General features: G+C 52.6%; 6 protein-coding genes across 17 annotated transcripts; 1 reads left to right on the top strand and 5 right to left on the bottom strand.

Moving 5' to 3' along the window:
• Positions 1-6,584: 6,584 nt before the first annotated feature.
• On the bottom strand, positions 6,585-15,362 carry HSD17B7 (hydroxysteroid 17-beta dehydrogenase 7). 2 transcript variants are annotated; one of them, XM_082052571.1, is made up of 9 exons: positions 14,096-15,362; positions 12,604-12,807; positions 12,406-12,498; positions 11,530-11,644; positions 10,839-11,033; positions 9,802-9,906; positions 8,570-8,626; positions 7,884-7,982; positions 6,585-7,501 (listed from the first exon to the last, which is right to left on the bottom strand). In XM_082052571.1, exons 1-9 carry the CDS (start codon positions 14,467-14,469, stop codon positions 7,406-7,408), a joined length of 1,338 nt encoding a protein of 445 aa, XP_081908697.1. In that variant the 5' UTR covers positions 14,470-15,362; the 3' UTR covers positions 6,585-7,405. The 2 variants fall into 2 exon arrangements, with proteins under 2 accessions (XP_081908697.1, XP_081908698.1); XM_082052572.1 differs by lacking the exon at positions 14,096-15,362 and adding an exon at positions 12,960-13,036.
• DDR2 (discoidin domain receptor tyrosine kinase 2) lies at positions 14,026-29,661 on the bottom strand. 3 transcript variants are annotated; one of them, XM_082052564.1, is made up of 17 exons: positions 27,474-29,661; positions 23,770-23,858; positions 21,818-21,920; positions 21,465-21,696; positions 21,232-21,379; positions 20,986-21,091; positions 20,403-20,586; positions 20,088-20,331; positions 19,904-19,963; positions 19,609-19,739; positions 18,643-18,871; positions 17,936-18,159; positions 17,683-17,819; positions 17,091-17,282; positions 16,694-16,928; positions 16,002-16,151; positions 14,026-15,430 (listed from the first exon to the last, which is right to left on the bottom strand). In XM_082052564.1, the coding sequence occupies exons 1-17, from the start codon at positions 27,587-27,589 to the stop codon at positions 15,389-15,391; spliced, it is 2,622 nt and encodes an 873-aa protein (XP_081908690.1). In that variant the 5' UTR covers positions 27,590-29,661; the 3' UTR covers positions 14,026-15,388. The 3 variants fall into 3 exon arrangements, with proteins under 3 accessions (XP_081908690.1, XP_081908688.1, XP_081908689.1); XM_082052562.1 differs by having other exon boundaries at positions 14,026-15,526; positions 27,474-29,305; XM_082052563.1 differs by having other exon boundaries at positions 14,026-15,526; positions 18,643-18,853; positions 27,474-29,304.
• A 79-nt stretch (positions 29,662-29,740) lies between these two features.
• On the bottom strand, positions 29,741-37,253 carry UAP1 (UDP-N-acetylglucosamine pyrophosphorylase 1). The gene is made up of 9 exons (XM_082052570.1): positions 36,928-37,253; positions 36,642-36,846; positions 35,646-35,821; positions 35,193-35,365; positions 33,853-34,046; positions 33,546-33,689; positions 32,969-33,157; positions 30,554-30,620; positions 29,741-30,301 (listed from the first exon to the last, which is right to left on the bottom strand). The coding sequence occupies exons 1-9, from the start codon at positions 37,241-37,243 to the stop codon at positions 30,209-30,211; spliced, it is 1,557 nt and encodes a 518-aa protein (XP_081908696.1). The 5' UTR covers positions 37,244-37,253; the 3' UTR covers positions 29,741-30,208.
• A 966-nt stretch (positions 37,254-38,219) lies between these two features.
• On the bottom strand, positions 38,220-53,133 carry UHMK1 (U2AF homology motif kinase 1). Of its 2 annotated transcripts, XM_082052648.1 has the most exons (8): positions 52,716-53,133; positions 51,429-51,721; positions 48,518-48,709; positions 47,626-47,720; positions 46,630-46,706; positions 43,375-43,473; positions 42,579-42,667; positions 38,220-42,098 (listed from the first exon to the last, which is right to left on the bottom strand). In XM_082052648.1, the coding sequence occupies exons 1-8, from the start codon at positions 52,999-53,001 to the stop codon at positions 41,952-41,954; spliced, it is 1,278 nt and encodes a 425-aa protein (XP_081908774.1). In that variant the 5' UTR covers positions 53,002-53,133; the 3' UTR covers positions 38,220-41,951. The 2 variants fall into 2 exon arrangements, with proteins under 2 accessions (XP_081908774.1, XP_081908775.1); XM_082052649.1 differs by lacking the exon at positions 43,375-43,473.
• A 381-nt stretch (positions 53,134-53,514) lies between these two features.
• NOS1AP (nitric oxide synthase 1 adaptor protein) lies at positions 53,515-97,333 on the bottom strand. 8 transcript variants are annotated; one of them, XM_082054504.1, is made up of 12 exons: positions 97,171-97,333; positions 87,833-87,904; positions 68,060-68,152; positions 67,635-67,708; positions 66,928-67,036; positions 66,598-66,739; positions 65,242-65,405; positions 64,526-64,693; positions 61,701-61,866; positions 61,001-61,150; positions 55,574-55,841; positions 53,515-55,476 (listed from the first exon to the last, which is right to left on the bottom strand). In XM_082054504.1, the coding sequence occupies exons 1-12, from the start codon at positions 97,273-97,275 to the stop codon at positions 54,990-54,992; spliced, it is 1,998 nt and encodes a 665-aa protein (XP_081910630.1). In that variant the 5' UTR covers positions 97,276-97,333; the 3' UTR covers positions 53,515-54,989. The 8 variants fall into 8 exon arrangements, 7 of the variants coding, with proteins under 7 accessions (XP_081910630.1, XP_081910631.1, XP_081910633.1 ...); XM_082054505.1 differs by having other exon boundaries at positions 61,001-61,147; XM_082054507.1 differs by having other exon boundaries at positions 65,266-65,405.
• Positions 56,802-57,992, top strand: SPATA46 (spermatogenesis associated 46). Its single transcript, XM_082054511.1, has one exon. It carries the CDS (start codon positions 57,281-57,283, stop codon positions 57,677-57,679), a length of 399 nt encoding a protein of 132 aa, XP_081910637.1. The 5' UTR covers positions 56,802-57,280; the 3' UTR covers positions 57,680-57,992.
• Positions 97,334-121,896: the final 24,563 nt, after the last annotated feature.

The following is a 121,896-nucleotide window of genomic DNA, read 5'->3' as shown; positions in this document are numbered from 1 at the left end:
CTGGCACCTGCTTTGGGATGTTCCTTGCATTAATACCCTGCTTTGCTCTCTCCTGAGCTGAACCATGGACCTGAGAGGCCACAGGACATGGGTTGTGCAGAAAAATGTGGGCAGAACTTTGCGCATCCCAGTCAGCCCCTGCAGAAGCTGCTAGTGGTCAGCATTTGGTAATGATGGCAAAGTGAGCATGGATAAGGTCCAGGATGGACTGCCTGCCTTGCTCCAAGCAATGCTCTCATGGTGTCCAGGACGCTGTGGTTTGATCCACAGTTCTCATACTGGTATGCTTGCAAACGCTGCAAAGGCAACTTCTGTCCTGTGGCAATCGTGACACTGCTGAGCACCTCGGAGGGGGAGACATGGGCACAGTCGAGAGGAAAAGGTGGGGAGAAAATAGTGATTAGCAAGGGCTGATAAAGACAGGATCTCTCCTTGGCAGAGGTCTGGGTCACGAGGAGCGTTGGCAGGTCCTGTTGTAAAAAATTACAAAGCTTAGCTCGTCAAGCAGCAAACAGCATTCATCAGCCCAATCTGCAGCATTCAGGGCAGCTGACTGAACAGTCAGGGTGGATGTACTAGGGCAGGTCTCTCCAGGACACAGACACAACATGCCATCAGCAACCTGTTGGTGAGATGCCCTGGCACCACATCCAGACACAGAATCAGCACCACTAAACCTGTCCAAACATGCTCCATCTTTGCCCTGGAATAACAATAGGAGCTCACTCCACCAGTCAGTGCCTAGAACTCACTGATGATCTTGCAGGCTCATGGGGGACCCAAGGGACATTTGGGAAGACACACCCATCCCAACAGCTTCTAATCCCACCATCATGACTGTGTGCTGACCCTTCTCTCCTATATCATCATGAACACTACTGCTCTACATGCCAGCAATGTTGTCCTCAAGTTTAGGAAAAGAGAGGAGAGCAGAGGCTGGATGCAGCCCTCAGCCTCCATAGCAGGAGAATGACTATGCACACTGAGGAGTGATGTCCTGCAGGACACATCTCACCCTTGTGACCCTTTCTCATCAAACACCATAGAACCTTGGCAAGAGTAACTAACTTGCTGAGGGCTTTGTTGATGAAGGAAGTGCCAAGGGCCATCGCTACGTGTGTGGCAGGAAGCCGATGTTGCCCACAGGACTGAAGCAGCGCTCCGGCATCTGGTGAGACCTGCCTGCTGGGCCGGCACGCTGCCGAGGGGCTCAGCGGGTAAGGGCTGGGTTTTGGCAGGGCAAAAGTTCTGTCCTGGTGTCTGCTGTGAGAGAAACCAGGTGCTGCTCATGTGACTGGTTGGGTCCCCCCACAGCCAGGGGGACCTCTGTTGACTTTTGGTCCCACTGAAAATGGCAGAGGGGTCCCCATTGTGACAGGACAGCTGCCAATGCATCCAACCCATGCAGAGCAGGGAGCTCCACCACGGATGTCCCCATGGCCAGACACCTCAGGGTCTCTGCTACCTTGGCACATCCTCCCCTCAGAGGGAGCTCACTCTTCAGGAGGTGTTTGGGCACGGGGATGGATCCCTTACCTTAGGTGAAAACTGCAAGGCCAGCACATAAGATGCCTAGATTCAAAAGCCTCATGACTCAGGGCATGAAAGTAGAGCAGGAGAGCCCAAGGATGTGGCCAGCACGATGGGACCCTGTAGCAGTAGGGAACAGAGAGGTGGACTATTACTGCTGGTGCTAGTCCTGCTCCAAGAGGGATATCTCCAACAAGGGACCCACAGAAGCCTCCAGTGAGCCTACAATAAAACATCTGGAGACACTACTACTCACTGCTTGTATACAGAGAAATGCCCAAACTGACCATTGCCCTCATCAGTCTGACTTCTCCAGCCTTAGATTTGATGTTCCCTTCTAGTCTAAACATGAGAAAATGTGCTTGCTACAGCCTCCTCTTCCTAACTTCACTGACCTCAATCTCTGCCACTGCCTGGCAGATAGCCCAGAGATGGAACCACCCTCATGGCTGGCCTCCAGCCCTTTCTGTTCTCCAACACCTCTGCTATTTCGTGGACGCAAAGCAGTGTCCCCAGCACATTCTACCAACTCCCATCCACACAGCCTAGAGCCAGGTGACAACACATCCCTCTCCAGACAAGGATGCCTATCATGAGCTGGTTGGGCAGCTGCTGGGCACAGCAGAAAGAGCTTGAGTCAACCCAAGAGCTGCCCAAGGCAAAGAAGCCATGATTTGCTGAGAGGTATCCAGAGAATTCAAAGCATGGATGTGGTGCAGCTCTTCTGACCCCCAAGCTGTGGCATTTGCCTCCAGGCAGAGTGTGGTTAAGTAGCATGAGGATCTGCTCTGCTCCTGAGTGGTATTACTGCATTTTAAGGCCATTAATAAATCCCCGGTGCCTGGAGACCATGCAGCACGTGTCCCTGGGCTCTGCGGGGCTGGCAGGCATTAAGCAGCATCCCTGCAGCCTACGCATGCCGCAGCTCGGAAATTACTTACAGAAACCATCTCAGCAGGTCTGGCTTTTGCTGGCTCACCATGGGTGAATCACCATCTATTGAGACGACATGGACACAAGATATCACTGCACATTCATTGCGCTTCCCAGAGAGGTGCAGACCACAGTGACTCATGGGGCTACTTCAGAGGTAAATCTCAGGAGTACCTGAGCAGTGGGCGACCATCCCTAGGTCTCCTGAGCTGAACACACAGGTTCTTCTAGAGGACTCTGGCAGGCAGATGTACACTGAACCAAACTGAACCTACCCAAGGTCCTGCCGAGACAGAGCAGGGCAAGACTGAAGTTGTGCCTTGCCGATGCACACTGAGGTCATCCTTGTCTTGACTAGCTTCTCTTTCAAGAAAGAGGATCCCACACCTGCACACAGGACCTTGCACGGCTTCACCCCAGGCAGGCTATCCAGCCACCTCCTCCCATTTGCTTTGCTTGAGGCAGTTTTAAGGAAGAAATGACTGCAGAGAGATCTGTTTGGCTATTTTGCCTCAAGATGAATGCCATCCAGCCCTGTTCATCTATCTGCCTGCCCTGCAGCCTCCCCTGCTTGCACTTGGGTTAGGTACAAATCCTTGTGTTTACAAGAGGGTTTCTGGTAGGGCAGCCTTCCCAGATTCCTCTTACTGAGGCCAAAATGTTGATTACAGCACGGCAGCCTCTCCAAGCTCTGCTCTTACACCAGAGCATCTATTGATGAGGTAGGATAAAGGATTTACTACTCATTCTGATTCTTCTCACAGGCTGCTCCTGAACTCATCCACCAGTTCCCCTCGAGGTTTCTCCTTCAGGCACAGCTCTGCACTTTGCAAAGCAACACTGAAAAGCCTTCCTAACCCTGCCGGTGGTCTTGTCTCTCTTGGGGCTTTCCCATTCTCTTGGCCATGTGGCACATGTCTGCCCTGAGCCTCCAACATCTCATCCTTCAAACCATTCAGCCTTACTCTGCCCGGGAAGCTGCCAAGCAGGTGGTGTGCAGGAAGCTGTGGGGTCTTCATCCCCACCTGGACACATCTCTGCTCAGAGCAGGGCTGGCTGGAGGGCCAGAGCTGGTGTGAGAGCTCCCTCTCAGCCAAAAACTTCCTAGGGCTCTACAATTTGCCCATTCCCAATGAAACCCATTCGAGTCCAAGTCCCCCTTGGCTCTTCCCTGCCAGACAGACCTGTCACACTTCTGCAACACTCCCAGAGGTTTTTCCACTCCACATTTCTCACCCAGCTCTTCAGAGCTATGTCTCTCCTCTCCCACCAATCCCTCTGAGCATGCTTAAGAACAAAGCTGCCATTCAGATGTTAAGCCTGGATGTTTCAACACAAGCTGGCTGTATCACTCCCACCTCTGTTTACAGAAGTCCTTCTTGTTTATTTCAATCCCTTTGCCTTGTCCTCTTAGAGTGGCAAAGGTCACCCAGCCATGGGGATTTCAGCCCTGCCACACCAGTCTCGAGCTTTCTCCTCCCTTGGCCACAGCTTGGGCTGCAGCTCCCACCCACGTTCCTATTATCCCTGCCCTACATAGCTGGAAGCCAACTGAGCAACGGAGGACTTGGGCTGTGTCTGGAGCAGGGCAACGTGCTTGTCCATGAAGATAAGAAAACAGTGACTTGGTCATGAGGCAAGATGATCAGATATTAGATTGCACAGCCTGATTGTGCAGGACATCACGGAGCAACCGCAACGAATTTTCACATTCAAGACCTGACCCAGAGCATCTCTGGAAAGCTCCGTATCTGAGGATGGGAAGCAGAAAGCTCCTAACTCAGCACTGACTCCATCATATGCCTGGCATGTCTCAGTGCCCTGTGTCACCCCCAGCACTGCCACAGGCCCCGTGCTCCAGGCAGGACCTGTTTTCGTTGCGTAAAGGGTTCGGCAGCTCCACGTGCACAACCTCAACAGAGGCACCTGGCTCTTGGAATGGCATCAGCAGTGTCTCCACTACCTCAGCAAGCAAATACGTGGGGACAGGAGCACATTGGGAAGAGGTCAACAGATGCAGGTATCTACCTGCTCTCTTTGAGACAGTTGTTGTTTCTCCATTAATGATTTCATGCTTGGATGTGCCCGCTGGCTGAAAGGGATTAAGCTCCATGCAGAGGTGTCTGTTAGCCAAGAGCAGAGCACAAGGAGCCATCCCTCCCTGCAGACCAGCAGCTCCAGGACATCAGCCACCTCTGCTCAGAGTCACCTGCCTGGTGGGCAGCCAAAACAGGTGCCACAGCACCCCTTGGGCTGGATTCACAGGGCAAAGCTCACAGAGGGCAAACAACTGAGTCACCCTCCATTTCAAGGCACCAGGTCCTCCCTGTGCTTCATCTTTGCAAAAGATGAACTTTCCTTCCACAGAAGAGCATAGACAATGACACCTGGGGTCACAAAAGCAGGCAGAAACCTCTATAGAGCAGTGGAGTACTGCAATAAGTGCTATAGGACACCAGAGCACCTTCTCCAACTGAAGAGCAATCTTTTGGAGACACCTGGGCTGACTGTGCATCTCCAGCTCCATGCAGCACCCAACTCATAGGAAACCACAAGCTTTATGCTGTCTTTCCAGGTTGTCCCATCTCTCCAGGGCTCAGCTGGTGCTTTAGTGCCTTTTGTTCCTTCTTCATGCAACTCTCTTTGAGCAGGTAGCTGAGCTAGGCATCTCCAAAAGCCACTTTGCGTCCACACCAACCACAACCACATGCTGCAGCAGATCTCCCGCAGCTTCTAAATCCTACACTTGCATCTCCCGGGATGTAATATACATCATGGTGCACCAGGTACCTTCACAGCAACCAAGGTGAAACTAAACCACGAACAGGCTGAGCTCAGACACAACAGAACAGAAACACATATTCTCTAACCCTGAACCCCAGATTCTCAAGAGAGAGCTACAGAGTGCTTTTAGGATGAGCCCAGAAGCCCATTCATACTTAACACCAATGTCATGGATAACAAAGACTGGTGGTGGTACATCACATGTCCTTCCCCCTCACCATCCTCTGCATGCTCCATAGGCAAAAAGCACTCATCCCATCAGGCAAAACTTCCCCAGTAAGTGCTCAAGTTCAGCCCATAGGCACACAGTTGACAAAAAACAAAAAAACAGACAACAACAACAACCCCTCCCCCCCCCACAAAAAAAAAAAAAAAGAAAAAAAAACCTCACGCAAACAAACATCAAAACCTCAATGTCCTACCTATGATCATCAATCTCTGCCCATCCTAGAAATCTGCCACTTTGTTCCAGGCTTTAGAAGACAAAACAAAATACACACACACATGCAGAAAACACAGAACACTACCACAAAACAAAAAACCCACACCACCAACCCACCAAAACAAACTCATATACCAGAAAACATTTGATTTTCCTAACTATACTGGCTTATTCAAAGCTACCTCTTCTAGCACCCCCAGACCTTACTGCCTTCAAACCCCTGGACTGCTGCAGCTACAGGGCCAGCACAAGACAACACCAGTGACCAGCTCGGTGTAGGAGCCCCATCCTTCCCATCTCCCAGCATGTTGCACTCCTTTCAGCAAGCCTTGTGTCAGACACTGCTCTGAGTAACATTTGCTATTTACCTCACCCCAGAGATAACGTGAGACAGAGGCAGCAACAGAGCAGGGCAAGGAGTGACCAGGTGCCTCTGGCTTTGGGGTCAGGGTGACAGGGCTGGGTGGCATGGCCACCCTCCCAACCTCCCCAGCCCCTGCCAGGCTCCAGGGGAGCACCTGGGCACACAGTGCAGCCCTTTCTTACCAGGGAGCATTAAATCAGTAATTCCATGACACGTCAGGGTGAGCAAGCACCAGAGACGTCAGCATCTCTCAAGTGCCTGGGGCTGGGAAACAGTCTCAGGCACCCACATGTGCTCAACTCACAAAACCACACTGAAGTCAGAAGTCACTCATGTCTTTCATTAACCAGAAGGAATGAGAAGTGAGCTCAAACAGGTGGTGAACAGCTCTCCTGTGACAGAAGAGACCCCATACATCCCAAGCATGTGCAGGCTCATTGTGCAAGGCAACAGAAACCAACCTCCCCTCCAGCCCTCCCAGTGCAAGCCAGACAGCTACTGGAGTGAAAACACCACTGCAGCAAGGTCAGCTCAGTTCCAGCCATTTATTCATTGCAGCATTTGAAGTACACCAGGTACTTGGTGAAGTTCCCCAGACAGACAACAGGAAGAATACTTGGTACAGGAAATTCATATAAAAAGAGAGTTAAATAGATAAAACAACATGGTAACCTCTTACTCTCGCTACAGAGTAGACTAGTCCTGAGCCCAGGTTAACATCAACAGTTTCAATCTGGTTAGATGGGACAAAAAAAGACATTGCACTGCTCAGGCCAGCTCTTCAGGAGCTTGGCTTCAGACGCTGTGCAGAGCCTGACTTCCAGTCAAGTTCAATCTTGTTGAGCACATCTGGAAAGCTGGCCCCAGCTTTGGTGTACAAATGAACAGCAGCTCTTCTGAAGATGAGCCTTCAAGTACTTCAGGTTCAGCCACAGGTTATACATTCAAGCCATCTAGAAAGACTGGTAGAGCCAAGGTGTAGGGTAGCACCCCAGACTGCTGCCTTTCCTGCACTAAGCCAGATTTAAACCACACGTTTTGAGGCTGTTCCTGAACCACACATAGTTCAGTCATGCTTTCGCAAAACACTGTTTTGCACCTGTATTAAGACAGTCTCCATCTACTTCAGGTCTCCACTGTTCTGCCAGAAAAAAAATCCCATACCAAAAAGACTAAGTATTTCTCTTCAGTTTTCACAATTCCATGTTCAGGAACTGTTCACCTTCTGTTGAGAAGGAAGATTGAGTCTGAAGCCATGTGCCTGTAGAACCACAGGCATCATGAGTAGCACCAGAATGAAGAAAGCCCATGTTACTGATACGAGGCTGTTATCCCATGGAGACTGGCTTTACTTAATCTAGGAGATCACTGTATTTCTCTAGAGTCTCCTTCTCCAGTTCCAACAGCTTTTGGTAAAATTTCTCAGCAGTTTCTTCATCCACATCCATCTGGAAGACATTAAGAACAAATATGGTGAGACCATCACCTTGGTGGCAGCCACCACAGACGCTGAGGAAAGCTAGGAGATAGCTGGGTGCATCTCCAGAACTTCTGCATCCACAGAGAGGGAGCCAAAGGCATCTATCAGCAGGACACATTTTCAGAAAGCACCATCACACACTGATCCTGTTCTGAGCATTGTCTCCATTGCCTTCCAGACTCCAGCCTGAGCTACTCTAGGAAGCCTCACAAATAACCCCACATCAGTATTCAACACCCATCTTGTTTCCCCTCCAGCCACAGGACACCCTTGGCACCAACTCTTCCATGCAAGGCAGATGGTAGATCCCAGCCAAGTCCCCCACAGCAGGAGGTTGCTGCTCCATTTACCTTTCTGGGCTCCACATAGCTCTTCCCCAGTCCAGAAGTACAGCTGTGGTACTTGACAAGAGCATCCAGGCTCTCTGGCTTCTGTTTGAACAGCCACACCTGGGAAGAACAGCACAAACGTGTATGAGACCTGCACACACAGTCCTAACCGAGCCTGCAGCCAAGGACCTGACTGCCTATGGACACGGGAGAACACCCAACAGGACCTTTCAGCAAGCAGAAAAAGACTTGATATCCAGAGAAAAAGGTCTCAGCTGGCTCCCCTCAGCTGTGACCTACCCGAGTCAAAAGTAAAACCATGTTTATGCCCCAGTGCTAAACCACTAAAGCAGTTCAACACAGCTAAACACGCTCACGGCTGTGCTCACCACCCTGCATTACTCACCTCCTCCCTGTGCCTGCATGTCTACAGCTGCTCGACTGCAAACAGGGAGAGCAGTGTTCTCCCCACCTGAGATGGGAGGTCGGTTATTTTATGAGCACCTGATGAAGGGCATAAAGCATCACCTTGGCAGATCAGCCCTGGTCACAGCTGCTTCCCCAGCACTCACTGCTGTGTGCCGTTCAGGGGTGAAACACAGCACCCACCCACACACCTTGCTGGGAGGCTCTTTGTTCACATCAGCAGACTCTGGAAGATCTACCCAGAAGGAAGGAATATTTAAATCAAGTTGTGAACTACTTACATGAGCTTCTGCTCCATTATGCGGTGTCAGAGTGTAAGTTTTGGCAAAAAAGCGGATCTGAGTGGAAAAGAAGCACATGACAGAATCTGTATTTTGGCCCATGGTTTCTTTGGCAAGGTCTCTGCAGCCCAGCCATGACAGATCATCTACCAGAGGCAGAAATGCTTCTTAAAGTTGACTGCAGGTAACACCACACACTTACAACTTAAGCTTTATCACCACAAACTCTGGTCTCTGGGGCCACCCACCAGATCAGCAAGCCTCGCTCCATGCTCCCTCAGAGCAAGAGGCCACAGGCCACACAAATGCCTCGTTGGCACCTCTTCTTGAATGGTCTCTAGAGCACATCAGGCAGAGAGGATCTGCAACACCGCTGGTGCTGAGGACACGTGAGAAGGCATCACCTCTCCTCAGCCAGGAGAAACGTGACCTGTCAGGACCTGGGGCAGCTTCAGCAGAAAGGCCAACCTTGCAGTGCCAGCACCAAGGCTCAGAGCTGTCAGCCTTCAGGGACAGAGATGTAGGGAACCTGAAAAGCTGAACCCTAGCAGAAGAAAGGCAAGGGAAGTTTTGGGAAAGCAGAGGAAGAGGCAATAGAGAGCAGGAGGCTTTGCTTTCCAGAGTAATGGAAATAAAAACACAGTAAGGGTGACAGAGCACTGGAACAGGCTGCCCAGGGAAGTTGTGGAGTCTCCTTCTCTGGAGACATTCAAAACCCGCCTGGGCATGTTCCTGTGCGACCTCACCTAGGTGTTCCTGCTCCAGCAGGGGGATTGGACTAGATGATCTTTTGAGGTCCCTTCCAATCCCAAACATACTGTGATACTGTGAAAAGCACAGAGTCTGTTGTAGGGACAAACAGCATTTCAGTGCACAGGGGACACATTTGTCCTGAGCTCTGCTGCCACCACAGTGACTGGATTTTACAAGCCCACAACAGGCTAGCAAACTTTCTAAGGGCAGCCCTGACAAACACTGCTACAACTGAAGGGCTGAACGCTGTCTCTGTGTATGGTGCCCGTCCAGTGCTCTGGTGGGCAAAAGGAACTCAGCTTGGAAATTGTGGCCTCAGGGTACCAAAGGGATGTTCTGCATAGGGGCCAGCCTGACCAGTCCAACAGAAGGAAGAGCAAGGAGCCAGAAGCACACTGCACATAGCTCCGCAGTGATGCACTTCACTGCAAGTGATCTCAACCCAAAACTCCCCCAAACTAGCCAGGAGTTCCACTTACCAACCACATAATGGGCATTAGCAGCTTCCACAGGAAAACCGGCAAAATTCTGTATGTCATATTAGACATAACGAGACCAGGACAAACAACACTGGAATACAGACCCTGGAGAGAGGAAACTGAGTCAGTCTGCAAATATACAATAATTACTTCATGAATGGATTATATCCCTTCCCTCCAAGTACTTGTCAGCAAGAAAATAAAGGTGAGTATAGAGACGAGGTAATAGCAGATGCTCTCCTCTCTAAAATTACCAGAAGCAGATAGTGATTAGATGTAGTACTTTCTGAGAGGTCCCAGTTTGGAGATGTTTATGTCTGATCTGTGCCCATTAGAAGTTCACAAGACAGCAGGTACAGCCTCCCAACACATCTCAACCTCACCTTGCAGTCTACATGCAGCTCAGCAGCAACAGCAGTCACTCCACAGATTACAGCCTGCTCAGATCAAAGGCTACCTCACATTTAGCCAGACAGGACTTCAGCCTTCTAGGACTAAACTATTTTCTCATGAAGTATTTCAAAAGAGTGTAATCACTATCATGGGACTGGGGTTGCCACTTGTCAATTAAATCCGTCAGTCCCCCATGATGGGGAAGGCAGGTTGCTCATACATCATAGCGTGGAAAGCTTAAGCACCAGCATGGAGCCACCAGGAGAGACAGCAGAGCCTGCACCTCAAGTACTTGCAGGCAAAGCTGCCTGAGCAGCCCTGTTCTGATAGGCAGGTATACCTGAAAGCAGCAGCTCTTTGCCCTTTAAGGCCAATTCTTTGGTCTAAAGGGACAGCTAGAGCTTACAAGGTAGGGATCACTGCTAAGAACTTCTGCTTTCAGCTAAAACACATGGACAAGGACCCCAGAAGCAATTTCTCTGGCAGCTTCTCCACCACCTGCACCACCTGTTCACCCTCGGCTGTGTTTAGTGCATTAATGAACACACCAGATTGTTACAAACGAATGCAACTAAGTAACAACAACATAATTATAAATAGTAGGAGCTCATTAGGTTTTTTACAAGTACAAACCCCATCGTTACCTGGTTATTAAATTTCCTGTTCAAAACCACACTCGTCAGGTCAGTAGCATACTTAGAAGAACTGTATGATTCCTGCCCCTTGGCATGCTGATAGTCAGAGAGGCTGAAGGCAGATTCCCTGGCATTGCTGGAAGATGTCCAGATGAGTCGTGAAGGCTTTTCGTTACCACAGAGTAGAGACTCAAGCTGACGAACCTGCAAAAGAATTGTTAAACAAGTTAACACGGTAATTTTGAAGCCTTACAGTATAGCTTTACAGTTCTTAAAAGCTTTCCTAGTCTTGGCTAATCTCCACTAAACTAGCCAGAAGCAGCTGCTGTTCAGGAAGAACTTCAGCCCAAGGTCCACCAGGAGCATTTACAAGCAGCCACTATTCTCTTGCACATCTCAGTTAAACACCTCAGAATTTAATACAGCCAAGTCTTGGCATTCACCCTGGACAGAGAGAATGGTTTACCTCTATTCACTGACTAACTAGAGTAAACTCAAGATTGTATTATCCCTTGCAACAGCTATCACCATTTATTGCTATTTTAACAAAACTCGAGACCTTCGCCCTATCATTCCTCACCCACCAGGCTGCAGCCTGCGTCAGCATCCGAACCAGGATGATGGAACTGATTCATCAGTCCTATCCGTACCCATCTTTACCCACATCAACCACCAAACCAGTCTTCAAATGCAGCCTCACCAGGATAAAGTGTCCAAACAGGTTGGTAGCAAACACCTCCTGCAGTCCATCTCCATTAAGCCTGTCCGTCTGGGTCATTACACCCTCTGCAGTGGTCAGCATGTGAAGCAGCTTCCTGAAAGCCACGGACAGGAGTTAGGCAGGAACATTGCCAGTAGACATCTAGTGTGCCCCTGCTTCAGCCCTTCAGGAGAATCCCCGACCTCACAGGCTCCATACAGACTCCCTACTTTACACCTCAAAAAGCCCTGATAACACATGAAAAAATGGTTGGAAAAAGTTTACGGAGTGTCCCACCCCCTTTATTCACAAGTGCCTCAATACTGATTAGAGCACCACAGTAAAGCACCATTTAAAAAAAAAAAAAAAAAAAGCATTGCTTTTCCACTTCACATTTATATAACAAAAACAAGCTCCAACATGAAACTAAGCCCCAGAGCCAAGTCTAATGTGGGTAAGGAAAGCAGTTTAACATCTACATTCAACATCCCAACCACTGTATTAGACTCAACACAAATCACTTTCCCCTCTAGCTCAACTTCCCCATGCTGTTTATACAACAATGATGCTTATAGAACTTCACCTCCCCAACACCCAGCCCTGAGCCAGGGGCACAGTTGGACTTCTCCCTGTGCAACTGGGTTCTAGCAACACCAGGAGCTGCAGAATTTGGGTGCCCTATACTGGCACACAGTGGAACCCACACCGGGGATGAGAAGGAGCGCAGCGTTCCTCAGAGCACCCCAGCACTTCACCCAGCTGCCAAGCCCACCCCACACGGATGTGCTCTGTATCACGCTGGGGCTGTGGACACGAAGGCGTGGCTTGGCCACCACGATGCTGCCAGCATCCCATACTGCCCCCAGTATCTCCTACCCGGTGAGAAGGCCGCGCCAGAGCGCCTTGAAGTTCACGTGTGGGTTGGGCATGATCCCAGCATTGAGGTAGACAAAGTCCAGCCGCTGAAACCTGTGTGGGGAAGAGCACAGAAATGAGTAGCAGGACAGAGGGGTCCGTTGGAACGCTACGCAGGCAGATGGGGATCCAGTGGGGCAGAGGACAGAGATCCAATACCTGCAGCGGAGCTCCTGGGCCGCACGCAGGACAGACGCCAGGTTACCCAAGTCCACTTCCACGGTGGAGACCTGAGCGGCAGGGTGGGCGGCCAGGATAAGGTCTCGCGTGGCTTCACTCTTCTGGTCGTTGCGACAGGCGATACAGAGATGGATGCGGCCATCCTCCTCCAGCAGCCGCTGGCACAGCGCCAGTCCCACGCCGCTGCAACGGAACGGTGTCAGGTACGGCACCGAAAGGGCTGGGGCGAGCCAGGGCGGGGCGAGCCATGCCGGGACAAGCCCGAACAAGCCCAGCCCGCCCCACCCCAGCCCTCTCGGTTATGGTTCCTGCCCGGCCCAGTCCCCGCCGCTCACCCGCTGGCCCCGGTCACTAGCACCACTCGCTCCATCGCGTTCCCTAGTAGCCGCCACCGCCGCCCGCCCCGCGCTATAACCCCTGCCCGCACGTGACGCCCCGCCCCTCTCCACGGCCCCTGCCAATCGGTACGCGCGAAGGGGGCGGGGACTGCACCGCCTGTGGCGTGATGGTGGGCCGAGCGGAGGGGGCGGGGCGTGACGGGACACGCCCCCTCGGATAACAGCGTATAGACCACGCCCCTGCCGCACAGACCACGCCACGCCACCCCCTCCCACGTTGTGTAGGCCACGCCCACTCCACCGATCTGCGCCGGTACGAGTTCCTGCACTTGCGCTGCGTTGTCCTGCCCTCCCTCCCTTTGTGCTGCCTTCCCTTGCCTTGCAGCACCCCTGGTGCTGCTCAGGTGCAGCAGGCAGGCTTTCTGCAGGTAGCTGTGGCACGCTCTGCGCTTGCATCCCTTTTGCAGCCAAGCAGAGGTGCCACCAGGTTACTGTTTCCCAGTGCTGCTGTGTCGGAGAGGGTCTGGGTGCGCAGGTCCTGCAGGAGATCTGTCCCTGCCCTCTCCTGTCCCAGGCCTGCTATCTCACATTAGTCCCTGCCTGGGGTCATATCTCCTGTCATGGATACTAAGCTTCAGAGCACCCTGACTGCCAACCAAGGAGATGAGCAACTCGTGTGTGTCAACCAACAGGTCTTCACAGAGTCACAGAATGTAAGGGAGTGGAAGGGATCTTAAAAGATCGTCTAGTCCAATACCCCTGCCAGAGCAGGAACACTTAGATGATGTTACACAGGAATGTGTCCAGGTGGGTTTTGAATGTCTGCAGAGAAGGAGACTCCACAACCTCCCTGGGCAGCCTGTTCCAGTGTTCTGTGCAACCTTCTTCTATCTCTTATGCCATTACCTGTGTGCACTCCCCTGACCTCTCCCCACACAGCATCTTGGGGTGCACAGTGGAGCCCCAAAGCCCCCCAGCAGGTGGGTACCAGCCAGGCTCCCGGGGTGCCCACAGAGGAGCTGAGCCACCTTCTGAACTGCCGCAAGCACACCATGCAACCAGATTCATGTAGCAAGTGTCTTTTCAGCGGGTTTGCCCCTATACATAGGTGCATCTACTGAATATATACACACCTTAGCAATAGTATACTGGAAACTGTGCCACGCGTGACTTGATGGCGCTGAACTAATGCATACAAAAGTATGGAGGGGTCCGTGTACCCTCTAAGTAAAAAGTTCCTTGTGTCCAGCTGCAGGAAGGTCCCATTGTGGGGCACAACAGATAACCTGCCAGGGCTCCTGGGGGGCACGCAGCTTTGGCACCTGCCCAGTTTGCTCATGAAGTGGCTGGATCCGGGAGGACAGACTGGTGCCAGACTTCTGTGGGATGCTCGGAGCAGGAGAGTCCAGTCCAGGTGCTCCAGCTGAGCTGCGACCACTGGGCTGACAGCCAGGGAGAACTGGGCTGCTTCTGCTCCCTGCCCATGGGCTACTGCAGGTTTGGGCATCAGGCAGCAGCATTGAAAGCCCAGCTACCTGTCTTCCTCTGATGGCAGGTGAAGATGCAGGTCAATCCTGGGATAGGAGGACTTGGAGATTTCCCTTGCAGGAGAAAGGTGCTAACATCCCACTACCATGCAGCACCCGCAGGGCATCCAAAATGCATTTTGCGGGCAGCTGAGCAGCTCTGGAGTGGCTGTAATGGGTGAGAGGAAGTCTCCTCAGTGCTCCTCTCATGCTCACTCCTCCCCGGCTGACACAGAGAAGCAACAGCTGAACACATCAACTGCTCCAGCAGCCAGGCGAGGAGCCAGGGGCACAGTTGGACTTCTCCCTGTGCAACTGGGTTCTAGCAGGCAGGGATGAGGCTTCCTGCCCCTCCATGCGGCATGTCCGAAGCCCAAAAGGTCCAGAGAGTTTTTGTTTTCACCCTGCAATTGCACAGCCCACTGTGAGCTAGTGGCAACTCCTGGCCCCTCCTCGAGCAGGCTGTGGCCACTGGACAGTCCCTGCTCCAGCAGGCAGGTACCCACACGTATCCCTTCCTCGGGCGCCTGCCCTGTGCATGAGCCAGAGCTTCCTCACTGACAAAGTCCGGCTGATGTTCTTCCCCTCCAACAGAGGGAGAGAAGCTGCTCTGTCCCAGTCATCATCACCGAGAACACGCTGCATCAATAAATAACCGTCGTCTCAGCCCATGTCGCTCCCAGGCATGGGTCAGCAAGTGAGCGGGAGCTCCGAGTCATCCCAAGCTGTAGCTCTCCTTGCTGCCCTCGGGGGTTTTTCTCTGAGGCTTCACTGTACAATTAGAACAAGACCAGCTGCCTGGGTTTTATTGCTAAGTCCAAGTGAAGTGGCTTCAGTTTGTGTATGGGGATCCTCTGAGGATGGGGTGGGACAGGGACTGGGCTAGGGAGAAGCAGAGGGTCATTCTTCACTGGCTGACTCCTGGAGAAGGCGGTGGATGTCCTGGAAGGAGGGACGATCTTTAGTGTCCCGTCTCCAGCAGCTGAGCATTAGCTTATAGACTGAGTCAGGGCAAAGTGCAGGCTGGGGAAGGTAGGTCTTCAAAACAAAAGGCAAAGATGACAAAGGGAGAGAGTTACTGTCACAGAAACCAAAATGCAAACTGCTCCTGGGGAGCCCATTTCTCTGTGCACTGGGGCAGGGGGCTGTGCTGCTGTGTGTCCAGGGGCAAGGGGGCCCCAGACAGCATGGTGAGGGGGCTGAGGACAGCAGTTCATGTCTCCCAGCCTGGCTAGAGGCTGGAAAGGGGTCAGTGGGCAAGTGGTGCCTTGGACTGTGTGAAGTACAGGGTTTTCCATACCGGGCCCTTCACCAGGACTCCTTCCCAGGGGAAGCCAAGCCATAGCCAAGCTCCCTATCTGGTCACCTTAAAACCTTTTCCAAGGTGCCCTGGTGTCCCAGGCGCACCACTGCCTGTCCCATCCCATCCCATCCCATCCCATCCCATCCCATCCCATCCCATCCCATCCCATCCCATCCCATCCCATCCCATCCCATCCCATCCCATCCCTACCTGCCGGCCTTGGTCCCGGAAAAACTCGCCGGTATTTTCGATGACCTGCTCGTCAGACAGCTGGGAGTAGGGCTGCTCCCGGCAGAGGGTGAAGGTCTCCCACAATGTCACACCAAATGCCCACACGTCACTGGCTGTTGTGAACTTGCCCTGACGGAAGGGAGCAGAGCAGGGTTGGTTATGGGCATTACCCCATCCTGCTTTGTAAGCCCCCATGTGCCTGGGGTTCAAAACTTCTTTCTGGATGCTTCAGCTTCTAGACCTGGGCCCAGAGCAGGACTTGGTCCCACAGACCTACTCTCTGCCCAAAGTCAGAGCCTGGTGAGCTCCAGGTCCAGCTTGCAGAGACAGCTCTGAGATCTGGGGCTCAGTAAGGACCCAGCTCCCTGCAAAGATAAAACCTAACCCTGCTCCCTCTTCTAGGTCTGACCACAGCCAGGAGGGGTTGTCAAGCATCCTGCTCAAAGGTTGGGCACCAGGTTGCTGAAGATCACCATAGTCTCCCTGCCCCATCCCACCTCAAAAAGGTGCTACTGCTCCTGCCTCCTGCTGCTCCCGCCTCCTGCTGCTCGCCTCACCCCAAAGCTGGGTTCCAGGGAGGATGGACTTCTCCATCCCTTCTTCACTCCCCAGCCCAAGGAGAAGACGCTGTGAGCAGCCCCAGGACCCTCTCAGTGCCCACTAGAGCGTACCAGCAGGATGCTCTCCCAGGACATCCAGCGGATGGGGAGCACCGCCCGCCCCTGGATGCGGTAGTAGTCCCCACTGTAGAGGTTCCTGCTCATGCCAAAGTCAGCTATCTTGATGGTGTACTGCTTCCCCACCAGGCAGTTGCGCGTGGCCAGGTCTCGATGCACAAAATTCAAGGAGGAGAGGTACTTCATGCCAGAGGCAATCTGGGTGGCCATGAACCGCAGGTCACTGTAGCTGCCAAGGAGGGACATGGGAGGACTGAGGTGCCAGGAAGGGTGGTAGCCATGGGGGCACGGCCCCAAGTGGGACACAGCCCTGAGTGGGACAATCTGCAGCCAAGAGGGATGAGTGGAGCAGGCACCCCTGCCTGTCACTGCCCATCCCAGGCAGCACTACCTGATGGTGGGTGCATGGCCGGCGGGGGGGCTGTCTGCCTGCTGGCGGGACAGGAACTGGTTGAGGTCTCCATTCTCCATGTACTCGGTGATCATGCACAGTGGGTCATCTGTGATGCACACCGCCAGCAGCCGGATGATGTTGGGGTCCTTCAGCCGCGACATGATCTTGATTTCCTTCAGAAAATCATTCCTTTCCGGAACAGAAACCACATGGATCGGATAGACAGACCCAGAGGGGCATGGAGGCATGGAACGGCTGAGCATGCCACCTGTCTGCCCGAGGGAGCCATGAGTCCCTTCCACTGGGACTAGGGGCCATGAGGGGGAGGCCAGGCTAATCTGCACATGGCTGTGGGGTGGACTCAGCAGGCAGATGGGGCACTGGGGAGCAGGTTAGAACGAAAAAGGACCAAGGGTCCCGAACTGCAGCAGCCCAGCATCCCCAAATGGCTCGGACACGCTTGGTGCAGCTGTGAGGACCACGCACCTGGCTGTCAGAGGCAGGGGACACTTTGCAAGCACCCCAGTTCTCCTGGGAGCTCTGCATGGTGGGTCATACCAGGGTGCATGCACCCTCTTTGGTCCCCTACCTGGCGTTCTTGTTGGCATCTGCTCGCAGCATCTTCACAGCCACCAGCACAGGACGGTTGGAGCTGGTGTCCAAACCCTCCAGGGCAAAGTCCTTGCCCGTGAACTTCTCCATCCCCTCCACTTCGCAGAGGTGAACCTAGAGGGGAGCAACGGGCGCCGTTACCTCTGCTCAATGATGGTGTCCCCAGGCACCCATCAACAAGGAGGAGCCTTGATCAAGCCCTGCTCCAAGCAAGTTCAGCTCCAACTCACCTCCCCAAACTGGCCTTCCCCCAGCTTCTCCTTGAAGGTTAGCAGCTTCCTGGGGAACTCCTCAACAGCCACGTCCTTGCCAGAGAGCAGGTCCATGGTGAGGGCTGGCACCGAGTAGGTGTTGCCACCCGTCACTCCCTGCAGGTTCACGATGTCAGCCTCAGCGTAGTGGGGAACACCTTCGGGGACGCTGGCCTGGGATGGCTTCACAGGGCCACTGCAGGCTGTGGGGAGACAGTGGGGCCAGCCCTGCTGTGGGTGTCCTCCTCTCAGCTCCCCTCATGCTCTAGCCACTGGCTTCTCTGTCCCTGTCCTCCCCAGAGCCCCTGCGCTGCCTCAGCATGGCTGGGCTCCTGCAGCACCACAGACTGCTCCGCTCCTTGCCCATCACCAACAGATGCACCAACCCAGCCCCAAGCACCAGTGAGCAGGGACCAGTGCCCGACCTCCAGATCACTGAGGAAGAGAGGCTGGAGCATCCCAACAATGGTGGTGGGGTCACAGTTCAGCCCAGCGTGGACACTGGTGATTGGTCTTGGTCACAGGCTTTCTGTGAGCTTTGAGGGGGATGCGCCATAGATCATGCAACATTCCCCCACCCCTCTGTGTCAAAATATTTGGAGGTTGGCCAAAAGTTTGGGCTGGGGCTGCATTGGGCTCAGTGCATGGTGGCTGGCTCCCAGCACGCAGGGTGTCCCAGCTCTCACCTGTCTCCTCCTCTCCCGGGGTGAACTCGGGCAGCTTGCGGATCAGGCGGGAGGGCTCTTGGTAGTCAGGGCCCAGGGGGAAGATGCGGTCGTAGGTGGAGCTGGACTCCTGCTCGCTGGAGGAGGTGGAGCGGTTGTGGTTGAACATGCTAGATTCACTGGGCAGGGAGAGGCTGACAGTCATTTCATCATCTAGCATCCTCCGTGATGCCTGTGAGAGAGGAGAGAGCTGGGACAGAGGGTCATAGAATCATAGGATGTCCTGAGTTCTAAGGGACCCACAAGGATCATAGAGTCAAACTCCTGTCCCTGTATAGGACAACCCCACAATTCGCACCATGTGTCTGAGCACATTGTCCAGTCTCTTCTTGAAAGATGCCTGCCTGGAGAGCCTGTTCCAGTGCTCCACCACCCTCTGGGTGAAGAATCTTTTCCTAATGTCCAGTCTAAACTTCCCCTGGCACATTTTCCTGACATTCCCTCGGGTTCTGTCATTGGTTGCCAGAGAGAAGAGATCAGCGCACAGCACTGGCAGTTCAGGGTCCCCTGTGCTCTGTGGCACTGTGGCTGTGCCCACCCCAAGCCCCACATTCTGGTGTCCTGTCCCAGGGCTGCAGCAGCTGCCTGGGGAAGGTACTTGTCCTCGTGTCCCCCCCTCTTTTCTACAGAGAAGAGTTTGGGTGCATCACCTCTGTGACTGCCCTCAGCTAGCCAGAGGCTTTTTTTCCCCAACCTAACTTTGGGACAGAGGGATGGACAAGCAGGCCAGGTCCCAAAGTCAATGTCCTGCTCAGCTGAATCCCTGTGCTTAGGAAAAAGGTCGAAATCATAACCTTCCCGAGGAGGGGAAGGAAGCCTCAGCCTCTGCATGGCCTCTACTTTCCCTGCACTGAGCAACCAGGAGAACCTGCCCGGGACAAGCCCACTGTCCCAGGGCACTTTGCCAGCCACCCTGCCCTCACCCACCTTCTCCAGCATCTTCTGCCAGAACTGCCGCCACAGTATGATGACGATGATGGCCACCAGGATGAAGATGATTGCCACCAGGCACCCAATCAGGATGCGGGTGTTGCTGTCATCCATCTTGAGTGTGGGGTCTGGTAGGAGGAGGGGACACCAGGAACCAGTCACACTAGAGCAAGTGAAGAGCCCATGCCCCTTTCCTCCATGGGATGGGGCAGACCGCCCCAGAGCGTCACCTCACAGAGAGGTGACCCCAGCTCCTGCCCAGCGTGGGGTGATGTGCTTTTTGATACCTTACCTGTGGTGGGGACCACAGGCACCTCTGGAGGAGCCACCGAGTTGTTGTACATGGCTGCATCTGGCAAGGGAGAAGAGGAGGGCATCAGGGTGGGGACGTGGGTGACTCACAGCCCCACTCCCTCCTCAAAACATCCCCACCCAGGAGGGACCAGTCCCCCTGCAGGGCTTATGGTGGCGGGTACCTGACTGGAAGGTGATCTCACTGAACATCATCCAGGCATCAGCAAAGTAGAACTGACACTTGATGGCACTGGCCATGCGGTGGAGCAGGGGAACGGTGACAAAGCGGGCACTGGGGTTCACATCATCCAGCACCAGCACAGAGGAGACGGTGCTGGGCTCCCACTCACTGGTGTCAGCACGGAAGTAGCACTGCACCTCCTTGAAGATCTTCACCCCTTTGGCAAACATGTTGTTGCAGTGGACCTGTGGGGCAGCCTGTCAGCGTGGACATGGCAGGGGATGGGGTTGGGGGACAGAGTGGGGGACACACGGACCTTCATAGCGGTGAAGTTCCTGATGCGGTCGAACTCGAAGGTGATCTCCACGTAGCCGCCTGTGGTGCTCTCGTTGCGCCAGCCCACGTAGTCGTAGCCCGGCCAAACATGGTACTCGTGGGTCTGCGTGAAGTCGTCCAGCCCTGACACCCCATCCGTCAGCTGGCCCAGGCCCTCTGTCATGCTGGCACGTGTGAGGGGGACAGGAAACATGACTCTTGCCAACCTCCCAAACCTGCCAGCACCCAGAAGCACCCTCCCCAGCAGTTCCTCGCAGCTCATGGGAAACTTATATGGGATTTTTTTGTGCTTCTTGAGGTTCTCTCTGGAAAAGGCTGCAGGATGCTGAATATGCGGTACAGTTAGTGTATATCTAAGAGAAGGGCTGAGCATGCTGCCACCATCACGCTATCCCTGTCACCATGTGCAGCCTCCCAACCCTGGCCATGTCTCCTGCTTCGGGGAGGAGTCAAGTATTTGCTCTGCTGTGGATCAGCATGCCAGCCTGCAAACGCAGGAGTGAAACACCCCATCCCCCCCTGCCCGGCACAGCACCGTGTGCGCAAGCCCACCTCGTCCTCACCTGTACCCAAATGCCCCATCGTATACCGAGTCATTCAGGTAGATGACGGTGCCACCGGGAAGGACGAGCTGCTGCCCAGCTGGTGCATTGTAGGACACCAGCCCATCTGTGGGGAGTGGAGGATGAGCGGCTGACTGTGCCGTACATCCCTCTGCCAGTGAGCTCTGCCAGCCCCCTCCAGAGAGATGGACACCCTCCAGCCAGGCTCTGGGGACATGGGGAAGGACACAGGACCTCACCACCCACCCAGCCAGACGCAGCCATACAGCTCCACGCGCAGGCAGACGTTCATGGAATGGTCAGTGACAGGGATGAAGCGGACAAAACGGGCGATAAGGGGCGGCTCCAGGTCCTTGAGGACAATGTCATAGGGATTGGTGTTTCCATCTAGCACCTGGGAAGAGGACAGAAGTGTGGTGGGGACAGGCAGGCACAGCCCCCCACTCGCCTCCCAGGGCAGCCCCTGCTCGCCTCCTCACATGCTTCCCATGCCGGTTCCTCCAGGAGATCCAGCGGGTGCCGTCCCGGCTGTAGTTGATCTTATACATGGGGGCAAATTCATTGCCATGGCCCCCAGCGTGGCGGCCCTGGGTGCCCACCAGTGTGATGAAGTGCAGGGCGCGCAGGTCGATCTGCAGGAACTCCTTCAGGTCATCAGGCTCCACTGGGATCTCAGGGCACCAGGCACCATCACCATCCTCTGAGTCCAGCCTGTGAACCCAGAGCAGAAGAGACACTTGCAGGCAGCCAAAGCCAGCCCCATGACCCCCTTCTTCCCCTCTGTGTCAGCCCAGACCCTGCCACGCTGTCGCAGGAGGATACCCACACTCACCGTCCATACTTGGCAGCTGTGGACTCGGACCACTGGCTGGAGGCTGAGATGTCCTCGTCGGGGATGTGCCCACCTGACATTCCCAAGGGGTACCGGCACACCGCTGCAATGAGATACAGCTGAGACACATGCTGGAATATGGCATGGCAGTGCCATGGCACATCCACAGCACCATGGGCACCGCAGGCACAGCACTCTCCATCCCGATGGCTGATGAAGGGGGGATGAAGCATGAGGGGACAGTGCTGCACAGGCAGACACCTGCCCGGACAAATGGAGCCCTGGCCAGAAACAGGTGCCAGCCCAGCTGGAAATGAAGCTGGGAGCAAGGGGGTCCAGAGCTCTAAGGGCTGCTGGACGCACCTGGTCCCCATCCCTGGAGATCCTGCAGCCTGGCTGGCACGCATTTTGGCTGTGTCACCGGGAGAGCCTGTGGGCTGGCACCGCCGTCCCCATGCTCACTCTGTGGGCACCCAGGGCTGCTCACCCAAACCCCCACCTGCAGCAACCTGTTCTCAGCAATGCCATCCTGCCATTCTCTCCACTTCTCTGGGGGTACAAGTGACACAGGCAGGCACTCACCCTCCCCGCTGGCCCGTGGCTCCCATTGCCAGCCCTGCTCCTGCCCCGGCTGCCAGCGGAAAAGTACCCAGGGCTGCAGGCGGGCTGCGTCCCTGAGCGGCAGCCGGCTCCCCCGGCACCGCATCCACGCCACTTCCCAGGAGTTATTTTTTCACGCCTGGCTGCCAAGAGAGCTGCTGAAAGGCCGGCTTGTTTGGCCGTGTTTGCTGTCTGGCCACCGGCCCCAGCCCACACGGCTCCCCCTGCACACCGCCCCAATCAGATGCCTGCCCTGAGACAGCAGGGCCCGGGTGAGGATGAGGTGCCGGGGCTGCCTCCTGCCCCCGTGGCCTCTGCCTCGCCTGGTCCTGTGTCAGCACGAGCCTGCGTCCCAGCATGTGGTGCTGCCCAGCAGCCTGCTCCCATCCTACAGGGACCATCGCCTGCATCTGACAGAGGGATGGGCACATCTTCAGCATGAGTATTATGACAGTGAGGAGCATCTTATCGTGTCTCCAGCCCTCCCACTTGCGATGTTCTGCAGAGTGCAGCTCCCACTAAATTCCCATTTAATTCTTGCCGACCATGGAGCCAGCCCAGCTCTTTTGCCTTAGATAATAACCATCCTAGCCAGGCAAAGCCAACACTATCAGCCCTGGATGGCTGTAAAATAAAAAGGATTGCTTCCCTAAGCCGCAATCAACCTCTGGGGAAGACCCGGCAAATTCTTCCCATGATAGAAGAAGCCTTTGAATGCACTTGTCACGGGGATGCCCCAGGGAAACCCCAACACGTGGAAGGAGCGTGGGCACTGTGTCCACCCTTGCAGTGCAGGAGGGGGCTGAGCCCTGGAGAAAAAAAACATTTAAATACACTTCTCTCACTGATGTCTGGTGCAGTGTTGTGGTTTCTGAGCAGAAGCTAGGCACCTAGTCAAGCTGCTTTACTAAAGCCAACCTTGGTTTTCTGCAAAACCGCCAAAGAAAGCAGGTCCCAGCGGCAGAAAACAATACCCAGTACCTTGCCTTCTGCATGCCACAGCCTCAAAACTGAGTGGGCTTGATGAGCCCCTGATGGAGAAGGGCCCCACTGAGAGGCAGCTGCAGCACTTTGCCTGTACCCCAACACCCTGCCAGCCCACATGTGCCAGGATGGGCTCCAATGGCACACAGAGGATGCTCTCTGGGTCACTGGCCATGTCCAAGCCACATGCAGGACAGCAGAGTGCCCACATGGGCTTGGGGCCCATCACACGCTGCTCCCAGAGCTGGGAAAGTCCTGGAGATGCTGGAGCTGATGTGAGTCCAAGCTTGAACACCCTGGCAGGAGTACAGCCCAGGGGCACACACACCTCATGGCTCTTGCACCCACCTGGTCCCTGTCTCACTTACCTGGGTTGACCTGTGCTCTTGCAGCCCATGGGACATGCAGCAGCAGCAGCAGCAGGGTTGGTCTGGGGGTGGCCAGCATGTCGGCTGTCCTGCGGAAACAGAGCCAGGATCCATCATGCTGAGGCAGATGAGCTGCATGAAAATGCCAGTCCTGTGTGGGGTGGCCAGCCAAGGACAGGAGGGCTTCCCCTGCATGAAACCCTGTGTCCCCACATCAGCCTTGGAGGAGGAGCAGAGCCCCAAGCCTCACATCTGTGATGGTGGCCAAAGGGGCCCTGGTGTCCCACCCCCTCCACCACCGCCATCCCCAGGACCCACGGCATCACAGTGCTGTGCCGCCACAGGCCCACCATAGACAGATAACATGGCTCTGCCACGTCCCTGGAGCCATCTGCATGGAAAGGCCACGGGACCCACACCAGCCTCCCAGGGCTCTGGCTGGGGCTGGCGCCATCCGGCTCCACTGACGGGCAGAAAGGCTCCAGCTGGGCCACCCGCCCTTGGATGGCTTTGAAAGCAAGATGTTGCACAACCTCATCGTATAACAAAATAATAGCACGTTGCAACACACGGTTTCCCTGCCTTCTGGCTCAGGAGGGATAATAGCAGATAATCGCCTGAGATTTACAGCATATTTATTGTGACAGTCCTCTATGGTGTAGCGGATCTTGAGATGAGTGACATAGAAAGGTGTGACAGAGGGCACGGAGGCAGACTGCACTTGCTGCCTCTAGGGGAGTATGGGATGGGGCTGCAGAGGACCTGGGGGTCCTGGCAATGTGGCTCAGGTTGCAGCGAGAGAAGAAAAAGTGCCAGTACTGGCCGGGCTCCTCAGAGCAGGGTGCAGCCCATGGCACCAGGGGATCCCCCCATCCCTGGGATGTGCTGTCCTCCAAGTCAGTGCTGCCACCACAGTCACTTTGCAGGGCAGTGGCCATCGCCCCAGCTCTGGCCAGCCTTTGGCTCCAGGAACCCCCAGAGCCCAAGCAGCTCCACTTGCACCCACACATCTCTGGGCAAACAGAGATGCACCAGGCGATGCACCACGGACACCCCTAAATGTCATCAGTCCTGCCCCAGGCTCACTAGGCTACCCCTTCCCTTATTTGCCAAGGGGACATTTGGCCTCCTGGGACAGCCCTTCACACAAGCACTGGATGCAGATTAGCCCTCTTTCTATTAAAAAAAAAAAAAAGGCTATTTTAATTTAGCTTACATATACATTAACCTTTACAGGAACAACTTACTAACCTGGGGGTTATTGGGACCACAGCTCCTGGCTACACTTGAGTGCCAGGGTAAATCTCAGCCAAGTCCCACCATATCAGGGATGGCTGGGCTGACAGGCCCCGAGCTTGCCCAACACCAGTGACCCCACAGGTGGGTGCCTGCTTGTGTTCCCACGCCACACGGTGACCCACAGCCTTGTCCCCACCACCAAGTGAAAGCCTGAACCCACCCTGAACCAGCTGCCACATGGCAGATATCCCCATCACGCAGAGCCCAGCTGAGAGGCGCTGGATACAGCCCTGCTTGGTGACAGAACCAGGGCTGAGGACAGCAAGAGCAAGGCAGGCTGGCTGTGGCCGTGCCAGCACCCAAACGCTGCACTGCTGGGTTCCCTGGGAGCTCTGCTAAACACCACCACCTCTGCAGGAGGAACAAATAAACACCTGGACTTAGGGTGATTTTTTTCCCTTTTAATAATTTCCTTTTTAATAATTTTTTTTTTGAAAAGCACATATAGGGTTGCTTCCACCCCCCCACCCTACCCTCCCACTATTCACAGTTTAATTAGTTGCAACTAATTCGGCTGCAACTGAGAATTTCATCTGCATCCCTGAGAGGCATGCATGATGGGCCTATGTTTGATGATGACCAGTTCCTCCAACATTAAAATCTTAATTTCCTTCTGCATTCCGAAAAACATCCAGGGATATTTTTTCCCACTATTCTTGCAGACTGAGTAAACTCTTTAAACATCAGGATACCAGATGCCATGATCTCCTGCAGGGAATGCATTTACATTTAGTTTAATATAGGAAAATTATCCCCACACAGCCGTTGTGAATAGCTCACCCCTCCTTGGTGGAGCAGGGCTGGGGGACAATGCAGGAGACGGTGACTCAGGTGTCATGGCTGGGGGCTAAGAGATGTATGGTCAAACCAGCTGAAAAGTATTGGCAATCCAACTGGAAATCATTTTTTGTTCCACCAGCCCTGCAAAAGGGATGGTTTTGCAACGTTTTGTCTGAAATTGTTTGCCGAAAACTTTCAATCACTGGAAATTTTTAGTGCAGAGAGTTTTTGGAGCTCCTCCCTGGTGGCGCCTGAGCTTTGGAGCTTCCCTTGACCGCCGTTTTGTTTTTTTTGTTTTTTTTTTTTTTGGTCTCATTTGCCCTCTTTCTTATTCTACTGAAATCACCAGGGAAAGTTAGCAGGAAAAAATTAAATCCATACTTGTCCGAAGTCAAACCCCACACAAGCCATGGTCCCTCTCACCCCCAATCCACTCCAGCTGGTGAGGTCCCCAGCTCGCTGCCCAGGTGGCTGCCACCATCCCCACCAGCACCAGAGGAGCATCATCTGCAGGGAGGGGGCTGGATGGCAACAGCCCTCACGCTCTGTGATCACCAGGTCCCTCAGGGCTCCTGTTGCAGAGACCCCATCCTGGCATGGGGCTGGGGGCTCCCTTCCTGCTGGGACGGTGATGGGTGGTACATGCTGAGGCCACGTCCTCAAGCAAGCAAGACACTCCCTGTGACCCCAGGCCATGACCCAAAGCACACTGTGTTTTGGTAAGGGGGTTTGGGACGCCCATCCCAGCTGGCACTACAGCCCCCAGCATGCTGTGCCACTGGCACAGCCTTGGCGGGAGTGCAGTGCAGCATGTCGGGACCCGTAGTCCCCCTTCCCGGCCAAAAATGCCATTTTAGACCTTCTCAGGGCTGGATGTAGCCCCATTTTCTACAGCAGCAAGCATGTCCCCAGACATGGGCTGGCCGGTTCAGCTGAGAGCATTGCAGCCGTACAGGGTGTGAGGAGCAGCCGGTGTGACCCCGCAGGTGTCAGCTGCCCTGGAGAGACCTGCCAGTGGCACAGCCCATGGCCATGGGACCTGGAGACACCGTCCTGTGGGTGCTGCACCCAGCAAGCACCCCGTCAGCTGAGAACTTGCAGCCCTGCTCCATGCCACAGTGCACAGTATCACCCTGCCGCGGTGCATGGCATCGCCTTGCCACGGTGCGGGGTTGGGAAGCCACAAGGAGGTCCCCAGCACCAGGATGGGGGGCAGGATGCTGAGGAGCACCAAACGGGTGGCCATGTCCCCTCCCCAGTGTGACCTGGTGCCTGGCTGGGGGACCCTGGGGACAGCAGAGCCTCTCTGGCTGGCCAGCACCGCCGCCAGCTCTGCCAACAGACACATAGGCAGGAGCCAAGGAGGGACACCAGGAAACGCTGGCCTGGCATGAGACACGGGGGGGAAACGCTGGCAGCGAAGGGAAAAATAGAGAGAAGGGGCCAAATGTCACCTCCCCAAGTGGGGACACTATCCTGCTGCTGCCCCAGCACCTTCCCAGGCAGACCCACACCCCAGCCCCTCTGCCTCAGCTCCGGCATGGAGCACGGCTGACTCCACATCCCCCCAGAATCCCAAGCCGGGAGGTGACAAACGCCTCCCCGCACACCCAAGAGTGACTCACCGGAGCGAGGAGGTGATGGCGGGTGGGCTCCTCGCCCCTCGCCCGGGCTGGGGGAGCCAGGCGAGGAACGAACTTCCCCGGGCTGATGCAAGATGCCTCTGGGAGCGCGTTCGCATTCTGCAGATTCCTGGGAGCCAGCCAGAAATCCCACAATCCTACATCTTGCACATTTGGTTTCAATTAGGGAGCGGAGAGGGGGAGCCAGTCACCAATCCAGGCTGGCTTTTCGGCGGAGGTTATTTTCCTCAGCCCGAGGGAATGTGCGCAAAGCTATAATTTACAGCAAAACCCATTCATAGTGCAAGAGGAAAAAAAAAAAAAAAATCCCCATGGCCGGTGAGGGTACTTAAAGCAACAGGCATCGTTTTGCTTTCTGGCGCTCACCTCGCAGCCATGGGACGACACACGCTTCCAGCACCCTCCTCCCACACCGTGGGGTGCAAGGGCCAAGCAGGACATTCCCAAAATGAGGTGCTTGGGCTCCCGTACAGGCTGCCCCACTCCGGGCCCCTGGTGGGAGGGTGCCGGGCTGTGCGCGGGCACACGCAGCAAGGACACTGGCCGGACACCGACCTGCCCCGGCACGTGGCACAGAAGCAGCACTCTGGCTCCCCAAGCTGCACACTGAGTGCGGGGTTTTACATCATTTCCAGGCACTGGCTTGGCACCGCGACCACCAGCTACGCAACGCGGCAGGGAGAAAATAATAATAATTAATTTTTGTGCAATAGCTAAAAACACAATTTAAAAAACAAAAACAATGCTCTTGCAGACTAGTGTTTTAGTTGTATTTTATACCAGAACCCACACCACTGTGGCAGGCCAGCAGCCCCCAAAAAGCGTTCCTGCACACAGAGCTCCCTGCACTGGTAAAGGCACCTGCCCCAGGGCTGCAGCCCTACTCCCAGGCCCCCAAACCCCAAACACTCACCAGACTCCCAGCCCCAGACAAACCAACCGAGGGCAGGCAGGAGCAGGTGGATGTGGTGCCCACCGCAGGGCTCTGCACCCTGCTGTCCCAGCTCAGCGGGCCGGGGGAAGCCCTTGCCCGTGCCCAGGCTGCCCTACGTGCACGCCGGCACAAACACCGGCCGGCTCTGCTCCAACCCTCCCGCTACCTGGAACTGGTGCTCAAACAACTTGGCAGCAGCCAGCACTGTGTCGCTCTATCCCAGGACCTCATGCAAAGGTGTTGGTGCGCAAAGCCAAAAACCCAAAGCAAACACCCTCCCAAGTGCCCAGGGAGCCAGCTGGAGCGGTGATCCCCCCAGGCTCACCATGCAGCCCCTCATACCTGCTCAGCGCTGGTCCTGGCGCCATGTGCATCCCCCCAAGGTGGGACATGCGTGCTCCAGCTGCTGCCCATGCCAAGGAGTAGCAGCTTTGGGGGTGCCTGTTCACTCTGCAGGGAGCAGAGATGTCCTTTCCCCAGGGTGGTAGCTCCCAGGGGCCACAGAGCTGGTGGGCAGGGGCAGGCGGTGGCGCAGACCACCCACATACTCGCACCGGCTCCTCGCGTCTGCTCTGGCCCCAGTCCAATCCATCTCCCCTGGGACTCACGGCCGCCAGCCTGCCTGGGCCACACACAGCCCAGCTGGCCCGTGGCGAGCCAGCAGCAGCCACCGCACCAGCCAGGACCTCCGTGTGGCTCTGGCTTCCCAGCATGCTGCCGGTGGAGCCGAGCACTCGGCTGAGCCCAGAGTGCCCAACAGCCACTGTGGCACTTGGGGGACTCCATGACTTCCCCCAGGGGGAGCAGTTTGGGCCCCATTCCCAGCCTTGCAAGGGAAAATACCTCCCCAGGTGGCTGTGGGGAAGTGGGAGGCTGCGTCCCCCTACCCCAGGGGCTGTGGTGGGACTCGGGAGCAGGAGAGGAGCCAGAAGAGCACTGTCTCCCCTCCCAAACAGGAGGGGAGGTGCAGAGCTGCTCTGCCCGAGGGCATCAGGACACCACAATTCAGGACAAGGGGCTCAGGCAGGAGCCTTTCCTGGAAAAGCCGAGGGTATGCGGGTACACAGTGCTGCTGGAGGGCACCGTGCCGGCTGGTTTCACCCCGAGTGCTCCGGCAGCGCAGCACACCTGCCTGTTCCAACCTGCTCAAGCCTTACCAGGGTTCGCAGAAATCCATGAGGAAAGTGCAGCCCTCTGTTTCCTCCAGAAACACCAAAAACGAGTGTCACGGGCCAGAGGACCTGCCTGCAGCCCCCCAGGCAGCCACCCCTGCCTCTGCGGAAAGCCACCATCACTAAACTACCACCAGACGACAGACAGGAGAGGCTCAGTTTAATTGGGAGCTTCCAGTTGTGCAACATACAAAGGATGACCAAAAGGGAGGACAGGGGCAATGACAAGGACCCTATTAAAAAAAATAGTAATGTAGATTTGAGAAAAATAAAAATTCAAGATTAACCCCAGCCCCGTACCATAAAAATCCTCTGCATATACAATGACTATTACTATATACATGTTTAAAAGTAAATGCCCACAGCCTGGAGTGCAAAGAGTAGCGCCATAGCTGTGCTTCATGGCAGGGGAATCCATAAAGTGTTTGGTTTTTAAATTAAAATATAAATAGAAGCATACAACATGCCAAGAACTGAGTGGGTTACATCCTCCTCTGCACAAGGCCAGAGCAAGCAGGACCGGCCCCTGCCACTCACAGCTATAAACCTTCATGTGTCCGAATTCCCAGCCCATCAGGTGGGACAGTCAGCCCAGCTTGGGCACGTCACCGCTACATCCCATTCTTCACCAGCTCATGGATCCCGTCCTCGTCGATAATCAAAGGTGCACAAAACTCTCGGTCCTTCACGTACTTTTCCAGACCCTAAGGGAGGACGAAGCAGCTCATTAGTAACACACCACACATCATCTGCTCTGCTGGTCTGTTTAGCTGCTCACAGGTGGCTCTGGTCCCCTCCCATGCTAGTGGCTTGCAGGACACTGCCTCGAAAAGCTCCACAGTGAATTCAAGCTATGCTTCTGTGGCTTACTCCCTCCCTGGTCAGGGCTCCACCAGCCTCCCCACCCACCCGGTTCCTCTGTGAGGGTACCCGAGCTCTGGAGAGCCAGTACTCACTTCTCCACCGTAGGAGATGAGGGGAGAAATTTCACACTGGATTGGCAGGTCATTTGCATCCTTCAAACTGCAGATGAAAAAAAAAAAAAAAAAAACAAACCAACAACATAAAAGGAGGGTTATCCACATCCCGTTGGGGGATGCAGATGGGGTGCAGAGATCAGGGCAGCTGCCAGCCCACACAGATCCCAACAGCACAGAGCTGCCCTGTGTTAGTCAAGCCTTGCGTGCTCTCCACAGAGGTGTGAGCTGAAGTTTAGATACCAGCAGCAACTGAAAGAGATTTATCTGCATCTTTAATGAGAATCTTGGTGCCTTGCAGCGCCTGTGCCCTGGACCACAGACCCCTGTGTTTGATGCTGCGTGCAAGCTAGTCACCCCTTCCTCCTCCTGCATCCTTAGGGTGATGAGAGATGCACTCAGAGCACCTTCCTGTTTGGCTGGTCACAACAGGTCTTTTTTTTTTTTAAACACACTCCTTGCTCAAAGCACAGCCTGAGGATACAGGCTAGGTCCGTCTGTTCACTGAGAAATACACCTTGCAGCACTGTCTGCTCCTCCTGCCTTTGCCTCTGAGATCAGCTGTCTCAGCTCCTCTGCTCTGTACGCAAGCCTGAGGTGGTGAGGACAACGGCAGTGCCAAACCGGTGCTGTTCCTGAGAACAGGACAGCAGTACCGCCACAGAGGTGCTGACCCCACTCCTGCTGCCACCAGCCTCTGCAAGACCCCCTGGGATGCTCTGTGGATCTGATGGCATGTAAGGCTGGCCAGGGAGCACAGCCACATGGAGCTGATGAGGATCTATGGCAGCATCTTCATGTCTGCTTGCCATGGCTGCCAGAGCAATGCTCCCTTCACCCAGGTGGAAGCTCCTCCCTTCTGCCACACACTTGGCTCGGCCCCCTCCCATCCCAGCTACGAGTAGCTAAAACCACTCTCCCATCCTAAGCCAGCCTTGCACTTGTGTTTGCCTTAGAGTCGGATTTGTTTCAAGATAACAGTAAAAAAATAAAAAAAAGAATTGCCATTAACTGGCAATTATGGATAAACGCAGGCTAAAGTGCATCCTTTATCCAACATTATAACTAGCGTGATGGCCTTCTTAAACACCTGAAAACAGTTGGAGGCTTGAATTAAACACCAAAGAGCCGAGGTGTATCCACCAGAAAGCAGAAGACACAACTTTTCCTGATGATGGGGAGAGGTAACAAGCTTGGTCTACCAAGTCATCGACACTCACCAGCTCTGCGTATCAGCCGCACAGATGTACCCTGTGCCTACAGAAGGACACGCTGCTGTTACAGAAATCCCTTTAAGACTTCTGTCAACTTTCCCATTTACTTCTGTTAACTTCCAAACACTGAGCCAGGGGCTTTCCCTGCTGTCACAGTCCAGATCTTCAAAACTCAAGAGCTGGAGTCAGAGCACAGCTGGCTGCCTGCACTGAGATTTGCACATGCTACATCAACGCCTGCTTGTCGTTTACTTAACATTTTAAATCCCATTTCAATCTGCTGGGACGCCTGGCCAACACTGGGAGAGGGGGGCTGTCTCCAGCTATGAGACCGGCTGAGATCAGCCCAGGCTGTGCTGTGGCGTGAGGAACAGGGCAGTGTCACCGAAGGGATGTGCCAGCATGTTTCACAACAGTGTCCCACCCAGCTGCCTCTGCAGAAAGGAGCCCTGGGGGGAGCAGATGCTGCTGTTTCCCGTCACCATGAGAAGCAGCACCCACGGGTCCAGCAGTGAGACATGCCCCGCTCCCAGCATGCGGCCCCGAAACCCGGTCCCGTTAGTCAGTATGGGCGCCCGCTCACCAGCACGCACCCATCGCGGCCACCGCAGCCTGGCACGCTGCTTCGCCCGCAGCCCATTAGTACCTAAGCACAGCCCCGCCACCATGCATGTTGCACGGTATAGTTACTTGTCATTGACATCTGCTGGGGTGGCATCTGACCTTCCGTTTGTGACACTACGTGGGAATAAACATGGGTTAGCAAGCGTAGGGAAAAAAAAAACAAGCAAGGCAAGTCTGGGGTTTGCTGTTCTATAAACAGGCGTGGCAGGTGGTCTTTCAGTTGAGGGATGCCACAAGCCCAGCCTGGCTGCTGCACAAATCTGCTGGTGTGCTTGGGCTCCCTCCCTGCACAGGCAACCTTGGCTGCGCAATGGAGACTCGCACAATTCAGTTCACAGGGGCTGAATCAAGAAAAGCTTCTGCTGACTGAGTGAGAGTCCCTCCTGCAGCCACCACCTGGCCCGCACCTGGCTTTGGCCCACAGCCACCTGGGAGATGGGACCCATGGCTGGGGGCTCCAGCAGTGCTGATTTCAGGAGCGCTGAAATGGAGAAGGGCTGGGGACTGCCCAGTGCTTTATCACCAGCCCCAAAAGGATGCAGGAACAGCAACTCACCGAGGGATGGCAGGGACACGTGTGCCGTTTTCGTCAACAAAGTGCCCTCCCGCATTGAGGACCCAGCAGTGGTGCAGGGACATCAAAGCATGTCGGGCTGTGGTGGGGTTGTCCTTGCCATTCTGGCTGTCTGCGTTCTTCAAGGGAGAAAATTCATCCTCACGCAGCACCTCATACACCACGAATTTCCTGGGGGTAACAGGGCACAGGAGGGTCAGGTTTGGGAAACATGGCCATTCCCTGTCACTTCAGCTTCTCCCATGCCAAGGTGGCTGAGCCAAGGCCACAGTCCCCCACAGCCTGCACCCATGGGCTGTAGGATCAGGAGATGCTCCTCTGGCCCAGAAGCAGGGCTCAGCCAAGCAAGAGGCACACAGCACCTGTCCTTCCCACTGCTCACATCCCTGCTTATCTCAGGGCACAACTGTCCAATGCTGCTGAACAGCACAGGAGCCGGCATCCCATCCTGACCCAGGGCACCACCAGTGGGCACAGCCCCCACCATCCCCCTGAGACTTCCAGAACTGCTCGAGCAAGAGCCAGCAGCCTGCTCCCTGTAGAGAGAAAAAGGGCGTACTTAGAAAACTGGAAGATGTCGAAAACAAACTTTTCCATCTTGATTCCATTGGGCTTCTCAGGTTGGATCAGCTGCCCTGTAGTGATGTCCACATGTGGGATCTTCTTCTCAGCTACATGGTGCTGCAGCTGTGGTTCATAAGTGCTGCAACGGGCCAAGAAAGAGCCATCACTCACGAGAGCAAGGCACATCTCCAGCCCCTGGCTCAGACACGGCTGCGGCAGGATGGTTGCTCTGCCTGGACCCCCAGCCACCCTGGTGCTCCTTCTCTGTCTGGCATGGCAGCAGCACCCTGGCAGGCCCTTACTTGACGACATCTTTGAGGAAGGCGGTGGTGAAAAAGTGATTGGCGATGTTGCCCGCGTTGAAGAGCAGCCGCCCATCTGGGCCTCGTTTCTGGGCAGTGGCCAGAGAAATCTCACTGTACTCCACCACCTGGTAGACACCATCCACTCGGCACACCACGCCAACCGGCTCCGTGGGGTTCGTCTTCTCCACCACCTGCACAAGAGAAGCACTATCAGGGAAAGGCCCCCAAAGCTTCACACTTCAGATACCTCCGCTTGTATCTAACAGCCCCCGTGGAGATGGTCTCCAACACAGGAGAGCAGGGTCAAGGCAGGGATAGGAATGCTGGAGCCCTCTCCTCACAGGTGCTTTTGGTGACAGTGACCAGAGGAAAGCAAGATGGCAGGGCTGGGTGGCAGGGTGCCAGGCACACCCAGAGGCAGGACCTGGCACCAAGCCCGAATGCGGCTGGCAGAGGGCACAGGTATTTTTAGCACCCAGCTTGCATGTGAAAGCCAGCTTGCTGTGCACAAGTAGGAAGTTGCTGGCTCAGCACAATCATCCCCCCACACCTGACCTCCCTCTTCTTCCTCACACCCAACAACGCTTCCCTCTTGTCATGCCCCGCCCCATAAAATCCCTAGCCAGCAAAGCCACCACGATAGCATGCAGGGACATAGGACTTTCTCCTTTCTCCACACTTCAGTGTATTTCCTCCTTCTCTCGCCCGGGTCAGGAGGAGGAACTGCTTTCCCTTTCCTAGCCTGCTCTCCAAAAGCTTCAAGGTCAGCAAGCCCTCTCACCTATTTGCCAGAGCCAAGCCCAATGCAAACACAAACACACAGTCCCTTTGGCTGTTAATCCAGGCTTTAAGCAAAGCTTTGGGCATGCAATGTCCTACCCATGAGACACAGGGCTGGGCTCAGCATCAGCTGCACCCATAGTGTCCTGATCTGGTGCCCAGGACGTCACAGCTGGGGACAGCTGGCAGCCTGCAGCAGGGATCCCAGCTGCCTACGGTCCCTGCAACCGCCCAGACAATAGCTGCCCCGTGTCTGGGTGGGAACCGGGCAGCTCCGTGAGGCTTCCCAGCAGCTCTCAGCCCTGCACAAGGCAGGAGGGGAGCAGTGCCACGCAGGGGTCAGCGCCACCCCGTATCCCTGGGGATGACAGACCCGAGGGGCAGGTGAGACTCTGGCACCACGTGCTACCCCACTAGCAAGCTCCTATGCTTAAATATCCTTCCTGGCTCCAGCAAGCCAGCAAAGGAAGGGCAAGGAGTCAGGGAAGCCAGGCAAGGAGAGGACAGATGCCACCCTGCTCCAGGGAAGCAGTGCCTGCCTGCCCCTGAAACCATACCTTGGCCCCGCAGTCCGCTCCCTTCTCCAAGCAGAACCCGATGAACCTGGGGTCAGCCACCTTCACCAGGATGTTGTCCACGCAGTAGACGTGGACACTCTGCACACCCCTCCGTTCCATGTCATCCACGATGCCGTGAGCCCCCAAGGCCCGGTACAGGCCCCCGTTACCATCTGAGGAGGAGGGAAAAAAAAGTGCTGAGGCCACAGGAAAGCCTGGCTGTCCCATTAGACACCCATGCTCATCTTCCTTCCCCACAGAGCCAGGGTGGAGGGTTCCCATTCCAGCCATACCCCACCCTGGTCCTCCCTGCCAAGACAGACACCTCCCAGCTGCGTCACTTGTGGGCCACATCAAGCTGCAAGACTACCCTATGCAGGCTTCAGCTCCAAAAGCTTGTCCTCAGCACATCTCCCCCCCCCCTACCCCTCCTGCCAACCCCTGGTCACCGACCTGGTGCCATGGCAATCTTGCCCTTCTCCTCCAGCAGGATTTTCCCATCAAAGCCCAGGGCAGGCAGCATGCCCTGCTGGAAGAAGATGACATTTTCTTTCTTCAAACCAAAATAGCGATGCTTCAAGAAGAACTCCTTGGTGGACTCCATAGTCCGGCCGCTTGTCATGATGTACCTGCCACAGTGCAGAAGAGACCCAATGAGCAGGGAGGCATGGCAGGGTCTCACACTCCTCATCCCAAATGTGAGGAACCACTTTGGCCTGTAAGACCCAGAAGAAGCTTCTTCCCCCTCCAGATGCTCAGAAGGATCTGACCCGCTGCAGTCCCACCTCTTTGGCAAGCCAGCAAAAGGCTTCATGCCTCCTTGCAACACACATCTCCATAACCCCACCACACCCTGTGCAGTGGGTGGGACACACAGCTGAGGCAGCCAACTCCTGCTGTGACACCAACCTCTGGCTTGCAGCACCACCGCAGCCCCTGGCCTCCCAGATCCCACCTTGCACAGCTGCTGTCCCGTGCGGCAGGCTGGCCACGGGTGACATGACATTTGTTCCCAAGGCCTGTAGGGTTGAGCCCCACAGGCCCCACAGGCCGTGGGATCTGCCAGTGCTGCCCTCCAGGCTTTGACCCATTAACTCCAACGGGCTATGGCCACGGCAATGGTGTCAAAACGGTCTATGTCAATCCATGGCTCTTTGGGTGGTCAAGTGGGTCTGCTGAAACCCATGGGTCTTTGGCCTGCTGACACCAACTATGCTCCTTGATCCACCAAGGCCAACCAATGGAGCTTTGACTCAGCTAACATCAATGAGGCAACATCAACCTACAGACCCTTAACCCACCAACACCAGCTGGGCTGATGCCAACAGGGTCCTGCCAATGCCAACCCACAGGACCTTGACCCATCAACACCAACAACACCCCATACACTTTTTCCCAAAGCTACCCCAGTGGACTTTATCCCAACACAGCCCAGGGCAGGGTGCTCACCAGGGGATGTGGCAGGGGGTACCGTGCTGCTCCTCTGCCAGCTGCTGCAGCCGTTGCAGGCGCTGGGCCTGGAGATGGAAGAGGGTCTTGCGGGAGGGCAGCCCCACGTCGTACATGCCCTTGGGGTAGGGGACGCCGAGGCGGGTGCCCTGCCCGCCGGCCAGCAGCAACACAGCTACGCGGCTCCTCGCGATCTCCGCCAGCCCTGCGACGGGAGAAAACACGCGTGTGGGACCCGCCGCGCCGGCCCCGGCCCCGCGCCGGCCCCGCCGCCCCCCGCACCTACCGCGGCTCTCCCAGCGTGGCAGCAGCTCGCGGTCGCGGGAGGCGCTGCCCAGCACGTCCCGCGGCACCGGCTCCATCCGCGCGTCCAGTCCCGCCGTCGTCCCGCCGCCGCCGTCCCCGCGGGCGCGACGGAAGAAACGGTTGATCTCGGCCACGTCCATATCGCGCAGCTCCGCCGCCAGCGCCCGCCGGGCCGCGCCGCCCAGCTCAGGCCAGAAGCGCAGCACGTGGCCCTGCCCGGCCGCCGCCAACCGCTGCCCCAGAGCCGCGGCGCCGTCGCCGGCCGCGTCCCCCCCTGCCGCCCCAGCCGCCTCCATCCCGCCTGCCGCCGCGGGGCCGCCGCGCCCCCGCCGCCCCTTTATAGCCCCCCGCCGCCGCGGGGCCGCCAATGGCAAGCGGCGGCGGCACGTCCCGCGCCCTCACTGGCTGCGGGGAGCGACGTCACCGCCCCACGCCACGTAGCGCCCAATGGGAGGAGCGGCCGCTGCGGCGGCGCGCGCGCCGGTGGCTGCCATGGCAACGGCGGCCACGTCAGCGCGCGGCCCCCGTGCTCCCGCGGCCGGGAAGGGGCCGGCCCGGTGCCCTGCGGGCGGGGAGCGGAGCGGAACGGGGCTTCCCGTAACAGCCCCGCCCCGCCCAGCTGCTCCGCCCTGGCCCCGGGCGGGACGCGGGAGCCGCGGCCACCGCCCGCCCCCGCAGCAGCCCCCCCCACCTCTGTCTCCCCTCCTGCAACAAGAAGGGAGGGGCGCTCGGCCAAAAAAAAAAAAAAAAAAGGCAAAATCCACCCAAAAAAGGGCAGCAAGGCCTCTGCAAAGGAGCGCCGCTCTGGCTCCAGCCAGCCGCACTGCAGGAGCGCTGCCGCGCTCAGCCCCAACACATGTATCGCAGAGATCCCTGGTCCCGTCACCAGCGTTTAGCAAAATCAGCAGGGGCTGCAGCCACAGCCCTGGTGACCCCGCCGGCACCCACCGCCGTCACGGGCTGCACAAAGTTGTGCAACTCACAGCATCTCCTGAGAGAGCATCCACGTCAGCCCAGGGGTGATCTTCCTTCAGCTGATGTCACTTCAGAAACCGTTACGCCATTTCCCCCCAGATGATGTTAATCCCACCGGGATTTTCGGCCGTACTGGTAGGGCTGAGCAAGGGATGAGTGCAAGACGCCAGTGCTGCTGTGGCTGGGGCACAGCCCTGTCCCACTAGACGGACACCCTGGTGCAGGGTGACAGAGAACTCACTCAGCTACACAGCCTTTCGCCAGTGGCCCCCACAAGAAAAGCTGCTGAACCACCGCTTCATACTGAAGCATCATTTATTAATCACCTGTATCAAGCACACGTCTGCTCAGCAATAGTGCATGACGGGACACAAGAGTTGACATGGAACCTGAAGGGAGGCACGCGGCACAGCGGGGGGGAATTCTGCTGAACCCCCTGGAGAGACAACCCGGGTGAAACACAGTGCTCAGGTGGTGTTGTTAAGAGGCTGGAGACCAGCAAGAATAAAATTCGGAATATAACTAAGATTGCAGCTGACTTGTGCTTCAGCCAGTGATTTTAAAACCAATTACCCTCCTTGCATATAATAAACAGGTGGAAGTGCAAAGAACTTTCTCATTGCCCCAGATGTCAGTGGCAGAGGAAGGACAGCTATTCTTCGATTGGCAGTGAGATTTTGCATCAGATGAAGTATGAAACCCAGACACCACCAAGGAATAGCAGAGTACCAACGTGTTTCCCATTCAACACACAAGCTTCAAGGGGACCCAGCCCCCTGGGCTGCCTCCTCCTGGGCAGGAGGGCCGGGTGCCTGCCCTGGCACCCCACTGGGGCAGCGCCAGTCCCCCTGCGTCACTCCAGAGGCTTCATCTTCCATCCCATTCCTCCCCACAGCAGATGTCTCCCTCAAAAGCAGCCTACAGGTTTGCACATCTGTTGCCTAGCAAGGAAAACACAGGTTGTTGCTCCACCTCGGGCTGTGTGGAGGGAGCCGTGTCAGCAGCACAGACCAAGAAACCCAGAGATCATTCGAGCGGAAAGCCACAACACCCCCGCACCTCAAGTGGGCAGTAATTTGGAGACAAAAGCCAGGCCCACCCAGGCACACGCCAGGACAGACACCTTGGATTGAATCACCATAAACACTTCAGATACAATCTAGAGTTAAGAAGCTCACAGGTTTTAGCAGGGTTGAAACTTATGCCAAGCCACCAATAAATCACTGAGACACCAGAGCTTCAGCTTGATAGAAAAAGGCTCTGAAGGCAGAAGGTGAGGGATAATGATAAAATGTTTCTGCTCTGAGGAGTTTCTAAACCTGCCTGTATCCCACAGCCTGCAGAGGGAAGCGAGCGCCTGGATCCAGTGACAGGACAGAGATCTGCATCTTCAGCTCTTGGCAGGAAGAAAAGAAAAAACAAGCAGCTTTGGGGTTTTTGCCCAGCTCAGTTCCCAAGCCTGGTCAATGAGCATCTGGAGAGAAAATCTGGTGGCAGGAGTTTGCATCTTGAAGTTTTATTTAGCTCCTATTGAAGCAGATGAGTAATAGCCCAGCCAAACTCTGGTGGAACAGCTCTACCATGCTGCACAAACAGGTTGTAGCTCTTCTCTAAAGATTAATCCTGGCACAGCTCTATAATTGCAAATCCAAAGTGCAATTCTGACTAAGAGAGATATGCTCGAAAGATGGCAGAGCAGCTCACAGTCCTAGACAAATGCATGTGAGAACTGAAATGCATTCAAGTTCTACACCTGCACCATGAGATCTCCCTGTCCCAGCAGCGCTATAGGTGACAGACCCCACACGCTGTGTCCCCACGCAGGCTGGCACTCAGTGGGACAGGAGCTCTTGGCACACCCATAGCCAGCTTAATGCTGTGGACATGATGGCATTCAACGCAGGAATTTTTGAGACAAAGTGCTTTCACCCCTGGTTCAGCCTGCCAGGAACAGCAACAATCCAGAGCTGAGAAGGTCAGTCAATATCTACCAATACTTAGAGTACTTTAAACACTGCTCTTCACACAGGAAAAACCCACAGCCAGTTGATCATCCAATTCCTCCCAGACACTACAGGTTTTTCAGTGCAAGGATAATTAAATTAAAAGCAATGAACCACACACCCCATCTATGCCAAGCTGCTTTACAGCTCTGTATACCAAAGTAGCATCACTCCCAGAAAAAGCCTGATCAGCGAATCAAACCTTAAAACTCATTGTGGGATTTTTTTTTTTTCCTGGAAAACCTACCACCTCAAAGGCAAGAAAAAAATTCAAAGACATTGGTCCTTTCTGGAGAAGTTTGGGAAGGGCCATAGTAGTCAGGACTCTACACTAGCATAGAGAGAAACTTGGACTCATGAAATGCTACAGACATTGGATCTCCCAACACACCACACGTGCACACAGGGCAAAAATCAAGAGAAACTTTTAAGTGCAGGATTCCAGCAAGTCCAGCATCAGCAAGATGCAAAAAGTAAACTGTAAGGTAATTCAGGTCTTATTCTAAGGAAGGTCAGAAATGGTTCAGGCAGGCATTTCAGGTGGAGGAAAGAATTCATGAGGGCTCCCCTCACTAAAACTGGTACCAGGGCTGCAAGCTAGAACATGCTGGTCCCCCTCTATGTAGGGCTGTTCCCTGCTGTGGTCCCCAGGAGCAAAGTGCCCACCCCTGGAAAACAGCCACCACCTAGCCCATGCCCACAGCTGCTGAGGGAGCTTCTGCCTGTGCTTGAAGCCAGGTGAGCATTTGCTGGGTGAGCAGTGATGCTGGTTTTTTGTTTTGTTTTGTTTCCAAGAGCATGTGGCTGTTGTCCCTGATGCTGGCAAAGCCCTTCTCCTGGCCAGTCAAGTCTGATGACCGAGCAAGCCCTTTCCATACAGGATCTCAGATTGCCTCAGGCCCTTTGTGTAACCTATGAAGGACCAAAAGTGTCAGTGCTTCTAAGCTACGAGTCTCGTGGGTTAATGCAAAACCAAAACACACAACACGGAAAAGCCAAGCGTGGGACCTAAGACAGACAAATATTGTTCTTTCTCTAGAAGACTCGCAGGGCAGGAGTCCTGCTGAGACACAAAGAATAGTGTGTGCTGTAGCACTCCCTTCCTAAAATATCACCTAAAGACGCTTGTGTATGACAGAATATTTGGCATCAGAGCTAGGGAGCATCAGTGCCAGCACAGGGTATATGCTAGAAACTCCACACAACAGGGTTTTCACATCACCTCAGGCTACAAAGTGCTTACAGGTGGTGTTGGGACCGAGGCTGGCACTGCTCCGAGGACACGTATCCACCACCAGTCCCTTCGCACCCCAGGCATACAAGCAAGTTCAGCTCACCGCAGGCAGCGTCACCCACACAGCCCAAGCCCAGCATGCCACCGCTGCCAGCTCAGATGGTGGCTCTTCTTGGGTTGTGAGGCGGTGACAGGGGAACGCTGTAGGCTCAGCAGATCTGATTTCACTGTCTCTCTCTGCTTTATGTGATGTGAAGACTCAAAAGTCTTCCTGGTTTAATTTAGAGAGGATGGCATTTCTGTTTCTTTATTTACCATAGATATCGACAAAAGGCAGGGAAGCCTTCCTCCTCATCTTCTGCACTGGCGAAGAGCACGTGCATTATAAGAAAGCTTAACAAAGAAATTCTCTATCCAGAGTAAAGTCAAGTGCTAAGGCCAAGTCTTTAAAAGGTCTTACTTCAAGTCACTAAAAAGCGCTTGCCAAGATCTGCTGGGCCTCCCAGGCTCCCAACAAGCCACAGCTCCTGCCGCTCGAGCGCCCACCAGGGCAAAGCCACACACCCAGTGTAAACAGCAAGCACAACACACACACAAGCACACGCCGAAAGCCATCCCGGCCTCCTCTGCACATCACAAAGCAGCAGTAAAGGTTTCAAAGCCCAGTGAAGTCCTTTGCATCTCTCCTTCACAAATGACTCAGAAGCAGGGCTAGGAAGCTCTTTTGTACATTCAACTTGTAAAACACGTGAGGAAGAGGAGCAAGACAACTCTTCTGATTGTTGCTACTGCCTACAGCAAGTTTTGGTACAGATATCCTCTCTTATAGGCACTCAGTGGGTAAAACGTAGCCACAACGAACTTGCCATCAAAAATCTTTCCAGTCAGCATTTTTTGGGCAGCTTTGGAATCACCAGCATTTGCATATTCAACAAAGACCTGAAAGAGAGAGAGAGGAGAAACAGGACTTCCAGTGCAGCCAGTTACCCGCCCCCTCCCACCCCTGCAACTGGGGAAACAGCTCCCAAACTAGTTTTTTCCCCTCTATCCTTGGTTGAGCCCAGAGCAGTGGAGCAAAGAAGCACAGAGCTGCATCTCTGAACCAGAATTTCATCCCTTGCTCCTCATTTCTAAGGGGTGCATATTTGGCACAGTAAGATGAAGTATGACGATGCTCTACATCCTCAATGCTTCTTCTCCCCTTCCCTCCCATATTCCACCTCCCCTGCTAAAGCGGTTTGGGGACCTCCCAGGTTAGGCAGCCTTACATAACCAGGAAGGAACCTGTGCTGTCCTTCAAGACAACCAGCTATTTTTAGCACTGTCATCAGCCAGGAGATTTCCAGGAGCTGAGCAGCAGTTCCGCAGCACACAGAGTGTACATGGAAATAACACAGCCTCTTCCCTCCATTCACTTACTTGGCCTTTACCAGGATTCTCCTTTGGAATAAGCAAGGAAACCACCGGTCCGTATTTCTGACACTCCTCTCTTATGTCTTCCAGGATATCTGAAAAAGGAAAGAGCTGGTTGTCTTTCACTTCGCAAACTAGGATGAGCTAAGAAACAAATGGAGGCCAGATGAACACATCAAGAACACCCAGTCATCATATAGATTTTTCCTCACAATTTAAAATAAACAATCGAGAAGTGCCACAGCAGAAGCTGACACTGATGAATGGCCAAATAACGAGACAAAGTGTCTGAACTGAGGCTCCGGAACAGACCTGCAGGCAGTGAATCCCCAACAGCTGGGTTTGGAGCACATGGACAGTGCTTTTCCTTGGACACAAAGCCTGGTCTTCCAGTAGCTAAAAGATTTGGGATTTGTGAGTGCTTTTTTTTTGTTATGGCACCTGGAGGAGGGGAACTCAAGCAGCTGCCACAAACCCTTCTTTGTGTGAGCAGAACACAACCTTTCCAACAGACATCCCCAGAGCTCTCTAGCTGTTGCCACTCTCATGGATTTGAGAGCAAGCAGAAATGCAAATTCCACCGACACGTCTTGCCACCTACCATGTATAGTTTTTGCTACAGTTTAAGAACTCCAGTGAAATATTTCATTCTCTGCTGAGATCTTGGATAAGTTCACTACCAAACTTTTAAGGATCTCTGCTAGTGGGCTCCAGAGTCCTGCACATGTCCAGCAGGAGCTCAGAGCCACAAACATTCTGTAAGACGACATTGCTATATGGGAATTGCATGACTTGCACCAACCTTCATATTCTTCTTCGCACTGCAGAGAAGCATCACTTAGTACATTTAGCAGCCTCAGCACAGGCGTGGGGAGCATCACCAAATCTTCAATATGGGGAGCTGTTTGACACCCACAGAATGAAAGAAAAGAAATCAAAGTCCAAAGGAGAAAGAAAACAGGAAGCTGACTCAATATGCATTATCATACACAAGCGCTTACTCCTCTTTGCAGTACAGTTTTGCTTATCTCCAATATTACCTGCATTTACAGCCTATATTCTCCCTGTTTCCAACCTATCTTCACCTGTGCACAGAGAGACTCTCCCAAAGGGTTCAGTGTACTCTGAAATTACACTGAGGACAGCACCTGGAATTGCTTTAAAAATTACAAAGCTAGCAGAAATTTAGACTGGAGTTCTATCTACTTAGCTCAGATTCAGAAGTTGATGTGACCTCAAGAGCTATGCTGGTTGAGCAAACTGTGCCACATATGGAGATACAAGAAGATGAAAGAACTACTCTGCAACCTGCCTCTCCTGTTACTGCTACCAGATAAGCTGAAAACAGGCTAGTCAGCTTCTGTAACTCCCATTCTCAAGCTATACTAAGGCATAAGCCTCAGCTTTCTCTAGGATATCTTCCAGTTCTTCCCTAAACACCATTTAAACCCCCCCCCTCTCAAAATCCAACTGCAATACACTGTTTTTAAGACTGCCATACACTCTTGCAACAGAAATGGCAAAAACTACTTAGTTACTTAAACAAGGCAGTGCTATAGAATAAGGCATGGCCACACAGTGGGTGAGCAGTGATCTTGTGAACAACTTCAGAGAAGCAGAAATAAAGCCCCCTGACATGGGGTACTTGGCTCCAGAAAACAGGCAGCTCCAGGACAGTGTGGAACAGCGTTGCATAGACACTACTGTGGAAGAAGGAAACAATCAAGGTGGACAGACTAACACCAAACTAAGAGAGTCACATCTGAGAGGACACCCAGACCTCTAGAAACTCAAAGCAGCAGGGACAATGTCACTTCTCCAAAGTGACATCAGTTTAAGATCTGGGAGCCCAACCTGCAGTACTTGGTGAATGTTAGTGTTTTTATTTCTACTGGCATCTACAGCAGCTGAACACAATAGTGGAACCTCACAGTTATCCCACTTGACAGCAAGAGGGGGGAGAGAAAAGGGAAGAAATGGCTCCAGTTCTCCAGTCTGTGCTTTCTGACTACATTTGCAAAGATCGCAGGCTATGATTTCCTTGTAAATACTTCTCCAAGCTAAGAACAAGCTGAGGGAGCTGTCATCTCTTCCAGGCACAGACGGATATAGATTTCATAATGCAAGAAGAGATCGTAGGTAAGCACACGTTATAAATCTCCTCCTGCCTGACATGGAAGAGTCCTTATGAAAAGCTTAGAGGATGAAAGGCCTTATCAGTCTAGACGATGCCCAGACAGCGCTCAGGGACAGCCCTTCGAAGAAAGGTGTGGCACTCAGATAACTAGGCGTGTTCCAGCTTCGAGTGAACCTCTGGGACCATTCTTCCACAGGAGTGTTGCCAACCAAGAGACAACACCAGATGAACAGGGGTCTGAAAAAACATTTAAGTGTCACCTCAGTCTTATATGCTGCCCCTTTCATTCAAGTAAGTCTGTCCTTCATTTCACATGCGTTTTTTCAGAGAGGGAGACAAACCAATCCCTCGGACTCGGAGCCACCTGGACTTTCTGTAACCAATAGACAAATGCATTTCTTGCAATACCCTTCTGCCCCAGGAGGAACTTGCTGCCCAGCCCTTCTGCTCCTCTTCAAAGGGTCAAGTGATACCAACCACACTGGCAGCACAGAGCGCTGCAGCCTGCCAGGAGCTCAGGAAAGAAGCTGATGAACTGGAAAGTCAAGACTTAGCTGCAAATGACAAGGAAAGTCATTCTCAGCTGCCTTTGCTCTAAACAGAACTATCCTGCCCAAGTGAAAGGCAACGAGAGATCATTTTCTAACTTCTAGGAAAGCAATACTAAATGCTTCTTTGTGTAGACAAGCTTATGTACAAGTTTGGCAAAGAAGAGAACCAGCGACTTAAGAAAACTGAAGCTGTTGTCTAAACTTGTAGCACAAACCACAGAAGCACCTTCCTAGATACAGTTAGAGGTCTGTGTGTTTAGGACTAGACCAGAAAGCACTGCCAACATGCTATTCCCTCTGCTCTAAAGCAATACTGGCTGCAGGGTTCAGTTCCTTCCATGGAAGGTGGCTTTGATTACAACAGTCCCTGTTTCTGAGATGCAAGAGAAGTTTGAAAACAGGAACAAGTTTGTTACCTTTGCCTAACACACAGGAAAGCCAGTATCTTGACGTTACCTCAAGAGGCAATACTTAACATTCACTGCAAGGTACACCAAGCAGCATGAGAAAAGCAGGGCTGAGATTCAAGGGAAAATGCTAGCCCAGCCAGAAGCTAGATGCCTGAAGCATTAGTTTATGCTGCAGAAAAGCTGGACACAGAGCTCTTTGCTGGTGTTCTTGAAAGCAGACAAGCTCTGGAGAATGCTGCCATGTTACTTTTGGAACAGAAAACAGGGAGGGCTATGAGCCTAAACAGGGCGGTCTCAGCCCATCCTTGGCTGACAGCCTGCAACATACATGAGGAGTCCCTGGGGAAACACCACCATTTTATTAAATTGAAGAGAAAGTGCCAGATCAAAGCGACAGTGACATCTGTCTGTGACCTGCCACACAGGCACCAGAAGAGGTAGGCCAGGCACTGCAAAAACAGGCTCAGGCCACGAGAACCCACTGTGACTATTTGACTTGTGCAGAGGAGGCAGTAGCAGATGCCACCACCAGGCACTACCTTTGTTGTTCACGTTCCCAGCTGCTTGAACTGGGAAACTCTGGGCATAAGAAAACCCATCCACCTACTATAAATAGCAGGACACTCTTTAAAAGACCCTTAACAGTCACAATATTAGGTAAGTACGTTGGTTATTTCAGTCCCCTCAGATGAATGCTGCTGCAAATACACTCTTAATCAGTTTGATCAGGGCAGAATTTGCTGAGAATCCAACCAGGGAAAGGCAACAGGCTGTGGGGTGAGAGGGGCAGAGCAGCACTGAGAGCACAGGCATTGCTCCTATCTGCCTGCTGTGGCACCGCAAAAAGCGACAGAGCAGCAGCAAGGCTAGAACCAGAAACAACATAATTTAACTGCACTCAGTGCTGCTTCCAGAATGTGCTAGGAAATCCGTGAGCAAGGGAGATGTGCACAGCTTACCGAAGGGAATGCTGAAGAACGGGCTGCATAAAGCCTTCTCAGCAGAGGCTCGCTTTCCTTGGTCACAATGAAGCATGCTGGAAGAGAAGGGACACCTTGATGCTCTTGCAAGTGACATTCCTGCATTGACAAATCCAACTCAGGCTGGAAGCCAGTACAGAGGAATACCCCATCTTTGGAGTGCTTATGGTACAAAGAGAATAGTGAGAAGCACAGAATCACAGCTAAAGCACACCTGAAGGATCCCTTGAAAACATTTAGGGTTCATGGTACAGTAGGATTTCCTTCTCGATGTCTCTCAGCATCAAATGATGGAAGTGGCTCACTTACAAGTTCACAAGGAACGCGGCACATTCCAGCTCCACCTCCCCAGGCCATTCAGCCCATGTCTCAGGCATGCAGCCTCATGAAAGTGATCACACTCCAAGGAGCTCCCACATCTTTCCACAAATGGGATTCAAAGCAGCTAATAGCCCAGGGCTTGCCTGAGAACATCCTCTACTCAGCTTTAACAGTGGCTCCTGATGCTATTTCTGTCAAGTTCTGTCCTCATTCACTCTGTAGCCTCAGAGCAGAGTCACAGGACAGCAAAAATAATCCCCTCAGGAGATTTCTCAGGAGAAAGCTGCACAAGTACATGTGACAGCAGTGGAGAAGCAGCACTGTCTGCCCTTTTGGACAATACCGCTCTAAAACAGCAAAGTCTCCAGTTTTCTCCAAAGATAAATTCACTGGCAGGAAGTGCAAAGCATCAAAACACCAAATTACGAACATCACAACTGATATTCTTTACGTGCTTTCTCCAAACTGTGCCAAAATCAGAGGAGCTGAAGCATGTCTGCTAGTGGCTGCACTTGCTACTAGCACAGTGGCAGAGATATTTTTTTTAAAAAAGAAAAATAAAGTGTTAGGTGCGGGCTCTAAGTTACCAAGAGCAGGGCATAAGGCTCTACAGAGTGCATCTTTAAGCAATGGTTAGTAAATACGATAGGATACCTTTTGATAAGGTCTCTGAGGTGATAAGCTGGAATGGCTGAATTAACCACCCCTTCACTGGCAAATATGCGATCAATGATGGCAGAACTGTTTGTCTAAAAAGAAAAAGAAACAGTGCTTAGGGAGGAAAAAAAAAACCAACCACCAGTGCAAAGCTTGCAATACCCCATTATTTTCTGGACTGAGAGGCAGAGGGCTCTGGTACTGTGGAGTTTTGTGAGAGGTCCCCAATGCTGAAGTCTCACATGTTAAAGCAGCAGACCCACATTAGACAAAGTTTGTCCCATCTGCCTATGCAAAAGCTGGAAATTTCCACGTGCAGGCAAATTTGCTGTTACTGTGGATGTTATGATGCTGAAAAGATACTCTTACTGGAAAAGGGAACACAAACCAAAATTATTTCATACAGAACAGAGGACAGAGTCAGGCTCCAGGCTCACAACACAGATCCTTCCTCCTGTTTTCTCAGGATACAGACTTATGAGAAGATCCCCAAATTAGAGCTAGCGTTAGACTAAAACCAGCAAATAATTCCTCTGTCATTGTGTTGCTGAACTAGCTGGCAGACGTCAGCCATCCATTCTGTTCTTCCTTTTGTGCCACATTACAGCCAGCACATCTCACCTCCCAGATCTTGGCACAACATGGGCTCCAAACAGACTCCTGGAGCCCTCAGCAACCTGAACACAAGCAGCATTCAGACATGCCAGTCCCACGGGCTAGGCAGGTATTTAAGGCTCTGGAACCTTAATCCTCAAGGCAACAGGATTAGAGAAACATCCTGAAAACCCTCTCTAGTTGCCAGGCGCTAGCTCACAAATCTGGATTACAAACAAGAAGCAGAAGGACCTGTTTGGTGCAAGCAAAAACACCCGCACCAGCTCTCACTCACCTTCCATTCCTGAGATTGGACTGTATGTTTCAGTTTCATTCCTGAGAACATTTCCAGTAAAACAATTCCCAGACTCCACAGATCCACAGCAGAGGTACACTCCGTCTCACTCGGGAGCCCTGCCTGCGCCAGGCAGTTCTGCAGTTCTGCCTCTGGAGCCCGATACCCGTCTGTTTGAATATATTTCACATCCTATGGAAGATCAAACACACAGAAAGAGTAAATTTGCCAGATTTAGGTTCTCCATCCATCCTTAAATCAGTTCACAGACATCCTTCCAAATGGGTCACCAAAACACAATTGCTAAATTGACAGAAAGCATTGTACAGCCAGTTGTGTTAGGCAGGGAGTTCAACTCCCTACACTGCTGCACTGGTGAGGAAAACAGCAAGACTGTTAGGAAGAGAAAACATCTCCCAGCAAAACAGGAGGCATCCCACTAACATCTGATCTCTCTGAATGACAGTTCTGCTGGGAGGAAGAGGCTGGATGTCACCACGGATGTTAACCTCTCATAGAAGTTTCAGGATAAGGGTCAAATACCTACAATAAGCTGCTGAGAGTACAAACAGCCCAGTCAGAACAGTGAGAATCTCCAACAGCTTCCATTACTCAAGTATTGATGTTCTCTGGAACAAAGTGTTACAAGAACAAAGCAGGCACCTAACACTCAGACAAGGAAATTATCAAAGGCGCTTCCTACGCGCCTCTTCCTTCTCCCCCTTGCAGCCAGAAGTGCTGCAGCAATTGACACCTGCCTAGCTGCTGCGGCTGGCAGAGACAAAGAAAATGCCCACATGCTGCCTGTTTAAACGAAAACAGGAAATCATAGACTCACACAAGTGCTGGCTGGAGGGGCTGCTCTGAAGGTCTCCAGTCCAGCTTCCTGCTCACAGCCAAGACCTGATCCGTCAGCTGTGGCTTTGTCTGGCCTAAGACAAGCCACATGCTGCGTCTTTTTAACATGGGAGGGCTTGTTCTAGACACACTGATGCGACTCAAGGAATGACAGAAGAACATGCAAGTCTGCTTCCTGGATAAGGCATAGGATTGAGAATTCTTGCCAGGGGAATATATTCAAACCAAAATCACCTAGTTCTCTGATTGAAAATAAAGTTTACAAAAGACATTTCCAGGCAACAGAGCTCCAAAGTGTTTAATGAACTTAAAAAAAAAAAAAAAGATACACAAATTGCTCATCAGTGTCCCTGTTCCTATCAGCAAAGAGTAGAACCTCTCACACGGCAAAACCAGATGTTTAGTAGACCCACCAAACAACATTTAGAGAGAAAAAAAAATGCCATGGCCAATGCCACCAGCAAAAATAGTGAGATGTCATTTCACTCCTACCATCTAGACCATTTTGAGAGATTTAACTCACTTAAGACCTTGCTCTATGTACAGCCATTCACTGTTAAAACAGTAATGGCAGGAAAAGTTATGCATGGATAAGCTCAGCAGTGTTGTCACACATAAAATTAGTAGTCTTGGCTCAGATAAGGAAATCATACACGTATGCTGCTGGTCTGGGCAGGGGCGGTGAGGGGAAGATGATACCTGGTGCACATCCAAAGCGGGGTCAGAAGGTTCACACCACCAGTGTATTTCCGAGAATGGGCAAAGGAAACTTAGCCCAAAGCAAGCAGATTGGAAGGAACCACAGAAAGAAATAAAAAAACCTGATGAACTGTTATGAGGCAACTCACAGAGCAAGCAGCAAAACATTAAAAAAATATCTGCATTAGACACGGGACACCAGCAGAATGTTTTCTGCTGATAGACAGCAACAGATTACCAGCACAAATCAGCATTCAGCCAAGAATGTGGGAGAACAACAACATGGAGGAGTTAAGAAGTAAAAATATTAAAAACAGCTCCTGTACCAAAGAATTCAAAGATAGGTCAAGCACAGTGGGCTGTACTGTCAATACTAGGTAAACCAGTAAAAAAAGTATATTAATTTAAAACTGCTACATGAGAAATGAATAGAGACAAGCCAAGACAATGCCTACACGGAAAACTCATAGCGCATTTACTAGACTTACTGACCATCACACAGTGATTAAAGGCAAATTTGCTAAGAGGCTACCTGATGAAAAAAGCTTTACTGATACTCCCCCCACAGGTGGTCACTGAGAGAGGGAGGGGTGAAAGGAAGCTCTAACAAGACAAAAGTAGAACGTCCTGAGACTCTTTGCTTTCATCAGAGGCCATGGACAAGAATAAAATGGGCAAGGACAAACTTACAAAACCTAGTATCACCAAAACAAAAAGTGACAGCGTGAAGAGGGAGGGAAAGCCCAGCAAACTGGAAAAGCTGGAGAACAGACAGAGATCTGGCTGTTGCAGTAAAGAATAGACACTGCCTGCACACAACTAGTGTGTGGGCTTTTGTCAAGACAATTACATGGGAAAGAGACATCCAGACTTCCTGAGAAAAGGAAGCTGCTGAAGACAGGATGAAAGTAAAGACAAACACAAGGACACTGCCAGAGATAATGTGATTGACCGGGCAGGCTGACAGTGAAGCCTGGACTACTAATACATATGATAAGGGATGATAAAAGGAAATTCTGAGGAACTAGCTGCTCCCACTTGCCTGACCATATGAAAACTAGCAAACTCTCCAGGAAGATGAGACACTGCTTTTTACAGTGCATCATTAACTTTGGAATTCATGGTCATGTGTAGCACAAAGGCTAAGATATCAAGAGAAGCCAGAGATATGCAAGGAGAATGGCAACACAAGCTTCTGTTTCTGGGGCCAGATGACATTTTAGCCTTTTGCAGAAAACCCTCAGCACCAGCTCAGCTACTACTCTGATCAGGTCACGTTGACTTCTACTCTCATGAGGCCCAAAGCATCACAAACCCACACAACTCAACACAGAGCCAACAGCACATTCCAAACCTGATTGCCCTCTTTGAAGCTAAGTCCAAAGTCAATGAGCTTAAAGCACTCCTCCTCTGCACTCCACAGGATGTTGCGTGGCTTGAGGTCTGCATGTACATAGCCTTTGTGGTGCAGGAACGCCAGGGCTTCAAGAACGTCTCGGGCGCAGTGCTGGATCATCCACATGGAGCAGCCCTGGTTGCTGGAGTGCAGCAGCAGCTCAGACACACTGATGTCCAGCAGCTCAAGCAGAAGACAGCGAGATGGGCCATTCGCAGAGTAGTGGTTGGTGAACACACCATACAGTGTCACTACGGTGAGACACAGTAACAAGCAATTACATGGTCATCATTCTCCACTGCTTTCTACTACTGTCCAGAAGACCACAAAAGCTGCAGGAGGCAGCTCATCTGTTTTACAAGGCATGATTTTCAGAGAGATGGAGAAACAAACTTCAGAAGGAAGCAGCAAGGGAAAACCAGCCACATCACCCCTATGGGTTTTAGAGGACTAAAGCAACAGAGCTGGGTGCCCCTGCTCAGAACAGTCTCCGGGACATGGACAAGCAGGTCCCGGTGGGTAAAACGGGTGTAGTACCACTATTTTTGGGCCACATCAATCTCTTCCTGTGACAAACCTAGCACAGTGGGAAACAGACCTTTGTCTGGGTGCCAGGGTACATTACAACGCTGATAAAAACAACAACCAAAAAATCAGCATTGGGAGAATCCCAGGGCTTCCAGCAGCCACCTCTGAGGTACAGGCTTCCTCCCTCCCAGAGCCCATTCCCACCCCCGCAGGCAGCCCAGGGCTCCTGTGAGGACAGGCAGGCTGGTGGGCGGCCATGGCCCCGCAGGCCAGGGCGGCTGGGGTAGCCCTGCCCAGAAGAGGATTTGGGGGTGACCTGCTTGCAGTGACCTGGGCTGCCTTCCCAAAGAGTGACGCTCACTGCCCCAGGGCAGGGCTGGGGCACCCAGGAGCCTGCGCCGAGGGGGTACCAGGGAGCACCACCGCAGGGATGCCGCTTTGGGGTGTCCAGGGGTGCCGATCCAAGGGGCACATTGGTCTGGGGGTCCCTAGCCCTGCCTGTGGGGGTCAGTTGGGAGGCAAGAGAACCCATAACCCCAGAGGAGCTGGGAACACCCCTGACTGGTTGGGGGCCCTTTCCAGGTTGCGAGGCGGGGGGGGGTTGAGATACTAGTTTGCCCTGGGAGGGAAATGGGGGGTGAGGTAGGGGGTGCCCAGGCGGGGGGAGGCCCGGGGGTGCCTGCGGGGGGAGGCCCGGGGACGCCGCGGTGCCGTTACCGATGTTGCGGTGTCCGCGAAGCTGCTCGAGCGCGGCGCGCTCCTTGCGGAACCCGTACTCAGCGCAGTCGGCGGCGGGCGGGCGGGCGCCGGGGCGGCGAGCGGGACCGGGCCGCGGCGGGGGCGGCACGAACTCCTTCACGGCGCCGGGGGGGGCCCGCGGGTCCCCGCAGCAGCGCACCCGGTAGACGGAGGCCGAGGAGCCGCTGCCCAGCGGCGCCTGCACCTCCCACAGGCGGCCCAGCGCCTCCAGCAGCGGCGCCGCGCCCCACACGCAGCCCGACATGGCGCCGTCCCGCCTCACATCGCCCCCCCGCCGCTCCCGCTGCCCCGCCGCTGCCGCACCGCCAGCAACGGCCCGGCCACCGGCCGCCGCCGCGCTCCGGCCGCCATGACACCGGAAACGGGGCGTGGCGGGGACGGCAGGGTCCGGAGGCTCCGCCCCCCGCGAGGCCGGACCGGGATGCGCGGCCCGTCCCTCCGCAGCCCCGGGAGTCCCGACCGCTCCGCCCGGGGACCAACAGGAGCCCCGTTCCCTCAGCACCAAACACAGCAGGGCAGCCACGTCACTCCCTCAGCCCGGCCACCCCCAAGCCCCGCAACGCCCCCGGCTTCTCATGGCTCCCGGCATGCGGGAGCCCTTTGCAGGTGTCAGGCCTCCAGCAGCGCTTTCGGGGGATATTTCCCTTAACCTCGCAGCTTTAACACGACCCCCCCATCCTGCCCCTTCCCCATCAAGGGAGTTCGGGGTTATACCGAGCTGATGCCAGATCCCCTCCCATCAATGAGCTGCTACATGTCAGTGGGTAAAAAAAAAAATATTTATTGTGCAATCTGCATCTTTTGTCCCAAACTACGCACACACCCTAGACAACATAAATAGAGAGACTGGACCAGCAGTGAGGTTCCCTTGTGATCGGCAGGGTTGGAAGACACTGGTCCATCAAAGATGGGCTACAAGCCCTTGTTTCCATCAACATATACAATGTGGTGCAGGTTTAAGCAACATACATGTATACATACTCATACAGATTTCTGTTTGTGGGGTGGTATCGGCCATGCACAGCATAATCACATTATAGATGGGGTGTGTAACACCTCAGCACCAATCACCAGCTGGCCATGGGCTCTGCACAGCTCTGCTGTCTCTGCTCTTGAGCATGGATGTTCTGGGGGCCAAGCGCTGCAATGGCACTGGCCATGGCACTGGCCATGGCACTGGCCATGCCGATGGGCAAGGAGGCACAGTGGGTGCTCCCACGGCAGAGGGATCCCTGGGGCCGTGTGGGACCCACGACCTCATTCCCTCAGTAGGACCACAGCATGGCTTTGGGTGGTCAAAGACAATTCTCCAGTGCAACCACCCATGGCCCAGGAGTAGCTGGGAGCAGAGGTGCCCCATCCATGAACCCTGAGCCTCCTCCAGCCCAAACCTGGTCTTCAAAGCTTTTCCTCTCAAAACCACCTTTGCGATGAGGGCACGCATTAAAGCTCCAAGCAAAAAGTGCCACCTCACAGCTGCTTCCTTGCACTGGGCCAGGGGTCCACAGGCTGGCTACCCTCTCCTGTAATTCATAGGGAAACAATCATAGAGCAGTATCAGAGCACCGCACAGCTCCTTGTGTCCCAGCCTCGCAAACACATCACCGTCCCAGGAAATAAAGGAAAGCAGTGGCACTGGCCCACAAAGAGCAGGCTGCTTGCTTGGGCAGGTTGTTCTGGTTCATGATGGCTGGGGCAAGACCAAGAAACAAGCAGAAGCTGGAGCAGGGTGTACCAGGGAGCTCAGCTCCCTGACAGAGCCCACTGGCCAGCAGCTGTGCAGCCCCAAGCATCCAGCCCTGCTCCCTGCAGATGTGGGGAACAGCGTGGGATGCTCACAGGATGCTCTCCCTGGCAGAGCCAACTGGGCTGGGGGCAGGCCGGGGCTTCTGCACCCATGCACAAGGACCTAGCAGCTGAGCAAGGCCACCCTCAGTCCCCAGCTCAGCGTGGCCCCTAGCTGCAGACAGGATGATGGCACCACGGCAGGACGGGAGCTTTGTCTTTGCACTGACCAGGGTGAATAGGCCAAGGATGGGGCTGCAGAAGCCATGGCAGGACAGGCTGTGCCCCTCCTAGGAATTTGGGGAGAAGTGGGGTGCTGTAATTCCCCACACACCACACTGGGGCAGCAATGGCTCCTGCCACCCCAGGGCTCCCCCCTCTCCAAAATAATGACCCCAAAAAAGGCAAGTGGCAGGGAGATGTGCCCCTGTCGTGGCTCCCCTGCTGCTACTCAAAGGACAGTAGGTCAGGATGGGGACCCTCCACCTCTCGGCCAGGGGCGCATGGCTCCAGTCGCCCTGTGCTCCCCTCCAGCTCACGTTCTAGCCCTGGTCTCCGGGAGGGCTTCTCTGTGTGGGGTGAGGTCTCAGCAGCCCTCTCACCCACTCGCCATTGGCCGTCCTGGCTGCCCTTATGGATGAGATCGGGCACAGGGAGGGCACTGGTGGGCTGGTCCCCACTTGGGTCTGGGGTGCCAGTCATGCTGGGGACCCCAGGGCATTCTGGAGGGGATGGTTCCCTCGCTCCCGGCTGCTCCTCTGCAGGGTCGGGGTAGGCTGTGGGCAGTTCAGTGGGCTCCTCCGTGCTGCTCCTTGGGCTGGTCCCTGCAGGTGCGATGAGCATGTCCTGTGGGGTCTTCAGGGTGCGTGGTGTCCTCTTCTTGGTGACAGGGGGTGGGGGGTCCAGCCGGGGAAAGGTGTCCAGCCCCACAGCCCTGCAAGCACAGAGAAGTCACATACAGTCCCATGCTGAGGCCCCTCCAGCCCGTCCCAACATCCCCACCACAGGGGGCACACCATGGGGACACTCACCCATCCTCACCAGCTGGCTGTCCCGTGCCCAGCATGGCCCCAGCGCTGGCGTTCACCTCCATCACCCCCACGCTGGGGAGGCCAGACGGCTCCTTGCGGCGCAGGAGGTCGTTCACCTTGGCCCCCATGGCTTTGCCCAGGTTGCGGAGATGCTGGCTGCCAGCGGGGCGAGGGGGATGCGGCGGGGCACCTGCACTGGTTGGGATGTGCTGTGGCCGTGGAGTGGGTGCCGTGCTGGCGCTGGCATTCTCAAACATGCTCTGGTCCACTGAAGGGGGAAAGGGAACAGGGATGGGGTGTGAGCAGGGCTGGAAGAGGGACACTGGCAGGGACAGCACATCCCAGAGAGCTGCCTGCCACCTCCCAACCCAGAAGCACAGGGGACACAATCTGGGGGACAGGGAGGCTGCAGCTTCACAGCAGCTGTGCATGCAGTGGGGGAAGCATAGGGCAAGACGGGGTAGCAGCAAGCCCAAGGCTTCACACTGACACACCAAGAGCATCTCTTACCTGATTCTGAGCAACTTGGGAAGCAGGTTGTGGAAGGAAACAGAGAGAGAGAGAATTTACCAAGGGAATGGCAGGGGGCAGTGAGCCTGTCCCTTCCACACTGCTGTGTGAGGTGCACTGCCAACCCACTGCTCAGACCTGCCATGCTGCCCACGGAGATGGGATTTACATGGGGCTCTTGTTGGCCAGGCATCCACAAAGCAGTGGGGGATCTGTGGGGGCACCTGCAGCCTGGACTCTGCACTGCCCACCCCACCAAGGCTCCCTCTCAGCCCAGGCTGGTTGTTCCCTTGCACTGGCCAAGCTTCCCAGAGACCCCAAGGGCTGAGCCCACTGTGCAGGAGCATCCTGCTGTGCACGGTACACACGTGTGACATCAGCCCTTTGTGACATCAGCCACTGACGGCATGGGCACCATGGTGCAGTAGCCACATGCCAGCTAAGCGAGGGTGATGGAGAGCTTTGCCCTGCCCACTGTTTCCCTTGGAGCTGTGCCCCGTGGCACCAGGACAAGAAGCTCAGAGGCCCCGTGTGCCTGGGGCCCTGACAGCCTGGCCGGTGAGCTTGGTGCTGCTTGCTGCAGCCAGGCAGGGTTGCAGGCAGCTGGTTTTGTCTATGGGGAGGGCTCCCTCAGCACCTCTTGGGCAACGCCATGGCACCACTCAGCCTCCCGTGGCGGATCGGGAGCACCTATGCCAGTGGGTGCTTTCTGGGGACCTGGGCGGGTCCTGCAGCCACATGCCACCTCTGAGCTACACTGGTTTCTCCCCCATGTCTTCCCAGCATGCATCCTCAAAGCTGTGGGTGCTGTCCCCAGGACTGCCAGCTCTAGCCTCCTGTCACTGCCCCCATGCCAGCGCAGCTCTCTGTGGGACAGCTCCAGTGAGCTGCTGGCTGAGCGTTGTGCTGTACCAGTGCCTCAGTGTCCGCCAGCATCCCACACCCATCTCTATCCGTGTCCTGTGTGGGGAGGGATGGTACTCTCCATGCTGGCGGAATGTACCGTGACAGAGCCAGCCACCTCTGCAACCCACGTGGACAGAGAAGGGACCCCAGCACCACTTCTGGTCTAGGGCTGGGCTCTTGCAGGAATCTGATTCACTGAAGGCTCTTTCCTCCCCAGTCCCGCCGGGCAGCGAGCTCCCTGCCCACTGCTGTACCATCTACCGGCCCTGGTTCTCACCCTACAGCTACTACATGTGCACCAAAGGAGCCAGCCAGCAGCACCCAAGCAGCCCCTCCTCCAGCCTGGACACCAGCACGCAGGAGCCTGCAGAATGCAATGACCTCTCCGAAATTGTCTGCTCCTCCTCTGGCTCCTCAGACAATGCCCTGCTCACCAGCAGGGACAGCCTGGCCAGCGACAAAGCCAGCATCACGGTCCGGGACATCCTCGCCGCTTTCCAGCAGCAGCCGGTGCCCCAGCGTGGCTACCAGTGCATGTCATGCTGCCGTGTCTTCCCCACGCTCTGGTCCATCAAGACCCATATCCAGCACAGCTCCCGGGAGGGCTACAGCTGCAAGCTGTACTACCGACGGCTCAAGGCCCTCTGGGAGAAGGGGCACAAGGAGCTGGAGGCTGCAGCCACCGTGTAGCCCCGTTGGCTGGGCAGCGGCCACGGGAGGGCACTGCTCCATCGCTCCCAACAGCGGCACAATAAATTGTTGTAAGAGCAGCTGGCCCTGCCTGCTGCTGCTCTTGCCTACACAACACCTCTGTCAACCTTCAAGAAAGGCTCTTCATGATTTTTCCTTCCCCAGCAGCCAAAAATCTCCCGAGCCCCTGAAAGTACTGCTTAGCATCTCCACATCTCCATGGGGAGCTCTGCAGATGTTGGGAACCCCTCGGCACCCTTGAGCTGTCAGGTCAGCCCTGAGACAAGCCTGCGCTGTGCAGTAGTCAAAGGAGAAGGCTGAAACCCCTCTACCCCCAGCAACATTCGGGGCACCTCGTGGTTGTCACCGCAAGCAAGGGTCCCACAGTGGAGGATGCTGAGGTTGGAGGGGGTCTGTGCAAGGCCAAGGGACACCACCGCCCATGCTGGCTCCCGGCGTGGATGGGGAGAGAAGTACAGAAAGAGAGAGAGTCAGCAAGAAGGAAGAGACAACAGAAAGCCTTGAGAAATAGAAAGATTTATTTAGCAAAAGCCAGTCGACTAATGACAACACCCAAGGGTTAAGTGCACTTACATTGACAGATTGATTGGTTTCTTGATAGATTGAGTCAACAGTTAGTAACATGACAGTTGTAGGAAAAGAAAGGACAAAAAATATAGCTATAAATTCCCAGTCCAGGTCCATAACAAAAGTCAGAGGCTAGAGAGGTGTCTTGGAGGCAGCGCTGACTTAGGAGGAGGATCATCTACACATGTACACCCACAGTGTACATGCTGGCAGGGTCCCACCAGTTCCAGCAGCATACCCAAGCCCACGGGGCACTCACGACCTTCCCCTGTGGGCAGAGTGCCAGGCAGGAAGCTGAGCCCACAGCCGGTCCCTGCAGCCCTGGGGGCCCTGCCTGTGCTGTGCGTGTGCAGCAGGGATGGGCAGGAGATGCCTCAGCTCTGCCTGGAAGAGACTTCCTGCTGCTCCTCCCAGGCTCTCCCTTCATCTGTCCTGAACTTATGGCTGAGCTCCTGCCATCTCCTCTCCTGCCTGTGCCATGTCCTGTGTGTGCTGCCATCCCCACCTCTCCGTCCCAGTGGGACCAGCCTCCCACCTTGTACCTTCACCTCCAAGCGCTGTGTGGTGGAAGTGGGATGTCGCAGTCCCCAGCAAAGGGGCTGACACACAGCGGCACAGGTCAGGGTATGAGAAGGTATTGGTGGCCAGAGGACAGGAGAAGCTGGGATGCCCTGCAACTGGGACTTGCTCCCATTTGTGGCCAGTCTGGGAGCTCCCCTGGACACCAGGGTGCTGCTGGGACACTGAAGCATGGCTTTCCTTCCCACTGGTTGTTGCACAGCATCCAGCCTCCTCCTGTCCTGGAGGGTGCAGGGCACCATTCGTACCAATCCCAGGGTCTCACCCCAACCTCTCTCCTCAGGAGCCCTCAGTCCTCTGGGGCTGGGGCAGAAAGAAGCAACAGACCTTCCTCAGCAGCCGGGCTAACACCTGGAGGAGAGCAGGAGATCGCGCCTGGGAGATGCTCAGCTAGGGGTTAGGTGCAGGCAGATCTAGCACAGACAGAGCTGGTGATGGCGAGAGTGGCAGGGAAGCAATGAAGTGAAACAGAAGCAGGACAGGAGGGTGAACAGGGAGGAATCAACTGTGCCAATCTCCACCTTGTCAAGTGTTTTCACAAGAACCGGGGGGGGATCAGGACTCTGGCTCATACCCCTTCAGCTGTGACCTCCTAAGAGACCGCAGCAACAGGCAGCTGATAAATGTGCTTGTAGAAAAGAGACAAGCTCTGGATCCCTTGGAGGCCCCCAGAGATGGCTCAGCTGTGGGTGCCTTGGGGTCTGGTGGGGGATCCCAAGATCTTGGATTCACTTTTCTGGAGGGTGCAAACCAAAGTCATGAAGGAGCCCACCTGCAGACACCAGCAGTTTGCTGCCCACTTAGGGGCAGCACATGTGCCCACCCCTGCATAGAGCAGATGCCAGCACTGCGTCCCCCAGCCCTGCTCTAGGGACAAGTGACTGCTTGGGAACAGCAGGGTTTGTCTATAAAGCAAAGCAGGGAGTTTGTGGTGATGGAGGTGCAGGGAAATGCTTCAAAACGTGATTTGAGAGCACCAGAAAGGCTCTGAAACATGGCAGCCATGGTGAGGAACCCAAAGACTAGATAATGAGGGGAAGGACACTAGGTGTCCCCATGCTGCGTGCTCCACACCCAGCCCTGCCTTCCACCCCACTCCACAGGCCGGGAGAGGAGCAGGCAGTGCCCCCACACCCTCCACCTGCCTCAGATAGGGACAAACTCTGTCTGGGAGGTACCACAAACACCATCACCCTGCCAGGAGCTGCCTGAACCTGGCATGACCTCGTCTCACCTCTTCAGCTCCTTCCCAGGCTCATCCCCGCTGTCCCTCACTGCCTCACCTCTCACACACCCACACCTACAGTGCACTGTCACCAACCCCAAATCTCCCGCTAACTCTGCCCTGGCCTCATCTCCCAACATCTCCATTATGTAGACACTCCTGCCAGCAGCTTTTTCCCTGCTCACAGCCTTCCACTGGCTCCTCGGTCTCTCTTGTTCTCGCTCTGGCCCTGTGCCTGCTCTCTTGTTCCCCCTGCAAAAACCTTCATCTGCTTCCCTGCTCCCCCTGCAGCCGCATCAGCACAGTGGCTGATCCGGCAGTGTCCTGAGGGGTCCTTTGCTTCTGCTTGACCTCCAAACGCAGCTTGTGGGGGGACAGGGACCAGGGGGAGCACATGCAGCTGTCAGCTCGCTGTTCCATGTGAAGCAGGGACTCTCCAGCCCAGCACACAAGCCCATGCACGCTGGAGCACAGCACATCCAGCACACCCCCAGGGCACAGCTTGTCCTCACCTCTGCACACCTCCCAAATGTGTGCTGGAAGCCTCATGCTCCCTCCTCTGTCCCCTCTCCCTCCGGGCTGTCCCATCCCTGCCAGGGCTTGGGGGCTATGGCCAGGACCTGCCCCAGCTCCGGTGGGTCCTGGCTGCTCCAGACCACCTCCTGCCGACCCCTACACCGCAATCTCGTCCTCCAGGCTGTCGCCCAGGTCCTGCCTGGGCTGGACGTGGAGCAGGCGCGGCGGTTCCTCCTGGGACCAGGAGTCTCGCTCCTCGCTCTCGTCCGTGTTGGACTCGTACTCGGAGGCGATGCCTGACTCGCGGAATTTGAGGAGCTCCAGGCTGCCCAGTGCTGGCTCCTCCAAGGCAGGCGGCCCCGAGCTCGGCAGAAAGCGGTAGCACTCCAGCTTCACCAGACAGTCGTTCCTACCTATTGGGCTGCCCAGAGTGCTGGGGAAGCCCGAGCCGGGGCCCAGCGGCGGCGGGTGGGTGTCCTCAGGCTGTGGGGTGGTCGGGTCGCAGAGGACGGGGAGGACGTTGGAGCGGAAGGTGATCTCCAGCAGACTGTCCTGGGAGCCTGCTGCAAGGGAAGGGCATGGCTGAGAGGCAGGCAGTGCTACCCTGGAGATCTCCAGCCACCACAGCGGCTTCAAACTGGACAGTCTGGGGCCATTTGGGTGTCAGCCTCCCCACTGCCACCATTTAGAGGGGGTCACTTGGTGCTAGGAGCTGCTGCTGATTAGCAAAGTGCCAGTTTTGCAGGATAAAAAGTAATGTGACTGCCACCCCAGCTCCTGCAAGGTGCTAATGGCCATGTCTGCTGGAGAGGAAGGCCAAGGAAGGGCTCTTGGGCAGGTAAGGGGCTGGCCTAGACCATGCAGCCACTGTGGAAAGCATTTATACAGCTGATGGACATATGTGACTGCCTGTCCATACAGCCCTCCCCAGGCCCCTCCCACACTGCATGCAAGCATCCTGCCACACACACACAAGCCATGCCAGAAGGGCACAAATATTCCCCTACAGAAAACCACTGGAATTACACAAAACCCCCATGAGAAACACCCACATGGATGTCCTGTACAGACCCAGCTAGCTGCGAGGAGACAGGAAGGGGCAGGAGTGCTTACTAGTGTTGTTCCCTGCCAGCTTCAGCTCCAGCTCCTGCACCTGTTTGACCAGGAGCGAGATGTGCTGCAGCAAGTCCTTGTTCTGGAGCAGGAGCTGGTGCACGCGTGCCTGGGCCTCCAGCCGTGCCGCTGCCTCTGCAGCCAGCTGGTCCTTCAGCAAGTGGACCTGTGTGACAAGGAGAGATGGGTGAGCATGTGGGAGATGCCTCAGTCCTAGCCATCCCTACCCCTCTGCCAGGGCTCACCAGCATACCACCAAACAAACTGAGGAAGAAGCCACTCCCTGCAGGTACCCACAGACATGATGGGGAAAGTGGGGGCAGGTGGCACTGTCACACCAGGGCACACTCAGCAAATCCAGCACATGGTCCCCTGGTCCCTCTGATGGAAAAGCTGAGGCAAACGGAGGTGGTGCTGACTGAACCGTCGGCCGTGCACACGTGTCATGAATGCCTGAGGAAAGGGCAGCCCAGGAGGGAGCCAGAGAGATGCGGAAGAGAAGACACACTGGACAGACTGCACGGTGCTGCTGGTGCATGAGGGTGCAGCCCTGTGCTGCAAGCTGTTCCTGGCTGAGCTGTCTTTCCAGGCAGGTTTCCCAGGGACAGTGTTTTGCACCAGGCAGTGTCCAGCCAGTGGTGTCTCTCGCTAGCAGAGGCTGGAGCATCAGAGCTGCCCCAGAACTGCTGGCAGCTCCAGCAGGCACAACATGCCTGGAGCAGCACAGATGGCGGAGCGCTGCCGGGACATGGTGTCTCTGGGGACATGAGCTGGCTGCTCATTCTGGCCCTGGGAAGCAATGCCTGGATGTTAGCTGGTGGGAGTCCACAGGCAAGAAGTACATTGATTTTAGCATAACCACCCATACGCATCTGTATTACCAGCACTGCATCACAAGGAGGTTGGGACGCTGCTGGGCAAGACCAGCCAGGGGCCCTTGCCCAGGGACAGTGGGGATAGGTCTCTGCTCTGAGCTTGAGCAAGGAGAGCCACAGGAGCATGCTCCCAACAAGGGGACAGCAGCACAGAGCCACTCAGGACCCATACCAGCTCAGCATCCCCTCCTGCCATCCAGAGCTACTACAAATGCTCCTCTCCCCAGCAAGGACTAAGCCAGCCCAGGCTTGTGGGGAAAGAGGAAAGCATGGGTTTAATGCAAAAAAAAAAGTCCAAAACAAATAACAACAACAACACAACCCACAAAAAAAAACCAAAACAAAACCAAAAACCACACAACAACCAAACCATCTCCCCTCCCCCCCAAGAAAAACACCACCAAAAAAGGCAGTTTTACCTTGGCCTAGAAGGTGACCTTGGGGACGAGGGGGAAGTTCTCTGCACCCTGCCGAACCCGTGAGCTGCCACAGGGTCCCAGAGCAGCTCAGCTGGGAGCCACCTGCTCTCCTGGCTGGTGTCACCAGCCACCTGGGGACAAAGCCAGGAAGGACTCCTGGCCTTAATTCAGGAGAAGGAACTTTCACAGGTATCTGTGAAACACCTTGCAAAAGCAAGTCTCTGGTCAAGAAGGGAACTAAATGGTATCTCATCCTCAGCCAAGTAATTAGAGGCCCAGATAATTACAGGATGGTCCCCATAGCTATAGACCAAGCACAGATCCTTGTCCACATAGTGGATCTCCCGGCTTTGTTAGTAAAGCATTAAGCCTGTGCCCATCACCACATGTTCAGGGACAAACTGACTCGGTACTTTTTGAGAGTAGATAACAAGTGCCATTGAGAGAGGTGCTGATGTAATGCATTCTGTCATCTGAAAGGCATTTGACGTGACAGGGCCCAACTTTTTCATTAATAAAGTACAATGATACAAAATCACCACAGTGCATGGTGAAGGGATTAGAGAGCAGCAAAGTGACAGCTCCTGGGACAAGAACCATCTCAGGGTGGGCAGAGCTCCAGGACAGAGAGTCAGCCCTTGGAGAGAGGAGGATGAGGCCACTGGCTGCCATCCCACCAGACAGCCAAAAAATAGTGTTACTCTATTTCAGTTTTTGGTTTTTTTTGTTGGGTTTTTTTTTTTTTTTTTATCTGGAAGTAGGAAGAAGAAACTGCAGGTAGACAAGGACTGGGAACTATGGAAGGTGAGCAGTCCCCACTACAGAGGGACACGGCTTTGCGAAGCAAGCTTTGCCTGTAGCAACATGATACTTGGGCAGACATAAAGCTCCCTGTGACGATGCAGGTCAGAGGGGAAAGTGACTTCACGTGCCCATGACCCATGAAGGCAGGTAGGCTCTTGGGACAGCAACACAGCCAGAAGGACCAGCACTGATTTTCTGATGCATAAAGAGGAAAGCCATGGAAAAGCACAGAAAAGCTGCTGAAGCCCATTGCTCAGGCGAAGATGAAAGTCAAGCAACTGCAGAGAGCTCTGGGAAGGGTCAGGGAACAAATAAAGCTAAAGTAATGAGTTGGATAAACCAGCCAGAGCTGCTTACATGAGAAATACCTGCATGGAGAATTAGTTGGCTAACGCTGAGGCCAGGCATTTGCAAGAACACAGGGGCCAAGGGACCAAGAAAGCTGGAGGCACACAGACCTAACGCTAATCCCTGCAGGCTCAACAGAGCCATCACTGGGCACAAGGGCACAGTGAGACATGCCTGGAAAATGTGACAGAGCACGCTGTGCCACGGAAAGTGGGGGACGCAGCCTGGTCTGTTCCCACGCTCCGGTGTCAGGGTCCACCCTGGCTCAGGTTGGGTCCCCACCCGCGGTAGCTTCCCTGCTTCGCTGCTCCAGCAGCGAGGGGCTCAGCAGTGCACCCCAGCCCTGCCATTGCCCCCAGGAAAGAGCTGAGGGGACCACCTGTGCCACGGCCACTTGCGTCTGCTGCTGCTGCTGCTGCAGGAGCTGCTGGAGAAGCTGCATCTGGTGGTGGGCAGAGAGGGGTGTCCCCAGGTCTGGCAGCTGGGCAGACGAGGGCAGCAGCATCTTGGGCGATGCTGTCAGGATGTCTTCAGGGTGGAGACAGCCCTGCAAAACACTGGCGTCAAAACTGTGATCTCATGTCCCTCGCCACCGAGAGCTGGCAGGCATACATGGGCTGCAGCACAGAGCAGACCCCCACAGTACCCAGGAAAGAAACTGCTGCATTCAAAGCAAATGCACACTTTGCTGGGGGTGCTGAAAAACTTTGAAGGCAGTATGTTTTCAGTCTTGACAAAAAACAAATACTTTTGTAGAAAATTCCTGAAAAGACTGATGCTTCCCATGGGAATTTCCACTGCATTAAAAAAGTATTTTCTTTTTTTTTTTTTTTTTTTTGTGGAAAAACATTCCTAGTAGCTCTGCCCGAGATGCTTTCCGTGTGGCTGCACATAGCTGAGCCTCGGCACGGTGCTCTCCGGGAGGGCCCCGGGCCCCAAGCCAAAGGGCAGCCCTGTGGCGGCAGATGGCTTTGATCCAAGAGCTGGGGAATGCTGCACAATCCCTCCTGATTCCCGGGCCCCCGGGATGCACAGCAGAGCTGCAGGGCCGGGGCCACGCCATGCTCCGAGAGTGGAGGGACAGGACCCACGCACCTTGGCATCGGCGTAGCCACTTGCCTCCTTGCCCACGGCGTCGAGGTCGGTCACCCCACGGCTGAAGTCGAGGATGTCAGCTCCAGGCAGCGGCAGCTCCACAGCGTCAATGTCTGTCTCCTCCGCTGCCGCGGCCGCCCTCTCGGCACTGGCGAGGCGGCAGGCTGCAGGAGCGGTGTCAGAGCAAAGCACAGCCCGCTCAGAGCAGGAACTTGCCACTTGGTGTGGTGAGTGATGCCCACCGGTCCCCACCACCCCCATGCTACCCACCCTCCAGTTCCCAGGGGAAACCAGTGCCGAGTGACACGGCTGTGCTTCCTGCAGGGGTTTGCAGCCAGAAACACAGCCAGCACCAGCACGGCAGAACTGGGAAACAGTGAATGGTCAAAACCCCTGATGTGGGACAAACAGGCCATCAAGAGCAGAAGACACAGAGAAAGCTAAAGAAAGGTTACAAGAGATTACAGGGAAAAAACCCAGGGGACTGCATATCATGTCTGGGACATGGTGCAGAGGAAAAACAAACAATGGTTGGCCCAGGACAGGCCAGCGATTCAGACACCATGATAGCGCTGGCTGCAGAGGCCGGCAGGAACCACAGCACAGCCCAGGCTGCTCCTGCTGGGATGGGGAATGGAGCCCCAGCACGGGCTGTGGGGCAGGCAGCCCACGCATGGACAGGCAGCAGGACCTGCCAGAATCCCAACAGGTGTTGCAGGTGTTTGACCAACCTCTTGCAAAACCTTTGTCTCCCCTCCAGTGCAGCTGCCAGCACCATGGAGCACGGCAGCTCCCCGGGGTCCCACAGAGCCTGGGGCGATGGGGTGGACCAGCAGTGCCCAGCCAGGAGCATCCCTGTACCCCCAACCCGTGGGGCTGAGGAAGAAAGGGAGGCCTGCAGGCTGCCTGCAGCCCTGGGAGCTTGATACAAAATACCAAGCACAGCTTTGCACACGCAAGGAATTGCAGAGCTCGGTCCACAGCAAAGAGCTGGACCCAGCCCTGCGAGTGCTCGAGGACGCAGGGAAGGTCTGTGCTTGGGGTCCCTTCTGTGGTAGCAGCAAGGAAATGTTTGCAGCGTGTGCAGCCAAGCATAAACAGTATTTAGGCACCCAGCAGAGTCCCAGGCACTGCTAATGGGCTCCCAGCAAGGGGGATGTCTGAGAGGAAGACAGCTAACACCTAGCGAAGGCTTCGTGCTGGGCAAGATCCCAGCTTGAGCTTGAGACGCCACAGGCCAGATTGCTGTGCAAATCCCTTCCCTGCAGGCGTCAGCCAGCAAGCACCAGTGTGAGAAGTCGGTGACTCTGCAGTTCTCCTCTGCCAGGCTCCAAGAACCCCACCCTCACAGAGTACCTGGGACATCCAGGTCGTCCCCGTTCCTCTCGCTGTCTCCGTCCTCCTGCCCGTCCGCGTTCTGCTGGGTGTGCTGCAGGCTCAGCTTGTGGCAGACCTCGAACGCCTGCCCCACCGTCCGGACGATGCGCATGGCTTGGCTCTGCGTTGGGCAAGGAAAGGAGCAGCATCACCTCAGCTGGGCTGTCCCTGCCCACTGCCCTCCCCAGCCTGCTGCAGCTCTCAGGGGTCTCTGGGTGCAGCCACAGGCACCAGAACTCAGGTTACCACAGTGTCCTGTCCCAGTTGTCCCACCCCTCCATGGTGGGATGCGTATCCCAGAATCTTTACCTTCTTCTTGGATTTGAAGACGTTGCACCTGAAGACATTGCTAGACCCATCCCTGGCGATGTAGCTGAAGATCTTTAAGTCCTGGGAGTCGTGAGACACGTAGAATATCCTGCAAGGACAGAAAGGAGGGGTGTATATCATCTGCAACGCACATATTACCCACGGTGCCCAGGAGACAGGCAAGGCTACAGCCAGCACTTCCCAGGGCACGTCCTGGGGTGCTGGCAGATGCCCAGCCTCTGCAGCACATCCCAGATAAAGCCCATCAGAAATCTTTTTGGCAGTGGCTTTGCCTCGCTGGGAAAATTAGCCCACTGACTCAGCAGCAGCAAGCATTTTGTGAAGGCAGCACGTAGCTTTCTCTGCTCAGCCCCCAGTGACAGAGCTGGACCCAGGAGCCCTCCAGGGATGGAGCAGAGCAAACCTCACTCCTTGCCTTGCCTGCTCGGAGAGCTGGCCTGCTTGCTTGGGTGCCTGCTGTCCCCTCTCTGGCACAGCTCCCTTCCATTTGGCTTTCCTGGGACACAGATGCCCCACGCTCTTAGCTTTTGCCAAAGAGATGGAGGAAGAGAGATGGAGACTTTTGGAGAGCACAGCAAGTGACAGCAGCTCCCCATGGTCAGTCCTCAGCTCAGAGCTGGTGCAGTGTGGTGTAACCAGCACGGTAGAACCACCCAAGTCTCTGTCCCCTCACAAAGCAGGCTTACCTGTAGATGGGATCATGCATGACGAGCATTTTGTTCTCGTCCCAGGCCCATTCTTTTTTCTGCAACAAAAGAAGCTGAAAATGAGTACGTTAGATGCTGCCCTTGAGATCAAGGACAGGGCAGAGACAGTCCAGAGGCAGACCCGGGAAGCTCTTGTCACAGCTCTGCTGCTGTTCCCCTGCAGCCCTCTGCTGAGTGCTGGGTCCTGCTGGGCACCGGTGATGTCCCTCACCACCTCCTACAGAGTCCCTCGAGTCCCTTTTGCTCCTGCACCAGGGCTGGTTCGGCCATGTTGCAGGACGACGGCTCGTCCGTGGCCAATCCCAGCCCACCCCTCTTGTGCTTCCCAGAAATTCCAAGAATCCTGCATGGCCCCACACTGCAAAGGAAGGGGACCCGCTGCCCCAGGGACCAGGTCTGCCTACCTTCTTCTTCTTCTTCAGAATGACCTTCACACCATCCACCGACACAATGAGGCTCACTTTCTTCTTCTTGATGTTCTTGGCTTTAAACTCATACTGTGGGCAACAGAAGCAAGCACCTGAATTAGTCTTCCTGCACCAGGAAAGCCCCAGGGAGGGCTGAGGAGGCTCCAATGGGAAGGGGTGAGAGAGGCATGGCAAGATTTCCCCAACTCCACACGCCTCCCGGAGCACAAGCCCACATCAGCCTGTGCATCCATGCTAGGGCAGGACAGGGGGACGTTTTGCCCTGCAGTGTCGCTGTGCCCAGCATCCGGAGGAGCACACCGTGAAGCAATCCAGCCCCTGGCTGTGGATAATGCTTTGCTCAGGTTTGTCCCACTAGCTTGTGGCCATTGCTGACCTCTGGGAAGATAAATCTCATTTTGAGTGGGGCTTTTTAGGGGCTCAGTATAAAACTGAAGATGATTATTGAGGACTCTGTGAACCTCTCCAGGGGAGATGGGATAATGCAATTACCCACTTCAATCAGAAGTCACTGGACAGGAAAAAATCATCAACAGGAACTTCCAAAGATCAGTGACTAAACACAAAGCCCTGATCCAGCCCCGAGGAGAGAACGAAATCCCCCAAAATCCAGCCACTTTTGCATTTGAAGTCTTGCAAACAGGGAGGGAGCTGGTGGGGCAATAGGCTAGATGAACAGCAAGCTCCTGCTGTGGGATTTTTGGGGAGTCCCATAGCCAGTCTACCACAGGTGCACCCCCATCAGGTACCTGGGGTGCTGGTCCCACAGGCAGGGTGCTGTGCACAGCAGCAGGACAGACCCTCTGTGCCTGCCCAGCAGCAGAACAGCCCCACATCCTGCACCTCACATGCCCAGGGAAGAGGAATTTAATTAATCCGCTCATTATTTCGCCAGTCTCTCTGCAGAGGGAGCAGAGGGCAGGCACCCCGATGCCTCCAGTCCGCACCGAGCCTCCTTGTGACATTTCCAGCACGGTGTGATGTATTAACTCTGGCAGCCGGAGCCAGCAGGCAGGAAAAGCTGCTGGCCCTGACCTGTGATCAAATGATAAAAGATCCCAAAATACAATTCCTCAAAGCCATTGTAGAGTTGCTGATGTGGATGGGAGATACAGATGACTCAGAAAGCAGTGGGGGGAAGGCAGCTCTGCCCTCCCCAGTGTACCCACCAGCCAAGCTCCAGGGCTGATGCTGTGGTGACAGGCTGGAGAAAGCAGAGCTCAGGCTCCCACCATGGCTACAGCCAGCCTCAAAGTCCCCAGCACAAACCCATATGCTACTTGCAAGGCTTATTCCTCATGGAGAAGGGTCTCACCAGAGTCCCTCACCAAAGAGCCCACCAGGGTGGGTTTCCAAAACCCTTCTCTCATATTCCTCTTCCCTGTCATTACAAGCAAGAGGTGAAACTGCATCCAGGAGCCCCCCCTCTGTGACTTGCTAAGACATGAGATCCTGGCAGTGTGTCTGGTACCTAATACTAAAGAAATGTCTTAATTTAGCACTGAAAAGGTGAGCTCCAGCCTGGTTACCTTGGAGTAACTAACCCAGCACTTTCTGAAGCTCTGCATGTGATTTTTCTGGGAGCCATAGGCTGCGCTGGATGCTCTCTGCAGCACCCTGAGTGACTGCATGGCACCTGCTGAAGATGCAGCTTGATTTATTGGTCCTAACGATCATTGATTATAAACATCAAGCTGCTTTTCCGAGCTGCTGAAGCCATGGGATTTCTATTTTGGGACATCCCAAGTGCTAATGAATGTGGGCTTGGAAGAGAGAGCAACCCTGAAAAATATCTCAGGGTTAGTGAGGCTATTTTTAGGCTGTTTTTCTGGGTAACAGCCCCAGAACAGCAGTGCAGACAGGCCAGGACGTTTCAGCAAAGATGCTGCCCAGCTCCGGCATATGTTTCAGAGACAGAATCACTGCAGAGCTCCTTGGAGAGGCTCCCGCAATCCCTGACTGCAGACAAGCGACTCTGCCTGGGCTTGCCCTGAGCCTGGCATCGGGGAGTGCCATGGGGAAAAGCTCTTCTGCCTCTGCCATGCTGAGGCCAAAGCAAAACTCCAGCAAGAACCAACGGGAGCAAAGAAGTCAAATTCTCAGACAGGCTGACCAGCCAGATTTGTTAAGCCTTTGCATAAATCCAGGCCTTTATCCTGACGCCAAGGCGAGAGCCAAGCTCCTTTGCAAGTCTGAGCCATGTGCTTAGAGAGCTATTGCACACCCTGCCCCAACCAGAGCTCGTTAGCACAATCACTCCAACGAGCACAGATACTCTTTGGGATACGTTTCCCATGGAACGAAGCGCTGCTCTAACCCATAAAATGCTAATGAACTCATGCCCACTGGGGCCCTAATGAAACACTAACCGTAACTTAATAACACATTAGCAAGGAAGAGGATTCAATAAAGCGGCAATTCGGCTGAGCTGCCTCTCGCACCCCTGGGCTGCGTGAGGCAGATGCGCTGGGTTCCATGGGCCAGGAGCTGTGTTGCTGGTTTTCACAGACTTTTAAATTTGAGTTTGGGCAAACAGGTGCAAGAAGGGATGAAAAGCAGACCGAACCGAGAGTGAGCATGTACTGCTCTGCAGAGCCTGGCACACTGTTTGTGTGCTGCCACCCCCCTGCTTACAGCCGCAGCCTGCAATGTGCTCTGCCTTGTTCACCAGGCTAGTTCAGCAAAACAGAGGCATTTCAGCCCAAGCAGCAGCTCTGGCTAGGGTCAAAGGAATCAGGACTGCGTGATTCCTCTAAGTGAGATTTGAGCCACAGAGACTGTAAGGGATGAACCTCAAACCGCACAGGGCAGAATTTTCGCTCAGAGCTGCCGGCTCACGGCACAGCAGTTGACATTAGCAGTGACAGCAGCTGCCACCACCAGCCCTGCTCAGTACACTGCCATGCCATGTTGACAGGACCTGCCCTTGCTAACACCTGCCCTGCAAGCCTGTTTATGAACGGGGCAATAAGAAACCTCTCCCTATACAACTGATCGGGACCTCCCTGGCTTGGAGTTATTCTTGATCATAGCTCTGTCTGCCCTGGGCACAGAGATCTGCTGGGTCTGTCCGCGTTTGTCAACATCCCCCCTTCTGCTGTAAAATGGAGAGAGAAAGCTTAAGAGGGATGCAAACCATTAGGGTTTTAGTTTCCCCTGTTTCTGGGAGAAGAGCAGAGGTGATGGCAAGGTTGGAAATGCCCCTGAAGGGACTCCAGGACCATCTGCATAGCCACATCCAAAACCAGCGGGCACCAGCTGACCCAGAGGTGAAGAAAACCCACACGCTTCCATGGAGGCTGGATCAATGCCACACAGCCCTTGCTGGGAATATACCCTGCATCACCAAAAGTGTGCTAAAAATCACACCATCACTGCTAACAGGCTTCTCGCCAAGCCAGTGCAAAACTGTGTGTGTGGCCAAGCAAAAGCAGGGTTTCTCAAAGCTGCCAGTGTGGGACCCGCTCTGCTGCCCAGAGGGGATGGGGATCATGCTCAGGAGGAGCTGGTTGACAGCAATTCACCCCACTCTCTCTGGATACAGCATTTTGGTCTTAGGTGACCCTTTTCCCCTTTGGTTTCTCACCACTTATAAATAACTGAATGGCCAGAAGGGCTTTCTTGGCTTTCAGTCCAGGTAGTTTGCCCATCTTGGGCACATTTCTGGATTTTGAAATATCTGTAACAATTCTACAAATTTGGGTTAATGATATTAATTCTTGGCTACAGTCTCAACTATGAAAAAGAAGTATTAGATCACTTGTAAACTCCAACCAGCTGAAAAGTTAATAAAGATTACCCCTTAATTTTACACTGCCCACAAAAAAAAAAACAGTTCAGCTTCTCAATTAGAAAAGAAACATCTATTTCATCAGGCCACAAGGGCCTTACCATTGACCTCAGGTTAGTGGGAGTCTATGTTCAACATCTGTCTTTTATGCAGAGTTTACTGTTTAAATAACTTTAGATGGAAAATAATGCCAGCTGGTGTATGCATCATTGCGCAACACACTCCTCCTGGCAGAGCATTAAAATTGCCCTTTGTGGAGAACAGAGTAACATATGTTGCTTAATAGAGAGCTCATGTAACCTTGTCAGCTTAGAGTAAAATTATGCAGGAATCCGAGTGTGATGGGTATGTGTGAAAAGGACAGAAAACTAAGAGTCCTTAGAAACATGTTACCCATCTCTGTCGTGCTGTTTCTACATGGTAAGTGTCAGAAAACTTGTAACCACGCACTGTAGGGGAGGTTAGGAAGATCAGGGAGAAGGTATCTTTCTAGATTCATCATCCTCTCATATTCACAAGCATCTGAAAAAGATGAACCTGAATAAAATTGCCCTCATTTCATTACAGCCCATCTAAACTGCAGCGGGCACAGGTTTAAGTCTGCCCACTAGCACTCTCCGTAAGTAATGGAAGCTACCACAAATGCTATACTGTCAGATTGTGCTAGCAGAATACAAATAATTGGGAAATTTTTGAATGGAAGTTCTCCTAAATTCAAAGAGCTGTATCTATCCCCTTCCACCCTCTATCCCCCTCCTCCTCAAAAAAAAAGGTTTACAAGCTTATACTGGGGAAAGAGCAGTAGTCTGAGAATTCAATTAATAGGGAAAAAAACCATTTCAACAAAACCCATTGCTACTCTGCTAGTTTGAGATACAGAGAAAAAAAATCTAATACAGAAAAACACACAGAAGGGGATGCAACTTTTTGCCAGAAGACTGTATTTCTTCGTGTTTATACAGAAAGGACATGAAACCCTGAGCAAAGCTGGATCCCATGGAGCCACCTTTGCTGAACGCGAAGGGCTGGAAAGGACCCTGTGACCTGGGCAGCCTGAGCTCTGCCTGTGACGATGCACTTTCGGCTCTGTCCCGGCTCCTGCAGCCCATTTCACCAGGGGAACGATAAGCCCTAAGCACGGGGCTGGCAGGGAGCGGGGCAGGGGGCTGGGAGCCAGTGCCCACCTCCCACCACAGCTGATAAAATACCTTTAGGGTTAGACTTCAACACAAGGTCAGCTCAAGCTAATGAAAGATGTTTCAGACCAGCAAAGGCTTTCCCAGCACTTTAGGGGGAAGGAGCAGGTAATGGTCTCTTGATGAAGAATTAACGTATTACAAAATGACAGCCAAGCTTGGGTTTTAATTGGCACAGGCTTCACAGCTCCAAGAATTAAAGACTTGGGGGGAGGGAAACCACATAACTCACAATTTCTGCTGCTGAAAACATAGGGAATCAAAGTAAATCTCAGACACATACAGCAGATCAGGCCTAACCCACAGGAGGGAAGGCTGAGAAACCTTGCTGGGACCCTAACAGCTGCAATTGGGAGGAATGGGGAGCAGCAGCACCATGCAGGAGACAAGGATTTTGCTTTACTGAACCACACCAGGAAATGGTAAGGGTGGGCAAGCTGCAAGGATGTGCCAGAGGTCTCCTTAGAATCACGCAGCACAAGCCCAGGCACACTCTGCATGCAAGGAAGAGGCACAGAGAAAGGCCCCCCCAGATGAGTTTCAGCAGGAGCGCTGGCCATCCAAGAAGTGCCCAACCATTTCAGCTAAGAGAACATAGCCAGTATTCTCTAAATACAGCAGCAGAAAGGAAAGAACACTGGAGAGGAAAAGAGAATGATTTAAAATACAGTATGATTTGGCACAGTACCAAACATGCACTCTGCTCAGGAGTCTCACAGATCAGAAGAGAGTTCCTGACCATCTCATCTACAGGGAACAGCGGGATGGTGTCCAGCAGACACGGGCTGCCACACAGCAGGGAGGAGAGCTAGCACCACCTCTCCCGAGACGCCGTCTGTGAGACTGGGAGGGCAGCAGAGCGCCAGGCGTACCTGGGCATGAAGCATCACTGCCCTTGCTGTCAGTTGCTGCCCCGAAAGCAGAGAGGCACCTGCCAGCTGGCATCTCTCTTGTGCATTGTCCCAGACTCCACCAGGGCAGCAGCAGATGCCAGCAGATAAAACTGGTGTAAAGCAGGATACCTCCCAGGAGGGTGGTCAGACTCATCCAAGAGGTATTCGTGAGCAAGGCTTCAAAATATCTGACAGCCTGCTGTTTCTGGGCTGCACTTTAAGCCCACAGAGGACTCAAGCTTGGTGGAAGGGAGTACACTGCAATACCTGCTTAGCCTGCTAATCTGATCAGCAATAAACAGACTAAACCCTGGTTTTAGAAGACTGCCTTAAGCCACCCTACCTGTGTCTATCAATGACTCTCTTTTGCCACGGGCATGTAATCCCATCTTGGCTCCAGCAAGCACACACTGTGCCCCCAGATCCCTGCACGCAGCTGCAAGGTACACCGGCATGGGCATGCCCCAGCACCTGCAGGGTGCTCCCCCTCCCAGGGCTGGGAGACAGCAGGGAGATTTGGAGATCCCCATGGCACGATCATTCAGCTTGTCTTCCCCTCTCCTGCTGCCAAAAGCCGTGACAAGACCAGCCTGCAGCACTTGTGCCTGCAGAGGGGACGGCTCCCATCACACGGGGTCACAGAGATGTTTAGGAGCAGGACCAAGGTTCCCATGGGCAAAACCGCTGTTCACACCGCTGCCGTCCTGCCACCTTGGTTTTGAGCTGCTCCTCAGGCTTAAATTTCCCATGTCATCCTGTCTACATCCCAGTGCTGGTGGTTTTGCCAGTAGCTAGACTTTAGCCAAAGGGCATGGTTATTTTGAAAGGGGGAAGGAGTAATAAAGTATTGGATACTCGTTCTTGGGCTTAATGATGCTTTTTAAAACTCTTCCACAGTTCCTCAGAGTTTGCATTCGAACATATGGGAAAATGTGGCTCTGAGGTGCATGTGTTCAACTGAAATAAGATATGATTTTGGTTTGTACTGACAAGGTCAGTGCCTATTTTCCCATCCAACTTCAGGTTTAATTTTGGTAACCGTCTGTGATGGTCATGAGTACTGATGGGTATAAATGGGAATCAGCCTAAAAATACCCATGTTGTGAGAGCAGCGGAGCAGAGCTAAGGTTGTTGCTTTGAAACAATCCCCGGATTACAGCATAACCATTTATCACACTAAATATGTTTTCCAATAACACTGAATATTTCACAATAAATTCCCTCTGCTCGGTTTGCTATTTCCTACCAGATATCAGGGAGCTGCCTCAATCCACCTCCTCCAACCTCCTCTCACTACCTCCAAGTTTCTCGAGTGGAGCTGCCAAACTGGGATGTGTACACAAGCCATCTTCAGCCTAAGCAGTTTCACAGGAATCTCAGAGGAATCAGAACTGGTAAATATTAAATCAATATTAATCACGGGGTTAAATGGATAAAGATCCTCTAGGTAACAGCTTATTCTCACCCTCTCTTTTGCAGACTTCTATTTACAAGATGATTTATCTACCATACAAGAAATTCATAGTGCTTCCATACCTCTCTATCCCAGTCTTGAAGTGTCATTTTTTAAAAAATAAACTTAAAATAAGAATTCAAAGGAGACCTGAAGCACATAAGCCTATCTCCCAAGGCAGCTTGCAGCCACTCTTTGTGCCATGGAAGCCCAGCACTGTGCAGGGGGATGCAGCGGCAGGAGCACGCAAGGGATGCAGTGGCAGGAGAATGCTTCCCAGACGTGTCCCTCAGCTCCACCCAGCAGCTCATTAAGGACACCAACAGGTCTCTATGCACATGTTACTGTTCACTTCACTGAGGCTTAACTAATACCAAGATTATCAGAGAAATTTGGGGAACCCCATCCCAGCACAGACACATCATTTCTCCTCCAGCTCGGGCACACACAGCAATGGCTCCGAGTGAGAGCAAAAGCTCTTGAGCTGGGAAAAGCAGCACTTCTCAGGCAGGAGAGAAGGTCAGTGGAGACCGCACCGCAGTCCAGCCCCCAGCTTTGAAACCATCTCTGAACCCTTTTCAGAAGGGCTTGGAAGCGATACCAGCACAGGCCAGAGCTGTGTGGGAGCAGCAAGCTCCCGCCTGCCTTCACATGCTGCCATCCGCGATGGCCGAGCGAGGTGTGTGTGAACTCACCTGTGCGTGGGTGCGTATGGGATACTGGTCGAACTGGTTGCAAAAATAACCAGGTTTTGAGCTGCTCCCTTGGGTTAATGAAAACAAGGAGCACGCTCTGCGTGCATCGGCAGCCACTGCTTTTGGAGCCCAGGAGACACAAGACAAGAGATGAGCTGTACATGTTTTAATATATACCACCTGTTGCTAAAATAAGCAGAAGCACATTCCTTGGAAACTCCACATTTACCGGAATTTGTGGTATTTTTAATTAGATATGCATCAGTTTGCCCTACGCAGGCAATGGCAGTGGGTGCACAAGCTGCTTGGCAACAGCTCCTTGTGACCAGCCTTTGAAGGGGGTAAGAGGCTACAGGAGCCTAGAAATGGTCTCTATTCAGCCAGGCTGAAGCAGTTCTGGAGCCACGTGCTAGACAGAGTTCCACTTAAAGAAAAGCATTGTCATTTGCAGCAGTTTAGGGTAATGCCTAATTGAACTCCTGCCTCTTTTGGGCACAGGTGAGACTCGATGCCCTGGCGACCATGGGGGTGCCGAGCAGGGCAGGTAGAGCCCAGCCAGGCGCCTTTCTCCATCCTACCAGGAAAACAAAAACCTCTGAGTTCACAATCAGCTTTCTTCCCAAAATGCTTTCCTTCTCAGACAGACCCTGCCTCAAGGCAGCTGAGATCATCCCCCCAGCACGGAGGGGCCGCAGGCAGGGCTGGTGCTACAGAGGAGCACGGTCACCCACGCTGGAGCTAAAAGACACCCCAACTCCACCCCGAGGGCAGGTGACAAAGAGAGGGGCATCACAAGCACATACCCACGCAGCGCTTCGGGAAGGTGTCAGTGCGGCACAGCGAGCCAAATCAGAACGTGGCAAGGTTTACGCCTCGGGTTGTGAAATACAGAAATACAGGATTTTTTTTTTTTTTTTTTTTTTTTTTACCGCTTGCTAAAGAGCTGCTCTCCCACAGTTCCATAAAAAGCTTGAGTAAGACCGGTTGAGAAGGCAGATGAGAATAGCCAGGCAGAAAAACAGTGACAAAGTGAAGGAAGGGAAGCTGGTAATATTGTAACTAAATCAGCAATTACGGAATTCAGACAATTAATAAAGAATAAATGAGCAGCAGCATTAAACACTTAGCACATCAGAAACAAGCCAGCCCTCATTAGATGCTGGCGGTGCTCACCAATGTTTCTGGGCTGTAACTGGAGAGAAGAGGTAATTATTCATATCACATGTGTTTTATGGTTCCTATTTCAGTAATAACTAATGCAAGTATTAAGACTAATTCACTAGTTTCTACATGCTGAAGTCAACAAGTCAGAATAATGTCCTTCAGAGAGATTTAGAAAGAATTATAGAAAAAATTCCAAGCTAATAAAAGTTCCAAGATTTTAAGTGGAGTTAGAAAATGGCCAATATAGGACTTAACATCAAGCCAAAGGATTGCAGTACAACTGCCCACAGCACCAGCTCTGTGCAAGTTGAAATCTTAAATTATCTCAAGAAAATTAAAAGTGTACTTCACAGAGCTATTATGCTGGCTTAGAAACTTAGAGAATACGTCGCCATTTCCTCCTTTGCGTGCATTTTGACAAAAATGTCATCTGAAGTGACCACACGGCCCAGATTAAAGGGCTTAAATCCACCTCCCTGGTGGAGCCCCAGTGAAGCAATAACAGACAGACACATGACAGACAGACAACAGAATGTTGCTGTCCTTCCATGAAACTCCACAGCAAGGAGAGCATAGCAATGCTCATTTTTACACAGGTCTGGAAGAAAAAGAGTATTTGTTATTGAGGTCAAGTGTACAGGAATTTGGCATCTACTCATTTCAATTTGATTTTATATTGCATTGGCCAAGCATCCTTCCAAAGGAAAAAGGAACGGAAGCTGCATCCACAAAATGCTGAAATGCATCGTAAAGAAAAACCCTGGAGACATCAAAGGGTGTCATCCAGAGGAAAGGATACTATGAAGAAAGCATGGTCCTGGGCAGTGTGAGCAGGGAAACATGCAGCAAAAGAGAAATGTGACTTTATCTCAAAACATAGCACTGTTGAAATCACTACTGATATAATCCATCCTGATATAACGTGTTCTGCCTTACCGTACACTTCAAAGAAGCAATAGCAGAGAATTTATAAAAAGCAACAAGAACATGAGGCAGGTTTCCCAGACTCCTAAGTCCCAGAGGTTAAAACAAACTGTTTCTATTTAGCTTATCCAAAGAGCAGGCTGGAGGGGACTTGTCTGCAGCTCAGGCATGGGGAGAGCTTCCTCACATCGAAGGCTCTTTGACTTTAAGCAAACACAGAAGATCGACTAGCTGGGAGTTGAAGTTGGATCCACTCAAACCACAGAAAGCATGACAGGTCCTGCACCCTGAATCACACTCACCTCAGCTTTGGGCCAATTACTCCAGATTTCTCTTTTAAATACTGAGGATTTCTAAGCATGTATTTAGAGGTCAGCAGAGATGTGTTCTTTGTGTTTGCAGTACTGGAGAGATACACACACATCCCCAAAGTTCCCGAGGATGAGGGAGTGTTTGAACGAGTCCAGACCATCCCCATCCATCATGCTATTAGGAATAAAAAAACGTCATTGGAGCAAAATGCCAAAACAAAACCAGAGGCCTTGAAGGGAAAAAGAAAGAGATGGCTCCCTACAATGCACATCACTATTGCAATCCAAGAACAACACTGTAAAACATCACAGGTGGGGCTGTTTTCAGTTAAAGAGTTAAGCTGAAATTTAAGCATCTTTTTTCAGTATCCAGTGAAACGGATCAGCAGTTTCCATAGGGAAGCATAGAGGTTTTTTTACTACCATGTTAAACTCATGCTGGTGAAGACCAAGTGACAGCTGAAGAATCACCAGGATCCTTGCTCTCTATCAGGGAAGCCTGGCTTGAGAGGGAAACATTTTCTTCTCAGAAAACATCTGAATTTGGCTACATTCCTCTGGGCAGACTTCACTCCAGCCTGGGAAAGCCCAGTTCCTCCAAAAAATCCCAGTTGAAGCACATCACCCACCAACTATCGTCCCGCAGGGCTTTCATTGTGCTTTGTACACTACAGCCCATCTGGGACTGGGAGAGCACTCAGCTCCTTTATCTTGTTCTCAGCTGTGCTTCTTGTTCTGCTGTCTGACAATAGACACATCCTTCCCTCCAGCTCCCTAATTAAACGAGATCCATTCCCCAGAGCAGCTCACACAATACCTTTTGCAGCCTCTCATCTTTAGCAGATGTGACCCTTTCCTCCGCTTCCGCACGCCACAGGAACATGCCATAACACACACACCCGTACAGCTCCCACAGCCACAAGACCTGTGCCAAAACCCTCCTCACCTTGCTGCAGGCTGCCAGGCAGGCTCTGGTGCTGTTCTTCCCCCTTTGGCCATTTGGTGTACAGCATCCCCTGGAACATCTTCCTGCTGCACCAAGCCAAAACCACCAAGAATTAATTTTAGCAGTAAAGAAATTTGAGGATGTGGCTTTTTTTTTTTTTTTCCAAGGCTGCATCTCTGTGCTTTGCCTCTCTTCTTAAGTTATGCAGCAGAGGAGAACACTTCAAAAAATTAAATCAAGGGGTCCTTGGCCTTCGAGGACCAGCAGAGAAGCACAAGAGCAGAAAGTATCATACACAAGAGTAGCATTTAAAGTGTTGACTTCAGCTTAGTTCGATTTTAATTCAGTCTGGTTCACTGCACAGGGATTTCTCCCTCGGAAGGAGTCTGACAAGTCACTTAGTCTCCCTGTGTCTCAGCTTCTCAACTGTAAAACAGACAAATATTGCTTGACCCCTGACTCCCTGCTTGTGAGGTTTTTTTACTCTTTGCTCTCCTTTTCCTAGGTGATTTCTCCCCTTAATCACAGAGCAAGAGCCAGGTACCATTTCTGGACACACACGTCTGGCTGGAAGAGGCAGCTGCCCATGTCTCTTCTCACGTCCATGCAAGGTCACTGCAGTGGTCAGCACAAGGGAGTGTTTGGAACCCACTCCATCCCAAGAGTAAAAAGCTGTCATGATGGCAGCAAACTGATGAAGCTCTGATTTATTAAAAAAATGCAGGAAAATTCCATGTTGCAGTAAATCAAAGGGAAATAAAAAACCCCAAATAAAAGCAATAGCATGGGTGTGAGGAGACACAAACTCAAGGGGATTGCAAAAGGGAGATGCCAGGATGAGTTGCAGACCCTGAAATCAGCCACACCTCAGCGTACCCCTCAAACCCATTTTCTGTAGTGTTCCTCCCCTCAACAATCTCCCAGGTGCTCCAAAAGCTTATTCTTATATGTAGGTATTTACTCTAAAATGCAAATATAAGTGGAAGTGGTTATCTTCACTAGCAAGTTTCTAGAAGAAGAAGAGCCTGCCACCTCTTCGTGACAGTGACGGGGCTGGAGTGCACAGAGCTGATTGAGTTACGACTGGTGATGCTGAACACAGCCCCTTCCCTCGATAACAGGACTTTCTGCAGAGGCTTATGTGAGTTAGAGGGTCAGGCAATCAAAGGCAGTTCTGTCACCTTGCAGAGGAACAGAGAGCTATCAAAGGACAATGGTTTCTGCAAGAACTCTTCAAACCCTCACAAGCAGCAATTACCAGTGCTCTCATGACCCCAGATCTCCCAGAACAAGCTGCAGACCTCCGCCTTGACAGCCAGGCTCAATTCAATCATGTCTGTGAGCCAGAGCATGCAACACGTCACTCCCTTCTTGGCAGGAGGAAAAGCCAGAGCAGGCATGGGCACAGCAGGAGAGCCACCTCGGCACCACCACAGCTTCCACGGCATTTGTGGCACTGCAGATGTTTTGTGCATCAGTGCTCCAGTGGCACTGTGTTCCTGCGGAAAATAAGGTTTGCAGCATCAGATTCCCTTGCTTCTAGTGCAGCTGAGCCCTGGCACCAAACTGGGCCTGCTGTGCTACCAAAAATGTGTGTGCAACATGGAGAGCCTCAAAGGAGCCACAGAAAGCCAGGGGCACCTCTCCACAGCAGGTACCGACCCCCTTGCACAGGCTCTGCTGAGCCCAATGAACACAAAACCCATTCATGCAATGCTTACAGACTGCTTGAAGAAACACTGCTGAGGAAGAACAAGTGTGAATCAGGAGGAAGAGGAGGGAGCACAAAGGCACAAAAGGGGACAGACATTTGTGAAATTATTTGACAGGCTGGCCCTGAATTTAGAGAAGGGGTGGGGCCAGCAGAGCATTCCCTGGCTGGGAAGGAGCGATGCTGAAGGTCTTTTCCCTCTCCCCCATGTTCAGGGAGCCTGGCAGCCGTTATTCCCCGCCCTCTCCCTTGAGCTCCCAGCAGATATCTGCTGATGGCTCAGCCGATGGCACCTGGAAGCCAGGTACCGTGACTCACAGCGAGTGCCAGTGGGGAAAGCCCCCAGCCAGGGAGCAAGATGAGTCATGGGGAGATGCCGTCAGCTCTCCGAGAAGGAAGAAAGGCCAACCAAGCAAAGGCTAACGCAAGCAAACACAGGGCAAGGATGCGTGACGGCGACACAGGGCACTGTTGCCTCCCATATTTTTGCCAGCAGCTCCAGTCCTGCCATGGGCTCGGTGCCTACCTGGCTCCCATCCCTCTCAAAGGCATTTGGCTAGCTATGGGCCAGCATCACCCACCAGAGGCTCTGCTGCTCACGCTGGCATGCCCAGCATCAGCCCATGTGCCAGAGCCCTGAGCACCACCAACCCTTGGGACACCTGCCCAGAGCAGAAGGGCTGAGCATCCCAGAGAGACAGGAGACGTGGGGACCACCATGCACCATCATGCACGTTCGGCTCATGAGCCTTCCCAAAGCACACTCCCTTCTCTGGGTTACAGTTTCCTTCATCCTCGCTTGCTCCACAACCAAGCTCTCTGTCCAGCTGGGAACTCCCTGCTCCTTCCCAGGCTGGACCCTCTGCCACCAAGCTCTCCACACTGCAGTCTGGAGCCCAGCCACAAGCGATCTACTGTCACCTCAAGCCTGGCAGAGAATGCTTAGCTAGGGTGCTGCTAAAGCCAAAAGGCAATGAGATTATCATGACTTATCTATCAGACCAGCTACTGAGGGAAGAGGATCCTGCATGGCCCTCGTCTCGTCAGGACCCATCAGGTCGCATGTCCAGCTGAGCCCAGTCATTCCTGCGGTGTGAACCAGCAAGCCCAGCAGACAGACAGCACTTGCTCATGTCTGCCATGGAACTCCTCCCCAAAGTCCCTCTGGCGAGCAGTGCTGAAAGCCCCATCCCCACCCGGCTCCCTCGAGGCTCAGACCTCACTTCCCAGTGTTAATGGCTCACACTCCTTACCAGCCCAGGTGTCTGTCCTCTGCCACATGGAGTCATTTACCTCCTTACACTTGTAATCGTACTTACATGTGCATTACAACAGAGCGTACCTACAACTTGCATTACTTAATGCTGCCAGTAACAGACAAAGCTTCACTGGAAAACACTTGCTGCATCCTGGCTGTGGTACTACAGAGAGCAAAGCCAGGGCCACCATGCTTTGGCCAGCTCTCCTGGAAACTGTCCCTTCCCTGCAGGCTGTCCTGGTCAAAAAGCTGCTCCAGCAAATCTGGGTACTAATTTAACTACTTTATTGATTAAATACTAACCACAAGATAAGATCCTGACCTATTAATGCAATTGAGTAGGTGGCATGTTGGTAGCAATGCCGGACTAGCTATTATTTTATCATGATGTTAAGTCGCACTAATGGCACTGGTAGAAAAAACAATAAATTTGCTCAGAAACCTTCACCCTTTTTACTGCAATTATCAGAGCACTGAAAGAGCACTTGAAATTATTACAAATACCCCTTTGGTTCCTCTCAGATCTAATACAGCGTAATCTTGTTCATCTCGGATGATCACGTCAAGTCATTAAGCTCGATGATAACTTACCTAGCACCGAGTGCTGTGACTTGGCAAGGAGCGGGCTGCACTCTTCAGGCAGCCAAGCATGAGCATCTCACAGAATCATAGAATCGTTTCAGTTGGAAGAAACCCTCAGGATCATCGAGTCCAACCATAAGCCAACTCTAGCACTAAACCATGTCCCTAAGATCCTCGTCTGAACACCTTTTAAACACCTCTAGGGATGGTGACTCCCCCACTTCCCTGGGCAGCCTGTTACAATGCCTGACAACCCTTTCTGGGAAGAATTTTTTCCTAATATCCAATCTGAACCTTCCCTGGCGCTACTTGAGGCCATTTCCTCTTGTCCTATCACTTGCTACTTAGGAGAAGAGACCAACACCTCCATGCTACAACCTCCTTTCAGGTAGCTGTAGACAGCAACAAGGTCTCCCCTCAGCCTCCTGTTCTCCAGGCTGAACAGCCCCAGTTCCCTCAACCGCTCCTCATCACACTTGTGATACAGGCCCCCCCTGGCCAGCCCGCTGTCTGCTGTTGCCAAGCAGGGACCAAATGTGCAGGGCCAGCTTGCTTTCAAATCCTGCTCTGTTTGACAGCAGGAACAGCCATGCTGCTCCTCGCATGACGAAATTAAAAAAAAAAAAAAAAAAAAAAAGGAAAGAGACTGCATCATTGTAAATGCCCTAACAATTTTAAAACCTCACCATGGCAGGAACTGAGGTTATCTTGGAAACATTTTAATTAAATGAGCTCAAAATTACACCAAGCACTCTACACAAATAACTGGCCAAATGTATCAATTTTCACACCAGTCCAACTGTGCATGTGGCTTGCAGAGGATGCGAAAAAAATCTTGCTTTAAACCAGCTTGCTGAAATTCAGTTAATTTTGCCAATTTGCTAAAATAGAGCTCAGCTATGCAAATCACCAGAAGCCTCACAAAATCAGATGTACCTGACAGAGTAGGAGGTGTAGAGAGCTAGATTTTTAAAGTGTTTGAAATGCCTCCTTTTTTTTGAGCCTGCGAAACTCAGCTGGACACTTACCAGAAACAGGCTTTCAGAAGACTTCCAGAGAAGCAGCTTTTAAAAAAGTACCTATATAGGATTTCATCCTTTCTGGCACCAAATAAAACCTGGATTAAAGCCGCACTCAGCAATCTAAGTAGCAAAAAAAGAAAAAAAAAGGATTAAAAATTCTCTAGAATGACTGCGCCAAGCCCTAGCCAGGTAGCATTGGCTGCCCTGGAGCCATGCCAGGAGCACAGGGGAAAGCATTTGCATACATTTCCATTCTGACAACATGCTTTGCCCTTGATGGGCACAGAGCAGAAGAGCACCATGGCCTCTGGGCTGCTGCTTCCCAGGGGAGCCTGGGTGAGGAAGGTCCCCTGGGCTCACACCAACAGGACAGGCTGGGTGCAGCTTTAGTGAGCATTTAATTACTCTTGAGCTTAGGATCGTTTGATGTTCAGGTGCCCAAGGGTAAGGATCTGGACTTACAGATGGATTTCTCACACCTGGCATCCAGAGGAGCCAAGGAACACTTTGATGGTAAACCTACCCCAGCAGTTTAGGGCATGAAGCTACATGGACCAGGTCACCCAGTTTTGGAATGAGGAGGAGAAGGGGTTCAGTTTTACAAACATTTCTCGGCCCATTTGCCAAGGAAAATAAGCCCTGGCCTATTGTATTCACTAGTACTGATGCAGTTATCGGTGCTCTGCAGGAAAGCCAGAAGATGTAGGCTTTGCAGGAAAGTCTCAGCAAATGCTCACAAACCTGCTGTCCAAATGCATCTTTGGTGTGGTCAATGTCCCATTCCACCAACTCCTTCCAGGGCCAGGGATCTGCACCAAGAAGCAGGACAAGACGGGGCTGTGTCCCCAGCCAGCCCAGCCGGTGCAGGCAGGAAAAGCAGGGAGGCAGAGGCAGCCAGCTCAGTGCCCCCCTTCCCTCCTCGCACCCCAGCTGCAAGAATCCAGGGAATTCTCCAATATCCTCCTGCTTCTGGACAAAAACCCTCCCTCGGGCCATGCTGCTGGCAGCCCTTCAGGAGGGGGAGGATGGAGATGGCAATGCTGACTCCCTGCATAAGGTCTCTCTGAACCCACATCCACAAAAAGGACCCAATTTGGGCTTTAATATATACATCGGCCTCTGGTGGAGCCGTTCTGCCCACGCTTGGGAGAGCAGCACAGGGCAGCAGAACCCGGCTGAGCAGGAATCCCAGCAATGCTGGCTATGCTGTGTCCTCCTCTTTGCCCCCAAAGGGTCAGGGCTCCATCTGAACAGGAAGCTGGGATCAGACAGATCCAGGGTGCTCGGCTGCCAGTGCTGGCTACTGGGGACAAGAGAGGAGGTAATGCTGCTGGAGGAGCTGCTGCTGCTCATGGCCCCGTCCATCCCCAGTGTGGGCAGTTATGGGGGAATTTCAGGGCACTGTCCCCCATCGGGGCCCTCACTGTCAGGCAGGGTGCTTCCTCACTTCTTTGCAGGACCATTGTTTTAGCCATTATTAAATGAAGCCAAAGCCTGGTAAGCAACTAGTGTAAAGGCAGCACTGAAAGGGGGGCTGCAGCAGCAGGAGGGGCAGCGAGGGTCTTCCTCCTGCACCGGCAGGATCTCAGAACACGCTGGGACACAACATTCCCCCTAAACCAGGGACCGTGTTAAAAACTGTATAAACCTCAGGGTTTGCAGCTGCTTCACAGGCTGCACACAGAACCGCTGCAGCTTGCACTCAAGGATCTCCCGCTGCGCACTTTCTCTGCCTAAATAAGCTTTTTCTTCCTCTGGTTTCCCCATGCCAATATTTCGGGATTACTTTATTCCTTAAAGAACACAACTACCCTTCTGCTTTAAGAAGGACGCGCATTCCTTGACCTCCAGCCAAATTCCAGCCAGCCTCGGCACCCAGCCCAGCTGGCAAATGCCCTTGCAACACCACAAGAACGCCTTGCTGCTGGGTGCAAGGCCTGTGCAAAGCACGGGAAATCAGGGAAGGGCTGTGCACGTAAACTCCCATCAAACAAACCATCCTGGCATCCTCTTCACAAACAGCACCCCTTGACAAGTAAACAGATATGGAAAGCCTCTCTGGCAGATCAGATCTGCAAACTCACGGCTTTTCAATGACTTGCATCTCTCCTGTCTTGCGTTAGATCAAAGAAGACTAAGCACACGTTTCAAGCACATCATTCACCATGAGAAATCGTTATTTTACCCAAATTTGTGTTCTTTCCCTGTCATTCAGAGCTTTATCTATGAATTTTCTAGACTATGATTAAGTTTATTTATATTGGTCAACAATAATGTTTTGGTGTTTGGTGGTTTTTTTCCTTCCTAGGGTTTATTTAAGCCCTTAAAGTTGTGCCAATCCTCCCATGCTGATGTGGAGTTGTGCAATCTTGGGGCTGGAGCTGCATTCTTTCAAAAGTTTTATCTTGAAAGGCAGCAGAGGAAGCAGTTGTTTATAAGAGCTCCTGACAGTGTAAGAGTTGTTCTGTCCCAACCCTCACCTGGAACCAAGGTGAGCAAACCTAAAGCCATAAAGGACTTTCCAACTTGTGCACTGACAGCAACATTAACCACCACTGAGAGGGCCGGGCAGTGGGTAGGAAAGCTGCTGAGAAGAGCACACAAACTATTTACACCCTGAAAGTTTGAAACAGAAGAACCTTGCAATCTGTGTCCTTGGGATATGATACTTCTCTCCTCCTCTGGTAATGAGAATAGAGAAAATGAGATAACAGCAACAGTCTGCAGGAGGGCCTGAGAGAGAAGCACTGGGAGGGCTGTTTGGCCACACCAGCAGGTCCAGGGCTTGCAGGATGCCACGAGGCCACCAGAAAAACAGCTCATCCATCACTCAAGGTCCCTGCCAGTGTCCTCAGCTCCTTCCATTATAGAGTGTTATTTCCAGGAGAGAGCCATCCCTGGAAGACAGGGCAGACCCCTTACTGTGACCCAGAGAGTAGACCAAATTACCTGTCTTGTGTGTCGCAGAGCAGTCAAGCTCCTGCTGTTTTAAGCCCGAAGGCAGCAAGCTCACCGGGTGCGGGTGCGTGGTTTGCTCATCACCCCCCAGCTCTCCCTTGGACACCTTCCAGTTGTGCAGGCGCGGGGCCGGGAAGCAGAGGAAAAGCTCCTCTCCTGGCTACCGGCCAAGCATTATACAGCGAGAGCGCCCCATATCCTGACTGCAAGTGTTCTGGGAAGCCAGATGACTTCATCACCAGCTGACATTCCCTGACCTATTTGCTGTTCGACCAGCTCACTGCTGGCTGGCCCCACAGCTCATTACTCAGCACTTTAATTTGCACGTTGCCATTTACTGGGCACTAACCTCCTGGCGTATCCAGGCAGTGTCCAAATTTTCATGCAGCTGAAGTGCTTATGCAAACACTAAAAACCAAACATACTTCTTCCATAAGTAGCTTGCTGTTGCCTTTGAATTGGGACTGACACATAAGGAAATCCTCTGAATCGTGAACGCATTGTGGCTTACATCTGGCACCAGCAGCCCCACATCCTGCACCCACCTTCCACCCCATCCCGCAGCCCCGCCAGCACAGAGATGGCCCTGCTGGGGCTGCAGCCCAGGTACCACAGAGGACAGTCAGCGCCAGGGATGCTCCATATGTGACAGTGTGGCACAAACTTGCAGGCACTGAGTTGGGGTTACACAGAGACCTCCATGGACAGAGTGATGGTGAAAAATAAAGAGTTACGAATAACCTGGAGGATGGGACTTACGAGGGACAAGGCTGTAAGCAGAGATGGAGGAGCAGTGCCCCTGTCACCCTGATGCACAAGGGGAAGGAACATCCTCGCCACACTCACCCTGATCCGCCGCATGGCCGTCACGATCTCCACCCGGCTGTTCGGCCGTGGCACATCCAGACTCCCAATGTACTGTAGGGGAAGAAAGAGCAGATTAGTCAAGATTCCATGGCACTGGGAACCTCATGGTCCCACCAAAGCTTTGATGGCATCCTCAGAGGGAACCCAGCATCACTTCTGGGGAACAAGAGGTATTTTGCCCACTGCACTGAAGCATTGCATGTCTCCCACCACAAAGCTGTTCCCCCGCTGCAATGTTTCAAGGATTCAGCAGTCCTTATTCTAACAATAAAATAACTTCAATAACCAGGCCAGCAGGACTGATTCATCTATGCCATGATCAAAGTACATAGGTATAAGCCAATATCCCCTCGGGTGCACTGAGGCATCTATTATAGACCTGGACATTGGAATATCCTTAAAATAGCTGGGGCAACCTGTCCTGTGACAGGCCCTTCACTATTCAATTACAGCCCTGCCAAACCCTTGGCTGTTCTTGCAGCGATGCTGAGCCTCCAGGCCAAGCCTGCAGAATAAAGGAGCCACTTTGCTATTCAAAGGGGACCAAAGGCAGCACCGCTGCAACCCAGCACAGAGAGCTGCCGAACAAAAACCCTTTAAGAAGTAAAATGGAAGAGGGCAGATTCAGAAGAAGGATCGGAAAACAGACAAGTGATGAAGAGTCAATGCAGAGCGCTAAAAACACGTAGTTAGAAGAAAAGCATTCTGAGTCTATTTACTAGCCCTCTGTGCTCCCACGCTTCATCTCTACACGAGCGCTGACGTAACCCCCAGCAGCACAGTGCGGGCACCAAAACCAGCAGGGTTGTATGTTCCTGTGAACACGACCGCAGCCTTTGCTGACACCCTGAAAATGCAGGTCACTGGTTGCTAGCGCTGAGATGGGTGTTTAGATGCCCAAACATGGGCGCGGGGTCATGGTGCAGGCAAAGCGCTGTTCCTCACCCAGAATCACTGCCGGACTCCCAGCTTCTCTCTGCTGGGATGCTGCTGTCACCTCCATTGAGGACACAGTTCAGAGGCTGCATGACCACCCCTGGGTTTTGTGTGTGTGTGCTGTCCTCAGGAGACCTCCGTGCAAACCCTCTGCACCCCAAATTCGAGTAGACCCCCCCAGCTTGGCAAAGCTACCCCCAGCTACATGGCTCCTGCCCTGGCTGCAGATGGAGGCAGGCGCCCAGCAACCAGCACCGGGCAGTTGGTGCTGCGAGGAGATGCAAATAGAGGGGATATAAAAATAAACACCAAACAGCTGGTGAGCCCATCACGTGCCGAGCAGACTGCCAGTGGCGCAGGGCAGCTTTATGTAACTGGGAATTAAGGCCCACAATGGACACTGCCAGCAAAGGTGGCATCAGCTGCCCAGACCCAGATGCTCAAACCCCAGCCACAAAAGCACGAGTCTTGATAAGTTTTCAGTTGCGTCCCCTAAATAGAGCCTTCCCGCCCCTTCAAAGGTTCAGGTCATATTAAAAGAGGCATCTTTGACATCAGTCAATTCCCTTTTCTTATATAACGTCTGGAAGCCACCAGTAAAAAGCAGGTGATGAGGAAGAGGGCTGAGGCAACCGGAGCCCTGGGCACACAGTCACCATGCAGCATGTAAGACAGAAACCTTTCCCTGCCTTCTGCTGCCAGGTGGACATCCTGGCTCCACAGTATCTCTCCCTCTGAGCCTCCCCAGCAGAAATCAGACACCACCTTGGGCCTCCTTGGATGGTCCTCCAGTCACAAAGCACACAGATTCACCTCTGCTCCAAACCTGGGCTCCAGGACACACTGCGGCACGCTGCACCCAGAGGGCGGCTCCACCAGAGCCCACGGCACCTCCAGCCCCAGTGTGGGCTCACTTCACACAGTTACTGTGATCACAGCTCCAAAAACACCCACCTCTCCCCCTACTCTGCAGGCAGGTATTTTGTGCACGTTTCGCTAAACTCAACAGATAGACAAAGTGTCTCCAGATTATTTCTGCCTTCAGGGCAGAAACCATAAGCAGGAATGGCACCGTAGAGGAGTAACCCTTCACAATGTGATGAGTATCCTCCCAAAAATGTGGACTGAGAGGTCAGTCTTTCAGCTTAACTACTATTTCCCAGGCAAGGAGTAAGGAAGGGCTGAGAAACCACCCATATTTATTAGTGATTTACAGGTGATAAAGGCTGTTCCTGCTCTGCTCTTCTCCAGCCCTCCTACTCACAGCACCAACCCTCATTTCAGGAAGAGCTGTGGGAAAAAGCAGGCGATGCAGAGGGGAGAATCAGCACAGCAGCAGGAGCCTCGGGGGTGGGAGACTCTCCCCTCATCCCACCGCAATGCTGAGACACAGCTTCCCCCTCCTGGGACAGGAGCCCCAGGGACCCCTGAACACTAAGCTCCCAGACCCCAGGCACATGGGCTTCTGCCTTCCTTTAAAACCTGTGTGCTTCAAGTGAGGTGGCCCTGGTCCCTGCAGGGGACAAGGTCCAGGCTCCCAGGGCTCGGCCAGCACCCATGCCAGCAGGTCAGCCCCGCAGGAAAGGGAGGCAGTAGGCCCAGGGCTGAGCCCGGGGAGGAGAAAGGAAGGCGCTCCAGACAAAAGGAAGGAAAATAAAGCTGTGTGAAAGAGAGCTGACAAAGAAAATAAACCCACGAAAGAACCCATCCTCCCCAAGTCCCCGGGAACCAAGAAGGAAACCACACGCACATATGCAGGGCACAGCTTTCCCAAATAATCACCTTCAGATCTGTATCCCCATCTTCCTGCCAGGGGATGGGGGGCTGAGGTGGAGCCCCCCACCTGCACCCAAGAGCCAGGTGGGATTAGGGGGTCACCAACTCAGTGGGGAGGGCAGTCTCGGGCAGCCCCCTTCCTCCCCAGCCCAATTAGGAGCAGAAAGGCTGCCTGTTTGGAGCACCAATGAATGGGCAGCCGAGGGGGTCCCTCCTGTAAGGAGGCAGCCGCACAAAGGCTGCCCTTGCATTGCATGTGGCCAGAGCTGCTTGGGGCTGTGTTGCCCAGTGGCACAGGCAGACACAAAGCACCTATTTTGCAGGACGCTTTCAGTCCCTGCACACCCTGCTGCTCCTCATCCCCATGTGTGGGACCCAGCCTTCTGTCGGTCCTTCCCGGGCCCCCAGAAAGGGCAGCCCCTCACCCTGCCATGGCACAGGCATGGTGACTGTCACCAATCAGGGCTTCTCAGTACCCAAAAGGAGTCCGCTTGCTGTCCCCCTCCCATGCAAGCAGGGTCATCTGCCCTGAGCACGGCTGGAAGGGGCCACCAGACACAGCCCATGCTATGCACCCTGCTTCCATGGCTTACAAGACCTGTCCAGTTCAGAGAAATACCAGTCCTCCCCAGGCCAGAGGGGAAAAAAAACCAAATCAAAACAAACCCACACACAGAAAACAAAGGAGAGCATTTTGCCAAAGCAATATTTGCACAAGTCACTTAGTTTCTCATTTTTCCTTGAGGTTGTTCAATAGTGCTTGTTTTCTGCTCTGTCAGAAATGGATTTTCTTGATAAGATGCTTTTTCTGTGACAGCAGGTGGCAGATATTTTTGGAAAACTGAAGGCTGGCCGCATCCCTGACTGGGAGACACCTTTCAAAGGCTGTTGATGAGGTCCCTTGCAGGCGGTGGGCAGCGAAAGCGTCCCCAGAGCAGAGCTGCTGCCTTGCCGAGGGAGGAATGCTGCCTCCCCGCCAGCCCCATCCTGCGTGCAAAGGTCAGGGCTGAATCATACCCAGCTTACAGGGGAGCCTAGATGGGCTGGCTGATGGGCTTCCAGTGTGGAAAGCCACCCCAAGTCAGGGAGCTTGCCACAGATGACGAGCCACTGCTTCTGCAGAGGAACTGCAGGGCCAAAGTGCTTGGGCACCAGACCCCAGCCAGGTGCCCCAATATCTGAAGCTTCTTTATTTCCCCAGTGCTCAGGGAAACACCCAGCCTGGCTGATAAGGGCTTCTCCTGGGGCTGCTGCCATCAGGGAAAGCAAGGAGAAATCAAATTCCTGGGACTTTTGCTGTCTCAGTGCTCCCACTCATCCACGCACAGTCTCCACCGGGAAGCCATGGGGCGGGGCTGGTGCGGCACCAGCTCTGCCCGGCACCCCAGGAACACGCAGCCTCGCTGGACAGAAAGGGGGGAAGTTTACTCAGACTGCGGTGGTGCAGACTCAGAGGCCAAAAGCAACAGAAATTTGGGATGCCAGCTGACTTCAATGGAAAAAAGCCCTGGCTTTCCAGCCCAAGACCAACAGACGTGTGCAGCAGGCTCTCTGCTGTGCCGGAGGGCTCCAGCCCTCCTGCGATGGGACTCTGCACCCTAAGGACACTAGGGTGCGTCCAGCCCTGGAGGCTGGGTAGTTTAATGCTGCGTGTCAGACCTGTCCAGAGCTACACAACTAGCCAGTGAGTATCAATGCAGGGCCACCTCATGCCAGTCAGCAGTGGCTAAGCCAATGCCCCAAGGATATTGGTGTTCACCTGCCTGCTGATCCTAGAAATGCCTGCACTGCCGATGAGCTGCACAGGGGCTCGAGCACCAGCAATAATGGGGGTCCAGCAACAAGACCTCAGTGCCCACCAGAGCCATATGCACTGCACCAACCCTCCCCTCTCCCCAGCCAAAATGGGGCTTGGGCAATAAGGGGAGACACCTTTGTAGCAGGATGCGACCCTGCGGCAGGGACAGCAGGACACCGAGCAAGGGGGTGCAGCAGGAGAGCTGATGTTTTTCCAGGCCAATAAAGCAAGGCTGTCCACTTGCCCCCATTTCCATACTCCGTCCAGCCACACTGCCTGCAGCTGCCCCACACACAGGGATGAAGATTCCTGCATCCACACCCAGTTACAGTCCTAGCAGGCGTTCATGTACGGGCTGTGCAAGATCCAAGTGCTTCAGTGGCCAGAAAGCAGGGCTGAGAGCATCCCACCCCCATCACTCTTTCCTCAGGACCTTCTGGCATCTGCTGAGCCCACATGCTGCCCGGCCAGTACCCACAGTCTGGGCACACGCAGCTTTGCCAAATCCCAGCAGAGGATTGTTTTTTGCTAAGAGCTTCACTTAGCAGCCTGTGAACTGACTTAACAAGTATGGCAGAAATATGCCACTGTTTCAAACGAGAACTTTTGTGGCACTCAGGAAGGTTATTTATAGCCTCAAGCAAGCAATCCTGGGCTAAATCACACTGCAGCTTTGCTCTAGGCTGAGCAGCCCTGACACAGCACACCCTATTCCAGAGCTGCCAGTACAAACAGCCCCCAAATAAAGCTGCCAAGTCTCTCCCAGCCAGCTAAAGAGGTGCAGAGCTTCACACAACCTGTCTCTGGCTTCGCAGCCCTCCTGGAAAGGGAATCTCAGTGGGAAGGGAGCCTGCAGCAGAGGGGGGAAATGAAGACCCTGATCAGAGCTGCATGCAATTCAACTTCAAATGCTTTTATGTACGGACCCTACACACATAAAAATATACACAAGAGTGGAAACACACATGCATTTGTTGTTTAGCATTCATCTGAGGTCATAATCCTTTTCTTGATAAAGGATTTATCTTTTCAGCAACCGGCAGGCACTGCCAGCACTGCTAGCCTCAGGAAGGTGGCAGCAGGTGAGCTGGAGGGCTTCAGAGGAAGGAACTTACTGGATCACACTGAAGTCTCCTTCGTGTCCCATCTCCAAACATAGACAGCAGCAGATGTTCAGTTCAACTTCAGTTTCCCACGCACAAAAGCAGAGAAAAGTACTGACAAATATGAGAGAAAGTGCGTGGTTGCCAAGATCCTTTAAGAGGAAAAAAAAACCAACACACCACTACCCAAACCCAAAAATCCCACCTGCTGCCCAGGACAGCAATACTCCCAAACCTCCAGTCCGACATTTATCTGCAGACAGGACTGATATCAGGAAAAGTAGTTCTCAGCACATCTTGTCCCAGCCCATGGCAGTCCAGGACCACAGGCAGTGGGTCTGCCCCAGGACCCAGGTTTGGCTGGACAGCCTATCTCCCCTGACCTGCAGATGGGCAGCATCTCCCCATCTCCTCCCTTCATTGGGAACCATGTATGTTACGGCACTGCTAATAGATTAGTGAGTCTCAGCACTGAAGAATTAAGAGCTGTTTCCAAATAATGGTTATTTGGGAAGTGGGACCTTGCTCTAGACCACAAGATCTCCAGGGCAGGAGGGATCTCTTGCTGCTTTTGAGGAAAGCCCAGCACAGGGAGCTCCCGAGAGCAGCTCTAATGACAGGGGCCAGCAACAGCTTCCCCATGAAAACCCAGCAGCACCCAGCACCCCTGCACTCGAACGGACCCGGGGTCCGGCAGTCCAGTGACAGGCTCCATCACTCCATTTAACTGCCTTTACGTGCTCATCTCTCTGGAGGCATTGGAGTAGCCTGAGTCATGATTTCTGAATGTGCAGAATTGCTGGTGTTGCACAAGTTGGCCCTTGTATTTTGTCCTGCAGCATCAAGGCTTTGGGAAGATAAGGAGTAAACTCACATCCTCCTCCTCCTCACCCCAACTGGCAAAGTGCTGGGCAGAGAGGCGGAGGAGGACAGGAGGAGTCTTTGCTCTCTACATACCCATTTATTTAACGAGGAAACCATTGCACAAGTGGCAATTTATACTTGCTCTCCTGTGCCACGCTGCAGCTCCCACATCTTTCATCTGATTGCTTCATCTAACACAAGAGGCCTGGCTTTTGATTTTATTCAACAATTCAGATCAGAAGACATAGTAGAAGGCGAACGCCTTGCCTTCCCTCGGAGACAGCACCTCTGATTCCCAGCAGCCTGGCTGAGGAGCCTCGGGGACACAGAGAGATTTTGTGCCAAGAGAGGTTGCCAATGAAAACAGATCCAAAAGTGTAAAATGCATTACTATTCCTAAGAAGATGGAGCGGGATTTTCCAACTATTGGATTTATCTCCAGAAAATGGATTAACATAATCCTTAGAGGACATCTCGCTCAGACTTGGCATCCCTGTGCCAGAGCATATGGCTGCAGTGGGGACAAGCAACTCAAGTCTCCTGATGGTATCGCATGTGACACCATCTCTTGCTTCAGAGCAAGTCCATCGCTCTGTGCTTGAAAAGGGCCCAAATCCCAACTGCCCATGGCCATCCACCCCAAGGTGCCTGCACTCCCTTGGGAGAGAGGCAAGGGGCACAACAGCACAGATGCCAGCAGCTACTGATGAACCAAAATACCTGTTACATCCTCTACGCGCCATGTAAAGACAGCAGCAGACAGCATAGGTCTCAGTGTAAAATTAAAATTAAAAATTAAAACAATAAACAAGCGCACACCGACTCAGGCCCACGTTACCCCCCTGCAGCGAGCCCCAAGCAAGCTCGACAGGAATCCTGGGCTGCTGGAGCAGAGACCGCTGATCCAGCTGCCAAGGGCTGGAACACTGGGATCCCCGCTGCCTGCTTTATCAGCAGTCCTAGGAGCCTTCTAGGAGACAGGCACGTGAATCCTAGTGCCCCAGATGAGCATTCTTCTTTAATCTTCCCCCAAAGCTCTGCTCTAAGTCAGAGTTCCTCATTTTTGTGACTTGCACTGGGTGCCTAGTCAAAACAAGAGCTGTGCCGGTTTAAGCACTTGGGATTCTTGAGGATAAAAGGAACTAAAGGAGTGTAAGCATTTAATTAATCTCCAGCAATCTAATAAAAGGATGGAGTAATTGCCTAAGCCATCTGCATTCTGCATCTGGCATCAGGAACTGCTGGAGAAACCCATGAATTCAGAAGCTGGGTTTCGTACGGATTGTGCTTGGCATTAACGCGTGCCACGGGATACCAAATGAGAGAAAGAGGAGCTAACAAAGACTAACATGCACAACCCCATTCAAGCAGCCAGACCAGCAGCACGGAAAAGAGATGAGCTGTGAGCAGATCGAGGGGGCAGCTGAAGCCCTACCCCACTCCTCACCCCCCAAGCTGGGCTATCCAAACCTGCCATGGAAGAGGTACATGGCATTTAGCACTGGAGATGCTTTGCAGACTCCCCACAGGTGAGGCGTGAGCAGGTGCTGGCCATAAAACAGCAATTGTCTCCAATAATCCAGAAGCAAAAGGCTGCAAAGCTGAATTTGAACAGTCTTTCCCAGGAAAGAGTTGCAAAGCAGGTTTAAGTTTGCTCCGTAAACAACTCCTCTGCTGTTTTGCTCTCTGCAGCACAGTGCCCGTCAGGAAGGCAATGGCATCTGCAGAGAAAGCCTCCCAGACATGAGAAAAGGGGGAAAGTAACACTTTGACACCCTCCAATGGGCCGCAACCTTGCCCCCAGGGCACTGCATGCAATTAGATGCCAAATCTGTGATTTTTTTCCCTTGACAGCACATGTGCTCTGAGGAAAACGGTGTGCAACAGATGCCTGCCTCCCTGCCACTCAGAGCTGTTTTACACCAGCTTTTTTCCAAGTCAGCCTCTCACCAGCGTGACAACCATATCCCTCAGGAACAGCAAAGGGAGTAGAATTTTATGTTTCCCCTTTTCAAACTTCATACCCAGCTACTTCCCAGTGCACTGCCAGCCAGTGCTACCTGCTTGGGGCTCAGCAACAATGCAATGATGGGTAGCTGAGATTTTTCCCAGCCTGCTGCGAGATCACAAGGACTCACACTGTGGAAAGCCACAACCTAAGCGGAGTACAAGACTGAGAGGTTCCAATAGGAAGGAGAAAGAAAAAAAAAAAAAAAAAAGACTGCTTCCTGCCAAATCCACTAGCAAGAATGGTTTATATATGTAAGGAGAAATTTATTTCAGGCGGGCAGCCCTGACCTCTTGCACTGCACCACAAATGGCATGCAGTTCCTCCCTCCACTCACATAATGAGTTTATCCCATTAGAGAAGCACCAGGGTACAGGGCATCCTGCAGACACCAACTGGCCCCCCATCACAGCAGCACTACCCAAGTCGCTGGAAATGCAGAGCAAAGCCCCAGCTCTCCGCTCTTTCTAGGCAGATGCACACAGTCCGTGGCTCTCCTGGGCCAGCGTCCCCAAGCAACACCACGCAGAGCCAAGGAGGGATGCAGAGCCAAGGAGAGATGCCAGGGTGAAGCAGAAGAGTGACCCCCGCTCCAGGTGGACTCACCCGACCAGCTTCGCCATCCTTAGGGGATGGGGGGGAAGCCTCGCCCGACTCTTTGCAGCTGAGTTTGAGGGAGAGCAGGCAACCCCAAGGGGAAGGGCTCCTGGGGAAAGTGGAGAAAACCGAAGGCTATGCGAAAAGAGAGATGGAAAACAGGGAATCCCGAGGGGTCGGGGTGCAAGCGCTAGACAGGGACTCCTCGCCGACCCCCTCTGCGCCCGCTGCCTACCTTGGCCTCGAAGCAGATGCCGTGCTGGAAGGCGTCCTCGTTGTGCAGCGGGATGCGGAGGTCGTGCCGGTCATCCACCAGGTTGTACTTGGACTTGGCGGGCATGGCGGCCCCGCGGCGGCCGGGCTGCCCCTGCAGCGCGCCCGGCGCCGCCGCCGCGGAACCTCCGCCCCTCGCCCTCGGCCAGCCCCGGGGCGGGGACGCGCCGCCGCGGAGCGCTGGGGAAGGGCGGGGAGGGGGGGTCTGTAAGCGCGGGTCTCCGTATCCCCCCCCTTTCTTCCAACGGGGAGGGGCCGGGAAGCGTGAAAAAATGAGGAGCCGAAAGGGGCGGTAGGGAAGGCTCCGGTGACATCTAGTGCGAGGTGCCGGGTCTGCACCCGGCCTCGCCAAAGTTTCAAAAAAAAAAAGGGGGGGGGGGGTGCAGAAAAGCGCGCCTCGCAAGCGGTTGCGGTGATGGGGGCCCAGCCCAGGAGTGCGCTGAGCCATGGGGAGCGCCGTGCCGCCCCCCGGGGCACACAGAGCAAGCCTTGGCTGGGAGCGGGACCTGACAAATGCACCCCTCCTCGGTGGGAGAGCGTGGGCTGCTGCAAACGCCCAGGCCAGGGAGTTCTGTATCCACATCTCTATATCAACACCAGACACAGTGGAAATTAAATGAGCTGGGGGTGAAAAATCTCTATCTTGTTCTTAATGAAAGCCCAGTCCTTGTGACCAGATCCAACCCTACTGTGCCCTGCCTTGTAAATGCCCTGAAAATTGTGAATGTGTTCCCCCACCCACTGAAAGCACCCCAGAGTTACTTTTCCAGATGTGCAGGGACCCTCCCACCTAGCTCTGGCTGCAAGTCCAGGCTGTTTCACACCTTATCCCCACGTATGCAGCACACCCTCAGGTAGGGCTCCAACCCTCTGTGCTTTAACACCCACAGATGCTGCATGACATCACTGGAGCTCATCTCATTGCAGCACAGCTGAAAAGCTTGCACTGGCCTTCACACATGCCAGAGACACTACTTGCCATCAGCCTTTCCCAGGACAGATGTGCACTCCCACTCCACAGGAGACCCACAATTCCCAAAGGCCTTGCCTTGCTCTGTTTGAATGGTCCTACACACCAGAGCACATTTCCCTCAGGTTTCTAAATGACTGCAGTGCAAACAGCGGTGCTGGCTGTTGAACCTTCCATGAGCATAACAGATTCAGAGCCATTTATTTCTTAGACTGGATCAATGTGGTGAAACTTCTTTTGAGCTTATAACATAGTTCAGAGCCATTCACAGCATTTCAGCCACATCTGAAAAATTGTTGTTTCCTTTCCAAAGTGGAGTGGGCTTTCCACAGCCCCCAGAGGCTCAGATAATGAGCTGGGCACAGATGAATACATGACAAGCTGAGAAACCCATGAGCTCAAGCCATGCCCAGGAGAGGTGCATGGGGATGGCTGCTGTGCTGCCAGCTCCCCTGCACCAGGCTCCGGGCAAGATCACTCAGAGCTGTCAGCACTTGGAGAGGTGAATCAAGGGCTGACTTCCCACTGAAGGCAAGATGTCAGCAAGCTCTGGGCTCTTGAAAACTTTTACTCCTTGTTTTGGAAGCAGGCAGAGGATCCGTGCTGTGCATTGCAGCTGCAGCAGCTTGAGGACCACACTTGCAGAAATCCCTGGACAAAAAAGATGCAGAGAACTGAACACCCATGAGGTGCTTGACCTCACTCAGGTCAAGCTCACATAGGCAGATGACAGTGGCAGGACAGTATTGAACCTGGATCTGTTTTGTGGTATTTGATGGTCCAGGTTCTCACTGAAGGTTTCTGTTTATATCTACCAAAGATTTATTTGACAATACTGAAGTCCCAGGTGCTGAGAATGATGCAGCCACTGCAGCAGTCCCCTGGAAGTCTCTCATCCAACACCTACTCCAAGCAGGGCAAGCTTCAAGATGAGGACAGCAGCACAATACTGTATCTAGGTGAGCTGCAATTGTTTCTAGGGACAGAGGTCCCACAGCTCCTTAGGATACCTGTGGTATTTCACATGATCCCACCTTCCTGTTATGTTACAAAAATTAACTGTGTCTCTTTTTCCAGAATCGGTGACCAAATCTCCCTGCCCTTGCACCATGCCTGCCAAATCACCACCTCTTCCTAGGAGAGCCTTTCTGGGCTTGGATCCCAGGACACTGACTCTAGTCCAGTACTGCCACCAGGTACAGGAGATCCCCAAAGAACAGGGAGAGGATTAAACTCTCACACTTATGTTTGTCTAAGCCCAGAACCTGGTTCCTCCCTTTCAAAAATCAATAATTATAACCTCTGGAATTACACATTGAAGTTGTGTAACCGGTTTGCTTGTTTTGGCAGTTCCACCCATTTCCGCCCCGTGCAAGGACACGGTGGCAAAACCGCCTGGGACAAAGGTCCCGTGTACCACCCGAGCAGGAGGGGACCTCGCTAAAGCCAGGGAGACAGGGGATGTCGCCCATGCAAACTTGAGGGAAGAGGAAGGACATTTTAAAGGACCCAACCATGAACCAGAGAATTTTGGGCAGCCTCGACGGTGGGGACAGGAGGGGGACAGCGGGGGCACCCTGGGGTCCTGCCCAGCCCTCCCAGGGTGCAGGTTGCCGGCTGACAGCCGGGGGTTGGAGATTTCTGAGGCTGCCCTGCCATCTCCTGGGGATGCTGTGAAATGCAGCGCAGGAAGCCCGGACCGGAGAGCGATCACCTTTCACCAGCTCACGTTGGATATGATGCTGGCAGCAAGCTCGTGCTTTGCTTTACGTTGAGCAACATACCCAAAAGCAGCTGACCTGGAAGAGTTGGTCAGGAGTGTTTTGAGTTTGCCAGTAGTGTTTTTCAAAGCATCACAAAGCTTTCAGGACTAGAAAAGAGCTGATATTGTGCAAATATTTTGGGAAAGCAGCTTGGCCCACAAGTGTCAGCATGCATTGTCTACTCTTGCCCTTTCAAACAAAACAAAACCTAAACCATACTAGGAAAGTATTGTAGTATTACCAGCAGAAAGACACATTTGTTAATGTAACATCCATGGCCTATAACTTAAACCACCGGCAATCCTTTAGCTAGGAAACAAAGTTCGCAGAGCACTTTGTACATCAAACACAGTTTGTGCCAGGATGACAAAGCTGCACCTTTCCCTGCAACTCTTGGGCTGCAGCATTGCAGTAGGAGAGCACAGCCACCTGCAAACAAGGCAATGGGGAGCCCCACCACAGCCACAGCTGGCTGGTGTCCCCCTTTTCCTGCTGCCAGTGCTCTCAAAGCAAGCGGTTCCACGTACCCATGTCTGATTGCTCAATCACTGCACATGTTGCTTCTGCAGCAATAGTGTGGCACTGTGATTTTGGGGAAAATACAGAGCACACTGTTTGTGCTCAGGAGGCCCCTGCTCTGGAAAGCAATAATAAAAGAGCTTTTGGCCAGGTATGCAAATATTTTTTTATTGTGCTGGATGTGGGTGGGAATGAGAAACATCACAGAGCATGGCAATGAGAGGAAATGAGCAGATGGCGACTTTTGTAGCCATAAGCAATAAATTGTAAAGCAAGTTGGCTCTCAGGCAGGCATTCAGCTAGGAAAGGTATGATCCAGCTCATAGTCTGGTGGTCTAGTTTGCCTTAATGTCCTTCCATGAAATCCTGTAATAGCAGATACTTTCAGGGTCATGGTCCTGCAGTTGAGGAGTGCACTGGAGCACACACCTATATCACATCAAGGCCCAGGTGGCGCAGAGCACCCCACGGCTTGCTGCCTGTGAAGCCATGGTGGGCTGGGTAGGGAGTCACCTTATGCCTGTAGTCTCCCAGGGGGAAGAAGCGCTAAGCAAGACAGGAAGGTCAGAACAGCAAGCAGGTACCTTGTCTGCCTAATAAATCTTGGTGATTAACATCTAAATAGCAAGGGCTGGGAAGGAAGCAGAAATTTCAGGAAGGGGAGGAAGGCAAGTCTGCTGGAATTAAGGTCAGGAAGTTGCTGGCATTTGCTGACATTTTATTCTGATGAGCTGGCAGAGCTCATTCTCATCAGGCCCACACGTATGTATGCATTTAATTATTCTAGAGGTGGGACTAGGAACAATTTCAGAGCTGTTTTTTTAACAACACAGGCACATATTTCATATCCACTGGGGTGCAGACAGGCTATTAATGGAACCATCTGAAAACTCAGATTTTGCCTTCATAGACATTTTGAATCCCTGCACTGTCATTTTATTTCAATTTGCAATTATTCCAGGTTTTTGAAAGCTCTCCACAAACCCCAAGTCTTGAAATACTTTTGTTTCAGAAAGACAAACACATGGTGCTTCTAAAATAAATATACTCCCTGGAGCGGAGCAGGTGCTGTCTAAAATTAACACTCCTCCTTGCCAGCCTCACCAGAGCCTGTGAGTAAGCCATAAGAGCCTGGAAAGTTTGGGGCACCCATGGTCCCATTGCCACAGCAGGAAGCTGGTGGCAGTGGAAGCTCATCCTTTTGAGCCTCCCAAGGGCTCCGCACATGGGAACTACCCAGGCCCAGTAGCCAGAGAACTCCTGCAGCAGGCTGAAGCAATGCTTACACCCACTGGACATTTCACAGCCACACAGGAGCCATCCCATACAATATGCATCTTGTTTTAATCTCACTTTCCCATTAATGATCAATATGCCTAAATGGTATTATAAGAAACACACACTGCATAATTTTTAACCACCCTCAGTTATAATAGTTGCCAGTAAAGTTATCAATAAATGTATTAACAGTTATTTATTATAAAAATCCATACTTACCTCCTCAAAGTAGAGTGTTTCCCAGCCCCACAGCACAGCTCTGCTCCCAGAACCTTGAGGCTGCACCTCAACACAGCTGGAAAACATCTGCAACAGGCTGCTCAGGGCACAGCTCCCTCCACCACTACCCACCCAAGAGACCCTGCCACCTCCTATATCAGTCCAGACCATTTCCCTACAAGATGAGACATATCCCCTTAAATCACCACTCCCCAGGTGCTCCCAATGAGTGACACAAGCTGCCCCACACTGCCTGCCAGACCCCAGAGGGGAAAAAAACAATGCAAAAGTGGAAGAAGCCAACAAGTGAGCTAGTTTCTGAGTGGTTGGCAAGTCCCCCTGCCCACACAAGCCTTGGGCTGCCCACAGCAATGGGGATGGGAATTGCTGAGGGCAGATCCCCAAGAGTATGAGGGTAAAGACCTGAAGTGAGAGGGAGCTGGGCTGGTGTCCCAGGGCAGCAGGGGGGTGTGTGACGCCACAAGGTGCTGCCTCTGCCAGCCATCAGTCTGAAATGCACTTATGGTTTATCATGATGCTGTCCCAAGGGAGAATCACTGCAGAAGGAAAAGTCTTGGGTTCGTTTTTCTCTGGATGTATGGGAATTTGTACAGCAAGACCTCCCCTCCCAGCAGGAAGAACCCAGGGCACCCAGGACTGCAGGCCAGCCTTGTCCCTGTGGTCTCGGTCCAGAGGGCACGATTTTGGCCATAGCTTCTATTTTGCACCAGAGACAAGAAGGAATCTGGAGAAATACAGCGTTTCTCATCTTCTGTACCAAGGAGCAAGGAACATCTTCTTCATTTGTATGACAAGCCAGTAGCCATATTCAAATGATATGTTAATTGCCGCATCTAGCTGTCAAGCTCCTTGTAGCAATCCCCCACTTGCAGCTGATAAATAAAGACAATACTTGGCATTCTTCATTTGAGACTGCAGCTTGTGATCTTGAGACATGTTATTGCTCAGTTCCCAAGTGCAGGACACCAAACTGAGGAGGAGCCACTATCCTGGGTGCTCTCCCCCGTGAATCACTGCAGCTAATTGCAACTACCTTTGATATGTTTGTAATTTGCCAGGGCTTATTTGCTGTATAATCAGACACATGACCCTTTCTTTTAATTGCCTTGTAAACTGCCAGGATGATTAATTCTGACACAAGCCTGCATTTATCTGGGGATCGACATGCCGTGATTTAGGAGGGTGGCAACACCTCCGTCCAGCCCACCAGGTTGGGGGAGCACCTCTCCTGCTAGATGCAAGCAGTTGCTACTCACCCTTGGTAAACACATGGGCATACACCCCTTTCCCAGTGCAAGGGACCCGAAAATCCCATGGGCGCCCAAACCACAGCTGTGCTTGTGCAGTACCTGTGCCAGTGCCTGCCGATGGGTGCAGCATTCCCAGGAAAATACTCCCCGCACCCAGCCCCACCGAGGCAAAGTCCACGGCAAACACCTCCCTTGGCACTCACATACACCCTCAGGGACACATGCCAGCCCCTACCCTCACCTGGAAAACTGCTCTGCCCCTCTCCCAAAGCCTGTGGATAGGCAATGGCCTGCGAAGGCAATATTTCACTCTCACTCCCACATATTTCATATGCTAACTCCATAACTCTGATAAATTCTCCTAAGGGACCTCTCACACCTGGGCAACGAATGTTTCTGTTTGCTGCTCAGCTTTCTTGCCTGCAGATATATTCATATGAAAAAAAAATATATATATATCAAATCCCAGTGATGGCATATGCCTAGGGAAGAATTAAAGCAGCACAGTTAATAGCCCCAGCTGTCATTATTGCAGAATTTACATAATTTCACCATGGCTGGACACTGGTGGAAGCAGGGACCAACAGCTCAGGTGGGTGCCTGGGTTTTCAGCTGCTTGCTGCTGCCAGGATGGACAGATGGATGGATGGAAGGGAGCAGGGGGACCAGCATGCCCTGAGCTCCAGTGGCTCCTTGGAGAGGGGTGGGGGATGCTCATAAACCCCCTTGCCCACCCGCTGCCCACTGGAACCGGGGCATGGCTGGTCCCCCGCATCCCCAGTGCCACTAGAGGGAGGTGGCAGGCCACCCTGGATGGCGTGGTGTCCCTGTGCTGGCACCTGCATGTCTGGGGCCACTGGAGAGAAAATGTGCTGAGCATACAGATGGGCAAGAGGGAGGCATAGGGCTGGGGCTGCAGGCTGCATGATGGATCCCCTGCGTCCCCCCTCAGTTTTCCTTTTCTTCTCCTTGTGGAGCCTGATTAGGCACCAGCTGAACCCTGCCGGAGCTGGCTCACCCCCTTCCTAGTGCCGAGGGAGAAATTAAATAGGACTTTGTTTCCAAACAATTGCAAATGCATAGTTCAAGATTCTGTAATTTAAACTCAAATCCTCCTTCTGCTAACAGTGATGGATGGCTTTTTCCTACTGCTTTGAGAGCCCTTGGATCCTGCACGGCAGATGCCTTCCTGATTTATGGCTTGCCTCTTCATGCGACGGGAAACAAACAGCCCAATTCTAATTACTGTGCTCTTGTTAGGATCGTTTCCTATATTGCTTCCATCTTATTACCAGGGCTCCCCACTCCACCTTTGTACAGCTGAACTTGTATTTTATGGGTAACCTTGGCATGGATTCAAATAATCTCTGTTGCACTCATTTCACTGGCAAAAAAGTTCATGTTCACCATAGATGGATGACACACTAGAAACTGTATTTTCTTGCGAGTGGCTCAGTCAGTGAGGGGGGTCAAGATGCAGGGATGGGGATGATGGGGAGGAAGGAGAAAAGCCAGTGCTGGCGCTACTCAGCCCCCTCTGACAGGCGCTGGCAGAAAAGAGGGAGGGATGGGGCCACACAAGGGGCTAAAAATAAATGTTCTTATTCCTAAAGAGAATCTTGCTGGTTCAACTATTTCCCATTGTTTTCTGTGTGAGAGTGGTTAATTCTCCTTGGGAGCCCATTCACTCAGCAGATGTTGCTTTTCTTTGTGTGATTAGCCTAAAATCAATGGAAATTAGTCCTGTGCTTTAACAAATATTGGAGCACACTATTCCAGTGCTACAAGGTGCTTCAGCAGCCTGAACAGATGCTGAAATTATTGTCCATAAGAAATGTGAACACAGACATATTTATGCTTTTAAAATAGCATCACCTGAGTTTACAAGATGATGGGGAGAAAATACCTGTTCCCAGTTACAGACCTTGTCTGGTTTGGGCTCCCCGGCACCAGGACAGTGACATCCTGGAGTGAAGCTGGCGAGGCCACCGCGGTGGCTGGAGTGGGAGCACAGGCTATACAAGAAGCCAAGAGCTACATTAGCTCAGCCTGGGGAAGGGGAACCGTCCAAAAAACCTCCACCCCGTGCTCCGCATTCGGCACAGGCAGTGGAGCTCAGCCTGTGACCGCATGACTTGTCCTGGCCCTGTGGAAAATGCTGCCAGTGGTGATGCCACCAGCAGAAACTCCAAACCCCAGCCCTTGCCGACCCCAGCGACACCACCGGCTGAAGGCTCTGGTTCACACTGACTTCTTAAAATGAGCTTGTCAGCCATGTTTTCATTCCCCTAATGTGTCTTTTCCTGATAACTTTTAAAATCAGACTGTTGCAGTGTCCAGACTCAAATGCCAGCAAAGCCCAAGGATTTCACATCTGTGCTGTTACCTTTACCAGCCAAAGTCGTAATCTCATCAAAGAGCAAAATCAGGATTATCTGATGAACACTGAGTCCCTGTAAAAGCCAGAGGATGGGGATGAATTTATTTGTATCACCCACTCTAAAATCACAGAATTCCAGTAAACTTGTCCTTTATTTGCTGCTGTGAAGTTATAACAGATGCTATCCCCCAGTACTGACCCAGTCCAGTCCTTCACCAGCTCCTTTATGGCCCTTCAGTCAACAAGCCTGGCTGGCACCCACCTCTTCTCTCGTCCCTCTCTTGCCATGTGGGAAAATAGACTTATTTCTGATCACCCCCTTCTGCTTGTGCTTCAGCAGCCTGGGGCAATCTCCTGGCATGAGGACACCTGTGTCACTGCTCTGCATGGAGCCCGGAACTTGAACCACCACCAGTCATGTCCTCCTACTTTTTCAGGTGACAATTTTCTCCATCAAAAAAACCTTTGGATCACAGAACAAGTACTTTTATTTCAACTAATTTTCAGTCAACACCATTTCATATTTCAAAGTCACTTCTGTACCAAGGAGAGAGGAGGGAATAGCCTGTGAGACCTTTTTTGAAGGTGATATCTCTAATATTCCTCTCAAACATATGAAAATGCAAATAATTTCCAAATGTCACTAGACATTTAATCCAGCAACATATTTCTACGTCGAATTTGTTATCAGTCCCTGAAATCATTGTCCTGTCTCAGTGTAGCATTGGACTGCTCTCTGCTGTGACGGCTCTGAATTGGCATCTCCCTGACGGCTGAAACTTGGTTGGGCATGGGGGGCTGGTGCTGCCAGGGCATCTATACAGGCTCACCTGAGCACCTGGGCTGCCCCTGCCTGGCACCGGCATGCTGACACTGGCCCTGAGAAACTTCTCTCCCTTGCCCGCATCCCAGGACTCTTTTCACGGAGCCGTGCCGGGTTCTGCTGCATCGCGAGCCACCCGCGAGCTGCCTGTGGACTGGCCCAGCGCCCGCTCCCTCCATCCCCAGGAGGAGCTGGGGACAGCCCTCACAGATGAGGGGACACGCCACCTGTTAATCATCTCCCTAGTGCTGTGCTGGTGCATGAAATTGGATTTAGCACCATTAGCCAAGCGGCTTCTGAGCAGCTCCTTGACTCCTGCTGAAACCACTCTCCCATTGCAAAGCTGATTAACAGAGTGCGTCCATAGTATTTAATTAACCTAATGAACCTTGACAATAAAATTAGAGTCCACTTAATTCCCTGTCCCCCACTGTGACGTGCAGGTGAAACAGCTCATGGTGCCGCGATGACCTGCAGCTGCTGTGCAGTGGCTGCTGGGGACCCAGCACTGGGGCTGGGGGTTCCTGTGCAGCCGTGAGCTGCGGAGAATGAATCAGTCTCTTTGCCCACTGCACTTGTAAAACTCTTCACAGCCCCAAAACAAGGGATTGGAGATAACGAATCGACAACTCACATCAGAGCAATTAACCGGTCCTCACACTCTGGGGGCTGGAGCACCTGCTGCCTCTGCGAAGGACTCCTGGTCCCATGTCTAGGCATTTCTCCTCATGAGAAAGGAAAGGATAATAAATGAAAGGCTCAGGGACTTTGCCAGGGTTTATGATCTCCAGTTGTGCTGCCCTGGATGTTACAGACACTGATGCTCGTATGGAGAAGGGAGGCAATGAGTGGGGTGAGGAGGGGGTCCCTGTTCGGTGCACCCGGCTGGGCTCTGGGGGCCAGCATGGCCCTGAGTGACGGGCACTCCTGCTGCAGGTGGCAGCAGCCTGAGCTCATCCTTCCTCTGAACTGCTCCAGACATCCAGAAGGAAATGGCTGAAGGAGAGAGGGTTTTTTTTTTTTCTGGCATAAACAAAGCTCTGGTTTAACAAAAGCGAGCTGGCCACAGCGGAGCATGGGCTGCCCCTCTGCCGCTTCCCGGATGGCTGGGGAGGAGAACTGCCAAACACCTCATGCAGGAACGGGGTGCCTGCTGGTGATGTAAATTCTACAGCACTGGATGCTTTCTAGTTCTGACTGGATTTCTCTCTGTGCAAAGATGGATTGTCGCTCAGCCAGAAATGCTGGACTTGAGGGAGGAATCATCAGGCAAGCTTCTCTGGCCGCTGCTCTGCAGATCATAATAGTCCCTTCTGGCCCTAAAGCTTATGAATCTATAAACCAGATAATTACTAAAATAGCTATGCCATTTCCCTGTGACATAACAATCATTTATAATGTATTTTAATATACAGAATGTAAAATAGAAAGGTCCCAGGGAAACAGAAATGTCAAAGAGCATCAGTTCTGCCACTTGTAGCAAACCAAGTGGCTTTTTGTGATGGAAGTGCTTTTTTAAGGGAAATGAGAAAAATCCCTTCTTGCCCTCCAGGTTCCCAGGAGCCCCGTTCCCTGACCCAGATTACACCCCTCTCTCCACTAACTCCTACAGCTGCAAACTGCTTGGTAGCAGGTGTGCAGTGAGAAGTGACAGTATAAGCAGGGGTGTAGCACCAGACAGCTGTCTAAGGGAAAACTGCCTTTCCTCACCGAAAGTCAGTGATTACCTTTGTGCTCAACTTCTGGAGTCCGGATGCCTTGCAGCCTTCTTGAGTGTGACAACTCAGTGGAAGAATCTAAGGAGCCAATTTAAAGGCAGGTTTGATGACTTGGGAGCCTCATCCTACTCTTGCTTTGTGCTTGGTCTTCCTCAGGCTGCTCTATTCAGAGAAACAGGTCCAAAACACATGTGAGAAAAACCCTTCTGAGCCCAGAATTAAGAAGAAATATGATACACTTATTCCAGGAAACTTAGAGTTGCAGAAAAGTGACGCTAGTGAAAGAATTTGTGGGAGCAGTTTTTTGTCTGGATTCCAGTATGCATTTAAAGTCTCAGGGCCTGGGATGGGGCCAGTGAAACCAAGAAGGAATAGTTCAGCTGCCCAAGCTGTTTACAATTGCAAGATGATAGGCATGGAAAAAAAGTGTAAAAATTAAGTAAATGAGAAAATTAGTAAGATTTCTTTATAATTTTGAACTTATAACAGTCTGTATTTTTGCTCGTCCTGCAGATAAATGAATGACAGATACTCCACATCCTCCCAGATAGAGTTATTTAGCATGCCTTCAACACAGAGAGAAATGGAAATGAAGTCTAATAAGGCTCCTGAACTTTCTTTACTACCCTCAGAGACAACCAAAAGGCATTTAATTTCCTGCAACCCAAGAGCATAAACTGCACTCAGACACTTTGAAAAACCCGTCAGGCATCTTTCTGAAAGATTAAATAAGTAGGACAACATTTTCAAGAAGCTGAATTGGAACTGCATGAGCAAACTGCCTGGCCAGAGCTGTGCCATGCATGTCTGCTCTGATTTCTACCCCTTTACATGTCTCTTCTCTTGCCATCAGCGAAGCAGAAATGAGCCTCCAATGGCAGCAGAGGTGTGGGGCTTGTGCCACCTGCACATCCTCTTTTAAAAGGTCAGAGCTCCCTCTGCATCACTCCTGCTGCCCCACACAGATGGAAGACGAGGTGCAGAGGTTGCTGCCCTTCTGCAGGGGGATGCTGAGGTCTGGTCCCTATCCCAGGGCTGCTCAGCAAGAAGGGGAAATTTTGGGGGGTCTGTCTGCCAGAGCTGTCACAGCCACACGGCTCTTGCAGCATGGGGGAAGCTTGGCGTGCCATTGCCCAGGGCAAGGTTACATTTAGGATGTTTTGGAGGGAAGATGGTCAGATTTCTGGGCTGCCCCCACACGCAGGCAAGCAGGTCTTGGAAGGCTTCCAGATGCTCTTCTCTTGCGAGTAAAGCCACACGATCTGGGCAGCTCTGCTTCTTTGTCATATGCCTCAATATTGCAACAAAAGAATTCAGGGAGCAAACTACCTGTGTGAAAGAGAGAGCCCAGTTAAGGAAGAACTCCCAGTGCCTTTGGGAAAATGCTGTGGCTATGAGGAGGGGATGATGTGACTGCACGCTGTCAGCTTGGGCATCCCCTCTCAGGTCTGCGCTCTCCAAGCTCTTTGCCATGGGCAACAAAACTTTAAATCACAGAAAAGATTCCCATGTGTGTCAGTTCCTGTCCTGCACCCTGGAGCAAAAGGGGACAGCGTGTTCAGGGAGAATTGCAGGGGGAAGGGGCCGGATCCCGTGTACGGATGGACAGTTTGTTTCTGCACAGGAGGCAGAATTTTGTAGCAGACACAGAAGCTGGAAAGAGCCCAAAAACTGCAGCTGTGTTGAGCAAATTGGATCGTTATATTAGAAACCGAACAGGAGGAATCTGTGAATGAGAGCAGCTTGATGCTAGCTATTTTTCATCTGAAGAGGGATTCAACAAGGCGAACCCACTTCCCACCGTTACCTTGGCCACAAGATGATGGAGTTGACAGTTTGATATTCACTCCCATCATATCTCCTCCTATAAATGCAAATAGCCTGTCAGGCTTCTCCCAGCCCTGCCTGCTTCTCTGGCTGACAACGGTCCTGCTGGGAGCACATGGAGCATCCACACCCCAGGAGTCTGGAAAGCAGAACTGCTAGGACTCAAATGAAGGCAAGACATATCAGTGACAGGAGCCCTCCAGAACCTCATGCACTACCCAAAACCCCTGCACTGGGGCCAGGGGGTAGCTGCAGGGCATGGGTGACTAGAGCCACGTGTCCTGGTGGACAAGTGCTCTCTTTGGTGCTGCTGGAGGGGGATGTCACAGACCCACCTGGTTGTGGGTCCCCAGGACCCACCTTTGGGTGCTCACTGTGGTCTTGGCACACACCAGTGAGGACTGAAGCAAGGAAAAAAAAGGATATCCTAGCTGCCAGACTGCGGGCTTGGGCTCTTGCCAGTGCCCATGACTTTATTTAGGAGGGATGTGGCAGAGGTGAGCCCAGCTGCAACGGTGCTGCAGCTCCTTTCGCCTTCGCTGGTATGACCCTGCCCAGAGCAGCTCCCCTGCCTGTTGCAGCACACTCAGCAAGGCGAGTTTCAGCTAAATGTCAGCTGTGATTTGGTATTTTATCTCTAAGTGGGGGTGAGTGACCCTTCTGGCTGTGGTCGGTACATGTTCCTGGCCCCACGGAGGCAGGCGCAGGTGGCTGGGGAGGAGGTACCAGGCCACGCACTGATTTTTGGCAGGAACAACATTTTATTTTTTGCCATTTGCTGTTTCTTTGCTGCCCTTGAGTCATTGTTAAATTTGTCAAGAGTGATTTACAACTGTGTCAACAAGTGGGATGCAAGCTGCTGGTCCACACCACGGGGAGGAGGAGGAGTAACTCCTGAGATGCAATACAAATTGGAAGGCTTGAAGAAAAAAGTGCAGCTACTCTCTTAAGGCACAGGCTGGCCTCGTCAGGTGTTGCTGTAATTGCTCTGCATTTCCCAGGGTCTGACATCACCCCTGGACATTTCTCTTGATGTTCAAATGTGGCTGAGTCTGTTTAGCAGGGCTGAAATTCAGACTATGGTTCATGGGGGTTCAGTATCTTCAGCTTGTTTCTAAACCGTGCCAAGAAGTGACATGTTTGTTTCCCCAAAGGTGTCATGGTCCTTCCCTTGCAGGGAAGGCTCTTCATGTCAAATCCCATAGTCTTCAGTTTTTGCTGTTTGGTCCCAAGCACAGTCCCTGGCACAGGGCAGGGCTATGGCCAGTACTAGACCTGGCCACGATCACCTTACTAGCTTTTGGTTGCTCCACGTCCCTCCTGAACTGAAGGCAGGGACTCAAACTGAGCTCTATTTCTGAGATGGCAGAGCTGGTCACCAACCACAGTGTCACCCATCATGGAGCAAGTGCTCTGCCTTGCAGCGGATATAGCCGAATCAATGCACAAAGGAGATGACTGAGCTACTGTGTCACCCCGATCAATTCAAACACCCTCTCCTTCGCAAAGCACTGAAAGGTTCAGCAAGCCAAGGCACGGAAAGACACAATTCACTTCTATTTAACATCACACATCAGTGCCTGCAGAGCCTTTCTGCTCCATTGGAAGTGTTGCGAAGCCCTTCAGCTGGCACCAGGCGCTGCCTTCTCATGACAACGGGCCCCGCTCCTCAGGTCTTTTGCTGCCCTGCTATGTCCTGACTCCCAGCAGAGGATGTGGCAATTCCTGCTTGCAAATCCATGCTGTAATGTTTTTGTCTGAGATCAGGTGGGGAAGGACACATCATCACTCCCTGGAGACCTTTGGAAGTGTTATTGGGGATGCATGACATTTTCCTTCTGCTTTATCAGTGGAGCAATCTGGACAGATAGCAGTTGTCTGTTGGAGCAAAACACGGCTGCCGCCACATAGTTGCATGTAGCTGATGTTTATTTCTCAATGAAGAGAATTACAGTAACTACTGACAAACTGATAATTATCCATAAAAGGCAGCAATGGAAGCAACCACATACTGGAGCAATGCACCCCATTGCAGTGAAATGTATCCAGCAAAATAGCCATTCCCCCTCCTTTACCTTCAATTGGTAAAGAAAATTGCCATGCATTTGTACTGTGGGGTCTCAGACCCAGTTGAGGCATCTTAGTATCTGAATGGCCTGGGGAACATGACATGCCAGGTCTAAGGTGATGGAAAAATCCTTTTTCTATTTCCCTGTAAAATTTCCCTGTGATGAGAGGGTTCTGCTCCTCGTTAGGGGGTATTCATATGTGAGTCAACTGTGGTTGAGCTGCTTTAAATGTATCATCCTTATAATAAAATCCGCTGTTAAAAAAAAAAAAAAAAAACACCTTAATGAGAAATCCTCAGAAAGGCTGGAGTGCTTGTCCTTACAGCTCTGCAGAAGAAACTTGTAGTGGAGCATGGGTGTCTGCAAGGCAAAGGAAGATGTTGGCTAAAGCCGGGGACTGCTGCACCGGGGAGAGTTTTGAAGCAGCAGGGAGAGCCTGCTTGCAGAGGAGGATCCCACTGCCATGCCCCCCTTTCACATGTGAATGGGCTTATAAATAACCTGATTCCCATGCCTTAACAAATAGGATGCACTGGGGTTGCTCTGTAAAGGGCAATATCTGAGCAGGAGTTCCCTGTTCATTTCCCTTCCCTCAGCATTCTGCTCCTCCTGCTGCAAAGGCAGCCTGTTGCTGTTCATATTGTTATTGATGTTATTATTATTATATAGCACTTTTTAATTGCCTGGTAAATTTGCAATAACTTGAAAAAAAACAAACAAACAAAACACCACAAAGGAAAACATGTAATTTGAAATGCTAAAGAGAGCAAAGACAGGGAAAATGCAGAACATCTAGTAAGATTATTGAAGAGGTGATGAGGACATTCTTAACCTTAATTATTCGAAATCAACTAATTTTGTAGAGTGTGTAGGTTTATGAATCAGAAGAAATGTAAATTGATTCATAATTTCTTTAATTTTCTGCTCTTTGGAGAATTTAAATCCATATTAACATAACCTATAACAGCCAGTTACTAAGAGACAGAAGAAAATAAGTATGGGTGAAGCTGGAAGACTGGCATTTGAATACGCTTGAGCCCATCTGCCGCGTGGAGCTTGTGATTGGGACTCGTCAGCGTGGGGGTGTCCCCGGCCCCCCTGGTTCCCGGCTGCCGCTGCCTCCGCTGGGACTCCCTGGTAGGAAAATGGAGGGCACAGTCAGAGCTTGTTCCTGCTGCTCCACGGTAACAAAAGCAACTCAAGAACTAGGAGAAAAGTTAATATTATCCATCACAGAGATGGAGATCCACTGCCCAGTCCCCTCCGGGCAGCATCAACTTGCTTTTTTTGCAAGTATTTTTCCTTCCAGTGCCTTTCATTTTTGTGATGTTCTCCTCATCATTTGCTCTCTCGAAATTATCTTTCTGGTGCCTGTTTTCTGCTACACAAATTCACACATTAAGGGAAATGTACGAGTCAACCGTGTTGTGCAGCGCTGGAAAGAAAGAGTCTTACTGTAAGTCCTGGTACATAGGGGCTGCACGGGGGTTTTGAATTCTTCTCAGAAAACATTTGCCTCTGCGTGTCCCTGCTGGCAGGTTTTGCATACTGTGGTTAGAAAGCCTTGAAGGGCAGTTCAGAGGGAGAGGCCCTGCGCTCTGCTGCTGGGCGTCCCCTGCCCCTGGGTGACACAAAGTGACACGGTGTCCCCCAGGTCCCTGCTCCCTGCTGTGGCAGGCTGCACAGGGGATGTGCCAACTCCGAAGCATTGCGTGAAGGGAACACCAGCATTTGTCATCTCTTGTCTTAAAGAGAAAGCTTTCTTTCAGGAAATAAGCAAATACAAGAATTTACAGGTACAGGAAAAAAAAAAATCAGGATTATTGGCCTGCAAGAATAAGGATGTTTATAAGCAAAATTGCTTTCTTGTTCTTTTTATTTGTACCAGTCCTGTGCTGTAGGTGTTTCTTTTGGCGTGCAGCTGGAGGCTGAGAAGGGATGTGGACGGAGGTTTGGGAAAGTATGTTTGTGCCCTTCTTCAGCGCAAGGCTCCAGCAAGCTGCGCTGCGGCTGTCCGGGCTGACCTTGCTTGTGAGTCCTTCTGGGCAGTGACAAATGGCTTCCTTCGGGGGCTGCTCTTATTTCAGGTTGGATGGAAACCAAATGTAAAAAGCTCAGGAGGCAGCTGGCCGTGTGGGATGCTGGCTCTGAGCGCTCTTGCTCAGCGACAGAAATGCTTAATTTCCATTTTCACTTGTCCTGCACACTGTCCCTGCTGAGTCAACTGTCCTGATGTGCCTTGGGCAGCTCAGGCACCTCTGCCATTGCTGGCACTGGCCATGGCCGGTGCATGGGGCTTGGCAGGGATGCATGTGGCCACCTGAACAAGTCACCATGAAGCCCTTCGCTTGGCCACTGTGCTGGATCCTGCAGCCGGTGGCAAGCGTGGGGAGAGGTGGGGAAGCAGCAGCAAAGTTGCTCCCATCCTGGGCAGGTGTTGGCAAAGCAAAACACAACCCAAGCAGAAATATTTCAAAGTCACATTTACTGTTTGAACTCCCAGCTGCAGTCTCATTGCTGTTCCCAGCAGGCAGGGGTTATTATTTCCTTGCAAGAGTGCCAAGGCAGGGGAGATGCATGTGCCCCATGCGGGAAATGCAGTTTGTGGCAGGAGACCTGTATGAGTACATTCTTGCTGGTGTATTAAACATCCTGAGTAAAAACAGTGTTCACGATAAAATTAATCCAATATAGCAAAATCAATAGTGGAATTCAGTTCAGGAGGGAGGGATTTTACGTCTGCCTCTCACAAGTGCAAACACACATTATGTCATCAGCAGAGTGGTAAATCAGCATTTCTGAGACCAGCTGCCCAATTACCAAGGCAGTTAGATGATGGGAACTGTAAATTTGATGTATGCAAATACATAGCATGAGACAGTAAAGTAAACACCTCCAAGAATTACTGAGAAATCTCTGGACGAAGTTGCCAACCAGGCGGCTAGCCAGGTGTGAAGGCTCACAGGGCACGGAGCAGAAAATGTGTCTGGATGCCCTTGGTGCTCATGCACCTTCCACAGGGCATTGCCAGGCCAGTTTAGAGACCTGCAAGCTCCCCTTGACTTGCAAGACCCCATGGCCTCACCACTACAGATGGCAGGAGCACTGAGTGCCTGGCACTACTTGGGCTGTCTCACAAAATGCATCTTCTCCTGCTTGAGTGTTGCTTTACATCTCCTTCAGGGTCCTTATGTGTCATGGACCTCTGGATTTCTACAAAGCTAGGAGTTGTCAGATGTGGCCAGGTCCATGCTGCTGGTCCTGAAGATGAGGCAGCCATCACGTATTTCCATGTCCTTGCACTGAAGAGCATCTTCCCTGAGCACACACTGTGCTAAGAAATTATGTCAGTTTTGTCTTTTCAACAACTTCACAAAAAATGAATATTTTTAATTGCTTTCCTTCATGTACAATTTCTTTCCTCCTTTGTACTTGCAGAGATAAGGTAAAGCAATGATTCAGAGTGAAGCTGAAGAATTTGAAGCGATGATGATGGGAGAACTCAGACTAGGTTTGTGCCCACAGAGATGACGAGGAAAAGCAATTAGTTCTGTGCCAGAGCACGCTGTGAAAGCCTGCCTGGAGCACACCTTCTCCTGTGTCTTTTTTTTTAAAGGACTTCTGCTCAACTTCTTTCTCTAGTTTTGGTTCCTTTATATCTATTATCTTTACTCCCAGGTTCTCCTCCTTCTCCATGCACTGCTTCCTTTCTCTGAGGGTCTGTCCATCTACCACCCCCAGCTTGGAACAGCCCTTCTGCACTGCTCTGCATACTTGCAGATTAAAGTGTAAATCTGCTCATCTGAGCACCTGCATGAGGCCAAACGAGGGAGTTTCACTGCTCATCTGCAGAGGACACCAACAATTTGTGGGTGACCCGACTCCAAGTGGTGCTGAGCCCACCAGGTCTCTTGGTAATCCCCTAGACAGGCAACTGCTCTTACAAGCAAAGTGTTCGTTGCATTTTCAGCTTGAAAATTACTGAATTTTCAGTGTTGGACATTGTGTCTTCATCAGCTACTACAAAGACCTATTGTACATCATCTCCCTGCACAGGTGCTTAAAGACTGTGGTCAAGTTTCTTCTTTACCCAGCTCTTCAATAAGCTAAACTAATGGAGCTCCTTAAATCAAAGAGAGTTAGAGAGCTAATTACCTTGAAGGCAGGGCTCAGGACCCAAAGCAACATGACCATAGCTCAGTAGAAGTGACTTCTAGCTGGGCTTCCTAAGCAAAACAGCAGTCACACACCTGGGCTGTTTGCCTATTGCTTGCCTGTGTGCCCATCAACCCCATCCTCCTCATCTCAGCCTGTTACAACCCTGCTTGTGAGAGGGACATGGTGCCACGGAGATGCACGCTGGAAGCCATCAGGGTGCAGGGACCTGGCAGTTGTAACCCTTCCGGTTGTAACGAGAGGGGTCTTTGCACCCTGATTTCCGTGGTTAGCCCTGGGTTTATTGTGTGCCACCCACAGTGCTGGCAAACCAAGGGCACCCTGCCAAGGGAGGTATCGATCACGAGTTAATAGCTGATAGCCTGAGATGAGCACATCGTGGAGCATGATGCCAGCCCTGGCTACCGAGAGCTCCTTGACAGAAAGATGAAGCCTCCCCAGCTTATCCCGGTTGGGGTCCCCACACTGAGGCCGGTAGCAGTCAGCAGTGTTGAGCAGAGCATGGCTCTGGGGTGAACCTCCTCCCCACTGCAACCCATTGCACCCACCAGGCTCTCAGCCACACCAGAAGGACCCTGGATTTCGCTGCTGTCTTGGCCCAAGAGCAGGGTTAGGTGTTCCAGCAGGACCAACAACAGTGGGGAGGAAGAGATGCTTCACTCACCCTGATGCACCAAGGATGCCCATGGTTTGGTTACAGTGGTACAGCCTCACCTCTGTTTGGCCTCTGGCCTGCAAATGGGTGAGGAAAGCTTCAGGGAAGTGGCAGAGACAAGGAGGAACCTCCTTGCTGCCTTCCATTTGTGCTGTCCAAACTGCAATAGCTGAGGCAAGCACAGAGGAGCAGTCTGGCTCAGAGCTCCTGCTCGCCCAGCGGGATGCTCACCTGCGCACCTCTGCCATAGCACACGTGGGGCTGCAGCTGGCGAGAGCCTCTCTTCCATTTATCCACCTATCCAGTGGTCCCAATGGGATATTTCCAAGCTTAGCCTGGCATTGTGACACTGCAAAAATCTCCTGCCAAAGCCAGCATCTGCCAGAGTGGAGAGTGGGTTAAAAATAACCCTGCATCCACAGGACTGAGACTCAAAACTGCTCCTGGGCAAAACACGGCCGTGCTACTGAACGATGGAGCAGGAGACAGTGCGTGCCGGAGGCCAGGCGAGGTTTTGCAAGGTTTTTTTTTAATTTGGCATCATCAGTCCCTGGCATCAGGATTCCAGCCCCTGACCAAGGGCTGGCAGGCTCTCTTCTTGCCGCAGGACACAGGTACATACCCGGCGGATGGAGCAGGCAGTGCTGGCTTGGCTGCTTGGGCGACACGTGCAAACAGACCCAGCACGGGTGTCCAGGGCAAGCTGCTGCTTCTGGTACTCCAGTCTTTGTTTTAATTTGTGTTTGTTTTAATTTTAGCTATCCAAATCTATTTTAATTGTCAGCTGGCCAAGGTCAACCCACCACAGCCGGTTCCCAGTGAGAGCTGCCGTGCCTGGTCTGGTTCCCACAAGCTGCTGGGGGACATGAGTGTTATGTGGGACAAGGCAATGGGCCCTGCAGTGCCAGGGGGAAAGGGCAGCTGCTAGCAGAGCCTGGTGTCAGCAGGACAAACGATGCTGCACTTCCATCCTATTGCTGGAAATGTAAATATTTCATTATGCATTTATTATAATTTAGTCTCAAGCCAGCCAAGTGCATAATGAGTTGTATCAGCACCGGCACAGGGAAATGCAATTCCTGCCTGTCCCTGGCTGCTCACCCACCCCACATGTCCTCAGGTACCAAGACTGCCCTTGACAAGGACGCCTTGTTGCCCAGTGACCTCTCTAAGGACAGGGCCATTGGCTGTCAGGCACTGGCAGGGCTAGCACAGGGACGCACGAGAACTTCTAGCTGTCCTTCAGGGTTTTGCTGCAAAACCAGCACTCCCTCCATGCCCGTGCATCACTTCCCGTGGCCAGTGCTGCTCTAAATGCTCTCCAGAAGACATTTACTTCTCCTCTTTCCTCATTGTGGGAAAAAAACCTTGGAAGTGGGATAGTATCTCACATAGGGATGCTGCTCTTCATGCTGGGCTGCTCCAGAGCACGGCTTCTGCACCTGCCTCTGCAGTGCCAAGCTGGCAGGTCTCTCCCAGCATTGTTTCATGGAGTGGTGAAGCCAGAGCAGCTGCCTGGCTGGTGCTGGTGTGCAGGAACAGGGTGACACTCTCCGCAGCTCCACACTGCCCCTTGGATTTGGAGCATCCTCCACAAATCTAGTTTGGGGGCTGTCCTGCTCTCTTGCTTGGCCCATAGGCTTGGATTATTTTAATCCAGGCTTGATAATGCGATTAATTCCGATCGCTGATTCGTTATGTCTGCTTTCTGAACCATAAGTGCTTTAATATTTCCTTTTTTGTTGCTTTCAGGGTTACATAGCTTATTCCACAAACAAGAGGTTGGGGTAGTCATTAGTGTGTGAAATCAGAAATGCATGCATCAGTAACTATGGCAACTCCAGAGAGAACACCAGTTTCTAGTAAAATCAAGAATTAAGCTTACACAAAAAATGCTGAAGTAAGAAAGATCCTCTCTGCTGAGGGCTTAGCGTACATTTAAGAAAAAGTAAAGAAAGGTCTGAAATACTCAAGTAAACTGAGCCCACCCAAACCTGGGAGCGCAGGTGGTCCTGCAACCCAGCCACACTGATGCATCCCCACATGAGGGCAAGCCTGCTGACATATGAAAAATAAATGCACGTACCAGCCAAGACCCCAGCCTCATCCAAAGTCCTCTCATGCTGCCCCTGCACCCCTCTGCTGATGCTGTGGTGTAGCTCAGGGAGCAGCGAGGCTCGGAGCAGAGGGTACCTGCCAGGGGATGCGAGGAGCAGCATCCCTAAGTGATGCTGTAAAACCAGCACTGCCAGTTTGGGCCCCTCGTGATGTCAGGTGTCAGATGTCAGTGCAGCTGCTTTCCATACAGCTTGCAGTTACAGAGGTTTGCTGCACTGTGTGAAGGCATCACAGAGTTCCCCCTAAATAATTCAGGCTATCCTTCTGACAGCTTCAGTACGTAAGGACTTTTCACCATTGTGATGAAGAAAGTCTTTGCATTGTGCTCCTGAAAGCTTATTGCTTCCTCAATATTTCACTTACCTGTTATGTAATTGAGAAAACATAAACAAAATAACAGCACTGGGGAGAAGTTCTTACATGCTGTCCTTTCTGCAGAGCGATTACACCTACATAGTTGGACACATTAGACATATGATAGGTTGGTATTAATCTGTGAGATATCAGGCACCAAACCTGGATGCTGCTTCACAGACAGCATCCGCTCGCACCAAGCAGGGATTTTAATTCTGCACTGAACAAGGCACTATAAATACCTCAGCAGCCCAGCAAAATGCAGGAATTAAAGGAAATTAAGTTTTTTAGAAGAGGCTTCTTTTTCGGAGCCTGATTTTGTGATGCTAATACTGCTACCTGTGATTATGTTTGCCCTATTCCCAGTTGCTTTTCCAGTGTAATCAGCCTCAAAGTGTTCAAATGGAAATCTGTCCCGCTGCTTTCTGCATTGCACTGATTTGGTAGCGGGAAGGAAAGAGCTGCCAGGTGGTGGGGACCATTGGGAGAGCAGGGGTGGTGTTTGGAGGAAGGGAGTTGAGCGGTGAAGGATGCAACACCAGCAGCAGATGTGTCTTATGTCTTCCTTAAACACACCTATAGGTGAAACAGAGGGCAGTTAAGAAGTGACCCTGCATGTTACAAGTGCACTAGAGATAATGCAGGTCGTTCCTGGCTGCAGCAGAGGACATGTTCATCAGCTTGTCTCTCTGATCCAGAAGACACCAGCTCTGCACTCCAGGGATTCTCTGCCAGCCAAAGCGTGTTGAGGAACACATGCTCCACCATGCAGGGCAGTTAGCGTGGGATTGCCCAGGCTGGACCAGCAAGCTCCTATGACAGCACGCGGACTGGCTTTGCAGCAAGATGGATGTGGTCAGACTGCACGGTCTCCATCTTCTGAAGCACCTGGAGCTTGTGAGCTGCCTTCTCAGTAAATGCCCATCACCCTCAGATGTGTTTTCAGGTGTGGGCCTGTGTATGCACTGGCATAATTTGCATGGTAGACATTCAGAAAGAAATCAGAGGGGTTATCAGAACAGTCTTCTGCCCCAAGAGATCAAGCTTTTAAAAGAACTCATACATTTCATCTGAAAAATCATCAGAACATTTTTTAATGTTGAAAACTATGAATTCCTTTGAACCCTTGAGATACAGACATTCCTGGCCCATTCATTGTGGTCATCTGAAAGACAGTACCGTGTGCATGAGGTGTGATTTGCAAAGGCACTTAGCATGAGCTTGAAACCCTGACCCAAATCCAAATTAAATACTTTTCTGGCAAAATAGGTTTATTTCAGATGAGTTTTTACCCTTACCGAGAGTACCTTGTCCTCTGCAAATTATCTGCAGGCTGGAGGTCTGTACATTTATTATATAGATAATAAAATGAACTTTTCCAAATGGCAGGCAAATTCTTTCCCTATTTGTTGCTCTTAGACAGACATGATGCATTGCCTTTCCACCAACACTTTGTGAGCATAAGCTGATATTCTCGAACACTGACAAATAGAAAGGGTCATAAATACTGAAAAGGCAAACCAGCTCGGTTCATTTGCAATAATATTGCAGATGCATTCGTTTTATTCACCTTGTTTGATGAGATTGAAGGCTCCTCAGGCCAGGTTGGATGAAAAGCATCTTGACTCCTGGCTTGGATGTTTTTGGTCTCACATCTGAGTTTTGTCCCAAGCAGTTTTTTGGGTGGAACTAAATATGTCTGGCAGAGGGAACCAACAACTCAGAAGCAACCCATCAATGCAGGTAAATGCTGGATGGGTGAAGGTCTCAGGCACTCGAGTCAGGGCAGCAGCATGGGGAACAGTAGCAGGACGTTGGCATCAGAAGCAGTGAAGCCAGACATCAAGAGTAATCCCCAGGGGGAAATGCCGTGGTCGGAAAGGCCTCCTGATGGCACTGGTGGGAATCTTGCTGTTGCCGTTGGAAGGGCTGCGTGATGCACTGAGCATCTGCTGCAGGAGCATCCCACAATGGGCAGGAGCCTCCTGCCCCCTGGGCACAGCTGAAGCGGGCAGGACCACCCTGACTGCCCAATATCTGCACTTTCTGGCATGGGGAAACCTCAGAGGTCCCTTATTTTTGTGGATTTGAACTTCTCACATGTCCATGGCTCTGGGAGACATCCTTGCTCTTCTGATTCGCTCTGGATGTGGCAGAGGTTGCCCCCACTTGCTTTGTGCCGCAGGCGAGGAGAGCCCAGTGCGGCAGGCAGGATGTTCTCCCTTGCAGGAGAAAGTGATAAAAAATAAATTCTCTTTGGCCTCATGCCAAGCCGCCTTTGAAGGCTCCTTTCTCCTCTGCTGTGTCTCCTTTGATGTGGTTGCTTTGATTTGTGCTGCAGAGGCTGTATCAGAGTCCTTGCCCTTTTCCAGGCTGGAGGGACAGAGGGTTTAGGGTAGCATCAGCGTCTCAAAGCACAGCTCAACCTGCTCTCTGTCCTGCTGCAACATCTCACGAAGTAACGGATGTTGCTGGCAGTAGCTCATGGGGAATAAGTGTAGAGCTTCACGGAGCAGCTCCCAGCCCTGGAGGCGGCTGCCTCTCTGCC

Source organism: Streptopelia decaocto (genome assembly GCF_964273445.1).
Source record: "Streptopelia decaocto genome assembly, chromosome: 5".
Lineage (NCBI taxonomy): Eukaryota > Metazoa > Chordata > Aves > Columbiformes > Columbidae > Streptopelia > Streptopelia decaocto.
Note: the sequence above shows the minus strand (reverse complement) of the source record. Positions and strands in the feature narration are given on the sequence as shown.

Coding starts and splice junctions, on each gene's coding strand:
- DDR2 (XM_082052562.1), bottom strand. CDS start 27,589: ATGCGAACGCGCTCCCAGAGGCATCTTGCATCAGCCCGGGGAAGTTCG. Junction 21,697..21,817: donor ACAGCTGCCAAGTATGGACG/GTGAGTGTGGGT, acceptor CTGGGTTCACAG/GCTGGACTCAGAGGATGGTG. Junction 18,160..18,642: donor CCCGGGAGAGGAGGAGACAG/GTGAGAGCTGGG, acceptor GTCTCCCCACAG/CCTGCAGTGGCCCTGTGAAG.
- UHMK1 (XM_082052648.1), bottom strand. CDS start 53,001: ATGTCGGGCTGCGTGTGGGGCGCGGCGCCGCTGCTGGAGGCGCTGGGC. Junction 51,722..52,715: donor TCGCGGACACCGCAACATCG/GTAACGGCACCG, acceptor GTCTCACCGTAG/TGACACTGTATGGTGTGTTC. Junction 42,099..42,578: donor AGAATCCTGGTAAAGGCCAA/GTAAGTGAATGG, acceptor TCTCTCTTTCAG/GTCTTTGTTGAATATGCAAA.
- UAP1 (XM_082052570.1), bottom strand. CDS start 37,243: ATGGAGGCGGCTGGGGCGGCAGGGGGGGACGCGGCCGGCGACGGCGCC. Junction 35,822..36,641: donor ACCCCCTGCCACATCCCCTG/GTGAGCACCCTG, acceptor GCACTGTGGCAG/GTACATCATGACAAGCGGCC. Junction 30,302..30,553: donor TCATCTCCTACGGTGGAGAA/GTGAGTACTGGC, acceptor GTCCTCCCTTAG/GGTCTGGAAAAGTACGTGAA.
- HSD17B7 (XM_082052571.1), bottom strand. CDS start 14,469: ATGCCCAAACCTGCAGTAGCCCATGGGCAGGGAGCAGAAGCAGCCCAG. Junction 11,034..11,529: donor TGTTTGGACACTTTATCCTG/GTGAGGCTGCAT, acceptor ATTCTTTTGCAG/GTTCGTCAGCTTGAGTCTCT. Junction 7,983..8,569: donor ATAATGGAGCAGAAGCTCAT/GTAAGTAGTTCA, acceptor TGTTCTTCCCAG/GTGTGGCTGTTCAAACAGAA.
- NOS1AP (XM_082054504.1), bottom strand. CDS start 97,275: ATGCCCGCCAAGTCCAAGTACAACCTGGTGGATGACCGGCACGACCTC. Junction 87,905..97,170: donor GCATCTGCTTCGAGGCCAAG/GTAGGCAGCGGG, acceptor CTTCCCCTACAG/TACATTGGGAGTCTGGATGT. Junction 65,406..66,597: donor GGACGACCTGGATGTCCCAG/GTACTCTGTGAG, acceptor CCGCTCCTGCAG/CCTGCCGCCTCGCCAGTGCC.
- SPATA46 (XM_082054511.1), top strand. CDS start 57,281: ATGTGCACCAAAGGAGCCAGCCAGCAGCACCCAAGCAGCCCCTCCTCC.